The following is a 144,179-nucleotide window of genomic DNA, read 5'->3' as shown; positions in this document are numbered from 1 at the left end:
CTGTGGATAAAAAAGATCGCACATTACAATTAAATGTGAAATGTGAAAGTGCTTGGTAAGAGTGTTTAAAACTTAAGATCCCTACCCTATTTCTAAGTCTTTCTACAGTCTTGTGTCTGACTCTTGAAGGAGTGCTACTAATCTAGAGCAACAGCTAACAAGCAGCAAACACATGCCAGGTATAACCTCTGGCTGTGTGAGCTATACACAAATACTTGTTATGATTTGGGTTTCAAAATAAAATCAGACAAATTTCAGAAACAAGTTTATGGTCTAATATTGTAACACATCAACTATTGTCTGGGATCAACAAAGTTTTCAAGGCTCTCATTAGTCACAAAGAACATCCAGCCACACATTCTTCCGTGTGTGTGTGTGTGTGTGTGTGTGTGTGTGTGTGTGTGTGTGTGTGTGTGTGTGTGTGTGTGTGTTTGTGTGTGTGTCTGTGTGTGTGTTGTCTTTGTTTTCCAATAGGACTGGAAACTTAGGGGGCGGGAATGGAGTTGGAGTTGAGAGACAATTACCAAAAGAGAGTCGTTATCGTTATCTGCGCTTAAAAGGATATTTTGGTAGATCTCTTGTAGCAAACCAAGGCCATTATGTTGACAAGGCCTCTCAAACCTACAGTTATGTTTGTATGCTATCTCTACAGGTTTAAGGGTGATTTTGTCCGAGACAAACTACTAAACAATTTGTAGTGTTATAGGCAGTTTGAGCCCATAAGTTCCTGTTTAAAGACAGACCAGTGCATTCATGATAGAGTGGGGGAGAGCGGGAAGGTCCCAGAAAGAGTGGATTAAAAGTCTCAGATTAGATGGCATGTGGTGACCTGAGCAGTACAGAGAGCAGTCAGTCTGGTTTGTGTGGTGGGTGTGAGCAAGAGAGAGATTATCACCACCAGCAGAATGTGCATTAGAGATTGGTTCATGTCCCTTTTATATACACTGAGAGTGTGTTTGTGTGTAGTGTTGGGGGTGGATTGCTAATCCTAATCCACTCATCAATGTATGCTGAGGACTGACTAAGTGCATGTTTTGTGTTATCTCCATGCATCTGTATGTGTACAGTGTATGTAGGTCTATGAACACATGTCCAGCTGAACTAGAGAGTATTTAAATAGTTGCATGTGCACGTATGTGTGTTGGTATGCACATTTGCGTGTACTCGTGTGTGCTTGAGAGTGTAATCTGAGAGTGAATGGGGGGGGGGGGGTTAGGGCCATTAACCGATGCATTAGCGTTGACTGCAGACAGACTGAGGAAGCAGTGTGGAGAGTGGTGGTGGTGTGTGTGAGTGAGTGAGTGTGTGTGGTTTTTGCATGTGTGTGTTTGTGTGAGGGTGTGTGCTTGTGTCAAGGAAAGCCGATCGGTTGAGGATTTCAGGGGGAAAGGGACAATGGGGGTTAGGATTTAGCATCAAGGGTGAGGGGGATTGAGTGCATTAGTGAGTGTGTGTGTGTGCGTGTGTGTGTGTGTGTGTGTGTGTGTGTGGATGGGATTGAGGGGAGATGACCCATAAAAAGCAGACAGACACACCCTGAGCAATAGTCAGCTGTCCATTACCTTTATTTGTTTTAAAAGAATATACCCAACAATCACTTTGACACACATTGAACAGACCAGTGTTGAACATGCAATCTGCACATCAATTAAAAAGCAAAACCCTTCGACCCCAAAAGATAAGTGGATCATTTACAGCTACAGTTTGTAATGTCATCTAAGCTCTGATTTAAATATTGTGCTTTTGTTGCATGTCTGCAGTACCATTGTGTTGATGTGTGAAAACATTAACAATCTATAATGAACACCATACACACTTTATATTGATGATGCTGATCACCCTGATAAAGATCAAGAGTGTGATATTTATGACGACGATGAAGGTATGTAGGATGGTTAGGATGTTGATTTGATCTCTGTTGTTATTGATCATGCCTTAGTGTGTTCTTGATAACTCCTTTTGTTCCTGTCTTGTCTTCTTTGTTTTTTTATTATCGTTTTATCACATTGCACATGTTCTTTAAATTGTAACCAATCGCATATCCTTACGTGAGTATGTGCACTTCCTCGTCTTAAACAAATTAGGGTGTATAACATATCCTATTTCACCTAATTTCTTGAAAATTCTTACTGTAGATTCATAATTTTCAGATGAAGACTCAGTGTAGTCGAAACGCATAGACACATCCCTATACCACATCAGAGTACCTCAGAGCTTCAGTTTAGACTTCTTTTCCACACTTCAAACATTGTTTGTCATCAGGACAGTTAACATTGACTTTTTTTTATTAGCTTTTATTATTATTATTATTGTTATTAATTTCTTCATTAGTTTTTTTTCCAGTTACCTCTTTGACACAATACAAAAAGTAAGAGATTTTTTTTCATGAAAGCCTATCTAGCATCAAACATGAGTCTGTTTCAGTCCTTGAAGTGTTTAATAGATTATGGTGCGGTGAACAGCAGTTAAGCACATTTGTATGGTTTTATACAGTAGTTCATGTTGCTTTATAGGCTTTCCTTCGAGCACACTTTGGTTTTGTGATTTGAAAAGAAATCAGTCAGAGAGGGAAGGAAAAGAAGGTGGTCAGTGATTGAGAGAGGCAGAGATATTTAGAGACCAAGAGGCACTGACAGAGTGAAGTGAGAGCCCTCCATGTCTACTGTTTTCTATTATTCATGAGTTACAAGAAGCAGTGGAGGGGAAGGAGGAGAGGAGATTGCAGCTTTTCGTCAGCCCCTCAAGTGTGGCCGTCCATTGGACCATCTGTCTCCTCTGTTTCTACCTTCTATCTTCCAGTCTATTTTATTATCTCTCTTGGCTTTTCGCTGTCAGCATTTTGATCTGCCTTCTCTTACAGATTCAAAATAATATGTTTTTTTATAGCCTCCATAGCCCAAAAAATAGATGTCCTTGGTAGCCAGCAACACTGTTTTCAAGTATACCATCTGTAAACCTTTTGGTCAAAGATAAGTACATGCAGTTTTTCTGGCTCAGAATTTTATAATACAGCAGCAAATACTGTATAAGGGTCAAAAGAAGGGGCCCAATGCTAAGAACCTGAAGGCTTGTGCTGTTTTTGGACAGTCATGATAACTAGCACACAAGACAGCTAGCTATACAGTAGCATTTCCAAGACTATAGGGGCCAATATGATAAGTTTCATTTCTTCTGCTTTCCAAAAACAAAAAGCATTCAGCTGTTTAGCTAAATATATCTCAGAAGCATATATTTAGTGACATTTTAGACCTCATTTCTCAAGTTGACTTGAGACTGTCACTGTAAAAAAATGTTCAAAAGATCTTCTGTAGAAGTTTTCAGGATCTGCTTCAACTCAACTTTACAACTTTAACTTTATTCGTCTCCTGAGGGCAATTTGTTCTGCGGAAAGTAAGTACAAGGACAGCAGACAGTACGAGGACAGCAATCAAGACAGTAAAGAAGACAAAGGATAAAAGTACATAGCCAACATGGCAAAAATGCAAGAGGCATTGAATACAGTACTGTCCAAAGAACAACCAGCCAAGCTCATTGACTGAGGCCAGCAGCTTACATTAAAATAAAAGTAAATCCACTCAAAATTCAAGAAGAACACTGTTCCTCTGTTAAATGTACAATCAATGGAAGAATCAACAAAAGTTGATTTTTTTTTAACAGCTCACAGTTAGCTATTAATGTTGTTTGTCTCATAGGGAAAACTCAACCAGCCATCTTTTCACCATCTTTTTTTTTCCAAAGGTAGAGTAGCTGTATTTTGTGAAACCTTTGTGCCTGTACCTTTCTCATGTTTGTTTTTCTTTTGATACTTTAATTACAATTTTGTTTTAGCAAATTTATCAGAGTTATCAAAAAAATATTTATTTAGTAATTTAAGTTACCACAAATCTACGCCACTTATGTTATTTACAATGATCAGAAGTTGGTTTTGTACTTATCCAAACACAATAAAGGTCATAGGTGACATACTGTATATGCCAAATAATTTCTGCATGTCAACTGCACAACCTTCTTTTGTGCTCATGTTATTTTTGACCTTATTTGTGTTACGTCACTAATCATTTCATGTACATACATATCACATGAAAAAAAAACAAGAAAGACATCCAGCTGTCTAAAAATCTTCTACTTTATTCAGTCAGTTAAATGTTTGTGTAAAACATTCAATACAAAATGATGTTTAATTTATTGCTCATTGTCATCTTTACACTAAGACTTGATCAGATGCATAATATTTTTTTCCAAATCACTCTCACAAGTAATATGTCGCTAGATATTTAGACAAGGTTTGAAGCTGTCATTATAATAGTAATGGCATACATACATTCAAACATACACACGTTCAGATTATATAAAAACAAAACAAACAAGTGAGTAAAGTTGCTGAACAGAAAACCGACAAGGGACAGGCGGACTCAGGAATCCTCTCATGTACAGTTGGCCCTCACATACAGTAGGACCTCGTGAGACTACAGCGGACAGCATGCATACTTATTTTCATGAGTTTTGTAAGAGCTTAAAAAAAGTTGAAACCTTTGAATCATAAAATTGCATTGGAGGAAGAAAAAACTGGAAGCCTAATGCTAAAGAATCTATATACCTGAGACAAAAAAAAACAGTTCTTTGTACTATTGAAGCCATTTTAAATGTCCCCATACATGCATTTATGTTAAAAATTACAACACTGTATTTTTTTAAAACAAGCTTCTGCATCATTCAATCATGTCGATAGTACCTAAACTTTTAATTTAAAATAAAACATAATGTCAAAAATCAAGGACATTATGCCTCACGATGCTTCTCAATGAACCATGGGACATCTAAAGTGACTGTATTTGGAGTTGTCATCTTGCATATATGCTTGACATCCTAAGTTTATTGGCCACACAGCAAGTACAATTTTATAACTGCATTTTTGTTTTAATTAAATCTGAACTACGTCAGTGTGACTGGATGGTGTCTTTGCTCATCATACATACTTCACAAGGAATAACGAATGCAGCGCTAAGATGGGTGCAATCAGGTTTTTAAAAAAAACACCAATGTCTATAATTGAGTTTACAGAATTAGAATAATTAAACACTTACGGTTACACGTTAAGTTCAGAACTTAAATAATTCAAGCACTGATTAGTCGTCAGGGAAATGAGTCATTTTGAAAATATATATAATGAGACTCATTACAGTACTGAGATGATGTGAGGTTCCCCTGTCCCAAGTCATCTAGAGAATCCCACATCCTTGCCAGTCCCCCCTCATACACATTCCTACTAAGCTGTGTGTGTGTGTGTGTGTGTGTGTGTGTGTGTGCGTGCGTGTGTGTGCTCGGCCTCAGACCTGCCTGCGTGTGTGACACAGATACTTATGTGTGCATGTACGTGCTGTATATGCCTCATGATCTGCTTGGGAGATGTCCACATTGTCCACAATGTCCACATTTCTGCACTTAAATGAAAAATTGCACACAAAAACACACAGTTGCATGCATGCACACACAAACCAGTTCTGAGGTTAGCATAGTCATGCCATATATTTACATTCTCTGTTTAAGGAAACTGTGTACAAGGCAGTCGTAGATGATGATCTGGCAAGATGTAATCGATTTTTGGTCATTTTCTGTTTTTCCTTTTAAGGTGGGATATGAGAAAGAAGAATGCAGACATACTAAATAAAGCTAAGGTGAAAGTCATCAATAAATAAATAAATAAATAAACTTAAGTATTGTTCAATAAGTTAATAAGTTAAAGGGGTCTGTCTGTACATGTATGGAGAGCTGCGGTGGAGAGCAATAGTGTGCTTGTGTGGGTTGTTTGCATGTTGAGCGGATGGGTTTGTGGCTTTGTGTGTAGTCCTCAGGGGCTGTAGCTAAGGAGGAGAGGGAGCAGTATAGTCATCCCCCCTAGAGACGCATAGCTTCATTCTGCACTGACAACACACAAACAGAGCTGCTATGATACTTTGAGACCAAAAGACACTGAAGCAAAACAACACTGGTTGCGAGTCTCATATTCAAAATGTGATAATGCCACATGTGTGAAATGAAAACTATGTATAAAGAACGGTCAAAATGAGCAACGGGATTGCTGAGAACTAAAAAGTCTAATTTTGCTCTTGTAAAGAATTATTGTTTTTCCTTCTACATCATGCATGTACTTTCAGTCTCTATGCAAGCAGATATTTAACATGAACGTTAAAGTCAAGAACAGCTAAAAACACCTACGTCTTCCAATATTGTACAACACTCGGTTATACCAGCTAGTTACACTAGTGTCAACTTAGTTACACTCGAGATAACTCGCAAACCTATTTCTATTTAGCAAATCCTCTGCATTTGCCTTTTCATCTGAAGAAAACGTTGCTGTGTAACATAAGCATGACATCTTGAATAACTCTCTGCAGTAAGCTAACAACAAACGTTTTCAATATTCTTATTTGCATCATAACAGCCTGTTAAAATTTGCGATTGGATAATCCATACTATTACGATTTGCCTGTGGGATGTTTACTTCAGTTAAATTTCATACGTAAAAAAGGTGATATTATGAATGGGGCAGGGCCGTACACATATAGTTAGATTAAATTTAAAAGTGGAATTATGCATGTAGCTTTATAGAATTCCCTGCTGCAGCTCTACAGTGAGTCTGCTGCCTGGAAAAATGTGACTCTACAGTTCATGACAACTTTTAAGAGGGTGGGGAAAAACGTTTATGCTAACAGTGAAGAGGCGATATTGATAAAGAGAAAAGTAAGCTTGTGACTAGCAGCTGCATAAATAAGTAATCATATATCCATATAGAGAAAGGTAATAAGAGTATTGATCATCGTCATCACATATCATAGTCATGATGCATCACCGTGGCAGGTATACACTTGCAGTGAACGTGTGGCAGTCAGGGAAAATCCCAAAGTTTTGCATGAAATTGTGTGATGCGTGTTTCTTTGTCAGTGTGTGTTTCTTTGCCATTGTTGGGGTGTGTGTTCAGGAAGTTTTGGGTATTCATTTGTTGTACATTCAGTGTGAGAGGTTAGGATGCACGTTCTGGCCATGGGCCATCAGGGTGGGGTTCAGGGTCGATCTGTAGGCCTGGTTGTGTGTTGGTCATGGTGGTTGAAGATGAAGGGTCATGGCGGGGTCTGTTGTTTCTTCTAGAGAAGGATGCACTTTCCTTTCTCCACCCATGGGTTGTTCTTCATCAGCTCTGGGTTCAGGAAGGGATCCTCTGGGACACCATCTTCTATCCACTTTACCAAGCTTTGTGGAGAGACACAGAGGGACAGAGACATATTTCAAATTCCAGAGGAAGTGTATTGCCCACAATCCATCCTCTATCCAATTTCCATAAAAGGCAAGAAAGAGAATCTGAGCAACCATTAGCCATAAATCAAAAACAGACATTAACTCCAGCTACTGTAGCTCTGTTCTAATTATTGCTTCTTTCACATGGATGAAGGCATACAACTACATAAGCGGAAGTGCTGTTGTACTGAATAACAGCACTACAGCCCTGTGCCTATATGACTGAATTAAAGCAATGCAGTTATTCAGCGTAACTGTATTTTGTAAATTTTACTTTTGAGAGTGTAAATTTCAAATGAAACCACTTGACATTCAGTTTGTTTTCCTTGAAGTTTAACACTTTTTTTTTCAAGCTTCTTCTTTTTATTCAATATCTATTTTATTTTAATGAACGTTTTTAAACACAGACCCAAAATACTTTAACGCTCAAAGTGAAAAACATCATTAGTCAAAAGACCATCCTCTCAAACAGTGCTGATGAAGCCTCACATGAAGTGATTCTTCTAAGTTTCCCTGATTGACTCTTCATGGATGTCTGTTTCTCATGTTTTATCATTGAGGAAAGACTAAACTTACAGAATCAAAGGACTCCATACTGATTGTAAATGCTTTTTCTTTTCAGGTTATTGTTAATGGTGTATATTTGAATACATTGCTAAATACATGAGTTGCCAGATGCTGACTGAACAATTAATCATGATTTAAATTGTCCGCTGCTTTTTGTCACAATGGTGTTTGTGGGTCTTAAAAGATCACAAAGTATGCAGTTACACACAATCATATTCTGGTGTATACGTTATTGCACGCCGATGTACTGATGGTACAATCCTTCAAGCAGACGGCTCAGGTCCTGTTGCTCCCTTCCCACATGTCATTCCCCCCTCTCTATGTCCTCCATTTCTGACTCTATACTATTTGAGAGATAGGATTATCTCTGAAATAGGAATATCTCTCAAATAAAGGCACAAAAAACCCCAAAAATGAATCTTAAAAAAACTAAAAACCGTACACTTTAGAAATAATCTATTTTTCTTAAAGATAGTCAGTAGCTTTTTCCTCAAAATTTAAATATAGATTTATGCAAAAGTAATTTTAGGTGCAGACAAAGTGGCCAAAAAGAGAAAATATAATCATAGAGAGGTGAATAGACATAAAGAAATAATCGCTGTTCCAAAACAATGGTGAACCTTGGGTTGACTTTCACCAGGTTAGCCTGCTTTTTGTTGGACACACTTGTGCTAAAAACTGGTGTTTAGCTTGCGCTAGCTTGCTAAACTATTGTCTTTCCCATTACAACACATGTTCTCAGTTAGCTCGTCAGTGTAGACAAGCAGTAAACATACATTTGTAGATTATTTGTGAAAGTAAAAGAACCACAATTATGATACTTATTCAGTAAGCCCTTTAATGCTAATTTTTGTGTTGGTACCAATTAAATGAACTTAAACGTTGTCTACCTGTGAGTAATTGCATCCTCACAGGACCATCAGCTGCTTGTACTAGCTTGTGAAATGTACTTTTATTACACACTCTTTTATCAATAATATAAAATGTAAATTAAATCTACTGCGATCAAACAAGGGATCTAATTAATACAGTCATAAATGGACTTTAAAATGCACTGATGCACTGAAAAGCAATGAAATAGCAAATTGTTTAACTGTTTAAGAATATGGCAGCATTATTTTCAATGTTTCAAATGTATTAAAGCTATTTGATTTTTGTCCTCAAAGCAACTTTTCACAGTTTTTCAGGGGGGCTGAACTTGGATATTTTTAGAGCTATTGTGCACTAAATACTCACTCAGTCACTGTTTTGGAGGACTTTTCTCGTTTGAAAGCCAGTTGGTACTTGAGGCTCTCCACCTCCTTCTTCATCTGGGGCAAGTCCATCTCATCCATGACTGCAGCTTGATGTAGGGCTTTTCTTCCTGCACAAAGCAAGCGAGTCAGGGTTATTTTTGAACAGCACAGAATAGTGGGTAGCGGACTCGATATTGTACAACTGTGCCCTGCAGCAGCTTAGTGATTCAACCTACAGGAAGAGTGAAAAGAGGCTGTTAAATTCGCAGAGTACAAACGAGTGCTGCCAAAACTGGCAGACCCACTCAACACCTCAGGATAAATTCAGTTGTCTCCTTTTGTGTCATTGGGCTACATATTTGCACTTCTGCTTGTATGAATATACTCAGTTTAATTACTTTTGCAACCTTTCACCTCCTGTGGTTTGATCATTTAAAATCCAGACTCATGGCTGCAGGCTAGAATACAAATACCTGAGGGGAGGGAATGAGAGAAAATATTTTGTGTCTGAACCTCACAAGACAACGAGGACAGTATGTGCTTCTGTGGACAAACGGAAAGGCTGCAACGTGTGTATATCACATTTTGATCAGTAATGTTTCATGTAACAATAAGAGCTTTAGTTTAGAGTTTTGTGCCTCTAAATTGGCCCAGCCTTTGCAGGCAACATGTGAAGTAGACTCTTGTAAGTTTCATTTTGAACTGACATGAGTGTTTTTTGTCAGTTTCCGTCAAAGTCAGCATTACAACTAAGTAACCCAGTTCCTAACCCTGTGCTTGTCATGGACAGGTAGGTGATATCAGTCTTCTAATCTCACCAGCAAAAATTAAAGCATTTGTGCATTTTGCTGAAATATTAAAACAGCATTTATGTACAATAAAGAACCTCCAGTACACATAGTGGTCAACATGATTAGAATGCTGTACTTTTGTGCAATGAAGGATCAGGAAAATAACATTATTAAATATTTACAAAATAATTTTAACTCAGGATGATGCAGTCAAAAAAGTAAAAATTGGGAGTTGTCAACTATCTCGTTATCTTCCATCCCTTCTGCTGTATCCTTTTCTCTGTCTCTCTGGCTCCTTCCCTCTTACTCTCACTCCCCACCCACATAGGTTCACTATGCCCTCTCAACAATACACTTTCCCTTGTGTGTTTATATACTTCTGAGTGTGTATGTGTGCTTGTGTGAGTCATTGGAGGATTCGGGTGAGCAGAGTGCTTGTCTGGTCTGCACTTAGGATTGATCTCACCGAGGTGCTTCAAACAGAAACAATGGTATTTTTAAAGCACATTAACTAATATTGTACTTGATATTATGCAATTGTCCTTCGTGGCAGTTTAGTGAGTGTGGGAGCATTGTGAGACATGAAAAAAGCAGCACAGAACTCCTCACCTATTTCCTATCACGGTCTGTATTCTAATGATGCTCATAAAGTAGACGATAACATTACAACAGACAATTATTTCATTCTTAGTTAATGGGCTGATTTTTCACTTTAGTTTTTATCTGAAATCAATGTTTACAGAATGCAGTTGGGAAAATATACTTCTGCTTGTAAAAAATAATATAAATATGTAAAATATAAAAATTGTCCTTTGATGTAACATTAAAAAAATAACGTTTGTATCAGTATGCATTGCTTAAGTTACAAAAGAGGATTAATGCCACTCACATAAAAGCTTTAAAACCTCTAAAAAAATGCTAAAAGTTTCCCCAACACTATATAGATCTGATAAACCTTCTAAGTTTTTAAGTTTCTTCGTATTTTAGGATTAAAATTATAAGATCGCAAACGTTAAGGCAACCTTAAGACTTAACTACCTGTTATTTTCCTGCTTGTACCAAGGATTATAGCTCATCAATCCCATCTTGGATCAGATAAGAGCCACGGGTACATGTAAATGGCTGTCTGATTTCGACTAGATAACAGTGTTTTTATCTAAATGCTGTGATCCCAAAGTACAACAATTACTGCTTTTTAAAAGCAATTCAAGAGAAGCCAAAAGAAAGAAGTTGTTACAGTAGGCAGAATAAGCGAGACATAGAATGGCAGACTGTAAGACTGTGACATATTTTTAGTTGTGTTAGGGTTTGTACATAATGTGGGTTCCTTTGTAGGTTTAAAGAAAACACAAGTGTGTCTTACCAATATTAGACAGACAGAGAGAGGGAAAGTGATGACCAGATCAGGTCACAGCAGCATCCCCCTGAGACAACGGGGAGTCAGTGTTTCCTCTTTCTAAGGCTATCAGTCATCTCTTCCTCCCTGTTTTTCCTCCATCCACTTTGTCCTAATTCCATCTTTCTCTCTTTTAAGTAAGCCCTTTTCAGAGCCTTTATATCCTTTAAGTATCAAATTCTTTTCTTGCTTGTTTAAAATAAATGTTCCTTTACAAATCAATCTAGTTCTTCGTCCTTTTTAATCTTTCTATACCTCAGTCTATCTCACACTATATTTCTAAAGAAGTGTGGGGGTAAACCGACATTATGAAGTAAAAGGTACATCGTGTACAGCTACAAATCGATACGTAGCCTACACGTCAAAAAGGCTGCAAAAACAGTCTGAATCACTTATATTGATTTCATTTTAGATAACAGTAGCTTTTAGCTTCATTTATTTATTCCTATAAAGGGTTAAACCAAGTCTTACAACTATAATGTCAAAACTCATGATACTATTATCTTACATAGCCAGCTATGGTTTAGAAACTTTGCAAGCATTATAAATGAGAAACTTAAAGACTCTCCATTAAAAAAGTGTGTTTTTAAGCTACTTTTTAAGCTAGTATTAGCTGTTTCAGATACAGCTAAAGGGGGTGACTATAATAGCACAAGTTTAGTTAACAAATTCAATATAAAATGGTAAGTAACTTTAGCTTTAGCCTCTGTCGTGTTTTATGAATGATGATGTGATTAAGACCTATGTATAGGCACTTTTTATTATTTAACAAAAAACATTTTTAATGTCAAAATCAGTTTAAGACTGCACTTTTAACCAACTTCTGAAGGTAACATTGATCTGCATTTAAAGTAAAAAAAACTTGTCACAGTTTTTATTTCATTATAAATTTTCAGAGGATATTTTCATTTAAAATGACTGACTGATAACTGATAACTGAATCTGTTCTCTTAAACCAGTGATATCATGATGCCTGCAAAGTAGGCTAAACAGCAGTGTTAAAACCACTCATGAAGCTAACAGTCAGCTAAGCTAGGAATAGTGTTATTTTAGTTGACAAACTCTAAAAAAGGTTAAATATTATGTAACTGCTGTTTATAAGCCAAAGTCCATTTGCCTGAATTTAAAAACAAGTGCATATGTAAGACCTACGTATGTCATGAATCAGGCACCTACTGTATATGTTTCAAAAAATAAAATGCATTTTGAGAGTTGGCCTTTATCTGCCACTTCTCTGTATTTTGCATTGACAGCTAATGTGTGACGTCACTGCAATCTGGCGGGCTTCTGCTTCACTGACTTTTAGTCAATACTTCATTTACTGATCTTTCTGAGAAGTGAAGCATTTCCACAAATGATATTTATAGGATCTGTGCTTAACTTAACTGTGATAAAAATAGTAATCTATAAATATTAAGCGAAATCAAAATGAGGTTTTAAATAATGCCTCTCCTTTCACTCATCCATCCACCTGACTCTTTTCATTATTTTCTGCCCATTCTCTCTTATTTCTTTTCTCTCTCCATCATTTCCATTGTCGTGTCTCCCTCTCCTTCTCAAATTACTCTAGCTAGCATTTGCTTACTAGCCACCAATGTTTAAATGTTTGTTGTCTTCGGCAACTCAGACACCAGTTAATGAAATAAGTCGACTTTACGCCTTACTAAAAAAAAAGGGTGTTAACATTTTGTGAATAAAAACTTCCATGATGGAAAGCGATGTCCTGCTCTGTGATGTTTAAATCTAAACTATTACTTGCAGCAGGTTTCCGATCTGCGGCATTCTCACCTTCTTCATTTCATTACTGTCTAGCTGTTTTCCATCTGTCTCCTGCTGTCTTCCACAGATGCCTCTTCACTAAGTGCTCCCTTTCCCTTTTCACAAATTATGATTAGTAAATCAAAGAGTCCACAAGTAATAATCCTCCATCATTCTTTTTTGCCTGAGGATTTACTCATGACAAATTTAAGTTATGAAGTTACTGAAAAATCCCCAAAATAATTATGGACAGTGAAGTGCAGTAAAGCACCAACGTACACTAAGTTAATTTATTATGGCATCCTAATAATGCTTAAAAATCAATCTTGTGAACCTTTGCCATCAGGTGAAACTCCCAAATGGTAGCTAAATGTTCTTTATCTGTTGTACCAAATCATATTGCCCTTTACCATGTGTAAATGCTCTACATAAAATATGACTTAGAACAAAAAATGAGTAAACATACAGCCAGGCACAGTCCTATTGGATGTGATTTTGCTTTTGGTTCGTATTTATATGGCAACGATTTTGTCATGTATTGACGTGTAAGGTCACTGTAACAATATATTCTCAACATAGCACCAACTTCAAGGAAGTGTCAAGAGAATAAATGTGGATTAACGGTTGAAGCAGCACTGTGTGGGTTTGGCAATGATGGGTGTGGATGCAGTGGTTATTGCAGCACATTTGCGGTATTAAATCTAAACTGGGACACTTTGCCATGAAGGGATTGCTTTAAGATTATGCTCAGGTATCAGACGAAAGATGGAGAACAAGTTAATTACATTTGCTTTATTAAAAAGAGACTCTTTAAGATCTCCTAATCAAACCTTTTTCTCTATTTAAAGCCAATGTAGGCCACATTTAGCAGCTCCAGCATTTTGTCAAAGGTAATTATTGACCTACCAAGTCTTTGAAATTTATTGTGCTGTCATAGTAAGGCTTGGCATACAAAAGGCAGCAGTGTACTGTATTGTATTGTATGTGTGTTCTGATTTTCAAAGATATACTTTGGTGGGGACTGTGGGGGTTGTTTTAGGGGAGGGTATGTAGGTCGTTTGGTGATTTGGGTCAAAAGCATCCAGAGATTAACCTCTACCCCCTGTCTCCTCCACTGTCTTCCCATCCTTACACTGTTATGTATACGGTATGTGCTTGTGGAGCAGGTGGCAGTTTGAGGGGAGCTGCTACCAGTGGTTAATATGCTGAATGGCTCTGTCTGGCTTCTATAATGATGTTGATGAAAGCAGCTTGAAGGAGAAAACTGAAGGTGAAAGGGTGAAAAAAAAGACAATGTGACAAATAATTAGAGAAAGGAGGAAAAAGAGGCAGATGAAGGAAACACAGTGAGACTCTTCTTGCCTCTGTAGCTACTGCATTGTAAATAGAGACTAAAAATAGAAAGGAACAGGCAGAGCTGCTCTGACCAACTGAATGAGGAGGCTTAGACAGAAAGAAGAGGCTCCTTGCTATAATGTTAAGAAGATGATTCTTCTCAGGATAATAAATACCAGACGTTAACAGTCAATGTTTGAGCTTTTACAACAAGCTGATCTGTCCTGCACTTCAATGACCTCAGAAGGGACTGGGACCAGTACAGCTTATATCATACCAGCACAGCCCTGGCAACATGGGGAGATGTGCATTCGATCAGATTTCATCAATACACGCCTGAACTGGATTGGATGTTTTCCATGTATCAGGACACAAAAAGGTCAGATGTTGTATTTCTATGTCACAGTTCTCTTATTGTAAGGCTCCTAATCCGAGTTCTCTGATCAGGGTGTGTTCTCTTATATGTCTGTGCCAAGCATTAGGAACAGGAGTGCCACCTGAGAGGATAGCAAAGGTGGGTGTCTCATTAGAACAGAACCTCTGTATTTTAGCTGCAAAGTGTCAAACTGATTTCAAAGTGACACAAAACATTATTAACAGAACAACTAAAGGGCCCTCAAAAAAGCCACGCAAAATAACAAAAACACACCAAAAGACTTACTAAAGAAAAAGACAATAACTAAAAGGCCATACATATATGAACATTTAAAAAGTAAGACAACAACCATAATTGAATCATAACAGCAAGATCCAAAACTGACTTGCAGAGTAACACATAACATCACTCAAAAGGATTGCAGATGAAGCAGTGAGTTTCTGTTATGCACATCTTCCCCTGTCTTGATCTGCAAAAGGGTTTTGTAATACACATTGAATCTGACTGATTTCCACATTAGTTCCACATCAGAACACTAAAAGTTCTGTTTTTGGCATTAAGTAATTAAACTCATCCCTGCCCAGAGCCATCCTTGTGAAAAGAGTTAGAGAGGGGGAATGAGAGAAAGAAGGATTCAGATCGGGAGATGTAAGTTTTTATGAAATAGGAGACATAAAAGACTCTGTGTGTGTGTGTGTGTGTGTGTGTGTGTGTGTGTGTGTGTGTGTGTGTGTGTGTGGGAGGAATGGGTGATAGTGCAAAGTGTGAAATCCTCTCACTATTGTTGTTAAATACTATTTGAAATCCAAATAATTATTTTTGAGTTATATTTCGAAATCCATTCTTCAAACCAGTACAGTGAGATGCCCATCTAGAATATTTTGTGCATAATCAATTTTTGCTGCAGTAAGGCCTGTAATTAGGATATAACTGGAGAGTCCAAGGTGTTATCATAGCATGCACTTTAAGTATTCTGTATATCTTGACTAACATGAGCATCTCTTACCTCACTGATGCCGGTAGAGGCTGTTGCTCTTTCCAAGTCTGACCGGTGCAGTTAAACCAGAGCGGAGGACCAGGAGAAAGCCGGGCCGAATCAGAGATTGCGGTTTTTATTTCCCAGCAATTGGATGAATAAAAGGAAGCTTAATGTCCGTTGACTTTGTTTATGTCTGGGAGACGTGCGCACTCTCAGTATCAAGGATAAAATCCGCAGTATCTGGAGTAAAAACAGACGATGACGACCAGTCTGAGTCTGTAGGAGTCTCTTAGTAACCGTTAGACTGTTCGCTAGACCGATTCGTTATTGCTGAAGCTGCTCGAGAAACAGCGGTGATAGGCTGTAGGACGTAGACAAGTTAACGAGCTGGACCAGCGCGCACTCCGCTGTTCACTGGCCGCTCCTCTGTTGGGATCCTCCTATATGTGTGCGCGCGCTCTCATATGTTTGTGTGAGTCAGAGAAAATAGAGAGAGAGAGTTCCCCGAGGATGTTAGAGAGTTGCCCAAACGAGGGGAGGGAGGGATTAAGTGTGTGGGTGTGTGTCTGTGTTCGCAGAGCAAAGCAGGTAACCTAACGATAAAGGCAAAGAGGACTGCAAATTGAGTTCTCCATCACGCGCTTCATTATTTGCGCGTGTATGTTGACCCTTTAGTTGATCCTCTAGTGCCAGACTCTGGATTTCTGCCCTAATAAGGTTACTTAAAGCTCCATTGGCAAAGGCAGATGTAGGTTCTGACTAAGAAGGGTGAAACAGATTTGAAATGATTGAATGTCACAGATGGAAAATATCAAAGTGTCAATCAATCATTGGCCTATTTATATAGCGCCAACAATGAATAGAATAGAATAACTCTTTGATGTCCATCAGAGGTGCCTTAATTTGATTTAGGCTCTCCAGATACATTAAACATTATGAAAACATTCAGGCAGTCAAAACATGGTAAACAACAATATGTTAAAAACAGTTCATATCAGGGTTCAGATCTCATCATTCACGTTGTAAGATTAAGGATGTTTACTCTGGATAATTGCCTTTGATCAACAGACTGACAAACTGTGATTTAAAGTGCAAAAATATGCATAGAAAAATATGTTAATATTTTAAGTAATTATTTAGTGAGGGACACACAGTAAGAGACTATACTGTTGTGTCCATTTTAGTTTTATCTTTCTTTCTATCCAATTCCTTCGTCTCAACTGCTTTTAAGTTAAAAAAAAAGAAAAGAAAGAAAAGGAATCATTATTTTAGTTTATCAGTAGTGGGTTGATAGAATTTCATGTGATGTTTTACAGTCCCAATCTGCGTGATGAATAATTGTATTTTCCATCGAAATCTTAATGCAAACACATGATCAATTCATCAGTCTAGCAGCATACAGCATTCATTATCATGATTCATTATCATTTGTTCAGGGGTTCAGGTGTCCTATTGAGAGGGAAAATGCTCCATTTAACAACAGCTTGCGAGACACAATGGATGATTGATGTAGTTTATTGGATTTAACATATTAATAAAAAACTGTTGAAATTATAATTTGGCCATACATCAGAAAAGACTTGACAATAGCGTTTGCACGCTGAAAGAAGTTCAAATGAGGGTATAAACACATCATATTATAACAAATGAGTCAAGACAATGCTGAACAGATGCAAACGATAAATTGAACACTGACTTGAGCTGGAACAACAGTGGCATGAATGTTTATTTTTAGCTGGAAGTGACAGTCAATGTGGAATTCTCAAAAATGTTGTTGGTTTGAACTAAAGTAAATATGAGGAACCTAAAGTCGAAATAGAAGTTTTTTCCAACATGCAGTTTTTTTTTGTTTTTTTAATATATATAAAAATAAAAGAAAAGTGATAGCTGAAACGGATGAGTAAATAACAATAATAATAATAAGTTTTTTTTATTTGGACCTAATTGATTTTTTTGATGATGATTTTGATTCCCTCAAAAGCCACGCCCCTCACTTAAGCTCTGTTTCCACCTAGCGGCTCAGTTTGGTTCGTCTTGGTATCATGTGTTTCCATAGACTAAATCCGGGAAAGATTCCCAAATTACCGACCTGGACCGTCCTACTTTTTGGGAACCTTCTGTTGGGGTGCCAAGAATATTGATCCGACCCTAAGAGGTGGAGCTAAATACTGCAGTCCATTGATTGGTAGAAAGAATCATCACGTCTTTGTGACAGCGGCACACACAACCCCGCCGTATTAAAATACACAGTCGATTGTTTTTGTCATCTGTAGTTCTCCTCGCAGCACACAGCCTTCTCTGAAACAAAGCTTGATTGGAATTTCTGATATAGAGCCACGTCAATGGCAAAGCAGATGAATTGCTGGATGTCTTCCATCGTTGGTTTTGTTTGTGTCACTTTTTTCTCCTTTGTTGAATTTATGAGCGGGTTAGCTGTTAGCGATTAGCTGCTTTCATGTGTCGCTATTACGTAGCTGACGCGGCTACCGGGATCCGGCTTCCACACCGCCTATCCAATAGTGTGCGGTTGGCTGTAGAAACGCTAACAGGATCAGGCTTTACCGAAACAAACCAAACCAAACTGTACTGATCCATACCAGACCCATGTGTGAAAACAGGGATTGAAGCATTAGCCAATGGCACTTGCCCCATTGGTCCAGAAGCAAATTTCAGCTCATGCTTTGAGTGTGGGCTCATGCATGCATGGGATAGAGAGGCTTGATTGGTTTATAAAATGTGATCGAGTGCCGACATTGGTCGAAGTTTTTACGTGTGTTTACAACTGCTACAGATAACAAATTTGTTTCTTTTTCAGATCACATGAATTATTTATTACTGTCAGGACTTAAAAGACCATTTCAACCAAAATCTTAAGATATCTGGAGAAAATTACCTAACATTTTTTACACAGACTTTCATTTCAGAATCAATCTCTCTTCTTTATGATTTTGCAATGCATCTTGAACCACCTTACGTTGTCTTTTGACCCCCACTTTGATAACCACTGGTCTAGAGTCCTTATTGGCTGCCTGGCAAAAAAAGTAATACATTTTAATTAATAAGATGAGATGTTAAGGTTGTGGCAGCCTGTCTAGCTCTCTCTGCTCATAATTCTGGTTACCTCCAGTTGTCTGTGTACCGGAAGTAAGTGTGTGTTCAGGCTTGTCAGAGTTAGTTTTCTGCACTCTAAGAAGTTGTGGCTGAAACTTAAGGTCTGCTGTCCGTAGGAGTTTACTTTCTTTTGTTCATGAGCTGCCCTGACTCCTTGATCTTCACAACTTCATTGACTCTGTATTTTACAGACGCTGTTCGCATTCATACAAGTAATAATAAAGATTATTAAAAGAAACTGATCTTGATCAGCTCATGAGTTCACATGTCCAATGATTCAGAGCTTCAATTGAATTCAAGGATGTGGGTTCAAACCACTTGTCAATGTGTGAAAGCCATCGATGATATCAGTTTTGTAGAAACAACTAAATACCAAATTAAACCATCATCAACAGTTCGAAACACAGTATTTTTGACCAGCTCTCACAATTTATTGTTTATATTTCCTGCCCTGCAAGAGCCTTGTTACCTGTTAATTCAAGTTGAGGGAACTACATTTAGTATGCGTTCTCCAAACATAGGACAGAGAGATGAAATGATGCATTTAGATTGCAAGATAGACATTCAATCAATAGAAAATGGCAATTATATAATCTTCTCTCACCCTAAGATATATTAAGCTTTGCAGGCAGAGCTATGTCTGAACCGGGATTCTGGTGAGAATCAATTAGTGCTTTTTACCTATCAGGGTCATGGTACTCCGCTCTCTAAAGTCCTTGTGGGAAAAAAAAAAATCAATTTCCATTCAGCAGCAGATAATTTCCTGTCCATGCTGTCGATGGGATTTTAAAGCTGCAGTTCACACTGGAAGCAGAGGAGGTCAACCCTATACCCAGAAGGTGTGAATTGGCAGAGAATTGGGCTGCTTAAGAAAAAGCTGTGAAGCCTTTCCACCTTTACACTTCGTATTGATTCTCTAGAGCTAAAAGCAGAAGGGCAGCTGGTGAAGAACTTGTACTTCATTAATGCTGTGGCAGCAGAATAGAAGAAATAGAAAGATAGAGTTGGTAACCCTGAGAGTATTTACATAGTGCTTAAAAACGGATACATTTCAGTTAAATACTGTTCCCCCTTAGCAACAGCAGTAACTTTAATGCAAAATTGATTTTAAAAACAAAAATCTTCTCATGATTAGTTGTTTATTTTCCAGGTCTAAAATCCTGCATCAACAACTAATATTGGCCATCTTTATTATACTGTGTTACAGGGTATCTTTGTACGGAATTCCTCACTTCTCTCACAACAATGCAGCAGCCATTATGTCCTGCTTCAAAGTTTCAATTCTGGTCCAGAATATATTTGTTTTGACCAGAGAAGGTCACCACTCCACACAGTGGTTTTGGATGCCCTTTGGTTTGAAAACATCAGACCAACAGGTCTTGCACGAATTGAAGTGGAACTACATAACCTTAACAGCCACCACATTTCTCTGATTAGCTAAGGTAAAACTCGGATACATATTGGAGATGCTTTTGAAAAATACAGAGAGGTTAGAGAGCAACAAGGTTATAAGACAGATGCAGGGCTAGTTAATTACTGAACTTTCCGTGTCATGAGTGCACATAGAGGAAGGTGCGGGGGGTGACGGCAGAACCAATTTCAAATGCTAGGTGTCAGTGTTGTATATTGCTCCCAAGGGGCAACCTTCAGAGTTGAAAAATAAAGTCAATGCAGATGTTCAAAATATTGCAGCTTGAGGCTGGCTCCAAGAGCCTTGAGAGTGACATACACACCCCATTTAAAAATGCCAGTTATACCAGCAGAAATTTAGATTTTATCAACAACACTATAGTCATCCAGGCTGTTCATAGACTTCAGCTCAGCATTCACCTTTATGCTCTTATCTTAATACTTTTGTAGATCTGTACTTTTGTTTGCTATTTATGATACATCTTTATACTATTGCAGTTGGTTCTGCAAATAAAGATTTTTTTAATTTATTTTTTCTATATGTCTAGTATGTCTGGAAAGATTGACAATAACAATGACTTTGACTTAGTCATAAAACTGACCTGATTGACAGACGGTCACAATGTAACAGTTTGTCAAGAGGCTTAAAACCTGCTCAGCTCCAGCTCTTAGTTTGTCGTCAGGTTAAGTTTACTAAAGATTGTGGCTGAGACAGGATTTCTAGCAAGGCGGCTGCTGCCAATTAGCTTCCAGAGCTCCCTGCAGTAACAGATTGATTCTTCACAACTAAACCAAGTCTAACAGAAAGTATATAGCCAACAAGTTTTATTGTTGGTGCGATTTGATGTTGACGATAGATCTTTTCTTTGATGGAAAAGATTTAGACATGCTGTGAAAACCACTGTGAAAGCAATGGGAATATTATAAATATCCATAATGGCTGAGTTCCATTGAAGGTGGTCTGTGTAACAATCAAACCACATAGCACTGTCCATTTTCACAGAGTGGGTTCGTGAAACGCTTACTTACTTAGGCTTTTGACCAGATGATTCTAATCAGGGAATCTCCACGCTATCACCGGCTCCCATTAAGCTGGTGTCATTTACGGTGTGACACATTTGATGACTGGTTGCATCCCTTAAAGAGGGTCTGGATTAGATAGGATTTCCCCTCTTTGTATAATGCTGCTGTCAGATTGCATACTATGTACTCCTATGTCAGTGTGCAGGGTTTTTGTTTTTGGATTAGATGGACATTCAGCATATTAAATTATACTCCATTAGATTGTTTGGCTATAACCCACACAAACTTCCCTGTAAGTTGATGTGATGACGCCAGTGGGTCTCCAATGCAATGTTTTCCATGTCCACACAGATAATAGCATTAAAGAAAACTTCCTTTTTTGAAAAACCTCTGTGCAAGACTTAGAACCCAAAGCAAATGGATGGTATCTCCACTGGAATCATCTCCCTAGCCAGAGTCTAGAAGGCAGACACAATATACACTTTTACTTTCCTTTTTGATAAATCTTTGGACTGGCACAGGTGTAGACCAGCATGACTGTTTACTTAGTAAATACTTTCGACTGTTCTTTAAAGTTCATCTTAACATTTCGGCTGATGAATTAACTGAGAGGAGTTACAGCACTGTCACGTCTCTGTCCACCAGCAGCAGTTTAGCTGAAATAAAACAGGTAGGCTCATAACAAGCTCAATCTTTTCTATGTTGTTTTTGTAAGCTATGTTAAAAGTGCACTACTGTATGGAGTTATGGTAGAGAAATGTGAAAGTTGAAAGCCTAACAGATTCTGTGGTATATGTTCATAACTCTATACACAAACTGTCCTCAGAGGAAAATGTGGTCCGTGTAACACTGTTTAAAGATAAAATGCTACGTGCGAAGTTATGGTGGTGAGCCTGCAACAGTGCAACTGTAACTTCTCTGGTTTCAGCTCGAAACAGTGTTCCAGGGACCAATTTTCTCCTTTGAATAAAGTTTGAGTATGAACTGTAGATCTGAAAATAAAGCATAGAGTTCTTTCACTTCTCCACCTTTTAATTTGCGCTCCCAAATCTAGGTGGTGCTCCCTTTAGCCAAGGTTGCCGTTGAAGGTTGGTTTCATCGTTTGTGCTAAGGTAATTGCTAAAAAACAGTGTTGTTGGTTAGATTGGACTTTAAAATAAGAAATGGGAAAATTATTATCATGTCAAATTTGTCTAATTACTGAAATACTAAAGAAATGACTTAGGTGAAATGCTTCTAAATCAATACATCACCTTTCAACTTCTAACAGTAAAATAAACATTCTTTAAAGGGATACTTCACCCATTTACATGAAGCTTTGTATCATTAGAAACATGGTAGTAGTATTTTTCTCGTCTCAGGGCAAAATGAGGGTTGGATTCATGACCATTCAACACTACTACCATGTTTCTAATGATACACAGCTTCATGAAAATGGGTGAAGTATCCCTTTAAGCATAACTTTACTTCTCACCAATGTTATGGGATGAACCAACTGCTAATATTTAAACGTGAAGAATAAACACGCTTGTGAGCAGAAAAAAAGTCGCATATTCAAAATGGAGAATACTCACACGCAAATGGAGTAGCTGTGGTGATGTGGGTACCAGCAGCACTTAGAGACAGGATCTTGCTCAGCACTAATCATTAATTCATGACGCATGTCTCCAATGGAATCTCGGATCCGAAAACTGATCCTTACATTATAGAGAAATATGAGGAACTCAATGAGAATATGATACATAGACAGCCAGAGTAGATGGATACAATGTGATATAAAGGGGAAAAAAATATGGCTCATATGGATGCAAAGAGAGTGGATTTTGTGAGTGTTTCTTGTTCTGTTTCCAAAAACCTCCTCTCCTCCACATCATGTCCCTTAAAGGAAATATTCCATCCCAGTGTTAAGCCTCTCTCATCTTTACTCTCTGCACTCAAAGTATGCACTTCCCTGAACTCAGCCCATACGTGGCATCCTTTAAAACAGTTTTATTCCCCAAATTTCAAGAAAAAAATCTGTATTGATGAGCAAAGCTGAGCTGAGCTGTGATATTAATATTTCCCCTCTTCAAGTGAACCATCGATGAACTTTAATAATACATAGAATAACCATCTGTTACAAGGTTTATGCTATGAAAATAGACATGAAAATACATTCAATCCAACTCTCTCCCCCATCCCATCCTCTCTTCCTCCGGCTGCTTCCATCTTCATGCTCCTGTAATCCTCCTGAACCCAGCCCTCCCTCCTCCCTTCTCTATTGTGTGCCTGGTTGGTCTCTGTAATCCAGAGTGTCTCTTTTTGGTCGTACAGCATGTGGCTCAGCTGCACTTTGGCCCCTAATGGACCCAGTCAATGTGGAGAGCTATCACCGCATTGTCTCCATCAAGGTCAAGTGTGTGCACATGAGCCCAAGTGTGTTTAAGTCTGCAACGTCTTGGATGGTGTGTGTTTTTGTTTGCTTCTGAGCTCACTGCTGGAGTCATATTTCTGGATCTGCATCATCAAAGATTGGTGCACTTTAGACTGTGTTGACCTGGTGCCTTGTTCTCCATTTCAAAGGGAAGAAAGCCAGGCACAATAATTCTACAGCCATGCTGACAGATCTGTGAGACTGTACAGCACCAACAGTGGGGCTCTGAGATTATGGGTGGGTTCGCTATCTGTTGAAATTATTATAACAAACACATAACAGCTAAAACAAATGGGAATGAGAGTAGTTTCTTCCGCTTTTGATTGTAAACTAATTAAAGAGACAACATTTAAATTATGCTGTGACAATGGCACTAGTTTGAAAATATAGTAGTGGAGAGGTGTTTATTTTAACTTTGTGCTCCAAGTTGCAACAAATGTCACCTTTCCACCAGCACTCCAGAAGTACATAACTTCATGTGGGTCAAGCAGCATTTAACACACAAAGAGCCCGGGGCAGAGAAGGGCATCTTGACTTGTTATTCAATAAGCTCTTGGGAGTCCAGGAGGCGGTAGGCTCTAGCTCTCATTGTCCATGGTCCTTCTTACTTGACTTGACCGGAGTGAGTCCAAAGTAAGTAAGGAAACGGGAAACAAATATACTGAAAGTTAAAGGTTTTATTTATAATCCTTTTTTTCTTTCAAATTAACATCCACATAAAAATTATTTGAAAAAATAACACCTACAATTAATAATTAGGCCTGCTGGAGCTGTACCCAGCTAAACTACATGTATTCTCAGCGTTTTAAACCAAAGACAGTGGTTAGTTGTTCAATTAAATGCAGCTGACGAGGAGACAAGCAAGGGACATCTTTTTACAGAATCGCATCTGAGAGAGCAAACCCACAGAGGAGGTGATTGTAGACTAATGCTATTAGACTCTCCGCTTTCTCTGGTGTGGGTACAAAAAAACCCCAGACTTCTCCAAATCTGGCCATAAAACAAAATATTCCTGCCCCAGAACACTGACTGAAAGTGCAAGCTGTGATCCTGATATAGCTAAAGTTAATAAGGCAAATGTTAGCTGGAGCCCTCACCTTTGTTTTGATGATGATGAATTCGAATAATCATTTGTGCATTGTATTTTTTTATTTATTATTGTCTTATTGCCTGTTTCTGTCCTGGGTTTTAATGGTTAAATTGCTCAGTCATGGAGGGTGATGGTCAAGTACCGTAGTTAGTTCGCACACCCCATGTACACAGGCTTTAGTCCGCAAAGTGGGTGACCTGGGTTTGAATATGACCTGTGGCTCCTTTACTCCGTGTCACTTTTAATTTGCTCTTGCCCTATAGTTTTCCAACTCTCTCCACTGTCCTGTCTCTTAATTAATGGCACGAAAAAGCCCCAAAATAAATCTTAAACAAAAAATGCAAACTCATCCCTCAAATGAAGCTCGAACAGAAGTTTTGTTAGAAGAATATTTTCTGCATGCTAGTTTATTTTTTGTTTCAGTAATTTGTCGCATGCACTCCTCTGTGCATGCTCACTAATTTCCTGTATTCTTTGCAAGCTGTTCACTTTGTGAGCCTAACATATTGCTACTTTACTTTTTAGATATGGCTTTCTCTTACACCAGTTCATTTTAACCATTGTTGCAAATCTCCCTCTACCTTCCCAGCACCACCAAGCCTTCAAAGTTTCATCACCTTCTTCCTCCCATCAGCCTCAGATCACAGCATCAGCCACCATCCGGTCAACCCCAGTCTTTGCAGTTTGGTCAGCCTTGTTATCCCTTCAGTCTCAAACGACCTCTTCTGTTTAGACAAGCTCATTCTTCAGTTAGATCAGCGTTTTTCAGTCCATCAGTCTAAGAAGCCACCATCAGCCATCTTCCAATCTTCCCCAGTCTTTACAGGTTAACCAGCTCATGAATCCCATCAGCCCATGAGACAACATCATCCACTAAAGCGTCTACCACCAGTGTCTGGACTCCATGGGGGATAGATCTTGCTGCAGCTAACGACAGACTTTTTCAATCCCCATATCTCCCTGTAAATTCAATCGCCAAAGTTTTTTTTTGGTTTTTTTTTAGATTTATTTTTGGCGTTTTTATGCCTTTATTATAGAGGGAGGAAAGTGGATAGAGTCGGAAAGGGGGAGAGACATGTGGGAATTGGGCCACAGGCCGGACGCGAACCCGGGCCGCCCGCGCGCGAGGACTGAGCCTCAATACGTGGGATCGCGCGCACTGCCGCTGCGCCACCGGCGACCCATTAAATAAAGTTTTATCTTTGATTTATTTACCTGTATTTCCTGATTAAAATACATTTGAAAGTATGCATCATTTCCCACAACTACGCATGAAGAGGGATAATGATTATTTTATACTCTGCTGTTACATTCCCTGGAGGGATAACTTGTTTATGTGTGTTGTTAGCAATACACAGCATGCCATCAGCTGTTTCCTGTTGCCATAAGACACGTTTACTAAGACTCATAACATTTCATTGTCACATCCGGACCCTGTTTCATGTGTTAGAGTGAAGCAGACAGATCCCTGTGCAGTGTCAGCTGTTACAGTCATGCTTAGCTGCGCAGAAGGAGGCAAGTCTTTGTGAATAAAGACTGAATTGATGTGACACAATGAAATGTTTTGTAACTGCAAATTCAGAGAGACTGGCAAAGATTGCTTTTATACAGTACACACTGTCAGCTGTTTTAGGCATCTTATCGGCATGAAAGGAGAGACGAACGTTTGAAATAAAAACTCAATCACGCTCTGTGGAGAGGCTACTTTACTGTCAGTACCATTATCAAAAGCCAATGTGGTCCCATCCACAACATCTGCTGCAGAGAAAAAGAGTGGGCTGTGTATGGTGGTCTGTTTATGAGTGATTGCTGGGGGGGCTGGAGAGGGGAGTGATGTCCCATACAAAGAAGATGTGAGTACTAATGGCCTAGGCTTCCTGTAATGGAAAGTTGAGCGCTATGTGTGTGTGTGTGTGTGTGTGTGTGTGTGTGTGTGTAGGTGTGTGTGTGTGTGTTTGTGTGAGCAGGGTGGGGGACGAAGAAACATTGAAGGGGGTCGCGTCACACATACGGTACATTTCAAATGTGGGATTAAGCCCAAACAGGAACAGGTACTGCTGTCCGTTCACAAATTAACCCTTCTTATGTTTTATAGGAGAAGTATCCTCTTTTTCTTTAAGTAAAAGCTGTTTTGGCAGCAACTTGTTCCAGAAGTATTTATGGACCTTATATAAATAGGAATATAGAAAACTTTATGTGCTCAACAAATAAGTTTCTGACTTTGTTCCACAACTCCTTTAGTTGCCATGAAGAACAGGAAAACAGCTCTGAATAACCAGCGTCACACATTGAAAGGGTGCATGTCTGACCGTATGTTGAGGACCAAACACTATTTAGCCACACTGCAGACACTCACCTGATAGAAACAGATACTTGATTTATCCTTGAGGAGAAAATTCAAAAATGTTACTGTTACTGTTACTGAAACATGCTACACACACACTGGCTGAAAAATACCAGTGTGCATTAACAGAGTGATGTCAGATTGAATGGCTGCACATAAACGAGCTCCAGACCAGCTGGGGTTTGGTACCTTGCTCAAGGAAACCAGAACAGTGACCCTTTCATTCTATGTCTTGTATGTCTTTGTTCTGTTCTGTAAAACACTTTTTTTTTAGTTGATAGACAACAGACAGTCAGGTTTGAATGATTTTTTACAGACAAAAACAATAAGATAAAATGTAAAGACAGGTTCTTTTGGTAGCATTCAAGAATTCCTCTTGAAGAAACGTGAAGGGCAGGCAGACTAAAAGGTGGTCCCAAGATCAGGCAGGGCTAATGGGACAACAAAAATGAATGGATTATAATTAGATAGGACGTCTGTGGTCATTTAAGGTGTTTCAGCCAGGTGTGAACACACACACACACACACACACACACACACACACACACACACACACACACACACACACACACACACACACACACAAACACAGAACAAAGAGTCAATGCCAGACACTTGAGTGAAAACACATTTGCTCTTTGAAATGCAGGTGCAGATGTATTTTTCACTTCTCTGGTGTGTTGGACAGTCGGCCACAGTCAGTAGCACAAAACATATACATATATTACATATTCAATCTCTTTTTATGTGATTTGTGGTTTGTGTAACGTGATAACAATTGCTGGTAGCAGTTTTAAGTTTTTCACGATTTCACTGTTCCTAAAACTATGTCATGTATGTCAAAAATACCAATATAAAAAACATAACAAATACATAAACACAACATACAGAACATCTTACACATCTTGTGAAAGCAAATGTTATATTCAAAACTACATAAACTTATCTAAAATCCATGCTTTTACAGTAATCAAAACTTTACAGACAAACACATAAATACCTACTGCACATTGAATCTTTGAATAAAACATGACATATGCTTAAGTTAAAAAAACATTATTGTATGTTTTTAGCATTCTCATTTAAAGCATACTGTAAATATAAACACTAATGCAATGAAGGAACAAAATCTCTGTATTCCCAATAATGAACTGAGGATGACATATATATGTGTTCTCCTGCTCCTTTATCATTGTCTCTTTCTCCTCTTCCTCCTTCTACATCTCCTCTGCTTCTCCCTCTTTCTCATCTTCCTTATACTTCATTGCCCCATTCTCATCCTGCTACTTCTCTGCTTCCTCCACTTCCTCTTCATCTCTTCCTCATATAACTCTTTTAGTCTTCCCCAAAAATGTAAACAGCTGTCACTCAATTTTTCAAAAGTCAAAAGAGTGAAATAGTTTTGTTACCAAAATAATGCACACTATGTGCTTATGTCTTAGAGTGTCAAATAAACAATGTTAAGATAAATTCAAAATACTGCAATCAAAAGTGCAATCATGTATGTTTTGGTCTTCTTCAAATTGACTCCTGTGTTTAAGCTCATTGTGTGATCTGATTGGCCACGTGTCTCTGCATGTGCATTCTGAGCAGTCCATCGCTAAATGAGTGTGGCGCTTCAGTGGCAGTGTTTTGCAGTGTACATACACACAGGCTTTCCATTAATGTAGAGCAATGTCTTTGTTGTTTTGTAAAACAATGTGTGTAGGGTAACATATGAGGCTGAGTATGTGTGTAATTGTGCAATTATGGTCTGACACTGTGTGTGTGTGTGTGTGTGTGTGTGTGTGTGTGTGTGTGTGTGTGTGTGTGTGTGTGTGTGTGTGTGTGTGTGTGTGTGTGTGTGTGTGAATATTCCTGCACACGAACAAAACTGCATTGAAAATGTCTCTTATTCATAGCTGCATTCATCCCTGCTCATTCTATTTACAGCCTCCTCCCTCTCATGTGGGCATCTTTCACATGCACCTACTGTTTCCAGACAGCATGGCTGCACACATCAGCCCCTTGTGTGGTACTTCTTCATTATCTTTCTTCCCTCCATAGCATCTCACAAAACTGATGTCAGAATGTTCAGTGGTTGTTTTTTGGTTGTTGATCCCGAGGCATGTTTTTACATTACAGACATGCACTGTTTTTTAGGGCCACTGCCATGATACTTAAAGGGATACTTCACTCATTTTCATGAAGCTTTGTATCATTAGAAACATGGTAGCAGTGTTGAATGGTCATGAATCCAGCCCTCATTTTGCCCCGAGACGAGAAAAATGTGTTTTTCTTTGCTTGAAAGTTTTCTTCATGTGATGCAAAAAGCATCATATTGCATCACATGAAGAAAACTTCCAGGCAAAGAAAAATACATTTTTGTCGTCTCGGGGCAAAATGAGGGCTGGATTCATGACCATTCATGTAAATGGGTGAAGTATCCCTTTAATGGACAAATGTAAGTGTAAAAAGACAAAGAAATAATACACAAAGTGATCTACCAGTGATGAACTTTCATTTTGTGTCAAATCTCCTGCCCCCTGTGGTCAAAAAAAGGAACACATGTAAAGACTGTATCTTTACTGTTTGTTATTTAATGAAAGGTGTTTAACCTTTAAAATAATTTCTTTTCAAATGCAGGTGTTTGTATGTGTGGCTATGTAGTATTTCTTACCCTTATATTAAGACTGTGCAACTTTGTTAAATAAAAATACTATTTATATATGGACACAGCTAAAAGATGTTCTTGTCCAATACTCGGCCTACATTTAGATAAACAGTGTCCTCTTCTGGTGAAAATAGGGTAGCATTAAATTAGTGTACTCAACAAAATTAAAGAACTTGTTGTGTAGAAAAACTGCTCTAAACCATTATATAAAATGATTTCAGATTATCTTTGTGTGAATGTATTTGACAGCTTGTCATTGTTTATTTTGATAGTTAATTATGGAGAAGTTCATTAACATATATCCTTAAGGGCTTACAAACTCAACTCAAAAATTGCTAAAAAAAATATTATTGTTAATATTATGTTTGGTACATAGATGATGATAGATAGATACTTTATTGATCCCAAGACATAGATCAAACATAACTGGATTAAATGTTTTAGTTACACTTCACTACTGTATAAATTCCAGAAAAGCACTACATGATGTTTTTATCGTTAACCTTTACCAAATATTCAGACATTGTCTGACTTATGGTGAAGGAGAAACCAACGTTTTCTAAAGTATGAATATATGAACAGCATATGAACAGCACAGCGTCTACTGTGGACTTATTCAGGTTCCTGGGATCCACAATCTCATGGGACCTGAAGTGGACCTCCCACATAGACACAATCAGAAAGAAGGCACAGCAGAGGATGGACTTCCTACATCAGCTGAGGAAGTTCAACAAGCCCCAGGAGCTGCTGATCATGTTTTACACCTCCATCATTCAGTCTGTTCTGTGCACCTTTATCACTGTCTGATTTGGATCTGCAACCAAACTCGCTTGACACAGAGCGCAACAGACAATCAGGAGTGTAGAAAAAATAATTGGTGTCGACCTTCCCCCATCCAGGACTTATATCGGTCCATGATCAGGAAACGGGCAGGTAGCATCACTGCAGACCCCTCACACCCTGGACTCAAACTTTTCAAGCTCCTTCCCTCTGGGAGGCATTACATTACATTACATTACATCACTAAACGCCAAAACAACTTGCAAGAAAAGTTTCTTACTCCAGGCTGTCACTCTTCCATCCATCCATTTTCTGCCGCTTATCCGGGGCCGGGTCGCGGGGGCAGCAGTCTAAGCAGAGACGCCCAGACTTTCCTTGCCCCAGACTCTTCCTTCTTCCGGTGGGACCCCGAGGCATTCCCAAGCAAGCCGAGAGCCATAGTCTCTCCAGCGTGTCCTGGGTCGACCCCAAGGCCTCCTACCGGATGGACATCCCCGGAACACCTCCCTAGGGAGGCGTCCAGGGGGCATCCGGACCAGATGCCCGAGCCACCTCAGCTGACTCAGGGAGGAGTCAGGGAGGAGCTCTACTCCGAGCTCCTCCCTGGTGACCGAGCTCCTCACCCTATCTCTAAGGCTGCGCCCAGCCACCCTACGGAGGATGCCCATTTCAGCCACTTGTATCTGGGATCTTGTTCTTTCGGTCATGACCCAAAGCTCATGACCATAGGTGAGGGTAGGAACGACCGGTAAATCGAGAGTTTCGCCTTTCGGCTTAGCTCCTTCTTCACCACGATGGACCGATATAGCGACCGCATCACTGTGGACTCCGCACCGATCCATCTGTCGATCTCACGCTCCATCTTCCCCCCACTCGTGAACAAGACCCCAAGATATTTGAACTCCTCCACCTGGGGGAAAGACTCTCCACCGACCCGGAGAGGGCAAGCCACCTTTTTCCTGTCGAGAACCAAGGCCTCAGATTTAGTGGTGCTGATCCTCATCCAAGCCACCTCACACTCGGTAGCGAACCGCCCCAGTGCCTGCTGAAGGTCCGGGTTCAATGGAGCCAACAAGATCACATCATCCGCAAAAAGCAGAGATGAGATCCTGTGGTCCCCGAACTGGACCCCCTCCGGCCCCTGGCTGCACCGAGAAATTCTGTCCATAAAAGTAATGAACAGAACCAGTAACAAAGGGCAGCCCTGCTGGAGGAGTGCCGGCTGTCACTCTGATGAATGCTAAACAGTCAAAGAGTGTCAGACCTGTCGTTGTAAAATAACTCTGGAACACCACTGTGAATGTACATAATTTATTTCATTTAAATGATCACACGCACACTCTATTTTGTAAATACTGTAAAGATTCTGCATGTTTACTTCATCATCCGTATGCACCACTCACCACTGCACTGTTATCTTATTAGTCTTGTACATATTAGTCTTTAATTACTTGTTTATATTTGTAGCTAAATTCTTTTTATATCACATTTACATTGTACAGAGAGAGCACAGTCTACCAAAGTTACATTTCTTGTGTTAAACATTCCTGGTCAAAAAAGCTGATTCTGATATTCCATCCAATCTAGCTCGAACAGTCATGAATTAAATTTCTGCCAACTCACCTCAGAAAATTCCCAATACGGGTGATAAATCAGAGCCAATAACAAAATGACTTCATTTGCTAAGTGTATGAAGTGCATTAATGAGACGGAACACAAAACAAATAAACTAAGACCTTTGCAAGAAGTACAGATAGAAAACTGCCCACAAAACAAAAAGTGTAGCCGACTGATTGATTGATTACCTACTAACTGTCAAAGCTCAAACTGTATTTGTATGAGAAACAAAATGAGTAAGTTGAACAAATAGAGGTTTTTCTTTCTTTTTTTTTATCAGACCATTAAAGTTCTTTCACTCAAAGTAAAATCTCAAACATACCAATAGACAACCATTTGCCAGTAGTCTATCTGTATGGAGACATAATTACTCTCTGAAAAACAAAAATCAACTGTCATATAAAAGGAGATTTACCATCACTTTCAAGGAGATATAACCTTTAGTATTTATTCCAGAAAGCATCATTCATGGAGGAACTGAATTAACTGAACTGAAAGGAACAGAATTATCAAAGTTTTACTTTGGACAGCAACCAATACTAAATTTAGCCTACAGACACATCAACATACAGACATACAGGGAACTCAAACTAGCATCTTGACTGAAGAAGGCAATGTCCATGTGAACTATCAATTAATAACTAAATTCAAATATATCTTTCATATATAATATGTAATTCAGCATGATGATCATGTGTATATTATTGTTGTGAAAATGCAGTTTGTTTAGTGCAAATATATATATATATATATATATATATATATATATATATATATATATATATATATATATAAACAGATATTGCCTACTTTATGCACCATATTGTTATTTTTCTATTTATACTGTAACCGTTATTACCAGTCAGGTCATCGCAGTATAAATATAAGAATGGATTTACAGTTCTTTTATTTTCTGGTATTGTTATGATATATTCAATGCATGCACTTGGCCACCATAAATTGTACATAATAACTTCATAGGCCCACCTCAGTGTTTCACATGTTTTGTTAATGTTGCTGGAAAATCTGTGTCAAAGTCTATGGTCTCAACATCACACCACCGTGCACGTGCGTTCACCGTAAAACGTGATGGCAGTTGTCGCATAATGGCTCGGTCTCTCAAAGAACCAATACGGCATGTTTCAAGGAGGGAAATAGGATGTAATTGAGGGCAAAGCTTTTTGCAGTTGGCTTGAGGAATTTACTGACAGCACTGAGTCCAATGGCAGTTCAGCGAAGTGGATTGTTGGAAGCGTAGTGCGCCGGCGGAGGTCAGCGTACTAGCGCGACTGCTCTTTATACTACATATCCCAGAATACATTGCGGCGTTTGAGAAATGTGTGTTTGAAGCAAAGACAGGAGGGGAGAGACGAAGATTTAGGAATTCGACTGCAGACTTGAAGCTACGCTGTGAGGGTTAGAATAATGGTAAGAGCACAACCAAGACCACGCTTTTGTTGAAATAGTTGCTACAATAACGTGGGTTTTACGTCGGTCGTTGACGTAGTTTGTCAAAGACAGCTTATAGCAGTGATTGCTAATAGGAAGTGTAACATTAGCTAACTTAAGCTAGCAAACTTAGCTAGCTAATTTTTGCAATTTTAACAGACCATAACAAGGCGACAGCTGCTGAGCAATGGCACCACGGACTGTCGTTTATAGCAGCCAACATACATAAAACTGTCACTTCGACATATACGGTTTTTACAAATGTAGCTAGCTAGCAGTCAGTATTCAACTTTAGTCAGTGGCGTGTGTGCGCGCGCTCGTTTATGTGTCTGTGTGTGTCTGTCTGTGCGCGTGTGTGTGTGTTCCGCCCCCTTCTCTTTACGGGAATCTCCTGGTTTGTAAAACAAAAACTGACGCTGGATGTAGAGGATTAGGGGTCCTGGGCTGTTTCTGGTACCATGTGAGCTGACAGTCTGCATACCTTTCTGTTCACATCACTTTCTAATTGTTCGCTTCAGTGGTTTTTGGCTGTCACTTGTCTTTCCCTTTGTCTGTGAGTTGCTCCCTCGCTCAGTGCTTGGCAGCCTGTTTTCTAAGGGGTTTGCTGTTTTTTTTTATTTCTATGCAGTTATACGTTATTTAGTTGTTATAAACTCATTGGGTCAATGCCTTCTGCCAGCTTGTGTTTCTTCCCTGCTGTCTCAGCAGTGTGTGCTAACTTTTATATTAGTAAGAAAGCACACGCCCATTAGTGTGTCTCTTCATTGACTCTCATCACAACAAAGCTATTACATGCATCTTTCCCCCTTATACTAAGGAACATACCCAGTTTATAACCTGTGACTTACTGACTGATTGAACTTTGTACTTCTTGTTTTGATTCAGCTCTGACTGAGCCACTCTTTGGTAATCTTGTGGGTTTTTTGTCCGTAAAAAACAAAACAAAAATTGACATCTTTTTACTTTAAGAACCCAAAAGAAGAATCGCAATTTTTAAATATGTTATGTCTGAGGCTCTAAAGAAGGTCAAACATGTATTTAAAAACATAAATCACTCCTCAGATGCATGTTTTTTCACTTTACTGCCTTTAAGCTGTTTAGTACTGAACCCTTGTCGCCAAATGTGGATGTGCCTCCTCTCACAAATGATTCAAAAGTCATCATTATCCTGATTTTATTTGGAAAGCTTCAGAAACAATCTTGATGTGATGCACAGCTGTAAGAAAATGATTATCCATCTGTACGAACATTTGGAAAAAAAAGTGAAGCAGTGCTGTGATAAAGTGAAGCCAGGTTGTACAGGACACCTCTTCCATATTTATTTTCACTGATTCACCTGATATCAAGCATGAAAGATGAATCCACATCATAATAAACATCTGCATCAGCAGTGTTATTTGTACGTGTGTCTCTAGTGAACCATAAAGAATCAATGAGTGTCTTTAAATATACAAAGATGTAATTGAACTTGAATCTTAGACCAACGTTCGTATAATGTTGTCTTAGTGCAGTCTTTCCTTCATATCAGACCCAGGTGAACTGGAGGAGAGTGGATTGCCGGGAAGCTCTCTGATGAACTGTTGGATGTAGACCTGCTAAAATAAAATAAAATAACGTCAAAGAACTGCTGAACAGAGCAATCATATGGTTTACAACTATTTTCCTATTATATGTATTTACTAGTAAACATTAATGTTTCTATTTAGTTTTTTTTTTTTTAGGGAAACCAATGAGGTTTACAACTGTCACTTGTTATCATACTTAAAAAATGTTTCACAACTTTTGTTGCCTCACTTAATTTCTCCTCACCTCTCTGTGATCCTCCATGTCCTCTTTTTCTGTTTCCAGGCTTAGAAATCCGGCTGGCTGGTAGCGATTATCCTGCATTTTTGTGTTCTTTTGGTTACAAGCAGTGTTAAGAAAAATCCCTACTGACAAAATCCAACCAAAAAAATAAACAGCCACAACAACAGCTATCCCCAGCTGCCCCACCACTCCTCACCCGACTCCAGCTGGGTAAGACACCAGTGTGACGTGGACCATGTACTAATTTTGTGTGACATATTGTTATTACTCCTTTTGTTGGGAAAAAAAATCCTCCTTATCTTTTATATCATGCAGAGCAGGATGGAGGCCTCATTTGGCCCTACCTTCTCAGCCGTGGCTGCTGGAACTAAAGGTGATGCACAGTTATACCCTCTCTCTCTCTCTCTCTTTTTTTTTTTTTTTCCCTGATTCTTTATTTTATCTAAATGTGACAATATGAAAAGACATACTACATAAACAAAACCGAAGTGACATCAAGACTTCATATGTTATGGGTATGTCAACCATCGCACTTCAAAAATATTAACAAAACTATATAAACAACAATTAAACAAACAAAACAAAAACCCTGCCACCGATAGTTCAGCTCTGGATTTCACTACTGGGAGTGATAACATAACATTGAATTCAAGTAGGTAGGACGCAAGGAAGTAAGACTTCATGTGAGATAAGCAGTGAAATTAGATTTATTATTCAAAATACACTATCAATTCAAACATTCTCTCTTTCTTTGCTCATAGTTAATGAATTTGTCTTCTTCTTCTTTCAGCTGAAGGATCCAGTAACTACAAGCAGCATAGAAGAACTCCTTCCTCCTCCAGCACTCTAACCTACTCTCCCCGGGATGATGATGATGGAATGGTACTGTCTTAAATCCATTCAAAACACCCGTTTTTTTGTCTAAAGTGTTTGAAAAGGTCAGCCTAATCTTTCCACTGTTTCTTCCCATCAGCCTCCTATTGGTACTCCTCGGAGGTCAGATTCAGCAATCTCAGTCAGATCACTCCATTCTGAGTCCAACATGTCTTTGCGCTCTACTTTCTCTCTGCATGAAGAGGAGGAGGACACAGTAAGATACAGATACCTAATATGTCATTGTGATGCATAAAAAGGTCAGTTTTTTTGGAAAAAAGAGAAACCACAGCACAAAGTGGAAAACTAACAAAGAAGTGTGTGTTTCTGTGCAGGAGCCCCAGGTGTTTGCTGAGCAGCCGTCGGTTAAACTCTGCTGCCAGTTGTGCTGTAACGTCTTCAAGGACCCAGTCATCACCACATGTGGGGTGAGTTTCCTTTCTTCCATCTGTCCATCCGTCTCACTCCCTTTGCATGTCCTCGGATTGTCTTATCTCTTCAATTAAAATCCATCTACCTTTTCTGTAAAAATACTTCCCAGTTAGTTTATTAAGAGCTCCATCCTTTTGTTTGAAAAGTCTTGATGCACACCAAGCAAAACCACCTCTGCTGAAAAACCAAAACGAAGAAGAAAACAACTTTCCAAACACATCATATGAAATGTTTGTAGGCACAGCAGGACTTTCAGGATGTTGGTTTTCCCTTTTCGCTCAGTGAAAAACCAAAAGCACACAAGCAAATGTGCAGAGGATGTGCGTAGGCCGGTTCAGGTCAAGATCGTGTTTATTAGCCCCAGGAGAGGGCAATTTACTACAGACGAAGTCGGCAGTAAAAAGAGCATAATCCAGCCAGCATACATCATAATAAGGACACTAAGAAATCAAAAGTCCATACTTGTTCTTTAACAGTTGTGTTTCTCCAAGCACAATGGCATTAAATACAAATATTTTGGGGTTAGTTGATAGATTAAAAAAAAGTTACATTCCATACACTGTTGTTTCTGCTTACATCTCTGAAATGTATCTCATACAGGCTGAAACTGGACGTTCATTTGTTTTCTGGATTTTGAAAAGTTTACATGCCAACAAAAATTCTTTTTTTTTTTAAGTTAGCATAAGATTTTCAATACATTAGCTGGTTCAAGTTCCAGTACAGGCCAAATTATAGAAGTTGGTTTTGTAGCTTGGAGAGGCGCCAGGTTACTTTCTAAGTACTGCCGAGATGCCCTTGAGCGAGAGTAAACCCAGAGTTAGCCCTCTGGGTTTGATAAAGTTTGTAAAATGAAAAGTAAATAAAGGCCAAACTCTAACTGTGTCTTTCTGGTCTGTGAATATTAGCTAAGCAGAATCTGCATGAAATGACTATACAAAATGGAAACAAACTCTCTGTGCGCTGTAGTTCAACAATTACTTTTTTCTTCTTTACTTTCAGGTTTGTCAAGGAATGATCTGTTAAAATGTATGAAAACAATAAAAATAATTTTGGATTCTTTTTCTTCCTCCCTCAGCACACCTTCTGCAGACGATGTGCCTTGACTTCAGGTGAGACTTTAAGTGTGGTGAGGGTTAGGGTTAGGGTTGTAAAACATCCACATCATGATGGAAGTTCTCAAACAGGTGGTGAAAATATCATGAATATCGTCTGTTTTCTTTCAGTAATGCTGCAGCTGTAGGATATTCCCTGAATGATATTCTTATGATCGCGTCTTTTCTCCCTCACAGACAAGTGCCCCGTGGATGCGGCTAAGCTAACAGTTGTGGTGAACAACATCGCCGTTGCAGAGCAGATCGGAGAGCTGTTCATTCACTGTAAATATGGCTGCAGGGCCACAGCTAGCAGCACAAACGGAGCAGCATCCTCCACCTCCACAGTGGCCGGTAAACCCGGAGCATACGAGGTGGACCCCCTCGGCTGCCCGTTCACCATCAAACTGTCCATACGCGTGTAAGGGCCACAGAGTCGTTGAAAAGGCTGATTTAGCTCCACTGCCATGCTGCCTTTTGTGTTGTATCTCATACTCTGAAGCAGCAACTTGTGGCAAGGCTTGACCTGCCCTTTTCCCTCGTCTTTCTATTTCTTGCAGAGAACATGAGGCCAGCTGTGACTACAGGCCGGTCCGCTGCCCCAACAACCCCTCCTGCCCTCCGCTGCTCACCATGAACCTTGAGGCTCACCTTAAAGAATGTGAACACATCAAATGTCCACACTCAAAATACGGGTGAATAAAAAGAAACGCATATCAGCAATTAATCCAGTTCACCTTCTCTAATTGCTCTAACGACATATCGGACAAAAAGGAGAGATAATTGCTTATCCTGCTCATTAGCAATCCTTTTGTTTGAGCATGTATTGTTCTGTCTATATAATCGCTTTAAATCAGTCACTGGTATATTCATAAAATCACATTTGTCTGCCTTTTACCAATCTGCCTCTGTTCCCTCCCACCTCACCAACAGTTGCACATTCATCGGTAACCAGGACACATATGAAACACACCTTGAGGTGTGTAAGTTTGAGGGTCTTAAGGAATTTCTGCAGCAGACTGATGACAGGTAAGCATCACAGATCCTCATTGATTACCCAAGTACTCAGATATCTAAATTCATGTTTGATTGATTGACCTGTTCACCAGCTCTTCAGCATACAGCACAATTGAAGGACAAGCCATACTTTTCAAATAATTAGTTTGTCACTGTCTCATTGTAGTCTGTATGTGACCTCTGAACTTTGACCCTGCTTAGGTTCCATGAGATGCAGCTGACTCTGGCCCAGAAGGATCAGGACATTGCTTTTCTGCGCTCTATGTTGGGCAAACTTTCAGAGAAGTTAGATCAGCTTGAGAAGAACCTGGAGCTGAAATTTGGTGAGAAACAGCGGATAAAAGAAGTCTCTTGGCTAAATTAAAACACTCTGGTTTAAAGTCAACAAGAACCTCAAACGGATCAAGTTTCATATGTGGATCCTGCGATTCTCATGATGCAATTAGATGCAAATGTATTGTCATTTATGATAGGCAAAGCTTTGGATCTTACGTCAACACTACAAGACATACCACTAAATTCATTTTAATGAATAGTCTACTATAGTTTTAATCAGATTGCAGCTCACTGCTGCACTGTACCACAACTGACTGCTGGAGCTCAATGCAGCTTTAAAAACTTGAGTTTTTCAGAGATGCCGTCATTTCTCAAACTTTGTGTCCCCGTAGAACTACGGACTATTTCAACTTTAGATTTTCTTTTCTCCACCTTAGCGTGTACTGAAAACAAGCTCCAAACATTTCATGATCCTTAATGATTATACGTTGTGAGCATAGTGGCCTTACTTGTTTTGTTCCTCGTTTTCTCAAAGTCACTGTACCTCTGTGTGTGTTTTAAGATGTGTTGGATGAGAATCAGAGCAAACTGAGCGAGGACCTGATGGAATTTCGTCGGGATGCCTCCATGCTCAATGTAAGTGTGTTTGATCCTGAATAGAAGCCATTAATAAAACAACAACAAAAATACTTAAATGCAACTTTTATTTGATGGATAGAAGTAGAAATACAACCCTCTAATCACTTGTCTATGTCCATGCAGGATGAGCTTTCCCACATCAATGCCAGGCTTAACATGGGAATCCTGGGCTGTAAGTCGCTGTCTTTCCATCCTTTATTCAAAATTGTCTTTTTCTATTTTAATTGTCCCTCCCCTTAGGGAAGAGATATATTTGAACAATGTCTGAGGTTTGCTGCAATATTGTTAGTTGTCAAGGGTTTCTCATTTTAGTTTTTCAGATTTTAAAAGCTTCACTTTCAATTAAAATCATTTTCATTCTTACCCTGTCTCTTTGTGACTTTGTACAGCTTATGACCCCCAGCAGATCTTCAAATGCAAGGGGACATTTGTTGGCCACCAGGGTCCCGTTTGGTGTCTGTGTGTCTACTCCACTGGAGATCTGCTTTTTTCTGGATCCTCAGATAAGACTATTAAGGTAATGACCTGTAACCGTCACTGATGTTTCTGTCTCAGTTGACTCCTGGAGTTCAACTTCTCCAGAGCACCACCAACCCTTTTTTAGTCTTGTTTCTCTGACGCAGGGCGATTTCTGACATAACGCACACATTCTTCCTCGGATGTTTTAATAATTTAACCCAAAACATTTATAATCTTGTATCGTAGATTCAATGTAAAGCTTATACAATCATCCAAAGTATTAGAAAATACATTAAAAGGACAAAAAAGTAATGAACGATACACAAATATAAATGTAGCTTTTTAAAGACTGAGATATTTAGTTTTGCCTTTAAGAGGTTTGTCAGTGTGTCTCTTCTCACCCTCTCCAGGTCTGGGACACATGCACCACATACAAATGTCAGAAAACCCTTGAAGGTCATGATGGCATCGTTCTGGCTCTCTGTATCCAGGGGTAAGAAAATATACACGTGCATATAAACAACACATGCAAACACACTTTGATCATTAGGTAAATGTCACATGTTGATGACAGTCCTCATCTCCAGTGGTATTTTGTTTTTTGTCCCTACAGAAATAGGCTCTACAGCGGCTCTGCAGACTGCACCATTATTGTAAGTACACCTTACTCCATCCTTCCTCTTGTTACGGCCAACATGCAGAACCTAAGAATGGTCTATTTAAATAACAATGTGTGTTTCTGCTGTGACTTTTGCGTAGGTGTGGGACATACAGACCCTGCAGAAAGTCAATACCATCCGTGCCCATGACAACCCCGTATGCACGCTGGTCTCCTCTCACAACATGTTGTTCAGCGGCTCCCTCAAGGCCATTAAGGTACAGTTATGAACAGTAAATATTCCCTTAGTGTGTTTGTGTGCAGTATAAAAGTGTTTTATTTTTAGTTGTCCTTAGTTCATCTTCACTGCCTCTGTAGTAGAAGTGAGATTTCAGTGGAATTAAAAATTTCCCAGAAATCTCCTTAAAGAGCATATTGCAGGTTAAAGACACCAGTGATCTAGTCATAGGAGAATGACTTAAAAATACTATTTATAAAGACATTCGTAAATTAATAAAGCACAGGGTCTCTTGGAGACATTTCAGTAAGTTTTTTCTCTTTACTTCACATTCAACTGTGACGTAGCATGGGGGAGTCTCGCTGAATCCCCATCTGTTTAACGTTGAAAAGCATGGATCCAAAAGTCACTCCCATCAATACAGAGGAACAAAATCTGTATTCCTACACATATGATGGTCCAAGGCAGTGGTTTAGGCAGAAATGGGAAAACACGGGGTGCAAAAGAAAATACAGGGGGTGCAAATTTTTTTCAGTGTCACTCACGGCAGCGCGGCACGGCGGAGCGGAGGTTATGTGCTCCCTAACACACTGGTTTTGAAGAAAACTGAATAAGTCTCTAAATGGTGCATTCTGTTCAATAAGATGCATTGTTACACATTTTAGTTTTCCCAAGCTTCATAATGTTGATTTACTGTACAGCCCCTGCCCTGACACACCCCTTCATCATTTGACTGCAACTCACTTGGTTCATGTTGTCTAATCCCTTTGTTGGCCCCCTACTTCTATCTGCACTTTCTTTAAAAAACCAACAACAAACAAATAAATTCATAATATTACTTATTAATATTATGTGTCATCCAGTAATAATAGATCCCTAGACCTTGATAAGTCAATCATCTGTCAGCATATTCGAATGTGGCGCTGACCCGAAAAGGTGGAGCTAAACCCTGCAGTCCGTTGATTGGTTGAAAGAGTCGTCCCTTCCTGTGTTACGTCGGTAAACAAAACTCCGCCGTGTTTAAACCATTGACTGTAATACACAGCTGATTGTTTATGTCTGTATTTCTCCTCGCCGCACACAGCCTTCTCTGAAACAAAGCTTCATTGAGTTCTTGTAATAAACAGTCACATGCCAATGACAAAGTGGATGAACTGCTGGATGTCTTCCAGTGTTGGTTTTGTTTATGTAGCGTTTTTCTCCTTTGTTGAATTCATTAGTTAGCTGTTAGCGGTTAGCTACTATCATATGACGCTATTTACATAGCGGCTATCGTCATCCGGCTGACACGCCGTCTACCAAATAGGGCACGGGTGGCTGTAGAAACGTAAACGGGATTGGGTTTAAGCTTTTCAGTACCGGTATTTGGCAAACATATTCTTTGCCAGAATTAGAATGTAGCCTAATCAGATATTTAGCGCACCCGTGTAGTAAGCACGTCTATTAAATGTAGATATTTGCACGGCCTAGGTCAAGCCGTGCAATAATTTCAAGGCCGTGTTTTTTTTAAATAGGCCGTGCAAAAAGCGGTTTCGCGGCAGGCTACCTAAATCTATGGTCCACGGGCTTATTATTATGAGCCTGCTAGATGTGATGGAGAGCAGGAAGAGGGCGGGATTAAGAGAAACAACGGCCACAGGAGAGAAATCAAGTTGGGGTGTGAGGAGAACAGAGCAGGCGTCCTGGTGAGTGATGGGTGCTCGTCTTACATAAGCTCATGCTGTGTTCACACATCAGCTTTTGTTAAGTGTGTAATCATAGACAATAACTTAACAAACAAGTAGTGGTAGGCTAAGTGTAAGTGCCGATCATTAACTATTAAATGTATAGGATTGCCTTGAAAACGGCAAATCTGTACAATACGTTTCATGCCGCAGCGCTGTGCGTGAGAGAGACAGACATAGAGCCCGATCATACAGCTGCAAACAGGAAACAAACGGAGAAAGACAGAGTGGACGCAGGGGGAGTACTTAAAAGCTTAATAAAAATACTAAAATTGTTCTTTGGTAAAAGTAGGTTCAAAGTGTAACTAAAAGGTGGGTAAAACAGGAGAGTTTAAGTCCAGTGAACACTTTCACTTTGATTGTCCACGGCCACTCACCCTTCCTCACGCGCTGCCGGATGTCACAGCAAACACAAGAAAGATGCGCCAACCACACTGTTACTGCTGTTCCCAAAGCAATACTTACAACGCTGGCAGAGCTGCTCACTGTTGTAACAGTCTTTCCCCAGCTGTGGCCGGGTCTTTAGCTCTGTCCTCGTGCTGGTGTTGACTCTGGCTCTGTCTCTGGCACTGTGTTGTCCAATCATCGCACTGTAGCTGCGTCCCGTCTGTCTTTCTCTGTCCATTTCCTGCCGTCTCCCGTTGTGTGCTCAGTTCCCCTGTGTTGGCCTTTAACCCTGTCGCCAGCCGCCGATTGGCCCAGGGGTCTCTGTCCTTTGCCTCTCATTGGCCGAATGAATGTCAATCCAACTCTACACAGGTGTGATTAAATGGGTAATCCGTCTCTCAAGGCAGAGGTAAAATCCCATATAATAAAAACAGAATGTTAATAAAAACACAACAATATGATAAAATTAACTATTAAAACATGCTTCAACGCAATGTTGAAAAAAAGAGCGTTCCAAACAGCTACACTTAAAAGGGCCACTTTTGGCTTTTTGTGTTGAAGAGCACATCAACTTAAGAATTGACTTCTTCTGAAGCCATTAACAGACAATTTTAAGTCTTAATTTACAAACACATTTAACTGTCCTGCTATATGCTCTTTAAGAATACAGCTAAAGATGCGTCTCAGTGAGATGCAGACAGTTAAGTAAGAAGCACCGTCTGTAACCCTTTTTTTTGTTACCATGGTTACAAGCGAGATAGCGAGAAAAAGGAAAGGTTTGTTTGTTGGGCGCTGTGTGCATGAGTGTGATGTCAATCCTCTCATAAAGGGACTTTCCTTTCTTACTCAGCTCCACTCGGCCTCCTCCACCTCCTCCCTGTTTCAGCTCAGTGACATCATGCAGTACAGTGCTCCCTCGCTCCAGATCTGTTTAATACCCAGTGTTAGTCTGTGGCGGTTAGCTGAGTAGCTATTGGGCCTTTTTTAAAGTCATAAAAAACGACTTCTCTTTCAAAGTGTTGCTGTATAAACCCTTTCTTTTCTCTGTGCCTGTGTGTAGGTGTGGGACATAGTGGGTACAGAGCTGAAGCTGAAGAAGGAGCTGACCGGTCTGAATCATTGGGTTAGAGCACTTGTGGCCTCCCAGAACCACCTGTACAGCGGCTCTTATCAGACCATCAAGGTAGGTGAAGGGCTGGAAAGAAGATACACACACTGTACGTCCCACTGTCCAATCAAAGAATCCTAAATAGGATTTCATGCTGAAGTAGTTTTTTTTTTTTTCTACCTTTGACATCCCATAGCCAGGAGGAAGAGGGTGCTCTGTCTACTTCTGTGTGAAATCAAACTTTAATATATTAGTTAAAATCTGAAGCATTGCATTTGCCACTGGCATCACATTTAACCTCGGAGGTGTTGAACTCAGGTTGGAAGTTTGACAAGTGAAGCACGATTAACTGGAGGGTAGTTTTATGTGTGATTGATTTCTTCTTCCTTGATTCCTAAAGCCTACTGTATAAATAGAGTTTGAACACCTATTTACTGGTAATCTTTCTTGATAAGCATGCACTACATTGGAAAGCCCTTCATGTGTTGCATCATTTTAAATAGACACATGAAAAACTAGATTTTTTTTAACTTTCAAATGAATCAACAACAACAATCTGAGCTTTAGTTCAAGTGCAGAACCCCAGCTGTGTGTGTGTGTGTGTGTTTCTGTATAGTGTGCAGTGAAAGCTGTTGGGATATATTATGTTCAGTAATTGGAATCTTGCCTCTCTATGAAAAAGGACTTTGTGTCTCTGTCTGACTGCCATCTTTATTCCCTGCCCTACAATACGAGTTCTCTCCGTCTGTGTGTTTTTGTGTGTGTGTGTGTGTGTGTGTGTGTCTGTGTGCATGCTTGCATCGGTCACTAATGAATACCTCAGGGAGCATGTGGAGAGAAAACGGAGGGCAGGAATGACAGCGACTGATTTTGGGAATGAGGGCTGTGTGTAGAAGGCTGAAGAAGGAGAAAGAAATGCAAAGAAGGATATGTAGGGCGGGTTTTTTATGGTGCTTAGAAGCAGAGCAGTTAGTCTCTCGCCAACACATCGCATGAAGTCGTTTAGAAAATGTTTTGCTGCGAAAATTGCTGTCACAAATGATGCCAATATTCATTGAAAAGCATCCCTTTGAAGATTTTGGCAGTACATACTGCATGTTTAACACAGACAAAACTGCAACTTCATTAAAGGTGTATTCACACCTTTGGTTCGCTTGAAACGAACTAAAACCCTGGCGTGGACCTTTTGAGTAAGTGTGAATACAAACCATCGAACTCAGGTGCGCAGCAAACAGCCGGACCGAGACCCAGCCGAGGAGGTGGTCTCGGTTCGCTTCCAAACAAACCCTGGTACGGTTTGTTTGTGGTGTGAAAGCAACCAGACCTCAGTCCGACCCAGCTCTAAAAATCGTACAGCTTTTTGGACATAACAGGCTCCCGTAGCCTCGCGCATTAAGGGAAATAATTGTTTGGTTAGCAGCACAGTGTTGTTTGTTTCTGTTGCCTACTTCTTCCATATAAGAAGCAGAGGTAATCTTCGGTCTAACTTTCAGACACATTCGCTGGTGTTTCATCGCTCTGTTCTTTTATTATCCAATACTTTTAAATCACACAGACTATGAACAGAACAGCAGCTGCAGCAACTTCTTGTTATTTTCCCCCGCGGCAGTCTGATCCTCCTCCTTTCCCCTGCACCACATGCTTCATTGATAACCTCGGCCATTTTCATCACAACACCGATTGCCCACACATAGATCTACATTTTTTACACCTTTAAATATTTTCATACCTGTACGAAACGGATGTAATTGCTGCTAAAATGTTTACGGATTTACTCCGCCCCAAACCTTTTTGTCCAATGACTGAATTAAGCTTTGCACAAATGTGGTTTTGTTTATAAATTCTGGACCTCTTGCAAAAAGTGCAATGTGAAAAAAACCTGCGCCAAACCAAAAAAGAAACGTAAAAGTATTTTGGTCCGAACCAAAGAGAGTGTGGTGTGAATACCCCCTAAACAAAAGACTAATGTTTTTTTTGTTGTTTTTTTTTTATCAATTTGCATCAAAAACGAGTGTGTAAATTGTGATTGTCAGTGAATGTTCTGCATTTAGTTAAAATTATTTAGCCTGCCAATGATTCTCTTTTGTTATTAAATCCTTCATTGAACGGTCTCATCAGACACAAAAGGAGAAGACAGAGACCCTGTGACGAAGCTCTGCTAAGATGTTACATTTTCATGTTTTTGTAATGAACTCTGATCTAAATATACCTGCAACACCCTTTCACTGATGCTCAGTTCCAACGATGACAGTAACCTCTTCATCACTTTCTGCCTGTCAGATTTGGGACATCCGTTCTCTGGAGTGTGTTCACGTCCTGCAGACCAGTGGAGGGAGTGTGTACTCCATCGCTGTCACCAACCATCACATTGTCTGTGGCACCTATGAAAACCTCATCCATGTAAGAAAGCTTCAAGTGAACACAAAAGACATCTTTCCTTCCCTGCCTTACTTTGACTTTAATTTCCACCACGTAGTTGTGTTAATGATCATTGTACTGAAGGTATCTGTTCTTTGCAGGTGTGGGACATTGAGTCTAAAGAGCAGGTGCGGACGCTGACGGGCCACGTGGGAACAGTTTATGCTCTTGCTGTCATCTCCACCCCTGACCAGACCAAAGTGTTCAGCGCCTCCTACGACCGCTCACTTAGGGTGAGGATGGGTCCTTTTTGTGTGTCAGTCAGTCCTTAACTCCTTTTCCACCATGGGTGCACACAAAGTGTTAACAAGGTAGACACAAACAATGGTCTAAATAACATGAAAACGCAGATGGATGCTAATGCTTATGGGCAGGAAGGACTTATTTTAGTATGAGTGTGATTGGCTTAACTACCTTTTTAAAAGGTCACATATTACCGTAAATTCCAGACTCTATGCCGCTACTTTTTTCTCACGTTTTGAACACTGAGGCTTTTACGATGATTCGGCTAATTTATGGATTTTTGGGCTTCTGTCGCAAAAACATTTGACCTCGTCACATCGAATCTTAATATCGGTCATTTTGCGCTTCATGCACGCACCCTCATCATGGAAAACACACAGAGAAATGCATATGATGCAGCTTTCAAGTTAAAGGCGATCGACCTGGCTGTCAAAGAAGCTAATAGAGCTGCTGCACGTAGGAACAACGAAAAAGAGACTGAGAAAGTGTAATGAAACAGGGCAGGGCTGACATAGAGGATCTTATAGGCATGATCAAATACAGGATCAGAGTGCATTTTTAGCAAAAAAAACACCTTCATAGACATGTTTTGGGGAGCTCTGACAATAATTGAAACTTTTTGAAAAGGAGGAAAATACGTGGGCTTGAACATTTTTAGTAAAGGGCAAGTTAAGTTAGGAAGCTCACCCTCACATGATACGAGTGTAGTTTTGGAAAAAGTATGTTTCTTGGGGAAATTTGCCAGTGTATGAAAATATGAACCCCATGTTTTCCTTTTAAGGTATGGAGCATGGACAACATGATCTGCACTCAGACCCTGCTGCGACACCAGGGCAGTGTCACAGCTCTGGCTGTTTCCAGAGGACGTCTCTTCTCTGGAGCTGTCGACAGCACCGTTAAGGTATCACACATCATCTCTGCATCAGCCTCGACATAAATCTATAATTAAAGGGATTCTTCATCCATTAAGCTTTGTATCATTAGAAACCTGGTAGTGTTTTTGAATGGTCATGTTTACCTAAGAGGGGAAAGCTCTGTTTTTCTTTTCTGAAAAAGGAGTCTCCGATGACGCATCAACCATAATTCTGCGTCATCGGAAGCTGCTTTGGTTAGCAAGGGTTGACACTACATGACTAGTTCCTCATGTTGTCGACCTCCGTGCAGTGCTGTGCATTCTGGGACTTGTTGTCTTTCATCCGCATGAGCCAAAATGACACTTTCTACCTTTTCTCGGTTAAGAAGGCTCCAACTTCAAAATAATATTTCAAATTTCCACTACATATAAGACCCAATGTCAATACAGATTCATGTTTCAACAGGTGAAGTATCCCTTTAATTCATACCACACTCTTTTCAAGTGAGAGAGTAATATTGAAATGACATTTTAGGAAGACCAGCATAAAAGCACTTTGAAAAAGTCAATTTGTTTTTATATCTATTCTGATTAAATCCTATGACATTTCCTCTTTTTAGCAGTGTTTCACATTCACAGCATGACTGCTGGATAGGTAACTTATTTTTCATCTACTGTTAGATCCTCTAAATCTTCGTTCTTTTTTCCCCTCAGGTATGGACATGCTAAACGAACAGTATTCTCCGCAGGAGTCTGCTTAACTTCCCATCTATTTTTGTGTCAGAGGGACTCTATGAATGGTAACAATTAACAGTCTCAGACCAGTGATAATTCTCTGCTCACCATTTGAACCCTTTCACTGTCTGCATTGCTTTTACATTTCATACAAACACTCCCAACACCTGGATCCCGATAGTCCAGATTACCGTTCTTAGTGCCCTGTTCACCAGTGCATTATGCAGCAAAGTAAGACGAGCTGCCTTATAGCTGCACCACTCCACCAAACCAAGAGGAACTGGATGCTGCACTCCGTTATCAGAGCAGGAAGCAAAACGTTTTGGCCAGTCTTTTCTGCTTTCTGCTAACACACCATTCATAATCAGTACTGACAATGCCTGCTGCAAACTATTGAAATAAGTCTAGAGGCTGGTTTCACAAACATGATGTGACATGTACCCCACCTCACAAATCCATATTTATATGCACTCCAGACAAAGACCAAACAGAAGAAATTCAGATTGGGACAAAGTTACTTTATCCAGTTTTATGTGCTTGAAGACTTTATTGATTTCAGCTCTTCACATTCTTTTTAATGTTTCCATTTGTTGACCAATGTTAAAACATCAGCTTCTCTGGAGCTGCTGAGCCTTTTGGTCTTTTGCCATAACGCGTGGCTGACGTCTCTCAGGCTTCGTCAATTAATATTTACATGCAGAAAAGGAGCCACAGGTCGGAATCAAACCCAGGCCACACACTTAGAGGAAAACGGCCTCCGTACGTGGAGCTCACACACCAACCACTAGGTCACCAGCGCTCCAGTGTTAGTCGTTTCTAACTTCATGTATAAAGCTCTCGGTTGGTTGGTCGTGAACAGCAGTTGCTTCCTTGGTTTGCAACAAAAGAAAAAAACGTATCTTCCTCACATGAGAAGGGGAGCACAAACATCAATAAGTAAGTAGGGATATTACCATATAATGCCCTTTACTTAAGACAAGCTAGTGTTTTATTACTTTACATAACTGAGCTGAGTAGCATTGGAGCGTTCCATCTGCTCTGGAAGAAAAGTGAACACATCATCAGCATAGGCGGGCAGAGATATAAAAACACATTTCCCCCTCTTGTCAGTGGTCTCAGTTATGTGTTGTGAAACCAGCCTTTTGTATAAACACCTTTCATTAAGAGTTGAACTTAAAGAGAATGACATTTCTATAGATCTACAGAGTTTAAAATAGTGCCATGATAGAGCTGTATTCAGAGCCACCCAACGGTTGTACAGTTGTGTAAAGAAACAAATAGTGCCGAGTCTGGACCTGTGCCCAAGACGATGACTCACCCTGGCCAACATGACAGGAGGGACAGAGAGACGAGAGGACCATCTGTGTGCATGAATGCGTGTGTGTGTGTTTCAATGAGTGCCATATGTGTGTGTTTGAAAGCAAGGACAAAGTGTTGTGATGTGTCTTTTTGTCCACTCCCCTCTCTGATATGTAACCTCAGCTTGTTAGACTGAACATAACCACAGATTAACTGATTGTTGTTTCATGACTGTAACATGCTGTGGACTCACAGTGAAGGTGAGCAGGTGATTGTGTGTAATAAACCTTTAAACTTCACAGACGCATATGCAGAGAAAGTGCCACTGAGTCCTGCTTTCCTAAATTAATGTTTCAGGACCCATATTGGGTTTAGAAAATGCAAAACAACTCAATTTACCTGGAAGGGTATTTTACGTTCATCAGAACATGCTAATCCATCTAAATGTACAAGCATGGGCTAAATCTAGTTTTTAAAGAAGTATTTGCCTTCATCTCAATGCATATATGACCTATACTTACAGTAGGCTTTGTGATGAAGTTGTTTGGGAAGAGAAGCAGTGTCTTCACTGGTCACAGTTCAGTGATGTCTTGTATACTTGTAATCATGTAAGCCTGAGTTGATCATTGATCAATAAAACCATTGTACACTTTGGAAATGTTGATGTGTTTTATTCAAATTCAACAAAATGGTGTTGCGATCATTACTGATGCTAACAGGTTCCTTACATTTAGCATGAATGTTAAAGGACTCTTTTTCACTGTTTCAAACAATCCCCTTTGGTCTAAATGAAACATCTGTGTATATATATAACATGAATCAGGCACCAGAGGAGGTTTGTGATCCTGTAGAAACCAGCTCTCTCTGAACACTCCGTTTTTGTGTGTGTCTCTTTAAATGCAATGAGCCCCCTGGGTTTTCCCAGTATACATCACTCCTCTGTAGTGAAAATGAAAATGGCAGACCTTTGCAAAAGTTTTGCTCTAGGCTGGAGGTGGAGTCCATTGGTGGAGAAATCAGGGGAGGCAAGTTTTTTTGGTTTTTTTTTTATGACAACAATCCAACTTGTGATGTCACAGGTTGAGGAAATTTGAAACGCAGCCATTTTCTCTGTGTTGTGAGATTTTTGCAGACCATAAACAAAGGACGAGGTGGATTTCTTTCAATTTTTGTGGGTCAATTGACATTAAGGTTACCCAAATATACGCTCGAATTCGAAAACCCTGTCAAAGTGGATTTTCACAATATGTCCCCTTTAAGTAGACTAAAAAACTAATGACAGAAACTTGCCTTTAAAAAAGGAAGCCGTTGACTAGAAACAATGATTGTCCCCTGATTTAAATTTTCATAAAGACCAAGCATTTTTCTCTCAACATTAAGCCTAGGGTGACTGTATCTCTTAACATCCTTAAAAAGTACACAAAGCAGAATAACTTTATAAAGATCTGCTGAGCTTGCTTTGTTGTTTTTAGTGTTATGTGCAAAAAAAGTTGGGACTAACTGATCTCATAGTTTATTTGGCCATGTAGAGGTATACAGACGTTGGCATCATGTGGAAACTTGACTATAGTGCATAGGCCATTAATGCAGTCTCCAATTACATCAATGTTACTTGAGGAATCATGAACCCAGATGTCACAAAGTTTGTTTTTCTTTTTTCTGTATTTTAAAAAATTTGCTAGTCAGGAATTACAAAATGACAACGCTTTTGTGTAAGTGGGGTAAATACTAAGTGATGAAGGTCTTCCTATGAAATGCATTACTGTATGTCGTGCTGTATTGCAGACCTATGCCATGCCCTGGAGGAGAACATTATCAATACAAGTTCACATCACCACACTCAAAGAAGCTGAAGACGATACAGTTTGTATAGAACATTTATTTATTCAGAGCAGATCGCCATAAGATGCAGTCACTGCAAGCACACCAATGTCCAGTCACTACAACACACGCTCACTCACACACACACTCTCACACAGGTTTCATACTGTTGATAGCAGAGCAACAAATAACACGCTACCTCTCTCAAGCATTCACATACAGTCACTGCAGAGCGGAGGAGACACCAGTTTGGTATCTGTCAGATAAGCACAGGCGGAAAAATCAAATAAAAACAGCTTGGCTTTTTCTTTTGTTGAGAAACAAAAAGAACAGTACTTTGCTCCACATTTTTTGACCATCTCTGCTTTTTACCCCCACCATCTGTGGTTGTTCACCCTGGTAGCTAGACCCCATCCCAACACGCCAAAAACACACTTTAGAGTGATGGCTTCAACATGATTGATGACCAAAAAGAGACCAAAGAAGAGAGACCAGGCAAGAAAGCATTGCTGGATAAGGTCATTTTATAAAGGAAAGAAATGCATGTCTATAAGATGTAGCTGTGCTGGAGGACATTCAGGTATGTCTGTATTAAAGGATCTAATGAGATCTATGACGATATCTTTACAGTTAGGGTAAATCTGTCATGGAAATCACTTGACCATGCATTCATGCTGGATTACACACAAGAATGCGCAAGTCTACATATCAGGTTGGGAAACTGGAGACATGTGCTGGCTTTTCACCACTTGAACTCTGACCTCAAAGATTAGCTTGGGCTTCAAATATACATTTACAACCCTTGTTATTAAGTGTTTCTTGCAGCATATTTTACTTCCTCCACAATGACATTTTTAAAAATCAACATCCTGACTTTCTTGTAGTATGTAATATGAAAATACTGATACCACTCTGATGTAAGAGTGCTACTTAAAAGAGGCTGATAGCGGATGATAGCAAAGCTAAGCTAAGTCTAAGGAAGATAAACAGCTAACTTGGCTTTTAACAGATGTAAAAACGCAATATGTGTTTAGAATCTAGTAATTGTACAAAATAACGATGTAAAACATTGTCTTTGAATTTGCTGGCTTGCTTTTTCCAATTTCAACTTTGCTGTGTAAAGCTTTTTGGTTTCTGGTATTAGCTTCAATACAAAATTTGCAGAAAAGAAATTCACCTAACTTTGACAAAGTGTTCATCTTCTGAGTTAGCTTGAACATTTCCCACTTATTTCCAGGCTATGCCAAGCTAATCAAAGAAAACCAATTGCTAGAGGTAGCTTCATTTCAACTCTACCAACATTATTATATGGTAACAATCCTCTCATCAAACTCTGCGAAAAAGCAAATGGATTTTCGAAATTTTTTTATGGTTTATCTTCCCTAAATAGACACAATTCCAATGAACGTGGCATGTCAGTTCCTGGGGAAAAAAAGAAGAAGAAAAATAGCAAAATGTGACTGAGTAACTGAGGTTTTCTTGTGGTACAGTTGAAATCTAAATATTTTTGCATCAAGTGTTGGGGGGGGGGGGGGGGGGGGGGGGGGGGGGGGGGCATACTTGTTTTAACGATTACATATCCATTAAGTAAAACAGAACAAGAGAGAGATCCCCATTTTTTTTTTACATACCCATCTACTGTATTGTAATCTGACCAAAACCACAAAGCAAGGCACATGTTTGAAAGAAAAACAAAACAGAGCATTGCATTTAAAATAATACAAAAAAAGATAAAACAGAACAACAAAGAATCACTTTTATTATACACATTGCCACACCTGAACACATATACATGAAGAAAAAAAAAACACATTAAAAAAACAAACGCTTCCTGCAAATATCCCAACATGGTATCCTACAATCACTCATCAGCGTGGACCACTGGAGCATGGAGAAGCAGATTTATTCAACACTCAGATTAGATCTGTTTACTTTGAAAAATAGTCTTCAGGAGGACACACACATCATAAATACACTTCTTTTTTTTGCAAATATCCATATATATAAACTCTATGTGATCATAATTCCAATACCAGAACTATTCTCTGACCTCTTGTTCATTTATGTAAGTAGACTGGCTGCTTAAGGTTTTTTTTTTTAAAGTTTCTGAATGGATCGAGGAGAAAATGAAATATGTAGAATATATCGCACCTCGCTGTCGGTTCTGGTTGATTAGAGGAACTTTAACAAACCATCCAGTTTTACATATCTCTTCTACCGAGCACATATTCCTTATGTCCTAAGAAAAAACGTTCTTGGCAACACACTGTGCAGTTGCCATGGCAATGCCAGTGAAGGTGATGATGTAGATTGTCATGGCAACAAGGGGTGGGTGTTATGGAGTGTGGGACTAGCGATGGAAAGAAGACAGTTGTCCACTGAGGTGTCAGAAGTGGGGTTTTTTTTTAGTGCTATTATAGTTTAATAATAATGTCATTATTTTCTTCACATAACCTGGCAAAATAAATAAAGGAATTCCAGACATGAACTTACATAAGAAATGGATTTGAAAGGAAAAACTTCTTCTTAAAAGAAGGAATGCACTAATATTTGGGCAGATACCAACCTCTTTACCAAGCTGAGAGTTTAACTCTGGAAATCACAAATGACCTCTCATATTTATCATTCGATTTCTTCCACGAAGTGAAGGCTCATATGGTCCAAAATATGTGAAGTGAGAAATATCTTAAAGCTTGGGTATGCAACTTATAGGGACCAGCAACACTTGTTTTGGAGAGTTTACAGCTGAAAAATATTAACGCCACATCCCCAAACACATGACCACACACTTCCTCGCTTGTGGTGCAGGAATAATCCAGATGAGAGCTAGTTATGGCTTGTGGAAGACGTTGGTTCTGCTTAAGAGTGTCAGGCAGTGAGCAGAAAGGTTGGCAGGCAGTTACGCAGAGAGGCTTTGAAAACAAATTGCCTGCCCTAGCTTTTAGCTTGTAATGAGATTTTAATGAACACATTTTTTTTTAAGGTGAATTAAGTTAATTTTTAAATATTTGAGCAAAGTATTTTACTATACATAATATTATTTAAATATACATTTTGAATTTAATCAGATTATTTTAATCTTAAATCATGTCGAGGGGGATTCTTAGATTTTAAACAACAGATTTTTATCCTTAACTGAGGTACAGATTTCCATGATTTAAAAAAATGACTTAACTGAATACAATCTGAATACCAAATTTCTCCAGTGTGCTTTGGAAACTTGTGAACCAAGCTATTGTTTATCCCAGATGATGAATAATACCTTTCCCTCTGCCTTGCATTGCTGAAAACTGACACTTCATGTAACGGCCTCCTGATATAGTTCTTTAAAACTTTCCAAAAAAACAACACTGAACACCTGCTTTCAGACAACCTACTGTAGCCTTCCTTCACTTTTCTCCCTCATTCTTCCTCTCCCGTTGAACTTATACTGTGCAGGCTGCCATGTGCAAGGTGGCTCCATGGGTCATTGTGCTTCTTCTTTGTGATCATCTGTTTGTGTTATATGCAGCAGAGTGAATGGAAGCAGCCCGAGCAGGAAACCAAAAATAATCCTAAAATTCCAATAATCCACAAGCTTTGTCCCTGTCTCTCTCTCTCTCTCTTTCTCTCTCCCTCGCACACACACAGACACACAAACTCAGGAGTTAAATAGTCTTGTTTTGGTCACAGATAAAAATCTTTCCACCTATTCATTTACATCATCACAACACCAGAGGTCACCATTCCACACAGAACCAAGACATCAAACCAAAGAGCTAGAGATTCATATTTATCGGTATATTATATAGAACTGTGCTAATGCAGGACTTTTTCAGTAGATATAAACTCTCCATGCTTAGAATGTACACATACCATACTATGATTCATTACACAGTTGGTTTTTCAATCAGTATTAGTTAAGATTAATTGTTTGTCACAATAGCTTCAAGAGTGTATGTGGCGTTCTAAAAAGACCCACATTTTGATTTGCAGTCTCTTTCGTTTAGTTGCTTTTCTTCATCGCTCCGTCTTGTGGTTATTTTTTTAAAATTCTCTCTTCACATCAGTCATTTTGGTCCTGTTCTCCCTCTCTCTATTAGTGTCTCTCTCTTTGTCTTGTCTTCATTCTTGCACTCTTTCTGTCACAAGTCAGTCCAGGCCTGTGGCGGCCATGCCATCATCATTTTTATAATCAGCGGCAATAGACGAGAGCAAGACAAGGTTTTAAAAGCAGCAACAGATGAAAACCAGGAGGACAAGTGCAACAGAGAGAGAGGAATGAAGAGATGAGAGATAGAGAGAGAGAGAGGCGTGTTGCCCTCTTGTGCCATCTGAGTCACTCCTAAAGCAGTGTTGCCATGGAGACAGGCTGACTGGTTCCTATGGTTACTCCAACATGGCGTCCAGCTGGTCAGCCAGGTCATCGAACATGCTGCCAATGTCGTCAAGGATGCTAACTGTGGTTTTCTGCTCAGCCACAGAGCTATGTACACAGACACAAACACATACAAGATCACAACATTACTAACTGAAGGGTGGAAAAGTAGATAAACAGTCTGAACGTTTTGTGAAGACATTGTTTGTATTGCGTCATGTGAGCTAATAGTGCTGTATTATTCTAACATTACGCCCTCAGAACAAAAGCCTTCTCGTGGTACCTACAGTCTCTTCATGTACTGTGGGAGGTAGCACCTTCAGGTATCAGGCCCCTCTCCTTTGGAATCATCTACCAGTCAGTTCACAGCAGGCGCACACACTCTTTACTTTTAAGAAAAGACTTCAATAAATGGTGGACTTGAGCTTTTATGGCACTTTTCTGGTCCTCCGACAACATTTTTACACCGCATGTCACACCTACCCATTCACACACTGATGGCAGAGGTTGCTATAAAGTGCCCAGCAGAAGTAACTAATACTACACATGCATACGCCAAAGACGAATTCAAGGTTAAGTGTCTTAAATCCCCAGCTCTTCAGCTCAGGATTGAACCCACTTATTTTCATTTGAGGGACGACAGACTCTTCTGACTGAGCTTCTTCTTCTTCTAACTTCCTTTTAGATATATTCTTATAGTTAGAGCTGGCGCAGGTATGGATCAGCTCCTAGTTATGCTGCTTAGGCTTAGGCTACTGGGTGAACTGGCCCCTTGGGCTCTCTGTGCACCCCCATCACATTACTGCATTTTGCTATCTGTAAATCTTAGTAACTAAACACATACTTTCCTGTGAGCTCCTGAGCTCTCATATCTTGTAGGTTCTTCAGGATTGTGCTGTGCATGGACCCCCCCCCCCCCCCCCCAATTTGTCCCCCCATTATGCTTCATCCTGCATATTGTCCCATCTCCCTTTTGGCATTGTTACTGTGTGCAGATTAGTCTGCTAAAGTTAGCATTACACAGTTAGTAAATGTAGAGTTAATGTGTTTGACTTTCTCAGTATATATTAAACAGACTGTTCAGGCAACACATAAACAAATCTTGAAATAGTTAATTGATCAGTTAACCAGCATGAAGCCTTGGTGTATGTTTGAGCATGTGTGTTGAACTGGAGGGAGTATTCAAGACTTGTGTGTGTGTGTTACTTACTCCTCTTGATGCAGTATCTTATCCTCTACGGCTTGCAGAGCTGCAGCCAGCGACGCACTCGTCTCCTCCAGTTTCTGATGCACCAACGAACCCACACCGAAGTCTGGTGTTAAAGGCGCCGGCACAGTGACCCCACCACCCGTCATCCCGCTGTCCACCGACACACCCCCAATGGAGGAGCGGGGAGGCTTGACAGGGGGCGGGGTCGGGCTGGGAGTGGCAGGAGTCTGGGGCGTCTGTGGTGTCGTTGGGGTCTGCGGGGTGTGGGGACTCTGGGAAGACGGGCTCAGCGGTTTTGCATTAGGCAGACTTGGGATGTTGGAAGGTGGAAAACAGGGGGGTGAGCTGATCTGTCTGGCCACTATAGAGTGCTTGATAGGGGCTGTGGCAGGCGCCGGGGTTGGCGAAGGGGGGCTGGTCATGGAGTGTATTAGCTTGGCCGGTTTGGGTGCCATCGGTGGAGGCGTGGGTTTGGGTGAGACAGGTGGAGGAATCTTCTTTCCTTCCACTGCAGAAAGAAGAGAAAAAAAAAGATAAATTGCCCAGTTAAAAGCAGGCTTCAAACTTTCCTTTTAATCATGCTCATGTTGGCTTCAACTACCAAGAGACTTGATACAACAAGCTCCTGTCAACACCTCTCTTCTTATCTGTAAGGATTCTTGATTCATTCATGTATGTTACTAATACTATAGCAACCCCGAAAGTGTATGTTCCAGGAAATCTTTATTTCAGATCGCCTGCTTGACTCCCACTGCTTTGATCATTATAATTAGTCAGACCTTGATTATCACTATTCTAGTTGTTAGTGCTAATAGCAGTCGTTTTTGTCCTATTATTGAGTTCTAACACAAGTCCAAATTACCTTGTTGTTGTTGTGAGTACATCTATGTCTGCTTGTCGGTCTATTTGTCTCTCTCTATTACTCCCTTTAACCTAAACGCAGCTTACTTTCTATAACTGACAGGATTTTCACTTCTCAGTTGTTGTTCCTTTAATTTAGTACAGTCATATATAAAAGGCATTTATTTGACTAAGACATGTCATATATGTCCCCTATCCTAACCCCTACCTTACACAATGACAGTCAATCATATAAGTCATTACCTGGGCTTCCAGGTGTCCCAGGGCCAGGCAGGGGAACCCTCTTGTTGGACACAGGCTGTGGGGGGGTCTGCGGGCCTCCCTGTCTCTTTATTTGTGCCATGACAGGCTTTGGAGACACTGGAGGCTTTGGTTTTCTCACCGGGGCGGCTTCATTGCTGACAGGAGCTCCTTGATCTGTACTGTTCCTGCGAGGAGCAGCAGTCACTTGTGGTTGAGGTTGCGGTTGATGTTGGGGTTGAGGTTGAGGTTGAGGTTGAGGCTGAGGCTGAGGCTGAGGCTGAGGCTGAGGCTGAGGCTGCGGCTGCTCTGTCACTCCAGCGTCAGACACTGGCCGGCGTTTCACTGTGCCTGTGCCATTCTGGTAAGACACTGGCTGCGTCGTGTTGGGCTGCCCAGTCCCCACAGTCTCTCCGTTAGCTGCAGACATGTCAGCAAAGCCTTCAGGTTCCTTGTCTCGGCTCTTGGGCCGTCGCTTCACGGTGGAAGACTCCTGGAGAGTGAAGTCGGACCCATTGGGGTGGGGTGTGGAGCTTCGAGGTCGTCTCTTTAAGGTAGTCGTGGGTTCAACCCTGGAGACATCTTCCTGCGGGTATCCTCCATCTCCTTGGGGACCCTCGTCGTCACCCTGCAGACAAACACAAAATACACACTAACGGAAAATTCATACATTCATGACCAGAGGTAATTTTTGCACAAACATTCAAACAACAAATATAGATGAATAAGACATATAAAGCTTAGAGAATATAAAGCTTGACTATGGATTTGTAATACATAAAAGCACCATTGATTTTAGCACATAACATTACATAGATACAGTAGATACAGTAGATAGACAGATAGACAGATAGATAGATAGATACAGTAGATAGACAGATAGACAGATAGATAGATAGATAGATAGATAGATAGATAGATAGATAGATAGATAGATAGATAGATAGATAGATAGATAGATAGATAGATAGATAGATAGATAGATAGATAGATAGATAGATAGATAGATAGATAGACAGACAGACAGACAGACAGACAGACAGACAGACAGACAGACAGATAGATATATAGATAGATAGACGAACAAACATTTATATAGATAGCTACCTGTCCTTCTCCTTCTCCTCGACCCTGGCGGCGGATGGTCAAGCTTCCCTCATCTGCAAACGGAAGGTTCTCCGATGAACTGCCGCTGCCACCCGAGCTTGGATGGGGGGAGGACGGGGGGTTAGGTGAAGAGGAATTGACCAGGACAGGGGAGGGTTCAGGCTGGACTGTGGGTGAAGGTAAAGCAGTAGGAGTCGGCTGGTCACGCCTGGCAGCTGCCACAAGCTCACTCACAGGACCACTAATAGTCCGTCGTCTGTTCACCACTTCACCGTCTAGTCCTATGGCATCACGTGTTTTCCCCACCTGGTAAAACACAACCATACCATTGGTCGATCATACTTGAGCTTGTTGTATAATTTAATTTATAGGGAAGCATGTATTTTAATTATAAAAAACATGTATTGCAAGTATATAATGACTAATATTTTACATTACCTGTAGGAAATTTTTCTGCAATGCCATGCCTTTAGCTCCACCCCCTATAGATGACATCTCCAACATGGCAGCGATGCTCCTCACACTCCCCACACTGCTGGTCTCTACAATCCCAGTCTCCACAGACACCCCCAGATCGCTGGCCCTCCGTTGTTGGTTGTAAGGCACGTCCAGCATCCCTCCCGTGGTGGTGATGGCGTTCTGTTGTGCGTTGTCCTCCGTCAGGTTTGAGTTCGAGCCTGAAATGGCGGAGCTAGAACGTTTGGGCGGAGGTGGAGGCGGACCTTTTTTCTTCTGCCGCAGAGCGGTGTGGTTGCGGCTGACTGTTTTTTCCTGGTTGCGAACCGAGTGGCTGCGGCTAACACGATGGGTCACCGTTGCATATTTGACCCCTCCCCCTCTGAAGACCGCAGAGGCCTGCCCTCCTCCAACTTCCACCCCTGCTTCTCCACCTACGCCTGCTCTCTCATCACACTCCCCATCTGAGACGGCATACCTGGTGAGGCTGTGGGTTTGTTTCTTCTGGAGCGCTGAAGGCTCTGCTTCTTCTCCCTCAGCCAGCTCAGCCTCTGGGGGGAGGCAGAGGAGTGGGACCTGGGGTTGTTGATTATCCCCCACCTCCATGACCTGTGTCTGTGGGTGGTGCTGAGGAGGTGTCTGTTGCTGCAGCTGGACTTGAGGCTGCTGTGGCTGCTGGGGTTGAGGCTGTGGACATGGAGCTCCGCGTTGAGTTGGAGACTGAGGGGGTTGTGAGCGTGGAGACTGAGGTCTCTCACCCTGGCTGTACTGGGTGGACGGTCTGTGTTTGGCCTGCGGGGAAGCTGTGCTCTGGACAGAGGAGCTGGAGGAGGAAGAGGAGGTTCTTGTCTTGGTAGGAGTGTGAGGTGGCGTGTATGGAGGTGCAGGCTGGGAATGGGAGTGGGAGTGACGGTGTTTGCCCTGTGAGGACATACTGCCTCTGTGAGAGGAGGTGCTGCTTTGGCTGCTCTGCTGCCTCATAGTCCGGGCCTCCTTCTTAGGTGGCCCAGCACTTCCTCCTCCTCCTCCTGTCATCACCTCATCTTGGTCTTTGCTCAGAGTGCGACTTCGTTGAGCTTTGCAGACTTCTTGTCCCGGCTGGGTCAAAGCAGTCTGTAGCTCTTTGCTTAACTCGCTGTCCTGGAAGGTTCCCATCTTTGGAGACATGAGCTCTGGAAAAAAAAAAAGGAAATTAATATGAAAGGAAGTCCTCAGTGTTGAAGAGTAACTCTTTGATGGAACTTTGTTTCAATGGAAGTCCACATTACATAAACATGTACAGAAACAGATATTTTAAGTCAAATGTTGTCAAATTTAAAATTTGAATCAGATTGATCAGTTAGCTTACCGTCTGGGGGCGGACCATCCAATGACATGACTTCCTTCTGCTGTGTGATTGGTGGAGGTTTCTTTTTAAGGGAGGCCCGCCCATCAGAATTGCGTTGCATTTCAGCCAGTCGTTTCACAGCTAGCATTAGCTTCTTCTGGTGGCCTAGAACAATAAAAGATGGGAGTTAAAGTTTTTTTCTGCATCTATTAGCTATTTTGGATTTTGTTTTATAAATATTATTCCACCACATTTCTTAACAACTTTTATTCTTAACATTATCATTCTCAGTGATAGATGGTCTCTAAACAAGCTAATACCCGTAAACTCCAGAGTGCAAGGATCAGAAAAAATCAAAAATACTATTGATAACGACAATAAGTTACAATTTATTGGAAATCATAAGAATGCAGTGAAAAAGAAATATTGAGCGTTATACTTGTCAGCACATATAAATCCTTTTCCACATATGACATAGTCTAAGCCTCATCTAAACAGTAGATCAATAAGCTTGTGAAGTTATGTCATTATTTACTCGCGATGCTGAATGATCTTTATTCAACACTGACATAAAAGACTTGTCCTTTCATGGGGATAATGTACATAACTATCAAATCATCATCAATGTAAAACACGTTAATCTAAGCAAAGCATATCAGTGGGTCTTACCGAGTTTAGTAATGCCTATTTCCTGCAGGTCCTCCCAGGTGATGTCGGTGATGAATTCGATATTTTCGTAGCCATTCTGCACTAATACCTGATGGTACTGGTTTAGACCAATAGCAGATAGCCACTCTCCAAGATTAGCCTATAGAAACACCACAAACATGACTACTGACCGGGCGAGCTGATACTGACGACTTGACGATAAAAACAGGCTTAGCATCTAAACAAGATATAAAGGTATAGCTGTCTGCTGGTATTATCGTGCCAATATTGGCCTATCTTACATTTATCGCATGCATGTAGTCTCATATGTGCTGCTTACTGAAGCAATTGTTGACAAAAGCAGGCCTTATAGACATACCAGTTAAAAAACAACAGGCTACCCAGATAAGGTCTATTTACATTCAGCTCAATAATCGTTATACTACATACATTTTCCATATTGTTAATCTTCACATTTACTCTTTAAAGGGGATGTGTGTATCAGTCTAAAAAAATCCAGTACTTATGGAGAAAGTCTAGACTATAGTGTTGATGTGTTTTACTCACAGGTTTGTGCTCAGGAAGCCACTCATTGACACTTAGCTTGTTAATCTCTGATGTCATCTTCTTTCTGTGACCTGGTTTAGTGATTCCTATAGCTGTCAGATCCTACACACACAAACACACACACACACACACACACACACACAGAAGTTAGGTTTTTTCCTTACAATAACATATATTGAAAGCTTCTCCAAGCTTCTTAAGACTCCAGAGGCCAATCTCACTCTCCCCTTCACACACAAGCATGGACACACAACAACGTACTCACACAGACACACAAACTTAAAAACACACACAGAGAGAAAAACTTGCAACACAAGTGACAGCGTGACATCTGATGGAAGCTTCTGCCAGTCGAGAAGAATTGAGCAGGAATGAAAATGTTCTCAAATGATCTGAAAAAGCACTGAAGGCAAAACCAAATGTATGCAGTAAATAAAAAGCACAAACAAGAATCAGCTTTGTTTTCTATATTTAAAATAAAATCTCTAAACAAGCTCAGTAAAAAAAAAAGTGTTAAATACATTACAGTGCCCTTATTTATTTGTTAGTGTTATCAGTGTCTTTGTGTCCTTCAGTCATTGTGTAAACTCTTTGGTTTCACTGTTTTTCTATTTATTTACAGTGCCAGTTATTTGGACAAAAACACATACATACAAAGTGGACAACACTCATTTCACTGACACACAAACACGCACGCGCGCACACACACACGTACGCACGCACATACAAATATACAAGAGAAGAGGTCAGGATTTTATTTGACTTCTCTAATAACAAAGCTCTTTAAAGCAAGCTCACCAGCTCAGTTCTGACCCTGTCAGCATGCACAGCACTGGAGAATATATATAGAGTATATATTAATATACATATATACTGCATACATATATTTGTGCTTTATACAAATAATTCATATGTGCTGTAAATTATTTGTATTCAGGTGAACATGTAAGTCTGTGTAGTTTTTTTAGAACAGGCAGCAGCCGCAGTGTTGAAGGAGACATGAGAGTTGTTCATTCTGTATTAATCTTTAAGTAACTTTTCCTTTTTGGGGTCCATTTGTGCCATTGAGCTATAGAAAGTTAAGTTTAATAATTTGATTAATTCATCTTAATTTAAATTTTGAAGCAGTTCATTGCATTGCATGGCTAAATTTAAATAGAGATACTTTATTAGCTTGAATTATCTGAACACTATGTTTACCATTATGCAAGTTTGATTTTGTTAGAACCGGGTCAGCTTAAAGTTTTCATGTATCGGATTAATTAGTTATATTTTGGCCCCCAGGAAGCAGGAAGATGTAACTTAAGCCATTAAACAAAGAATCTTCACTTCCCAAATATAGTTAAGGACAAAATGTTACCAAACATGGGCCTATTTATTTACATTACTCGCATACAAAAAGAAACATTAGCTGACAAAAGTCCCGCTGATAAAGTAACATTTGTTGGCTTTTCAAGATCCCTTTATGGATATGAAAAACTAATCCCACGGATAACAAGATTGAAGTTTCTGTAATAATAATAATAATTTGCTTGGAAGACTTCATACACTCACATTGTTCTTTTTACATGGCTTTATAGTGTAGAGTTGTCATGACAGTGATTTGCACGTGGGATATGCAGGCAGGCAAAGCAAAACTTCAAAGACAAGTGGATTCATAGAAATCTTTGTGGTACTCAGTGGGTTCAGTGTTATGAAGGATGTTTTCCATAATATGGGTACATTTGATTTTATAAGTTGGTTTTAAAACTGAAATATATGCTTTGTTTCATTAAATTGTAAAAACATGCAGTATTCATTTCAAGGTCTACTTCATTCATATATTGAACTACATATTGTTGGCAGGAAAATTATGTCATGTTAATTGTTATGCACTGTTTCAAAACCAGTTAAATATCTTAACTGGATTGGAAGGTGTAAGGTTCAACCAGGCAAGGATGAGAAAGAAGGAAGAAAAGAAAGAGCTGTGCAAAGTCTATTGGTTTTATGTGCTCATTTGATAATTATTGGAGGTCATTTTATACATGCATCTTGCAATCATGAGCTTGAAAACAAAACAACTTTGTGCAGACTTGTTTCCATTGTGGTCCTTGGAGATGTCTGCGACCTCTCTGGGGTTCAAGGGGAGCTGGGTAGTGGGTTTCAGTAGCCTTACCTCTGGGGTCATTCGGCTAATGGTGGGCAAGTCATACCCAGCGCCCAGGAAGTTTGGTGCGTAGACCTGCAGCTGAAAGTCGCTCAGCCATTGGACAACGGCCTCTGAGCTCTACGGGAGAAAAAACAGGGGGCATGCTGTCACTGGCTTAATGTCTACTTCTTTAACAGCCACCTTTTCTCAGCAGGGCCAAGCAGGGTCAAAAGGGAGGAACATTGAAGCTGTTAGATAAGATAAGATATGTTCAAGATATGTTTTGTCTAAATATCTAATTTATTTTTAAGAAGACAGAGAGCTAAACACTTAAAAATGAATCTAGCAATTCAGCTGGCGTCTAATTAAGTAAATGAATGTTGTCCAGGGTTACCCTGGTTGGCTCTGAATGGAAAACCAGGCTATAGTTAGGAAGGAGAAAGGCCCTGTGTAAAGTACGATATCTCAACAGATGCTGTTTAGAACTATCAGGCCTTAACATTTGACACTTTACAGCTTACAGCTCAGTGCGACTGATGTTTTTCTTTTGCATGAGAGAAGGAGATATTTACTAATTCTTTACTACTGTGGAAACAACCTTTAACAATATAATGTAGTACACTTCCCAACTATGTTAACTCTTTCCAAAATAATACTATGGAGGGAACGACAAAATGTGGTTATTTAAAAAGAGTGTTTTAACTTCCCGTTTAGACAGCGATGTAGTTTCATTTTGTTTTGAGTGATGTACTCTCTCGCCAATCAGTGTCTGGGAAAGTTGTATATCTTAGCCAATCAGAAATAAGTATGTGGGGAGAGGAGGTTGCACAGGTCGGGGAGACTATTCCGCTGCACTCTTAAAGACAAACACCACTGTGCGGTTCGCGAGTTAAACTGTATAAATCCCAATTCTTGCCCGTTGTTAGCTGGGAGTAAACATTATTTAGAAATTACAACATGTGTGTAACAGTGAACGACTCGTTTATTTTCTGTCAGTGGAAAGTGAAAGGATAGCATGCTGTCTGCATTTGTTGTTTTCATTCGCTCTGAACACGTGCACGTTTGGTTTTAAACTCGCACGGTGTTTGTCTGCTGTGACCGACGGATATGCTGTTGTTTCACCGAGGACGACAGAAGACCGGGGACGTTGCTGGTGTGCGTGTGTTAGGAAACTGTTCCTACTGCCAGTGTGGATATATCCTGTGAGCCGGAGCTGCGTTTCTTCACAGACCTGCTGCTGTGTCATCTACCTGCTCCTGGATTGATTGAACTACATAAACCATGGTCCAGTGAGTAACTGAAGACTTTCATACTGTAAGATGAGCGTGTTAAAAGATGTAAGGATATCCATTCTTCAAATGGGCCCCAACCTTTAAAAATCCAAGCACTTAGGTACTAATAAGAACTGTAAAATGGTTTTAAAAAATGGTTAAACAAAAGGTAATTTCTTTAAATTTACTAATAATTTGTCTTGATCTCTTGAGAGGTCAGCTCTCTGTGATACAAGGTGTTAACTCATATGTTCACATGCACAAATTGGGACCAATCAAGCTGTAAATCTGTGATGTCACCACCACGTCAATTGACAGACAGACTTTTGTAGGGTTCTAATGATGAATATCTGCTTCTTAAACTTTGATATGATTCTGTGACTCAAAAAATAATCAGTAACAGTAAAAAGATCCCCAAGACATGTATGTGAAGTTTCTGGCTAAAAATCCACCCAGATCCTGTATTTTATCATGCCTATAATAAGCCCTCTATTATGCAAATATGCTGTGTTCGACACCCCTACTACTGTTACTGCCCTTTGTGATGTCATGAAGGGAACATTTCCAAAGGACCTGTTTGAACAACTTTTCTTGTTAGCCTAACGTTGGTTATCCAATGAGCCAGCAGTAAGAGAGACATAATTATGACGCCATGAGAGTTGTCATTTTTTCACATAGCAAATTTACACCCCATATTCACTGTCTTTTTCTGCTCTGATGTATTGCTCTCTAGCAGTTCCTGAGGAAGTGTGTAGCTGCTGAATGCTCCACAGTGTTCACTTACTTAATATTCTCAAGAGACATGAAAAGAGAAAAAAAGAATCAGCTAGACCTGTTTGATTAACAATGATAGCTATGAACAATGAATGGTTAGAAAATGTTGGTGAAAGATTACCAATCATAAGCATTCACATGGAGATCAGCAAGTGTGTGGGTCAGACGATTGGTAATGTAGCTTTGGGTCAATCATATTCCTACATGGCAATGGAGTGAAACACTGAAGGTAGTGTTGTTTTTAGAGCTCTTTGTTCTGTCAACAGCTGGTTCTCCACACTGATTAGGCAAAAGTGATGCTATGCAAGCAGCGAGAGTGCAGCAAAACACTTCACTTCAGGGACAGAGATAAAAAGAAGAAGAGCTAAACAGACTTTAAAGCTGTGCAGTGCTCAGGAGTCTCTGTAGATTCATTACTACAAGCAACAGTGTCATTTGAAACAACTGATCATATCTGTCTCGTGTCACGTAGCCTTTTAAATGTTTTAACAATTTTGTCGCAACTACCGTGTTGGTAGTTGTTGTGTTAAAAGTAACTTTCCGCTTACAAACCATTTGACTTAAGCTAGATGTTTACATGTTTCTCTCTTTACTACATTAACATGTTTCTTTACTTTAAGATTCTGTATTTAAGAAATGGATGTAGTGACCTTGGCAGTTGCCTGTCCATTAGTTTTATTGACAACTGTTTTGCAGTCTCCAGGTCAAGATTTTGGTTCCTGTAAGCCAGAAGTCCAATTAGATGGACGCCCTTTTTTAGTAGACTTGAACAGACTTGGACTTTTTAATACAACAAGAGGATTTGTAATTTTTTGTTATAAGTTTTAGTGAAACAAAAAAGTAATTGTTAAACCTGAATTTGTTCTTGAGTAGTTTAGAAAAAGCTTGTACTAGACAACTTGTAACCGGCTGTCTTTCAAAAACAAGTAATGTAATGATCATAGATTTCCAACCTGCTAAAAAGAGTTGATGCTCGGTGGAACGTAGGATTGAGAGCAACAGGAAAGAATAACTGTTGAACCACTGCACGACTTCTTCTCCCACTCTGTCTGTCCCTATTGTTTATCTCCCTTCTGACAGTGGGTGGATCCCAAGTCCCTTATTTGCAGTCTCTTCGGTCCTCGGCCGAACCGGAAGTAGTTCCTAAAGCCGCCATGTTGACGATCGTCCCAAAGCTCTTATAGCGAACGGAGGAGAGAGAGTTTTTTTAATCAGGTAAAGAGACTAAACACTAACTGTGTGTATTTGATTAGAAATAATACAGTGCGTGTTTGTGTGGACATAAACAGCTGTTCGGCTGTTTGACAGCTGAACGTGATCAGCTGATGGAGGAGACAACTCGGAGGACACTCGGTGCAAATAAGGGACTTGGGATCAAGCCAGTGTCTTCTTCATCTTACTCCACAACCCTCTTCTTCCTGGGCACCCTGACCCACAAGGCTAATTTTTTCCCTCCCGTCTCTCATCCTCTTAAATACATACTTAAATATCAGACCGATGGGTGCTAAGGAATCAGGACTGTGGCTAACAGATGGCTGTGAGAAGATGACTTACATGACAGCATAATCATGTACACACACACACACACGCACACACACACACACACACACACACACACACACACACACAGAGACTGTGGGCAAGCAAGGCAATTAAAACTACCTGGTTATAAATATGCTTATTGGTTTGCTGAGCTTTTAATGATTATACAATAATGTGAATCTCAGAGTGGGCACAATAACAAACAAACACACACACACAATTATAAATACACACAAACTACAGTAAATAAAAGCTTACTGTACATGATGTAAGCTCAGATTTCACAGTTCCTGTGCAGAACTAGTCCACCCACAACAGACACACTGCTGGGCATCTGCTTACACACACACACACACACACACACACACACACACACACACACACACACACACACACACACACACACACACACACACGCACACACACACGCACACACACGCACTGATATCTAGAGTTATCATAGCCTAAGGCACACCTACCAACCATTATTAAAGAGACATTTTTTCTCTGCAAAAGAAGAAATACTGCAATGGAAGAATAGAAGCTGCAACTAAAAGGAGTGAGCAAGGATGAATGGCAGGAAGCAGATAAACAAGAAAAGGACAGGACTCCCTCTTTCATTTGCACTCTCTGTCCCAAACACACACACACACACACTCGTCCTAAATATCAGCCACATTTTCATATAGGATCAAGCAGCAGATCTTCCATTCACACACTCACCGTGTCATGGCTGCATCCGAACACTCGCAGAACAGACGAGGCGAGTTGGGAGAGAAACCGCTGGGACATCTTGTTGTGAGTGTGTGTATATATAAGTGCACAGTGTGTCTGTTTGTTTGTGTGTGTGTAGAAAAGTGAGAGGATTGTGGTTGAGGTGACTGAGATGCTACATTGTTATCATGCTGCAGTAAGATGTTGATAGTGATGACTGTCTGTATGTGACTCCTGAGTGTTTGTATGAAAGAGGGAGAGAGGACTGAATTTGTTGGAATTTGGGACTGTCCTACCTTCCCCTCGCCTGGCACCTCCCCCTTCCGGCTTGCCGTGGCGTCATAAGGCGGCGCCTCGTGAAGAGGACAGCCCGATTGGCTGGACGTCCGAGAGGAGCTGGCAGAGCCTGCTGGGAGGAATTCTATTGGATAGTTTCAAAATGTCGCCTTATTATTTTACATTTTGCATCAATCAACATATGGGTTTTCATGTCAGAGTCGGCTCCCTCCACCAATGAATTTCAGATAGCTTCTTCGCTTTAACATTTAACCAATGACATTCTTGCTTTCCAAGACATAAAAAACCTTCACCAATCACAGCCTTCTACACTTCCTCCTACATCCCCTGCCTTGGCCATCTGTCTGCTAAACAAGCCAAGATTTGTGTTTGTGTGTACAAGAAGTGTGTGTGAGAAGTCATATACATGACATTTTCAAAAGACCAGTGGATTATGACTTATTTTTTATAACACCACTCATTTTATCCCATGTTTAATCTTTCATATCTTTATTTTCTTATGGGTTTTATTAAATGTATGTGTGGTTTCTTTGAATTAAAAACCATTTTAAGCTGAAACACAATATCTGGATTGAATGAGGATTCAATCCTCATTATGTCTCCGTTATGTCCCTGTTCATACCTGCAGGCTGGTCCACAGATTTGGACTGCTCCATCAGATGCTCCTTGGCTTTTGCAGACTGAGATAAGACTGTGGCTAGTAGCTGCAAACACATACAAGAACAGCAAAAAACACAGATGCATTCAAATAAACAGGCATGAAGCAAAAGTCTTGTGTGTGTGTGCGCGTGTGCGTGTGTGTGTGTAACTGCACAGGCTGTCTGTTTTTGTGTGTGTGTGTGTGAGTGTGTGTGTGTGTTGAAAAGTGAGAGGATTGTGGTTGAGGTGGCTGAGATGCTATATTCTCATCATGCTGCAGTACAGAACAGAAGGACCTCCGCCTCGAGCTCAGAGCAGGAATGGACACTGATGAACTGGACAGCAATGTGGACGACTGGGAGGAGGGGACCATTAAGTTTTTTGTCAACAAAGAAATCATTCCTCTTGGCGATCTGTATCTGTTAGGAACCTTTTTTTTTTTTTTTTTTTTTTTTTTTTTTTAAACCTTTCGTGGGCATTAAAATAAGTTGTAGGTGCAACATCTATTTTAAAGTTGGAACAAACTGGAAGGGATTCCAAACTGGCTGGATTAGCAAACATGCTTTGGGGTTTGTTTCTTTAAGGCGTGTATAATGTTAAGATTTGTATCAAACCTGCTACAATAACATGTCGAATGGGAAGCCACTTATTGTTTTGCAAGTCAGCACAAATTGTAGTTGAGTGTATATTGGTGCACTTGTGTTGACCAGTTGCTTTTCAAGAGAGAAATTACACTGATTGATTTGGGGTTTTTTAACGGTAGGTAACAAAAATTCTGAATGCATGCCTTTTCAGATAGGGTACATCATTGGTAAATTAAACAAAGTGTGATGTATTTAAAGTGTTGCAACCTAATCCTTGGTGCTGATGCTTCTGGAGTGATTGCTGAAATAAAAATCAAATTACTGCTGATGAAAATTGGATGGCACTAGACACAGAAGCCAGATGGTACCAGTCAGTCTCTTTTCAAATTGGGTTTGAGATTGCTGTGTGCGTTTTGCAGGGGAATTTAAAACATTTCTCACTTGGACATATATTTGGCTCTTTGAGCATATTTGAACACAATTCATTGTTGGCTAAAATCAGCAAACTGTTTTGTCATTATTGTAAACTATTATGTTCATTTGAGTGTGTTTGTATTGTTTATGTTGTACCTTAACCCCCTCAGCCTGTGCATGGAGGATGTGTGTGGCGCTGCCGGCACTTTGACCACTGCCGGATGACCTCAGACTGGTGACACTGCCAGAGCTACCAACACTGCTGCGATCTCCACCTGTAACACAAACACACACAAACACACACACACACACACACACACACACACACACACACACACACACACATTTGCATACAAACATACACACAAAAACATACATATCCATACACACATGCATGCAACCGTACAAACAATATGAATAGATTTTTTGCATACAAATGCACACATGCAACAACCAGATGGATGCATACATTCACACACAGACACGCACACAAACACACACACACACACACACACACACACACACACACACACACACACACACACACACACACAGGCACACATTGAGTGGTTTAGCTGATTTTCAAAGCAGTGTGGTAACAGGTGTGACTCTCCACTGAAATGCACTGGGCAGCATGTGGTTGATTTGATGGTAAGAACATACAGACAGAAAGATTGATGGGACGATTGAGTGACAAAGACGGGTGGAGGAAACGAGACAAACTTTTTACTTTTACACACAAACTCTCACACACCAATTCTCTCCCCCTCTTCCTCTCTCTCCTAACTGTTCTTTGACGTCTCATCCAAAACATCTCCATACATCCAGTTAGAAAGACACAGATTGTTGACCAATGCAGATGGCTGCAGTCCTACACAGAAGGCCACTGAGCTCAACTAAGCTATACATGGAGGGATAAGCAGGACATGGGGGACTGTCAGGAGCAGGTCAAAGAGCATCTGAGAGCTTTCAAACCACTTTATTTTATAGGTCAAAGAAACTGATTCATTCTATAGTGACATTGCTGGCTGTGCCAGGCTGAAAAGCCTTTTTTTCCCGAAAGTGTCAGATACTATTTGACCCCTGGTCAGACTTTATGATAGTCGGGGACTGAGGGCTCAGCGCAGCGCGGCTTAGTTACCTGCCACGGGCTTGCGCAGTACCCAGATCTCTTCGTTGGAGCCTCCATGGGGCCCGCTGGATGGGGAGGGAGAGCTGTGAGGACTTGCCTCTGAGCCGCGACAACCTTTAACACAGAACACCACTGTTAGCCGCTAACCGACCCTAAACTTTCCTTGGAAGCTTTCTCTATCTCCTTTATATCATAAGCTATGATTTTGATTTTTTTTTAAAGAAAAAATATAAGCCTTAGTTCTACAATTGTTATTTTCATTTGAAGCTGTAATGATCTAAATCTGAAAATGATTTATATTTTAATAAACTGTGCGGTGGCTAAGCAAGTAAAAAATTTTTAAAAGGCCACATTTTCACTGATTGGTGTGAAAATTGCTGACGGTTAAAGATAAAATGGCTGAATTGCTAATTAACAAATAGGTGCCTTTTCATAATTTGGCTAGGCTACTTGGTACAACATTTGCATTTATTTTGTTTTTCTCCCCGAAGTGGAGCATTATATTTTCTTTTAAGATAAATACAAGTCACGTTCACTTCAAGTCACGCTGAGAAACGACAACAAAACAAAAGCTGCCATATTCTCAATTTTTTTTAGATTTTTACTAGTTAATTGCTAACTTTCTGCTAAAACAATTAGCTGTTTGATGCTAGGTAAAATTCAAAGCTGTGAAATCAGTACAGTCGACTCCATTTCTACTTGAAATATTATTTGAACAACCGCCGTAAAAAATAGGCATGTTGGTTCACAGGGTGAAGTGGGGTTAAGAAATTACAAACTAGAAAAAGACTACAACTACGTATGGGCCAGAAGGGGAGCACAGTCATTAGGTAAACGCAGATAAGGGAGCCTTTTTATAAACTGATAAGATTGAACTCACTTACACACCACACTTTCATTCTCACACACATGCACACACACAGACACATACACAGAAAAAATACAGCATATATAGATATAGATATATGAAAACATTTATATACCCGTTGTACATAAATAAATCCATAACATAAATATCCGTGTGTATACACATATATGCCATAATGTACATACACATACATATATAATGCATCCTTATGTGTGTGATTATATATGTAAGTCTCATCAGAATGGGGCTGCTGTAGTGCATTTGGAGAGAGTCATAAACCTTTATAACCCTCTAGCTAAGGGTTTATGAAAGGTTCACGTATATGTGTAAACCAAAGTTTCTCCAGTGAAACACACACATTAAACATTTCAATTGCTTTCATGTAATACCGCAGCTCCTTCTTGTGGCCATTTTGTATCCCTCCAAGTGATATCAAACAGGACTGATCAGCCCAGCAAACTTCTTTTCTAATTTGCACGTTTTTCAACTTGAAAAAATGTGCGGTTGTCAAACAGTATGATTAATGCTAATGCTTAAAATTTTATTTAGTTAACAGCTAAATTACACACGTATTCTTGTTATTGTGTACACAATGGCTAGTTTTGGACTGAGTTTAGTATTTTATCTCCTGGAGGAAAAAATGGTGGCCAATGAAGGTGCCCATTCAAAGTTGTACAGTCTACAGTGAATAACTTACCTTAAAATCATCAAGGATGACAAACACTTTGATATGTACTGAGGTCCCTTAGATAGTTACATTGAATTTTACAGATTGTTAATCTTTTTATGTAATATTTTAGTGTTAACTTTGAATACCTTGTGTTCAAGACTTCATTGTGGCTTTACAACAGCTACTACTAACAATACATTAGCATTGTTCCAGATACAAGTACTTTTTTTTTTTTTTACCGAGTTAGAAAATGTAAGCTATAAGAAAAGTCTAACATGTCCAACTAATGTAGCTGTCAAAGCAACATCTCCTATCTTTCCAAATGTTGTCTGTACACACTATAATTCTTCTTTATTTTTACTTCCATAGCACACATTCAATCAAGCATACATTAGGGTAATTGGTACAAAGTGAGTAAAGGTGGTGTTAAAATGATTAGGCATGACAGTAACACAGGCGACATGGATAGAACAGAAAATAAGCATGTTCACAGTGTGGTCGGGAGAAAGTGCTGTAAAGTAGGATGGATTTGTGTTCATAAAACTATTTGGATTGTCTTGGTGGTTGGGACAAAGGTGAGAAACAGGGGAAGAGAAAAGAAAACAACTTAAGGAAGGAGAAAAACAAAAGAGGCAAATAATAAAAACAAGGGACCAAAAAGCACGAACCAACTCAGGTCAGCAGAGTGTTACGCTTTTCTTGTTTCACAAACAAGAATCACATACTGATTCTTTCTTACTTGCAAAAAGATTTTTTAATGAAATAGGCAGTATTGTAACTACGATAAAAATAATTGACTAATACAACAAAAATACCTTTTTAAGGTGTTAATATTCTGCAACACTTAAATGGCCAACGCAGTAACAAGATTTAAAAGTGAGGCATTACTCTGGCAAAGGAGCAATGTAGCTAAATGTTGAATGTTTTACTGTTAGCATCAGTTTTCAGTATCACCAGTGTGGCACAGAGAGCGACTCAGAGAGCCACCATAAGCTATAGCTTATGTTACTGTAGCAAGTGTGGCCATTTTAGCGAGGAGAAATTACTCTGGTTAGCATTGTAGCTGGATGTTGAACAAAACACTTGATGGGTGTACTGTATTTTTGTAAAATTACTACTGCATTCAACATTTAACACTGTCTGTTTTAGCATTATTGCTCTCCATATGTTAGAATTTTATTCTTGTAATGTTTTCTCACAAAATTCCGACTATTCTAATGGTATCTAATTTCTTGTAATATTACTATACTTTACTCGAGAAATCGTTTTTTTCCCTTCCCTAAAAACACCTTCAAATTAAAGCCTATTTAAACATTTAAGGATATTTTTTTTATGTTGTTGTAAATTGCAGGTTATATAAGTATTGATCCTTTCTTCTTTAATCCAATGTTGAAGAAGCTGCTATTTCTTATCAAAAAATAAAGCGCTGTACATTCATGAACTTCAGTCTAAAAGCTGATTCTGATTTATAGTAATGGAGTTTACAACAGCAAAAAAGGAAAATAAAAGTTACAGAGTATGAGCAACACAATTACATAAAAAATTACATAAATAATGATCCATAATAGAAAACTTCAAAGCATGCCTTCTTCAGACACCTTTTCACCACCAATTAAATTTGTTCATGACCAATCAAAAATAGAGCTCAATGGCAGACAAGATCAGAATCAACAGAGGAAGGCATCCCTTGAGGCTTTAATAATAATAATAATAATAATAATAATAATAATGAAAAGGGGGTGTGTACCTGGGCCAGTGGGTGTGTCTCCCAGTGGGCTTGTCACGGGCGACTTGTTATAGCCAAAGGAAGTGAAAAGTGGAAGCAGTGGCTGATGGGAATGTGGTGGAGGAGGAGGCGGTGGAGGCAGGATATGGATCTGATGGAACGTGGTGTCGTTGCCGTTGACTACCGCGTTGGCAGGGGCAACCGTCGCCGGAGGAACCAGCGGTATCTTTTGAAACTGTTGAGTGCAAATGACTGTGCTGGCCAAACCTGGATAACACCCACCGTGACGACACACACACACAACCAGCCAACAGTGAACCATTGCCACGTAACAAACAAACAACAAAACAGAGAATTACATGTAAGAAAAAGGAGGAAAAAAAAGGAAATTAAAAACAACGGCTGAAGTTACAAAATTAAACAGAAGAACATAAGATGGTGAAGTACACAGCTGATGTCAAAGGATGAGGACAGAGAGAGGACAAACAAATGTGGACAATGTTGCTTTGAGATGCAGTGAAGAGGTTAAAAGAGGTGTAATTAGTAGTGGGAGTAGAAGTGGTGCAAGGAGGCTTCAGCAGGAATTTCACGATTATCCGCTTACAGAGCTGTCTACCCACTCTCCTGTAGAGTTAAGTGCACGCGTGTTGCCATGTCATGGATGCCGAAGTTTCAATGTATAGCCAGCTCTGCATTGTTCTTGAAATCTTTCTGTTTTCTATCCTCTTTCAATCTTTCAAAAGCATCCCCAATATTTATCCTTCTGTTATCACGTTGCCGCTCGTGGAGCTTATTAGAAAATGTTGTGGCTTTCTAGGACGGGTAGAATCAGTCATGTCTGAACCATTTCACTTGTCCGCTTCCATCGCTTCCACACCTGTTGCTTTGCCGTGATAAGTGGATTCATATTTGGCATATGTGCCTAAATTCTCTGGTCAAAACAGAAACGAAAAAGAACAATTACGGCCCAGAATTGAAACTTAGGAGGGGGACAGACTGTTAGAAGCACTTCAGTATAGCTTGTTTAATTAAAAGGGACATTTAGCTTTTTGAACACATATCTCGTTAACCTGAGTGTCTATCGACCCGTTTTTGGTCTGCATAAGGTTTACCACACAGAGAAAATTGCTAGTGACATCACAAGTTGGATTCTGCTAAGAAAATCCCCTCCCCTCTCCTGGTATTGCCACCCATCGACTCCACCTCCAGCTTAGAGCAAAACTTTTGTGCAGGTTTGCCATTTTTATTCTCGCTACAGAGGAGTGATGTCTACTGGGAAAACGCAGGGGAGCTCATTGCATTTAAAGAGACACACATACACCAAAACAGAGCGTTCTGAGAGAGCTGGTTTTTACAGGGTCACAAACCTCCTCTGGTGCCTGATTCATGTTATATTTGGACCAGGGGGACCAATATGTTAGACTACAGGGGGACTGTTTGAAAAAGAGATATGTCCTCTTTAATGTCTAAAGATATAGTAAGTTTATTTTATGATTTAATTCCTTCCGTGTTACTTTGGTCATACAACAATATTTATGGATTTAAAATCTAAATTACTACTCATCAGATAGATGCTTAAAAAAGGATTTTGAGTGTAGCCCTTCACAAATAGAAATCTGTGCACCAAGCAAACAAGCTGGCAAGCCATTGTGATAAAAGCTTTTACATCAATCTTTTTGAATTTACATTTCAATCAATGATTTTTGTTTATATAGCTCCAAATAAACACAAAAGGTATTCTTAACCACTTTAATTATAAAGTAGGTCAAGACAAAACTCTTTATATCTACTTGCAGTATTTTGTCATTTATTTGGATCATCCAGTTTCATTTTTCTGTTCATGCTTTGGTTTTGCTTTGGAATAATGTCACATACAGAAACACATTTTCCAAGAAAACACTCACATCATAGTAAGCATTTATTAGATGCATGTTTCTGATAATGTCCTTATATCTAAGCATTGTGCACGCTGCTGTTGCTTCTGTCTAAATTTAATTTAACAGATCGGCGGAAATTATTTGTTATTCTTTCTCTTTCTCTTTTCCCACAATTTATCGGTTGAAATTAATCTGCTGAAGAATCCTCATTTGTTTAAAGAAAAAAAAAAAAGAATATATGAGAGTAGAGTTGTTGTACACGTACAAGACAGGGACTGGTGAAGAGATGAGACAATGAATGATTAAAAATGCATGAAAACAGTTGAGTAAGTGAACCCTCTTGCTGAAACAGCTGTTGTTGCCCCAAGTGTGTGCGGCAATGATTAGTCGGTATGTGCTGTGCAAGCTGAATAGGGGATTTCAAGCTGTTTTCTACTGTTTCCAGCTGTTCTGTACTACTATGTATGTGATTAACTTCATAAAGCTAACTCTGGCTCAAGTGGTTGAATAACAACCACAGCAGCATTTACTCTGGCTTGGAGCAGGTTGCATAGTGGTGTGTGACCTACGCAAGGATAGAAGTCATCAAAGAAGAGAGGAAGATGAGAATAGATCATCTAAAAGACAGAGATGAGTGAGTTGTTTTTGATCAGACATTTTGCAAAGAGAAAGTTATACAGACTGGGACAACTAGACCTTATACGACATGAGACTTACATAGATGGAGAAACAGAGCTAAAGACAGACGCCAATATACAGCGAAAAACAGACTGAGCCTCTTTGTGCATGACACTTTGGGATGATGGGATTGATGTGAATGTGCTCTGTAGACCTCACCAGAGAGGTAAAAAGCTCATTAAGGTGACATTAAATGAAGAAAGGAGTTTTAAAGATTATTAGGGAGTGAAATAAACAGGCTAGCATTTAAAAACATACAGAAGAGACAAAAAAAAAATCCTTTTCTCTCGATTAGCAAACAACCTGTTGGAAATGTTAATGAGAGAGCAATGTAAGGAAGATCCGTCCATCCTCAGTCTACTGCTCATCCTGTTAAGTTCCTGGAGCCAAGCCAAGCTGTGCTAGCTGTTTGGTGTAGTTGTATATCTCTTTGCTGCTTTTAAGATCACAGGATGTTGTGGATAGTTTCTTATTAATCCATCATCTGTATGAAAGAAGTGGAGATATCATCTAGAGCTGACAAGTGAGGCCAATGCTGAGGTGATGTATTCTTTCCAGTGGCCCACACTGGATGATCGATGTATACATATAGATTGTCGGCAACATGCACTCACGCCTGCTAAATAAAATGTTAACATTGCATCTCTGTTAGCTTTGACCATTTAGCCACCATTCGCAGTCCTTATGCTAAGATAATCATATTTTAACTGAATGGTTTTATATTAACCGTAAAACATGATAGCTTTAGATGTTTCATTTATTTCCACACAAAAAAGCAGTCATTTAGTAGTTACTGCTACGTGTTAGCAATAAGCAGACCATCAGCTAGGGGCAAGAGTAGTTATACTGTATGTACCTCAATTGTTCACAAACATTAGATTACACCATCAGTAACACAGTAGTGAACGCTTGGTCTGTGTCACCACTGTGCTCCTGTCCAACCACTGACATTCTCTGAAAAGATTTTGTATTCTGTCCTGTAATCATTCAAAAAGTTAAAAAATTCAAAAGTCAAGTTTAGTTCCCACAATCAGGGCTTTATGAGAGCTTCTCTTTTCTTCTTCATCTTGTTCTTCCTTGTTTTCATTCTTTCTTCATGTTCTTCTGCTGTTTTTATCACCATGTTTAATGTATCTCCATGACACTTTTGGGGCCCTCTTGTGGAAATCATTTCAGTGCAAACATCAACACACTCACATGCACGCATATTTTAAAGTGCCCACACACCTGTGCGTTTGCTGATGACTTCCACCATGGTAGAAGGGAAGTAGCCCACTCGGTCATTTCCTGTTCGGTTGTCATGGATACAACCTTTCCAGCGTCCATCGGGGTGCTGCTCCAAAACCTGTACAGTAAGTTAGTTTACAGTCATGTTGTTTAATTACACTCACAATTATTGGGTCATTTCATACCGCTAACTACTTTAACTTTTTAATAATATTATATTTACAGACATATTTATCCTTTCATTCTTAATAGAAGCTTAGGCACTGCTTTCTTTTCTTTTAATTACGATAAGTTCCCAAAGGCTGTATAAAAGGTCATTAATATTCATAGCTTGTTGGCCTACTGCAGTGTAACAAGAGAATACATGTTTTTATTGAACAAATTCACTGTAAATGAGGGAGGTTTAAACTGCACTAATGAGGTTTTAAGAACAAATTATAAACAACAATTAACATTCAAACAAAGACCAATTCCATATTTAAATATTTGGCATTTTGTACAACAGTTAGACCATTTAGACCCTGAAACTATTGAAAAAATACCTAAACAAAACAAATGAACATTTAGATCACTAAATACAAGAAATGGTTTAACATTAATCACATGAGTGTCAATAAAAATTTACTTAATGTCAGCATTTGTGTCTGCTTTAGTCTCCGTGTGTGTGCGTATGTTACCGTAATGACGTCTCCTGCTTTGATGTTCAGGCTGGTCAGGTCGTAGTTGTTGCAGTAATCCTTCAAAGCTCGAACCTGGAGAGCAGCTGATGCATCTACAATCAGAAAAGACAATAGATTCAAACATTGTGTATTCTTTAAAATAAGCATACATATATTTTTTGGTCAGTATCATCAGCGAATAATGAGTTTAGATTGTGGAGGATGCTACGTTATGTGGCTCTTTATCATACATTGTAACCTCTTTATTTTAACTTTCCCATTCAAACAATGTTTACACATTCTGTGGTTAGACAGCAGCCATTATAGGAGCAGTTTGATAATTTGATGCGGTTCATTGATGATTGATATGAACAAACACGATAACTTAGTATTATTGTTAGTTTTATTTTTACTCCAGACTAAATCCAAACAGGCCCATGCAGACTCAAACACACAGTGGTAGCATAGAACGGAATTAATTGGATTTTTCAAAATGAGTTGAGCTAACTCTCTCTGTGACTCTTTTCCTGCATCTATTTCTGTCCACCGTCTTGTTTTTCAAAGATAAACTGGCCTCTACTCTTTTCCCACTCAGAAGCTTCTCTTTTGTCTTAACTTATCTATCTTACTTCTCTCTCCGTCCCTTCATCCATTAATCACTATCACCTATCATCCATCATAAATCCTACCCCTAAGCAGCTGTTTGATCTCTCTGCTGGCTTGTGTTGCAGTGAACTGGTAGACGATGTCCAGCGCCGTCTGGCTGTAGGTGTTTCTTACTGCAGCATTGATACCACTCTGGAAAGAAGAAAGAAGATAGTGTTGGTATTTGTTTTTGTTTTTTTTACAGACATAAAATGAGAGATCAAAATGTAGAAAAAACAAAAACAACAAAAAAGAAATCATGCAGGCTAGGGATGGCAATCTTTGGGCGTATCACGATTTGATTAGATTTCCATACTTGTGTTCAGGATTCGATTCAGAAAGGATTTTCTATTCAAAACGATTTTGGATTTCATTGATCCATAGTTTCAAAGTCTATTTATGAATAATTCTATATTTCAGGATCTACTCCAGTCATCTGTGAGACTAGCTGAACTTCTTGCTGCTCCATTTGGCATTCTGCTGAGTTAAAGAGCAGGAAGCGGGTGACTAGTCCAACAACAACAAAAATGTAAATAAAAAATTCAAATTGATTAAAAAATATTTTTTTGGGAAATGATGAATTGATTTTAAATCTTAGAAAATGAGAATTTTGAATTTCTTCCCACCTCTACAGCAGTCTTTCTGTTATGTATTGTTTTTGTCAAACTAAATAAATTGTTTTATTTGAATTAAAACTAAAACCATAGCCAGTATCTACTGTAATGTGTTTTCCCCATATGATTATATATAGAACACTTTAAACCTTTCACAGCCGGGGAACAATTGAAACAAAAAGAAATATCCTCACTAGCTCCTCATATGATCAGCCCTCTTATTTTCAGAAACTCTGTGGCATTTAAAGTGACAAATCAATCATTTGCTAAACCTTTTTCTTGCCATTTCTCATAACTGTGTCTCAACATCATCTCATGTCCAAGAAGAGATTATTTACGAACAGGCAATAAGCCTCAGACTCCCAAAGCATTTAATTATGCATTTCTTCCCAAAGATCTCATAGTCATAAAAAACAAACATGGTATACATTTTTTAATATACACATATATTTTTCAGTATAGTCTCAATATGTTTATTTCACTGACATTTACAAAGCAGTTGGACAGTTTTCTTGCAGTTTTCTGGCTTTTCCATTCAAGTTTAAACAAATGGATGGAAAAAGTTACATTAGCAGTACAATAAACTAATTCAATATTCTTCCAATAGATACACTAAGCCTCTTTTTGTTTTTAAATTATTATGAACCTCATTGTTTGAGAACACATTGACAAACTTATTCAGCCTTACTAAAAACAACATCCATCAAAACGTCAATGTAGTGAAGGAAAAAGTACAATATATTCCTCTGAAGTGTTGCCAGGTTGCATGAGAGACGTTTTAAATTAGAAATAAATGGTGCTGAATTACATTAATGCTTTCAAGAGCAGTACAACTCAAAGGGATTTGGAACTGAGTTTTTACACAGTCTGTAGAAATCCAAGTAAGGTTGTAATGTTTCTTTAAATGAATCTGAGCCCAGGAGTCAATGCAACAAGGCTGTCAGTTAAGTTCCACTTACTTCCAGCAGGAGTCTCACTGCCTCGGTCTTTCCACACAGGGCTGCTTCATGCAGGGCAGTACCTGCTTTGGTCTGTCTGTTGATGTCGATGCCCGCCTGGATCAACAGTCTGACAGCAGGGGACACAGGAAAGAGGAAGTGAGTAAGGGAAGGAAGTCGAAGCAAAGAAAGAGATGAGGGAGAAAGGACAGAGAGATATTTAGAGGGAAAATAGAGTGAGGAATAGCAAAGAAGAGAAAAGAGAAGTGAGGAGTTGAGGCAACTGTAAAAAACAATCATAATTGTCAACAAAGCAACAACATTGTCAACAAAACAACAACAACCAACACAGGAAACATGTCAGCCTCTCAACAATTTCTTACTTCCCGCTCTGCACTCTCTTTAACTTTAATCATCAGTTCCTTCCATATAACCATAATCCTTCATTTATATAAACAAACCTCAATCATTTCATCAAACAGCTGGTCCTTGGGGTTTTAAGCATGTCATTCAGGCTGGTATATAAGTACATGTACCGATGGGGAGATTGAGAATTACCAAAAAACAAGAATATAGTATGTACAGTAGGATTGTCTCAAAATATGTTATCTTTTCTGCAAACTAAGGCCTCTTCGGCAAACACCATCTTTGTCCCAAAGAGACCCATTTTTAACCTCCAAATAAGAACACTGACATTACAAGCACATGTGAAAATCACATTTGCACTGACCTACAGAAAGCATTATTTCTTCTAATATCCGTTAGGAACTGATATTATTCTGAAAACAAAACTTTATTCTGATTATTGTCAACTGCACCCACCAGTGGATACCTGCATGATGCAGACACAGTGAGAGTAACAAAATTGATTAAAAGTAACTCAAGAGAGACTGAGGGACAGCTAACTGCCTAAATTAAGATGTTGCCCAGGCTAACAATAAAATGCTAAACATGAGCATGTGCGCATTATCATTTTGTGCATGCTGACATGCTGCCATGAACGTTAGAACCAGAATACATCCAGCTTGCTGAACTGGTTGGTGGATTGATTTACTCTGACATTGACACACATATGCTGCCTTCCAGTTGAACTGGGAAGTGGAAAATTCTCAGTTCCCAGTCGCAAGTGTCAACTGGGAACGCCCCCTGAAGTCGCATTTACTAGTCGGAAAGTCGTAGAAAATTTAGTTGCCTGAGTTAGAATCCAACATGGCGGCGACATGCACAAACCAATGTTCATTAAAGCTGTAACTATAGTGTTTATTGGCAGCGTGCTCCTCCTCCTTGCCTGGTACTAGCTAACAACACAAAGGTACTCCTTGTTGCTTTTCTGACTTGCAACTAGAACACGCTCAACTCGGGTGTGACATCATTCCCAGCTCCGAGTTCCCAGTTCTGAGGTAAATGGAACAGAGCAATAGAGTAACTTTACAAGACAGGAAATAAGAATAAATAATGTAGTTTATCTGGAAAACACACATTTAACATCTTGCAACTTCGAGTCAGGGTCTGTCTGTGTGTTCATGTAAGTGCTGGCCTTGCCTTTCAGAGTCACTTCATGAAAGGCACGCTCGGCTGATCCAACTATGACAGGCTTTATTCTCCCTCTGTTTCCTGCATTCTTTTATAAACATCCCTCCATCTCTCTATCATGACTTCTCCATCCCTCTCTCCATCTCTCTCTTATGATCCATTGGTTGCAGCCGTCTCCCATCTTTCATCAATTCTCCGCAGCATCGTTTTAAGTCAGTGTCTGCCAGCAAAGCAAACTCCAGCAAATACACACACACATGCCATGAGTAACTTAAAAATGGGTGGAAAAAATGAAAGGAACATGAGTGGAGTTTGTTGTGTGTTTATTTGCCCTGGCACACTCTCCTGCTCCATCCAGAAGCTTTGTGCTAAATAATGACATCACCTTGGCAACAAAATTCACTTTGGCATGATGCTCTTTTGCAACAAGATAAACAAAAATTAGGCACACTTCCCAGTCAAGAGAAGATTATAATGAGTTGACATTGTGTGGACAAGGTGCCAAATCTGCAGTTTCCAGTTTATAAAACAATTAATGCTCATCTGACTGATGCATCATAATACACGTGCTATATTATTCCTTGAGGCACTTGGATCACGCTGTTCCTGTTATGTTATATAAGTGTTATCTCAGCGAGCTCAGGTGGACTCTTTAAAGCCAGCGATTCATTAGAAGCGGTTTGTTTTAGTTTTATTTGTGGATGGTTGTGTGTGTGTGTGTGTGTGTGTGTGTGTGTGTGTGTGTGTGTGTGTGTGTGTGTGTGTGTGTGTGTGTGTGTGTGTGTGTGTGTGTGTGTGTGTGTGTGTGTGTGTGTGTGTGTGTGTGTGTGTGTGTGTGTGTGTGTGTGTGTGTGTGTGTGTGTGTGTGTGTGTGTGTGTGTGTGTGTGTGTGTGTGTGTGTGTGTGTGTGTGTGTGTGTGTGTGTGTGTGTGTGTGTGTGTGTGTACCTGATGATGTCTATGTGTCCATTCTTGGCAGCCAGGTGCAGTGGAGATGTCCCATTGGGGTCATGGGTGTCTCCTTTTTTGGGCTCCAGTAAAGCAGCACACATGTTACTGGAAAGCAACAACTGGACCACCTACACACAAACACAAACACACACAGAACATGACAAATACATTTGACCCTTTAATGTAGATTGTCCTTTCATTCTTATATATTTTTTATTTTGGCACAAATAAAACTGCTTCTTACCCCAACTCTGCCGAACTCACAGGCCAGGTCCAGAGGTGTTTTCCCTGCGTTGTCTACAATACAAGGATTGGACTGGTGCTGCAGCAGCATCTCCGACTGATAAAGAAAGAGAAAATACAAACCAATCACGTGAATGGAAATGTATATCAAATAAATGTCACCCTTATTTACACATGTCACATTCTAAAAAGGTCAAAAAGATCAGCATACCCTACAGGCTAACACAGGGGTTCCCAAACTTTTCAGTCTGCGACCCCAGTATAACGGTGCCAGAGACTAGGGACCCCCATAGTCCCTTAAAACATTTGACATTGCACACAGCCACGCACACTATTAGGCCTCTCCAAACACTTAGGCCTTAGAACACTGCACAAAAGCACAAACACCATCCTGTTTTTGTGTATTGTGTATGTGCAAATGAATGGGTGAGATATACAATTTTAAACCATTTTCCATTTTTAAATCTTGCGACCCCCCTAACAGTGTCTCGTGTCCACCCAGGAGGCCCTGACCCGCACTTTGGGAAACACTGTGCTGACACATAATGACATACAACAATTAACAATTACTCCTATAAATATGTCCCCAATTAACTAATTTACCAACAGACCTCTATTACGGGCATTATCAAACCTAGAGAAGAGGAAGAAACTGATTTATAACACAGTTACATTTTGCTTAATTAAACTTACTGGAAGTACACTGGTAAACAATGTAAGAACATATATTTTTTCGTATGTCCTCTCTTTTGATCATCCGCTATGTGATAACGTGTCATCTGAAGGTTGTTTCACGAATGAACTCACTCTTTTCTTTTGTTGTTGATGTAAACATTTTAATTAAATTAAAATTTAAACTCGTTTGCTATTTTATTCATATTTTTGTCAAAATGTCAATAAACTGTGATACATAATTATGTAAATTGTACATAAGCACGAAAAGCTACAGAGACACAGATGTTACAGGAAACCACCAAAATGCTTGTTCAGAAAATATGTCACGCTCTGTTAAAAATCAAAAGCACTTCAGATGTCCTCAAGAAGAAGGGCTGATGCACATACTAGAAAGCAGCACATTCATATGTCACATTTGTTACAATACAAATAAGTCTTATTAAATATCTAGCGTTGTCTGTGTTTAATGAATACAAATTACATAATGGAAATGACAGCGAGGGATGTAGCAAGCTGCTTTCTCAGAGAGGCTGTTTTATCTTTAGAAAAAGAAGGAAAAAAAGAAAGAAGAAGCTGAGATGTGCTGTTTTTTAGATGAGCAAAAGGGAATAAATCCCAATTGGTCGAGCCTGTGCTGTAACCAAAGAACATCTTTGTGACAAGGAGTGTAAGAAAAAAAGCTTGGTAACAGTGGTAAAAGACTTAGAAGGATAAATTCCCTGAATCAAAGGGATTATTTCAATGAGTTTTCAGTTTTCTAATATACCTTAAAATGGAACAAATTACAAGACATGCCAAATTAAATTCTTTTTTTTCTGAGATTAATACATGGTCTGGCTGTCCTTTTCTTTGTAGCAAATGTCTCTCACATCTCTTCTGTGCCTTATTGGATGTTATAACATTAGATTTCTCAAACTACAGTCTGCTCAGTTTCTGTAATTTTAATTTGTTTGCCCTCCCTCACTGTGCAGAGCCCTGGTTTGTTGCCCTGTGTAAATCATGTGTGTTTAATCAAATAGAAGCAGAAGTCCCTCGGCCAGTGAATGCTGAGTGTTGCTTTTCTGTAAAGTATTTAAGCTGCTTGAGTGAGCATACTATATATCATTGATGTAGCATTGGCAAGCCTTCAATGCAACTGTGCTGATTCTCCCTGATTGTGTTTTATTTGCAAGCCTTAAAGATTATTGATAGTTCATAAGAATGAATGTGTTCTGTAAAACTACTGACAGTTTTTAAGAAGGTTCTGACTATCACCAAAGTTTACCTAAGATTGTATTTTAGGTAAGTAGAAAATTGTAAAACACTAAAGAGTAGTGTTGTAGTACTTGAAATTGGTCTTCTTCCCACGACGGGTCTCAAGACCAGTTTCTAAAAGTCTCGGTCTCTTCTCAGAATCCAAATTTTTAGGCATTCTGGACATCTCTCGAATTCTCTTTACCATCCAGAGTGACTGCTGTGTGCGTGCTGTGTGCACATGGTCCTGCAGTCTAATGCTTTTAGATGGCCATTTTTTATGAGAATAAGAAGAACATGTGCACGCCTCCGAATGTACATGGCATTCATCAATTTAGGTAAACGGGTGCGAACAATGCTGCGGTTCAAACCTGGTAAAGAAATAGCATTTTTTTTGTTCATTTTGGTGACTCCTGTAGACAAAAGCAATTCCTCATATCTCTTTTCTGATTGGCCTGTTCTAGCTTTTTCTGACCAAAAGAAAATCACCTTTCTGTCATTTAACAATCACTCTGTAATTCTATCTAGGCATTGGTTGTGCTGTTTTTTTATACATTAAGAAAAAAAAGTCCTTTAAACTCCACTCTGAGCTCCTTCTTTTGAAAGAATCGCTTGTTTCTTCACTCACCACGTCGTAGTGGCCGTGCTGCGCTGCCAGGTGGAGAGGAATCTGTCCTTCATCTGACTGGCCGTTGACAGATGAACCAGATTTCAGCAACATCTTCATAGGTTCCGCCTTGCCCTGCCAGGCAGCGTAGTGCAGCGGCCGCATACCTGCACAGTAAGACACACAAGCTATCACTCAATGAGATGTATGACGGAAATGCAGTATGTCCTGTATGTTCAAAGTTCGCTATTTGCTCTGCATTGATTGGACATGAATTGCGTGTGCATTTCCCCTCACCTTTCTGGTCTCTGATGTCCACAGCAGCCTGTGACTCCAGCAGCAGAGTGATGAGCTCCAGGTTCCCATTGAGTGACGCATGATGCAGAGGAGAAAACCTAAAATGCAAAAAATGAACAAATGTAAAGATCACTTATGAGAAGTATATTCAAAGTCATTCTGTCAACAATCATTTAATTTTTGTCCGACTAACAAACTACTAAAGGTTTGATCTTAAAGGTTTGACGCTCACTTTCCATATCTCACCTACACATAGAAACACATACACAATACAATCACATACACAATACAAACACATGTACACACGGGTCAGTCGTAATGGCAAAGCTTCGCATGACAAATAGATTTAATAGCAGAGGATTAGAAGCAAATATCTCAGATAGGATGGTAGGAGATGAAAAAAACGTACACAAGGGAAAAGGTATTATGCAATGCAAAGTATACAGTGTGTGTATGTGATACCAGAGGGTGTCTGCAGAGCACAAGGCATTAATATGCCAGCCTTGATGGTTAAGCATGAGTGAGGGTAAAGTGGGTGGAAGCATCACATAACCTGAGGATGACAACAGCCGAGACAAACACAAAAAAAAACAAAAAAACCCTCTGTGTCTCTGAGACTGTCATGTCACTCCTTCATCCTTTCTCTTGAGATTTAAGGTCAATGGCCACGCGCCGTTACAGAAAGCTTTATGAGGGATTTCTGCCTTTAAATGACCACCCGTTAAACTAAGGTGAATATAGTGCGAGAACCCGAGCCGTCACTAGTGTTTGCTCTTGTGTAATGTTTTTCGCAGGAGGTCATTGAAGAGATAAAACATGACAGAGACGCCGTATGTGGCCGAGTGGTTAGACTGTGCTGAGGCTTTGGTCCTCAGAGCGGGCCATCTGGGTTTCTTTATTTCTGACTATATATACTGTCCTGTCTCACTAATAATTGCATAAATACTCCACAAATAAATCGTTACACAGAAAAGAGATAAAACATGATGCTTGTGCTTCCATAGAGTAGATTAGAACAGTGACACCTTCTCGTATACACTAATTCATATTGCTGCTGTCCTCACCCTGATACATTTATACTGCATGTTCAAACTCTACGTGAACTTTAAATTGACCTTGAACTGTTGAAACAAAAGTAGATGAATATAGGCCTCATGGCCGTCGGTGAAAATAGGTCACTGAATCAGCTGTGCAGTGTCACGTCTGAACACCAGCAAGCTCCTTTGCAACGCAAACGTTTTGGTATGATGCACTGATTCTGCTGTATGATCAGGCATGCAGACCCAAACACATAGTTACACAAAGTTATAGTTTCTACACCAGCATAGCATCCTCTCAGTTTCGTGTATCGTGCGAACGTTACATGCTTTATAAAGACGATGCAAAAAACAGGGCGAGAGGAGCGTTGGGAATTTGTCCTCATTTTTAAATATGACTCACCTTTCAGCCACAACTATACAAGGTGACTGTGTAAGGATTGTTATACCTTTGCACAGTACCATAGCCTGTTCTCCAGCTCCCAGCTACAAAAGAGACATTGCTGACAGAGTGCTTTATTTCTGCTCATTTAGACAGGAGCACAGAACCATCACTTAATGTCTGAACTGACATTCAGTCATTCATCTCAGTGAAACTTGTTTTTAGAATCCTTTTTCTGCCTCAGCTTTTGGTTGATGAGAAATATATTACATTAAAAGACATAAACATATAATCTCTATCTATGTCATGGACCATGGTGTATTTCCATCGTATATTGTACCTGTCAGTGGATTCCATTTGAGTTCTTTCTGACTGTAAGGATTAGTACCAACAGAACTATCCTCCATTTTTTTTTTATCACAAAATTAAAAACAACTTGTAAAATTGAGGCTCATTAGGCTCAACCACAGGGTGTAAGGTAAAGCTTGAGTATTGTTCCCTAATCATTACAAGTATAATACTTTTAATACTAATTATTGGATACCACAACATCAAAAGGGAACTTCAAACCAAGAGGTGATTATAGGCCACAAACCTAAACTTAACCCTAACCCTAAGGCTAAAGAGACATACCCACCTATCACCCTGCTTTCGTACCCGCAGCCAGCTGTGTCATGATCATAGTTGTTCATATGAACGATGCATGTTACGAGAGGGAACTACGCCTAAAAGGGAACCCCAGAGAGCTCAGGCCGTATGCATGGCATGTAAACTACAGACAAGGAATTCCTATTATGTTCATTCTGAGATCACAGAAGAAAAAGCAACAGCAGTGCCAATGTATGTGGAGTGTAAGGTGCACCGAACACAACGTGTTCATCTCCCTGTGTCCATTTATTCAGCAGGTGTCCACATCAGTTTCTTACCTGTTGCAAGCATTTTTTGACAGAAATGTTTGTCACTGAGCAGTGGCAGTGAGAAACTGTCTGCCACCACTGTTGTCCCTGCTGCTGTGTTGACCCTGTCACATCTCCTCTGCATGGCTTTAATGTACAAGGATGTACAGCACAGCCATCATGAACGCGGGGAGGCATGGTTACAAGCATGCATATCTCAGACCTAACCCTACACATCATTACAACTCTGCTGGTTTCTGCATCTACAGCATGCCGCGCCGACTTTTCTCTTAAGGTGCAATGATGCTGTAAGACATTAGAATCACAGGACTTGACAGTGGCACGTTGAACACTCTTATCACAACAAACAGACAGAGGAGTGTTCTCACAGTGTGTGTTTCGTAACCCACTTCTGCGTTTCAGCAATCTTTTTCCCCTTACGTTCCCTCTAGGGTTAAACAGGGATATGGTTACACAAAGCTGCACCAGGTTTAGCATTTCTGTGTGTGAGAGTGTGTGTTTGTGTGTGTGTGTGTGTGTGTGTGTGCAGCCCTGCAGAGTGTGGCAGGGGGATGCATGTATGGCTGAGGGGGAGGGGAAGGGAAGCCCTCAATCTTGCCAAGTAGTAAAAGCTACCATACAATATTTATGCCTCCTTCTCCTCTTCCCTTCTCTTCTCTTGCTTCTTTTCTTCCTCTATTCTTCCTTCAGATTTTCTCTCTTACACACTTCACCTCTCTCTTCAGCCTTTGACAATTTAACTTCTCCCCTCTGTGGCTCCATCATCTTACTACTGCTGTTTTTTTTTCTCTCAAGTCGTCTCTTTCCTCTTGATGCCTCCAACTCTCTCTCTCCTCTCTCTTCCCGTTTATTAGTCAGTCAGTCACTCTTCATCAACCCGTGAAAGTATTCCTCTCACTCCACGAAAAGAGGTGTGTTAGTCCAAGATGCCCTTTTTCAGGGCAGATGTTTATGAAGATCATTCCAAAGTCTGATGTAATTCTTTACTAACTCATTTCCACTTCCTGATTATGTATAGATAGAATCTGAAGGTAATGACACAATCTGGGTTGTTAGAAGGGTTTTTATCAGCAGTCAATCAATCAATCAATCAATCTTTATTTATATAGCGTCAATTCACAACAGGCGTTATCTCAAGACACTTTACAAAAAGCAGGTAAAGGACCTTACTTATGGCTATATTACAAGAGCCCAGCTTAATCCGTCATAGCATATTCTCTTTGGTCACCAGCTCCCGCGTCCTCCAAATGGACAATTTCTATGTCAATATGATTTTTCTTTTTTCAGATTCAGATTACATAATTTACATAAGCAAAACTACATTTCTGTTGGGCAGTGGGCCCATCAGAGAATAAACCTTTATAGAGGCAAATAAGGTGGTGAACAAACACATCTGGAATGACCTACACAAACACAACAATGGACATCATGTTCCTCACACCTTCACACAGTCAGAGTATTATTAGCTGCTAGCATTTTAGCTGGCTTCATTTGTCTATATACAGGAAAAATTAAAAGAGGCACAACACACAGGACGTAATTCAATCCCAGGATGTATTGGTAATCTAAAACGATTCAGCTTAATGCAGATGTCTTCATTCACGTGGAGCTAATAATACCCTCTTAGATGTTGCTTCTCATAGTCAATACATTTTTCGCATCTTATGTTGCTAGTCAGAGTATGAACAATGGCAACTTAAAGAAGAAGTGGCTTGTTTTTCATTACATTAGCACGATTAACGAGGGCTGAGAAATTTATCGCAACTGACATTCAGAATCTCTTACCAATGTAATCCAATCCAATGTAGCCCAGGTCGGTTGTTTTGATTATTTTCAGGGCATAGTCACGTGACGACTCGTCCGATCCACAACATTGAAGAAATGTCAGTCCATTGGACACATTTTGTCTTTAGAAAAGGCGACTGAAGAACTGTTTGCGAGGAATGCTGGTTATTTATTTTCTATTTTAAAACTAAAATGTGTCATTTTTATTTCAAGTGACACTTCGATTTCTGTTCGAAACACTCAATAAATAACCAGAAAATAGTCATCAGATGTGAACTCTTTCATTAGAAAAAGCTTTAACAATGGAGCGCATTTACAGTTATGTTAGTGAACTGTGCCCCCCTCCCCTCCCCCCCAACAAAAAAAATCATAGTAATGAGAAAACATCAACAAGATGGTTAGCATTTGGTCATTTTAAAGCAGATAAGCACCAATCCCTGGATTTCTTTGGAGAAAGTTTTGACGTTTTAGAAATCTGTAATCGTAACAATCATAATTGTATTATGATTATTATTATAGAGTGTGCTTAAAATACAAAGCTACAATTGGAAGCTAGATTAGCTTCGGTTAGTATAGGAAATTATTATTATTAAGTTATTATAATAGGTAAATTTGTTTATGATTTGTAGTTATACATTGAAGTTTTGAGTAATTATACATCATTGCTTCAAACTAGCGCTGTGTATACAAACCAAAAAAACATCAACCACAAGACTTTTTGAGATTTACACCAATGAAGGTGAAGGGTGCTTTGAGGTCCCGTGAGAGCATGAGTTCATGAAATAACCTCCACTTACAAAAACATCTTTCATCACACTGCTTCGATCTAATGCATCTTCATTTCAGAATCCAAACTCTGTTTCATATCCTGCTTTTTCAATCCCTCTGACCAGCTGCTTCTGTTTACATAGCTGTGCTGCTCATCTCGGCCTCCTCTTGTGATGCTTTTAAATTCAGCACGACTTTCTCCTACGCTCCTCTCACTCGGGTTTATATACCTTATATGTGTTATATTTGTCTATACCTGACTAGCTTGATCACCCCTGCCGCTTTTTTCATCTTAAAAATGTGTCTCCTCAGCTATGTATCGAATTGTTTTTTTACCCATTTTCAAAAATGAGAAATGTTGATGCCTCCCATGGCCTTCCCAAATCATACTGCTCCAACAATCACACAACGGACAGGGATGAAAAGAAGACAAAATCATTCGCTCTCATCCTCCCATCTGCTGGTGTGTGCGTCGAGTACAGGTTCTTGTTCTCCTGGCTCATGTATCATGTTGTTCTGTCTCTGTTCTTTAGAGTCTGTCACTCTGCTTCGGAGTGTGTGTCCCATGGTGTTAACTGTCCATAAAACACAGACTCCATAACATCTGACTGGGAGTTATGTGTTTGATGTCTTTCTGACAGGATGTGATGTCTCTGTTGCTCCTTTCCAAACATGGAATCAGTGTTAAAATGCCCTGGAGAAGTGCTAATGGAAACAAGAACTCATTTAACAACTGCTGAACAACCTATTTCAGGACAACGATCTTTCACGTTCTAGGAGCTCAAGGCCAAATTGTCAGAAAACCGAGGTATGTGTTAAGATGACTCAAATGTTAAAAGGCATCTCATAAATACATTTACCCTCTAGGGTTAAAAGGAAAGGTTATTTTGATAGTCTCATTATTTCCTCTTCAGCTTCTTAAGGCACACTGAGAACAGAAACCAGCAAACCGACAACATAAATTATCCTTTTGCCCACAGACTATTGCTAAATTGTTATAATGCTTTGCTATACATTTGTAGTTCATGCTGTTTTGGGCTGCAACTTTGTGCTAAAATGAATGACATATGCCAAGTTGCTAGTAGAGGGTTAAACAGCCAATATTCAAAAGTTGTAAATGATGTTAGCAGTCCAACTCAACACTGTATTTATCAATCAATAAATGAATCAATTTGTGTTCACACAGCGCATTATGACAGCAAAAGTTAGACAATCTTAACAGCTTTACAAATGTATGTGTCTCAGTTGTTTATGTCAATAACCATTTTAACGATGTTCCATTGTTTGTTAAATCATTTGGACCAGACAGTAACTTTATGAAATGAAAGCTTGCTGACCTGTACCACCCGTACACAATATTACACCATATGTGTGGTGTAAGTGTTTCCTCACTTTAAGAGGCACACCCAAGTTGCAAATGGTCCACATACGAAGTAACAATATAAACAAGGAGAAGAAGAAGGGAAAACACTTACTCAAAATAAAACTTGTGTAAACGAGGGCCAGCCTCCAGCAAATCAGACGAGTTTCACAATGTGACAACAGCATCGCATGTATGCCTTTACAAGCAGGTGTACCTTTTTTGACTGTATATAAAAAAGGATATCTCCATCTCTTTCTGTTGTATGCAAATCAAATCGCAAAGCCAAAATATCCCCTCTTCATAACAGGTATATAAAGTGTGCTGGTGATATTATTTGCTGCAAGAATTGAGTTGTAGTCTCTGCTTGGGATTGCTTTCCAATCCCATTTCACTAAACATAATACATAACTAACAGTTAGAATGGCAGAAGGGGGGGCTCTACTATTTATTCATAATTAGGGACGTAATTGATCAAACTACAAACAACAGCGTCATGGTTTGTCAGTAAGTTTTAAGGCTCGCCTCAGCACCAGTTCTTCGAAAGTTGTGAGGTTAATCAAAAGTTTGTCAGTCGTTTACACGATGGATGGGCATCCGAAACAGCCCTTCAAAAAAAAACAATGGGTGACATCACTGAGACTTTGTCTACGTTTACACACAGTCCATGGCAAACACAGCAAACAGAATCCATATTGTTTAAGGTATTTCCAAACATCACTTGGAAAGAACTCAACATGACCGAAGCTGTTTTAAATGCTCCTCGTGTCCCGAACATTTTTGTTCATTTGACACTCTCTGTACAGTCCTCACAGTACATGACAATCTGCAGTGTAAAAACATAGTGTAGAAATGCAAATTCTTACAACCATGAGTCATGCCAGCTGCAGTCCCTGGAAGAACCAGTTAATTGAGCTAAAAGACTGCAAACTGAGCTGAATAAAGATAAAGATCAAAAGTAATCCTCACAGCACTGCTTTGCCACTCTAAGTGAAACTGAACAGTGTAATCTAATTAGTGTGTTTACTGTTACTGCCTCTTTGCCCCTTAATTCCTCCCACAGTATTAAGTGCCCGATGCTAATGTGTATGTGTGCGCTCATCTGTTGCACGGATAAGTTATAAATAAAGTTTATGATGGAAACGCATGGATCGAGGGGCATTTTACTTTCTAATGAGCACACAGTACTAATGAGTCTGCACACGCACATTCATTTTAGATTCTTTGAGTTATTTTGGCAATCCCTTTGAAGACTCTTAATGAACTAGCTGGGTAAATAAGCTGCTGATTGGCATGTTTCACGAGAGATTTTGCACATCTTCAACGTGTGAGTGTGTGTGCTCATGTGTTAGTTAGCATGTCTTAAGTGCTGTCAATCAGCTGATGTTTTAAAAGCCTACATCAGTATTTAGATGATGAGAAGATAATTAAAAAACGTCCTCTATCGGTCCAATTATTTTGTTGCATGTACACTGCCTAAGCTAATATAAGAGGTGAGGATGGTATGTGTACTGTAATAATGTAATAATGTAGCAGAAAAAAAGAACATAATGGGAGCTATATTACATGTGACTTCAAGTATCTTACATGAGACTGGATATATGACAACGAAAAAAAACCTTTGAGTGTATTGTTTCAAGGTGATTCCCCATTGAGGCTTGTTAGTGCATTACAGAAGAGTTTCACAGTATATGTGTGTTTGGGCATGAAGAAAGATTTGACGATAGATAAAAAACATTTTTATAAGAAGCAGCCTCATATGTTTACCAGCGCCACATTTCTCACATCGAGACAAACAGCATGGTGCCAAACAGAGGAAGCAGTTCATGTGCTTATTTGTGGAAGCACATAGAATCAACCCAAAACATTAAGATAATCTTGACATATACGACATTTTACTTCACTCTTCTGTCCTTATCTTTGATATAATAGATTTGTTTGTTACAGATTTAGTTTAAACCAGCTCTTTTACAAAGTGTCCTCAGATAACCTCTGTATGGAAGCCCCAGAAGGACATTTTCTAACTCAGTTATCCTCAACAAGTACATTCTGGTTGTTGTCTCTCGATCTTGAATTATCCTGTGATCCTGGGCTAACATCGCCGCTTTCCCACGATAGTGAGTTGATTTGAATCCTTTCCTCAAGCTCCCGACAACGACAACTTGTAATCATGGCGAAAACCAGTGTTAAATGGAGACAAAGAAAATAAATAAGTCCAGATCACACAAAAAAACACAACCACAAATTACACGTTGATGCAGACATGCAGCGTAACATAAAATGGGTGGATGCATGTCCTTTTCGGTCTTCTCTGACTGGAATCAAAATAGATTGTAAAGCCATGAAGTATCTATTACAGCGTTAAAGATTAGTGCTGAATTATACTTGTAAATGCCTGTAACAATGAAGGCAACACATCATCAAGCTTAGAGTGGACACTGGAACAGCAGGAACTCTCCAAGGGAAGGGAGATTAGGAAACTTTTGATTAACTCATAAATATGTAAACTTCTCCGACTACTTTTCTTCACCAGGAGGAAGCAGGGACTCTTTTGATGCAGGCTGATATGAATCCCTTAATACTTGTTTCAAAACAAACGAAAGGCTGAACATTCGAGAGAAGGTCAGGCAGTTTATACCAGTAATGTCTCAAAGCTCTCCTCTTGATCTGTGCATATCTCTGCACCACTCATTTATTAAATATGACTTAACCATCTGACTCAGGAACCAAAGAATGGAGTCCTACTGTACGTAGAAGCATCTCTATCAGCCCTCAAAATGTTTGACATAGCAGAGAACACTTTGTCTGTGTCTCTAAATGCTTTCTGTCAGACTGTAGACCGCAGATCTCCATCGGATGTTAAGTTTATTAATGTTTCACTTGTTTGAAGCATTAACTCACAAACATGTAATTTCACAGGCGTGTATGACTGTGCACAAGCTAGGCTTTTAATGACGTTAATACTCTCTTTAGCACACACGTAAACACGCCATTCCAGTCTGAACTTGAGCTGAGCGCTATTAGGGTTAATCCTTCATCTTTTAATACTATAGAGAAATGAGTAAAACTACCAGTTTTTTACATGAATGGGACCAGAGGAGGAACAGGAGGGGACTGTGGGAGAGGATGGATGATCAAAAGGGAAGAGGAGGAGGACGAGGTAGGGAAGTGAGAGATAATGTGGGAGGGAATTAAGAGAGCAAGGGTTAACAAAGGATTAAGGAAAAGGTAACTCACCCATCTGTATCCTGGAAGTTGACATTCACTTTTTTTGCAGAACCAAGGAGCTCTGAAACAAGACCAAAAAAAAGGAATTTTAACCTGTGGATGCATTTGGAGTTCATCATCGTTCATTCAAAATGTTCAATTCCAACAGAATGACAGAGTTGGAAAATGTAACTGAAATGTGAAGCTGTCACTTATTATGAGTCACAGTGTCGTCACATTTCCTGGCCTGTGGTTTACAGTTATTATCTCGAGTTCAGGCCCCTGTGGGGATAATATCCGCCTGTCATTCAGACTATTTACCTCATTCAGAGGCATGTTACTGTGAGTGCTTTGTGCATGGAGTGATGTAATAGGAACCCGAAAGTTCTATTTGAATGTTTTCATTAAGACCTGATGAGTCTATCGTCGTCTTTCCAGCATCTTTGCTAAGTTAAGCTCACTTTTGTAATCTTCATTCACTGACATGCTAGAATGAATATTCTATTTCATTTATATATTTTTAATTCATGTTCTTTAGTCACTTTCAGATGAGAGAATGAAGTGTTTGTGTTTCAAGAGTTGCAATGTTGTGGAGAACCCTCCAGAGTCGAGTGTGAGTGTGTGAGGATGGATCAGGTTTCTTCGGCTCTCCTGTTATCCAAAGTCACAGGTGAGGAAACAACCAATGACGATGCAGAACTGTGCACAGCCAACAGGAATCTGTACTCTCTCTTGCTAATTTTCTACTTTCTCTTTTTGACTCTCCCCTCATGCATGCTCAGTGTGCATTGCACACACAGAAAGACACACACACACACACACACACACACACACACACACACACACACACATACACAGACACACACACACACACACATTCCCTCTAGGGTGCAGGAAACAGGACAGTCCCTCTTTTGTGTAGGAGACAGCTCCCAGCGCCACTGAGAGAGGAACATTGATTTCCTAATAAGCTATTTCTGGATGTTAAATGCCGGGATTCACTCGCTCTCTTCCCTCCCTCTCTTTCCCTCTCTGTCTCACACACGCACACAAACACACACATATACATCAACATACATCGGGAGATTTACATTATCGATTGTGTGAGGCAAAATAGAACCTGCATCAATAATAATGCATCGATATAAAGTTGTGGTCACTTAGGAGTAGGGATGGCATTTTTTGGGTGTCTCAAAGTTCAATCTCATTTTGATTCTCGAGGTTTACGATTCGATTCAAAACGATCCATGGATTCAAAATGTATTTATCAGTTATTCAGGATCTACTCCATTCATCTTTGAGACTGGCTGAATTTGGCATTCTCCTGAGTTGAAGAGCTAGCTTTAGCACTTACCAGGGAGTGAATGATTAGTTGGAAAGAAAAAAAAAGAAGAAGTTGTGAATGGATTTGAAATCTTAGAAGAGAAGAATCTCAATTTTTACATACATTTCCCATTTCCCACCTCTACTTGGGAATGCGCAATAATATCAGTAAATGTGAGTTGTTGTTTTTTTAAGTAAGAAGGAGGAATTAAGACAGAATAAATAAAAATCTAAAACTGCCAACTGCCAATCTAAAATCACTTATGAGCTTCATACAATGACTGGAACAAACCCACTCACACACACCCACACAGACTTTATCCACAGTCTTCCGCATCTGTTAAACAGACGTCCAGGTTGACCTTTAACTCCAGGATGTCATGTCAACTGACCAGCACCGATCCCTGGTTTTATGCAAAGAAATTTAATGTGTGAGGAATATAAACAGCTGGGTGGCCTTGCTTAGAAGTAATTTGGTTAAACCCAAAGAATGATCTTTTACTTAAATTAACCAATATAAATAAGTAATGATAATTTGATAAATAATATGAAAGTGCAACAGTTGCCAAACTTAGCTGTGTTTGGCTACTGTTACATGTCCAAAAATGTCATTTTGAAAAACAAACAATGATATCAATCATTGCATTTTAAGGAAGGTCTATCCAGATGTTGCAAATCAGTTTTGGGATTTATTTCAAAGTTGTACCCTCATGCTCATGTTTGGATGCTTTTGGAAACACTGACCATGCTGCTGCTGTTTGAAACAAATGGATTGAGAGTGTGTTGTCCTGACAGACCTTTGAAACTTTCCATCCACAGCATCTGCTTTGCATTAGATAAACCAACCTTGAATTGCACTTTGTCCTAACTTCATCCCTGATGAGTTGTCTGTAAATGTTGCTAATACTTTTTTTAGCTGTAGCTAGGAACTAATAAAGCTAACATTAGCTCTATGAGGCTCATTGTAAACCCTGTTTCCCACAGATTTGATATCTTTCTTGTTGGCTTGTATATAAATGCTTATCCACTGGAAATGGTATTCACCTTGAAGGCATTGATGGTGTCTGTTGACACAAATTGAGAAACCCCAACCTGTTTATGTACAAATACTCACAAGCACAAAAACCCTATAAAACACTGAAACACACACGCACAAACAGTGCTGTACACCTATTAAGAAAAGTGAGTGATAAATACTTCTGATCAAAGTTTTTGCTTTTGCACCAGTGTTTTCATGCCTTTGTTTGAGACTGTTGCTCAGGATGCTGGAATGCAACATTAGTACACAGTTGTAACTAAATGTGAAACCATGGAAACCAGGCAGCTTAAAAAGCCCACATTCCTATAAAAACACTTGACACCCACCTATCTGCAGTCCCACTGGGCTAACTAACACACAGCTACTGTGGCCACTGATAGATACATGTCCAAACAAAATATGACATACACAATTCAATGCACATATTTAAAGAACAGACATTTAAATTACACATGAAACATCTGCTTGTGTAGCCTCATACATAGCTTTTATATTGTGATCACTGGGCTGGCTGTTGGCCTGTTGGAGTCACTGCCAGAGCATCTGACAGAGCCAAGAGGTATTTTCTTGTGTTCTCCCAGTATAGAACTGCCATCAATAGAAACAGTTGTAATCCTGGAAAAAACTGACATTGCAATTTCCTCAATATCGTTTTTTCTGCAATACAGAACAGGCGACTGTATAGAAGGTCTGCACAAAGGTTTCCTTTGGTATTAAACAGTATATCAATAGAAACACGTTTGTGTTTCAACTGGCATCACATCGCAATGGTTAAACAATATATTGCTTAGGCCCAAAAAAAAATGTAGGCTACTACAGTATTATCATTTCCAGTATACAGTCATTCAACTTATTGGTGTTTTTAGAAAGTTTTATAGCAGTCTAAAAATAAACCTTACTGCAGAAATTCTTAAATTAAATGCTGGAGGCGAGTTAACTTGCACAGAAATGTGCTTTTCCAAATGTTTCTCCCTTTGGGTGTTTAGGAGGTTGTTCCCTGCATAAAGCTTCATTAGATTACAAACTAAACAAACTATGAAAAGCATTCAATACATTTGTATTAACAAAATTCTGTAAACGCTCGCTGTTGGGTTGAGTAAAGTACACACAATAATAAATTAATATGACAGTGTTCATAATATGACAGTACGACAGAGTCTCATCAGCTAATGACGCAAATGTGGGTATTAGACATGTTTTAGAAGCAGTTCAACCACCCAATGCAGGGTAAGAGTTTTTTTACAGAGGGTGCTATGGTAAACCTGATTTTTTTGTCTTGTACAGTATCACCAATAAATATCACTCCGTCACCAAAAAAGAAGCAGAAAAAACAGCTTGTAAACATGGAACTGCTAGGAGGTGCAAGCCAGGGTGCAAATGTGAGACTAACGTTCGATCTCTTTTCTCTGCTCGGACGCAGTTTTAGTTAAAGTAATCTTCAATGATGTATAAGTAATAGGGATGTTGGGAATGTTCTTTCAAGCGGCTCACTTGCTTGTAATGCCTAACCCTTCTAACATTATAGTCTTAATCACTGCAGTACAAATGACAAACATAGAGGCATATCAGGCTACATGTGCTTTTTAATTCTGAAAAGAGCATGATAGGAAAACATAGAGCTAGTTAAAGTCTAGTAAACACTGATTTGCAAAAAAAAAAAAGTCTTGTAAAGGAATAGTCTGTGAATGCAAAGCCTTTGGAGGTTGTAATTTTTGGTAAATATATTTTTTAAGGAATGTCTGAAGCTAAAGCGAATGTCATAAGAAAGTAAGGTATTTGTCATTGTCCCAAAGTGTATAACCAATTGAAATTTAACCTAAACACTACAAATATCAGTGGATAGCGAAAGATACTGGAACTCAGGGTAGTCTTTCCTCTGTGTTCATATAGCAGGACAGCAGGAGTGGCATGAAAAAATAAAAAAAATGCTGCTAGCACGGCCAAATACATCACCGATGTCCAGAAACACTAAAATCATCTGTTGAGAGAAGTGATGTTTCTAGGTGGAGTTTTTATAAGTTTTCATTTAAAAATGACTTGCAACTTTTATGAATGAGGTTTTTATGCCATCATTGGTAACAGTTCCTCTTCTGATTTAAAAAAAAAATAATAATAATCTGACATTTTAGAGTGTGTTTCTCTGTGTGAGTGTGCAGGTCTTAGGTAAACTGATCTCCCATCCCAAAGCTGCGTTAACGCCACAGTCCACTTTGGACTGCCTTTGATGTCCGTCCTGATGTGCTATTGATTGCTTACTCTTAACACGCCCTAGTAAAGGTCAGATCAGGAGAGCTAAAAGGCACGGTGAGTTATAAATTGTGCATGAGCAAGTGTGCTTGTAAGAAAAGGTAAATACCAAATGTAGTGACTAAATGTTTGGGGGGTTTTCCAGGTTATTTGCAGTCCAATGCTTTTTTGTTTTCTTACCTGTGACAAAAAATGGCATAATTGTATTCTCATGGGAAAGGAAAAGGAATCAGTGTCCCTTCTTTTTTTTTTTAAATGCTCTGCCGTTATATAATATCTTTCCCTGGGAAGACTGAGCCTGTTCAACTTTCATAAATGAGGAAGCCCTCTTTTAGAAAGAAATAGAAAGAAAGGGAAGTAAAAAGCAACTAAGATTCGTAGCCCCCTTAGCTTCTATCCTTAGCTCTTGGCCTTTCTTTTTTTCTCCAAATATCTTTTCCCTCCCTCCCTCTCCTTACTCTCTGCCTGGCAGCGGAGATGGAAAACACTGCGCTGGACTCTGGAGAGCTCTCTGAAAGTAGACCTGTTGTCTTGGCCCCGATCGATCTGTCCCCATTTCCCCTCCAGTGTCTATTTGCTTCAAATCTCCATCTCTGTCTATCCATTTTCTTTTTCTTTTTTTTTTATCTCGTGCCATTCTTCCCTTGAGGTCCTTTAAAGAGAAAGGTCATCATCACATTTCTTTCTGCTCTCATGCAATCATTCTCTTCTCTACACCTGTATAGCAGTATTAAAATGATGGTGGGGTGAAAGCAGGGTTCCTCAACGCACACTCTATTCTTGAAATGAAAAACATGTCACACTCTTAATATTTCAACTTTTTAAAACTGTGATTATGATGAAAGAACAATCACTACGCCTAACCTAACTTCAAGCATTTCTTGAGATTGTTTCGTCTTATATAATACTTTCCAGTTTGGGTTCAGTCTCATCTGTTGTCTTTTCTGCAGCAGATTTCAGCAAAGCAGCTTAAAAACCGTACTTCATGATATCTGTCAGCAATGAATACTGTCGCTGGCTTATAACATAATAAAGCATCAAAAGATTCCTGTATAACTCCTGAGCACTGGTGGAGACCAAACATTGAGCCGAAAGTAGAATTGAAAGTATACTGTACAACCAGCCTGAAGGCGAAATACAGTTTTGCTTTAGCCAGACCAAAGAACATTTCCAGCTGATCTTTCATTAACAAATACGCATCTACCAACAAAATTCCATCCTTCATCTTAAATAACTTTCATCCTTTTAGAAGATATTAGCAACATCAATCTGATGCAACAGGACCATTTGTAGCACAGATCTCTAGCAGCACAAGTGTCTTTAACCTATACCTTAATCTTATGTCCTGAATGCTTTTACTGTGCATGTTCAGCCTGCCTGTTTCTTCTTGAGTGATGCAAACATATGCACACAAACAGCTTATTTGCATGCATGTGACATGCAGAAAGCTTTCTACTCCACTCAGTGTGCTCATGTTTGTGTGGGATGATCACTTAAGCACTCTGTGACCTCCCTCTTTATTTTCTGACATCATCAAAGGGCAGGGCCAACCCCCGTGTCATCAAGTAAGGACAGAATCTTCGTATGAGCCATCATAAAAGGACAGAGTGGGTAAGAGTGGGAGCTCTGCCAACGTCAGCCTCTGCCTGCCAGATGTACACATACAATAAATCAGCAGCTACACACGCACACACACATGCGCACAAAGTGCTGCATCAGAAATGTATACACAGAGTGACAGGCTACTTGACTTCCAGGTGACACACACACGCCTGTGTGTTAGTAGGGTAACTGCAGGAGCTCTTTGATCCTCATTGACCCACTCTGCTTCATCCTACCTTAGCCACACTTCCCAGTCAGAGCTCCCTGAGCAGGAAGAACACATGTGCCATCTGTTCACAGCTTACTTTCATCAAAAATCACACACACGCACACACATGCTTTAACACTGATACACCTTTTTAAATAAAATCCTTGAAAAAGAGTCCTCTATGAATCATTTAGATAAAGCAATAAATTAGGCCAAACAGTGACTAAACGTCCTGGTTTACCACCAGTTTAACCCAGATAACGCTGTCAAATTCTCCACTGTATATTTCCAGGAACAAAATGAAGCCAACTATCATAAAATATGCAGAGCTACTCCAAAAGTGGGCCGGTAGATCAAACATGCAACGCCGCTGGATCTCGCTCAGTCCACAGCTAGGAATGGTGTAGCAGCGGGAATTGGAGGTAATTTTGGTGCAAGTTTCACATCTGTTGATGTTTCTGTCGTCCAAGCAACCAACTCTCTGACAAATACAAACAGGTCATCACTGAGGCACATACACAACACTACTACAACTGAGATTTAGTAGAACTATTATCCACTTTTAATGACAATGAAAGGTGATATAGAGCATTAGATTAAATAGTTTATTTATGCTGGACTGCTTTTTTTATATTTTTGTCCTGTGTTGCATGACTGAATTATCAAGCAGTAGCAAAAAAAAAGTACTTTTGTAATTAAGTTGATAAAGAAACTGCATAGGTCTTCCATCACCTTTATTCCTTTAACTGGTCATCATTAAATCACAAATCATTATTTTTTTGAAGACATTATGGCTGCAAATGCTTTCATGATTATTGCTATGCAAATAACATCTGAGATTTTTTTTAAATCACATTAATCACATGGACTATTGAAAGTCAGCTAACAATTGAAATCTTATATAATACAATCCTTTGACAGCCCTACTTGAAATGTTTGTGAACACTGTTTTTCTCAGTTTTCTCTCTTTATGCCTTTACAAACTTTTCAAGGTTTTGTCATGAAGAGAGCAGCAACTCCTCATTGTCACTTACAGTGTTTTCAGTCATTTGTACAGCCAACCAAGCCCTGCTATAGTAGCATTGTAGCCAATTTCCTTTTTGTCCATTGGCCCGTAAAAACCCCAGTGTGGGTGGGGTGGGAGATGGGAAGGAGTGTGTGGAGGTTTTATACCAATACCAGACCCAATATTAAAGACAATTCACCATCAACTTTAATGGCCTTGTATTGTACAGCATATGTTAAAAGCTGCTTATCTAATTGTTCCCTGTTGCAAACATCATGCAGATGAACATGTCACACACAAGATCACTACAACTGTGTAAATTCACTTTTTAGCCTGCCGCAGCAGAACTCTGGAAAAATACAGATTTCATGATGCTGCTGCAACCCATCAGCCTGCAGCCTGACTCTGCTCTCTGCTTCCCTCCCTACACACACACACACACACACACACACAGAAAACTGCATAGGGGTGGTTGCTAGGCAACACGCATCCCCTAGCTCTCCCTATATAAGGACAAGTGCTCAGCACACACAGCCAAAACACAGGGATTCAGGAAGGCTTGTACAAACCTACACAGAAGAACATTCATATTACCGTAATGACAGTAGTGACAGCGCCAGTGTGACATCATTTCTACATGAACCGTGAAAAACAGATTGTGCTTCCTCTACAGACACCCAGAGTGAAAAAAATACTGCTAAAAGAAGATTCTTCCACTGATTAAACTGCAGCCTGAATTCAGATCAGCAGGGCTTAATGCAGTGAAATAGCATCATCTTATTACAGCATTTTACTCATTTATTACTTTAAGTATAGAAAATCTCTCCTTGTTTTCGACCCCTGTTGGCTGCTAGTAATCACTGTTGGATTTCAGTGTATTTTGAAGAGCCTAATGATGATTTCCATAAAGGTCTGTGTACATCCAAGGGAGCACTAAGTCATTAAAACAGAAGGCAGAGCCATTACAATCATAAACAGGAAATCAAAACACATTACTAAAATACACAGAGACGCCTTTTTGTATTTGGTGTAAAACTTAAAAAAGCCCCCCCCTCATTCTGTGTATATCAATTAGAATATAATAATGGAGTGCTGTGTTGCAAACCTCTGAGCCTCGTTAATCACACTCAGCAGTGATGAATTGTTTTTGGTTATATTTCAAGCATAAGTAATCAACATCATAAATTCAAGATACATGGGTATCTGGGTAACACAAACCTAGCAGGAATATAACGTGTCTTTATGTCATGTTTTATGATGTGTCTTTCTGCTTGCTTTCTATAATAAGCAATGTTTCGATTATTAAATTATGGCGGATTATCAGTCAGCATATTGTTCGACAAACATTTTCAGTCAGCAATTACAATCTGACCACCTTTTTTTTTTATGATTGCGAATGTGAACTTGGTCATACAACAAAAAAGGATGAATTAAATTAATATCCAGAGAGTACTTTTAGCCTGCGCAGAGAAATAAAGGCAACGGAAGAAAATGAAACCGTCATTTAAGATCTTTTTGTTTGGACTTGTGAAGAATTTATGATTTCTTGTTCAGTTTATTCAACTGAATATCTTTATTTCCTGCATGAAGGGGAAATAAGCGTTTGAATAAATAATCTGATATAAATACAATTAGTGTTCAGAAATGATGATAAAACTAGTTTATAACTCAGTTAAAACAAAACAATAAATGTATATATGATTAAAAACAGATTATTTCCATACCTTTTGAATCGTGTCTGGGGGAACTTTTCATTTTTATTTTACTCTGAAATGTTTCTTTTAGAAACAAACTCATCTGACTTTATGTCTCCTCCCATTCAGGTCAAATGAGCTGTGTGAATGAACACCATAAATAGACCTTTTATATTAATATTAGATCAATTACGATAACCATGATGTCAATATGCTCTCTGCCACTATACAAGGTCTGCCATGGGACGACTTCATTCCTTGACAGCTGCATTATGGGAAAGCAGCTGTTACGAGGTTGATGCTCGCAACACATAAACTAAACGATGGAACCACTGACAATGCAATAGTTCTGTAAACACATGCGGCCAGTACACACACATACACACACACACACACACACACACACACATACAACAGACGAGTATTGTTCAAAGAGCTGAATTCATTTACTATAAATACACGTGTCATATCCTTGCTAACTCTATACACACACACACACACACACACACACACACACACACACAATTATGAAAGCAAAAACTCCCTGAGAAGCCCTTCTGTGCTCCCTCACACAGATGTGATCCTGACACATCTGTTTCCGAGGCCTCCAAACACAGTAGGCAGTATGAGAGGAGCATAGAAAAAAACACGAGATGGAGAGAGAGAGAGAGAGAGAGAGATATTGCATGTGAGTATTTGTGATAAACTGACTCCATCATCAAGTCAAGTGACCAACCCATCCTTCTAAATCCATTACCTGATCAATTTCTCTGGTTTCCTTTCTTCCTCTCCTCCATGTCTGACTTCTCGTCTCTCTGACTCACCTCTTTTTCCGCACGTCTCCTCTTATATATTCTTTCCTTCATCTACTTACTTCTTCATCTCAACCCCCTTCATTAAATTATATTTTTTCTTTCTTTCTTTCTTTCTTTCTTTCTTTCTTTCTTTCTTTCTTTCTTTCTTTCTTTCTTTCTTTCTTTCTTTCTTTCTTTCTTTCTTTCTTTCTTTCTTTCTTTCTTTCTTTCTTTCTTTAGCCTAAATAATGATAATTATGTTTATTCTTAGTCACATAGGGGCTGCTATATCTTGTTTGGGGGATTTTGTATACAGGGGGGGGACAGCGGGTGTGTATTGTAACTAATGTCTTGTGTCCTGCCTGTCTGTATAATGCTACTGGATGCCTTGAATTTCCCTCGGGATCAATAAAGTATCTATCTATCTATCTATCTATCTATCTATCTATCTATGATCCTCACAGTTCAACAGTCAAATGCATTAGTTACATTTGTTCTGATTTTCTTCTCATTTTTTCTTTTTTAATAATTTTCCAAAATAAATTCCTCATCTTTTAATCTTAAAAAAAAAAGAGTGTTTAAGAGATGTATGACATAGATAACTTTCTCGTAATTTTGCTGAACTTGAAATACTGCAGAAAAAAACCCCCTCCTCCAAAGCAGATCGACAAATATGTCGGTGATTAGCGCTATCACTCTTTCAAATTTATTTCTCAGAAATAAAAATTATACAAAGAGGCTCTAGGCGGGGCAATAAACTGACATGACCATTTATTACAGATAAACACGTGTCCTTAATGATAAAACAACCTGAATTTGACCTTCTGAGTGTTTCTTTAAAGAAAATAAACACTGAAGGAATTCTGCTTCCTCTTGGTTTCAAGTGTTTATTTGCAAATAACAGCACATGTTGAATATTATACCTTCGAATGATGACTGTTCATAGCATTAGATAAGGATGACTGTGTAGCAACAAAATAATAGAAAAACAATTGTCTTGTCTTGAAGTTTCCTATCAACGGTCTGTTTTTGTGCATGTTGCACACATGCACATCTGCTTTGTGTTTGTGTTCACAACAGTTGGGTAAATGCACAGGACAGGATGACAAGAGGTTGATTAGTTCAAAGCTACCGATTCATATTTGCTCTGCTGCACACACACAAACACACACATGCTGCTAGGTAAACAGGAAGCAAGGTGATTGAATTACAGAGCAGTGCATTTCTAAATGGATGCGGGACCATCACACGAGGCGAGAGGATCAAGATGGAATGGGAGGGAAAGGAAAGTCAAAAGGTCGGATAAGAAGCACGATACAGGAAGTGATTATGAAACAAACCGATCAATGAAAGAAACATTTTTAAATGGAATTGTTGCTTTATTGTTTAACAATATTATGAATGTACACCTACATGCCACTTATTGCTGTTAGCTTGATTTATGGTTGTTTTCAGCTATAAGTGCATTTTACCATTTATCAGTGTACATTTACCTTGAAGTTCAGGGATCTTATTTCTGCTTGTTGAAAAATATGGAATAGAAGAAAAATAAATAAATAATGTAAGTAAGGGGAAAGGTTAATCTTTGCAGAATTCACAGTCCCTTGGAACAAAAGTTTACTTTGACTATTGCTTATTTTTCTTTTTATAATGACCCATTTCCTTCTTTGGTTTTCACACTCTATGTTAAAAGTTGGAGGAGTGAGACAGAAAGCATCGTGGTGATGGTAGTAGTGCAGAAGCTTGTACTGGGATGGTGGGTTGTTTCCACTATAACTTGCTATTTATACACACAGTGAAATATAACCTTTGCTGCGTTTGACCACACACTGACTCACACGCACACACACACAACACACACACACACACACACACACACACACACACACTCAACTTACCACAGGAGGCAGTCTCCATGGATACAAGAGTGCTCCTCCATTGAACTCGTGCAGTATTATCTAACCAACATTGTTTCAGAGTTGCCGGCCCCATTGAAACCAATCAGAAAGGGGAAGGCCTTGGCTCTCTATCTCTGAGACACAGAATGATGCAGTGCTGGAGATAAGCAAAGGGAGTTCAAAGGTTAAACATGTGAGGAATAACCTACATATGAGCCTCAATGTGGGTTTAGGGTTCTCACTATGCCTCAGATTTCCTTAGGATTGATCAAAACAATAATAAAGTGTCATCACTTACAGAGAATATTAGCTTCCGTTTCTCCTTTATATCTGTAAAACGTGTAACATTCTGCATATGCAGGCATCCACAAATATATTCATATTCTAAGTCTGGTTAATAATGACTAATTATGTGAACAGAATAATTGTTTTCTTAAAAAAAATTGCCTCCTGAACAGGATCACAACAAATCCCTCAGTGACGTCCTCTAAACAACTGTGCTGCCGTCACTGTTACAGAAATAACTTCTATTAGTGGAACTGAGCATCAAGCACATCTAAAGTGCTTAAAACTCCATCTGGTTATGAGTGGCTTTCTACTCCTCACTCATTTCCCCTCAAACACTTACTCCAGCGAAATCAAATGCCAGAAAAGAACAAGTGTAGTTTTGTCAACAGCAGACAATAGAAGGCCTTGCAGTCTCTTCAAACAGGACCGTGCTGCTGCCCAGACAAAATTAAAAAAGGATGAAGTATGTTTTATGCATAGATGATCAGTACTCATGAGACTTTCAACTGAAAGCTTTACAACTGCCACAGTCAGAGGTACACTGGCACTCCATAGTTACTTAGCAACAGCTTTCTCACCCACTATCAAGGTTATCTCCCGGTTGGCTAACACGTTTCGTATTGCCATACACGCATGCACACACACCCACGATGTGCGTTGAAAGTAATGCACATTCCTGCAAACAAGTCAGCATCTGTTCTGCTCTGCTTCTTGTAAGTGTATGCAAGTTAAAGTGGAAAGATAGAGACAGTAATGTATGTTGCATGTGTTGCTTTCACCATTATCTGATGGTTGAGGGCGTATTCACACCAGGTAAGTCCTTTCATTCGCTTTCTTTGGTCCGGACCGAATGCTTTTTCTTTTACTTTTTTTGGTTTGGTGCGGTTTGTTTTCACATTGCACTTTTCGCAAGAGGTCCAGACTTCGTAAACAAAACCACATATGTGCAAAGATTGTTTAATCATTGGACAAAAAGGTCTGGGGCGGGGTAAAGCCGTAATCGCAAAATGAAAGATCTTGCGTGCTGCACTCGCTGTCCTGATATTGAACATATTAAGCAACAATTACATCCGTTTAGTTGAAATAATATAAAATATTCCATTGTGTAAAAAAATTTAGATATGTGTGGGCAATCGGTGTTGTGATGAATATGGTCGAGGTTATCAATGAAGCATGTGGTGCAGGGGAAAGGAGGAGGATCAGACTGCCCAGGGGGAAAATAACAAGAAGTTGCTGCAGCTGCTGTTCTGTTCATAGTCTGTGTGATTTAAAAGTATTGGATAATAAAAGAACAGAGCGATGAAACACCAGTGAAAGTGTCTGAAAGTTAGACCGAAGATTACCTCTGCTTCTTATATGGAAGAAGTAGGCAACAGAAACAAACAACAACACTGCGCTGCTAACCAAACAGTTATTTCTCTTAATGTGAGCCTGTTGTGTCCGGTCAATTTCCCACCTCAAACAAACCTTACCAGGGTTCATTTGGAAGCAAACCGAGACCAGCTCTTGGGTTGAGTCTTGGGCCGGCTGTTTGGTGAGCACCCGAGGGTTTGTATTCACACCTACCAAAAATGGATAATGACTATCAACATGTCAATCTACAAAATCTAGAAAAAATGCACACAACCTGAACAACAACAACAACAATTCTACTATTTCAGCAACTAAAGGATTCACATGCTGGTATACATATTTTTTTAAATATACTGTACAAAATTACATTTATGTTTTGTAATACTATCTTAACTATTGGTATGAAATATTAAAAGTTGGTTTCTCTTGTTGTGATGATAAAGTCATTCAATAAAAAGATTGTTTAATTTCAAACCATCTATGTTGGTGTGAGGAGCCAAGCTCATGCTAAAGTTTTATCCTCCACCACAGTACAGAAAGTTTTTTTTTTTACTCAAGCAGAACCATTACAAGAGTTATTAATAATTAAAGCGTGTGAATGCAGCCCAAACATTGGCTGCGTTTGAACTGAAATGAGACGCATGCATTTCGGTCTGATTGTCATTTTACATCTGAGCTTGCTTGCCAGTAGAAATGCAACACACAATGAAGTCCAAGTGCAGACACATACGCCACTTCCAATCGTTGTTCTCCTAACAAGCTGAGACATGCAGACGGCGTGAGGACACCCACACAGACAGACGAGTACGCTGGCGGGCAAAGAGAGACTTACAGGGGACCATAACACACCCCGGGGACAGTCACATGGCTCAGTGATCAATAGAGACCATGTGTCTGCTGCATAATGATCTCTCTCTCTCTCTCTCTTTCTTTCTCTCTCTCGCTCCCTGTCTTTATCTCTTACTTTGTCACACTCTGCTTGCTCTTTTCTTTTGCTCTTTTGCAGATCATCAGCATTTTCTGCATCATTCTTTTCCTTCTTGTTTATTATTTCACAATACAACTTATATATACTTTTTTTTTTTTAAGTGGTCTGCCTTTCTCTCACTTCCAACCTGTTCTTCTCTGATCTTCAATTAGGAGATCGTAATCATCATGTTTTGGCACGCTTCCTCATGTGACCTTGCACCAATCCCCATCATCTGATAAAATGACACAGCCCATTTAACAATCCAGTATGTAACCTATCATTACAGTTCCCCAGACTTGATTTAATCCAGAGAACAGGACGGAAAACATTAAAGTCTATTGCATGATACTTAAATCAGAGCAAAATGATCCAAGCTTTGATGATTTTAACAAGCAATTTTGGTATAGCAGATTAGTTGCAGTGATGAAGCATCGTTTTGCTAACCTAAGAATCCTAACTTTGCGCAAGACAGTCGAATAGATGACAGTAAATCTGAGCTAAACCATCCAGAATAGGATTGCTGATCCTGCATTGCTCCATGATTCATTCATAAGGACGAGAAAGGAAGATTTTCTGCAAAGACAGCACTTCTCCTCTCAGGATTGGGATTTATTGTGGACACTGGTGTATATCTTATCGTTTGAGTTCTCCTCTTGGTCCTGTGCCAAAATCAAGTTCAGATCAGTTCCTTACTCTCTATTTAACACAGAAATGGATTCTACAGCCTTACTAGCGGCTCTGTGAAGACAGCAATGCTATGAGCTACATACTGACAACAACAACAACAACTCGCCTTCCTTACACCTTGAAGGGTAAACGTCTAACGGACCAAAAATCAATGAAATCAAAAAAATAATAATTCACCTGATGTTGTATTTGACTGTAAAGTGGGACATGGCTCGAGGAAGAAACATGACATCAAAATAGGTGTATATTACCACAGACATGATCGTAACAGATGAACCCGAGGTCAACTGCTGCTTCTAGGTTCTCCCTGCAGCAGGGGGACCTGAATGCATAACATTTGCTGGACAAAACACACACACACACACACACACACAGTCTAGCATCATTATCCCAGGTAGTGAGTCTATATTGCTTGATGCTAAACGTTCAAGCTTGATTTCATTAAAAAAAATAAACATACTTCAGTTTGATGAATATTGTTTTGTTCCTTTTACTTTAAAAGTTTTCTGAAATTAAAAGTTAAAAGATTCAAAAGAGCCTCACTCAGTCTCACAGTTTATCACAATAATTTGTACCTTTACTCTTTATGGTGATGCCTATCCAACACCATATTCATTCCAGTACAAAGTCCCATCAACTGACTTTTTTTAATGCCATACCTCCGTTGAAATGAACCAGTATGCATGATCTTTCTTAGCGTCTTTGAAGAATGTAATGGATGGATGTCCTGATGAATAGAGAGCTGGACTGAAATGTATTTTAGTCAAAATGTGAAAATGACCCAAATCTGAGGACAATACTCACTGTAGCCATTCTCACCTTCATCATTTAGTTCTTGTTAACTCCAAGATGGCAGCTCCTGATTGGTTAACTGTTAATCCAGACTATTTTTCCACATGTTGGAAAAACCTTATTATAGGTTGCTCCAGCCCTCAGCAGTGTCTGTTTTCATTGTTTTGTTACGGGCAAAGATCTTGCACTGAATCTGACAGACGGAGCGTAATGTTGTAAAAAGATTCATTCAGTTTAATAGTGTTTTCTGGATCACACTGGTGAAAGAGAGTATAATGCAGGCTTTACTATTTGTGTGATGGAATAGCCTACCTATACGCACATTAAATACGGCCACACAGAATTACACAAATCCAGACACACACAGTACAAACTTGTGGTGTAGATAATGCAGTAAAGCCTCTGTCTATCGACTTGAGAAGATCTCATTATTGTCAGATTAAGCAGCTCTGGCGCAGTGTAGATTGCGCCACACAGCAAAGCCCTAAAGTCCCATAAAGAACAAGAAAGGAAGTGAGAGGGGAGGGACCGACAGATGAGGTCATGTCTTCAATGTTCGGCGTCAAAACACAACAAAAAACTTAGTAAAAAGATTCATGCTGGTTGTCTCCATGCTGTTAAACGAGGCTCAATTCACTCATTAGCTTGTAAACTACAATGTGTGTCACAGGGTGTGTGTCTCCATAAGTCCTTGTTTATTTGGTTGGACTTGTGATTTGTACTGCTAAGTAACGTTTGTGTATTTTGTTGAGTGTGATAATTGACTGTGTGGCCTGTTAAAGTACAAACCTCAAGCCATCATTGTGCCCTCAACAGACCTGAACTTACACACACACACACACACACACACACACACACACACACACACACACACACACACAGAATGGAAAAACGTCCCAGTCAACACCTAGAGGACATTTAAGTCACAGGGTATCATTATGTCTCCTTCTTCTTCATCAAAGAAGTCACATAAAAAAATGTTTGTTTGTCACATCATTAAGCAGAAGCAGAGGGAGAAAAGGTAAAGGAGGAAGCAGAAGGGATCAACAGACTGTGGGGCAAAAGACAACATACATATAAACCGAGGAGCTGCAGGAAAACGCAACCAAAAGCAACAAACAATGCCTTCATAATCTACAATGACATACAGAATCCCTTTTTTTGCTGCACTTGTGTACATATTTAAGGACTATTGGTTTGTCCTTTTGGCTGCACAAACAGCTGTAGTCGCTTTTCATATCCTTTTCTGTCATGTGACAACAACTTTCAAAATGTAGGGAACTTTTCAAAATGAACTGAAGTGTTATGTTTTTTCTTTTTGCCATGACGGTTTCTAATTCTTCTAATTCAATAAGATGGATTTGATTGAAAATGCATCACCACACAAAGCTGAAAACAGATTTTTTTTTTCTGTGCTCAAAAAGTGGATTTTTAATAGTTACATGTTTTCAATACAACAGTAACACTACAAACACACCATAAGCTTATAAAGTATGAAGCATGCTACAACAATATGAAACGATTTTTTAAAAAGTACATCTGAACCTTTAGCAGTAAAGTTTACCGAGATGGATGTTAAGCTTTTGATGACGCTGAAAACCCACCTCAAACATTTTCTCCTGACTGTGATTGTTTGCACCGCCACAATAGGTCATCACCTACAATGCCTTTAGAATATTTAGGTAAACAATCAACGCTGTTGTTATTTCAGAGAGCACAGTTTGACAAGAGAGCACAGTGACAATCAACACAGAAAAAAAGTGGGAAAGACGTGGAGACACAAAAAATACTAGTATATATTTTCTTTAAATCTCAGCAATACAGAGGGGTAATTGGTGAAATAAGGAAATACCAAAGGAGAGGAGGAGTAGGACAAATGATGCCTAAGGCTGTGTTGGGTGGAGTGAAAATGAGAATGAGGGGAAGGAAAGATAGAGATGACAAATTCATCACAAGCCTGGCAGTAATGGTGGCCAGCAGTAAGCCAGAGCTGGATTAGAAAAGAGTCTGAGCTGCAGGCTTTCATCAAACAATGACAACAACACGCACAAGCACCTCACCACCACCCTGCTGGTTTTCACTCCCCCACCTTAACCCCTTTCCTTTTTCACCATCTCCATTTCTCTCCTCTTTGTTTTTCATCACCCATATCCATATCTCCCCTCTCTCTCTTTCTCTGTTGCTCTCTCCGTCCCTCTATTATAACCCAACAGCGTGGGCTCACACTATTGTGGAATATTCTGATTGCTCGCTACATTTAGACTGTGAGAGGAGGAGAGGGGGAGGTGAAATGGAGAGACACGGTGAGATGGAAAGACAAAGATAGGGATGGAGTGAGATTAGAAGAAAGAACGTGGTCGACATTTTTACGTAAAGCTCGTTAGCCTTGGGGTGTTAATGAAGCGGAAAAAAAGGTGTGTGTGTGTGTGGGTGTGGGTGTGGGTGTGCAGCGATCTGTTTGCAAGCTGGAAACCAGTACCTATGAAGGAGAAGAGGAGAGGGAGTAGAAGAGATCTTAATTGTCCCACTTTCACTCTGACCTCTATTCTTCAGTCTGTCCCTCTCCTCCCTGATGACACTGCACAGATTATGAGAAGCTCCGAAGGGGCCCCTCGATGCCTGGGACAGTCATTGTGCTGTTTCCCCAGCGGCACGTAGCCTCCCTGGGCATGACTCATAATGAACATCACCACCACCACTCCTTCTCCTTCTACTCCTCCCCCCTTCTTCTACCGAGGATGCTCCGATCGCCCCTCATTCACCACTCGAGCTCTCTCTCCTCCTCCTCCTCCCATCTCTCATTGTACCCCTCTTATTCTATTTCTCATCCTCAGTTATTTCTCCAGTTCAGCCTTGTTATAGCTCTCCTCCTCCTGCACCTCAGCTGCTTTTCTTCTCCTTCTTTTTCTCTCTCTTATTTTACATCATCCTCTTCAACTATCCCGGATGGCCTGTAAACTCCTATTCCCCTTTTTCTCTCGGAGTTGCTTTTTCGGCTCCCCCCTCTATGTCATCCCCTTTCTCTCTGTTATCTCCTGCTTTCAGGCTGAAACTGACTCTGGAAAACAGCCAGGAGTGGGTTAAGCCGCTCACACAAAAACACACACACACGAATGCTAAATTACACATGCACACACCGTATCAAACACAATAAAACCAATGGGGAAAAAAAGCATAAGTTATGACACTGCTGCATGTCCAGAAAAATGCAACATGTTCTCACACTGACCCGTCTGCACGGTCTGTGGTCTAAAACGTTCAAATGTAGCGCTAAGCCACAACTTTGACAACATTTTATTTCCATGCAAGGCGTCTCGATAAGTTTGATTATGTTCAGACACGGCATCTATTTGCTGTCATGTAAAGGAAGAGATGAGGATTTCACTTTATTTGAAGCTGCAGCATAAGTCTTGTCAGAAGGGCTATTTTCTGCATCCTGGTGTAATTGTTCAGTCTTATACTATGTTGCATTTTATTTCCATGCATGCTCACTCATTCTCTTGTATCCATCTGCTGTTCTTATCACAGGTTCAGGTGTGGTTTAGTTGGTAGTGTCGTCTCCTAACTGGTAAGTAGCTATGTGTGTGTCCTTTAGCAATACACAGCGATGGCAGAGGCTGCTAAAGTGTCCATCTAACTAACTAAACCACTGAGCTACAGCTACCATATGAACACAAGTTCACATTCATTTTTTTTTTTAACTCACAGACATTCATGATTTAGTTCAGAAATACACGTTTGGATGAGTGATAAACTTCATTACTTCTTGGCTTTCTCTTCCCCAGTCTTCCCATGCTGCATGGTGACATGACACCACTCTTGTTGGCGGAAATTCAGTGCCAGAAATATATTCAATAATATATGCAATGACAGTAAGAAAGGGGATATAAATGTTGGTACACTTCCATCATTTTTACCTATAGGGCCCTGACAGCCTCCAGAATCGCCACAGCATACATGAAATTAATTAAAACTGTTCAGAATTCCACAGCCGACTGAACGTTTTTTTCACAAGCTTCTTTCCATGCTGCTGATCTCTGATATTAGAGAACCATGGACACTGTTTGAGCTTGGTGATAACGCTTGACAAGCCTGCTAATTTTTAAGCAATGATTGGGCCATCGCTGTTGATGAGACGGGGTTACCCAACAATTAATCAGATAAAATGTAATCACTATGACACACACCAAAGATTTACATATGCAAATGTTAATGGGAAAGGAATTTGAGCTTGTATAGCACTTTTCTAATCTTCTGACTACTCAAAGCAGTTTTAATAACCACGGTCACACCTAACCATTCACGCCACACTTACACACTGAAGGCAGAGGCTACTATGTCAGTATTAAGCACATTCATAAACATTCACATGCAGCAGTGAGAGCAATAAGTGTCTTGCCCAAGAACACATCAACATTTGACTGCAATAGCTGGGGATCGAACCCTTAACTTGCCAGTTGAGAGACGACCAACTCTTCCGCTGATTCAAAGCCCCCACATTAAACACTGACACTCCCTGGACTCGGGTGGTTTTTAATTTTCCATCTCTGACGACCACAGAAAAAAAAGAAAATCAGAGATAAATTGCTAGTTTTGGGCATCATGGAGAACACGGGACACTGTTTCAACTGCTTAAAATAACAGTGCAAGTATTAGCCAGAACAAACAGCTTCATGTATTTTTGATGTGGCTGCTGTTCACGTACGAAGGACAAATGCAGAGTTTTTATAAACTAAGATTAGCTAGTGAACGTTGCCTCTAAGTATCTCTCAGCTGTCATTGTCAGTCAGTAAAATGTTTAAGCTGATTCAAACATGTAGGTGGCCACTGAGAACTTTTCCATAGTGTGTAGCGGTGTGACGCCTTTCTCGGCCATCAGGTGGGCGGTTCCATAAGCGTGTGATGTCAGATGAAAGCTATAAATTCAACAGCGAGGGATTTTTAAGTCGGGCTCCTAATACTTACTCATAAACAAGGCTGACTACACTGATTCAACACCGCATCACTGGGTCTGTGTGAGTGTGTGTGTGTGTGTGTGTGAGACTGTGTGTGTGTATTTGTAATTATAGAGCAGATCAATTACCAGCAGTAAATTACCTTATACCCCTACTTGCGTAATTATCAGAGGAACAAATCACAGCTGAGCGTATATGTGTGTGTGTGTGTGTGTGCGCACAGGAGCAATGTGTACACATCTTGGTTCCTTAAGCATCATATTAATCAAATGTTCAATCATTACAACAGCACATTTGAGCATTTATTTCAACATTAATAAAATAAAGAGTTTGTGAGTGGAACATGTGATGGCTTTAAAAGTGAGCTTCTAAGTTTCTACTAAGGTTCATAAGTCATTAACTGAACATTATCTTACGTGCCTTACTTTTTACATAAATATTAAGAAAAACAAATCTTTTGTAGCTGACTTTAAACAGGCTGAGATAGAACAAAGGGACATATACATGCACAGCTAATGATGCATCTTCTACATTGTGCAAACCTTTAAAAACAGGAAATAGAGATATAAAGTCAGCATTATTTGGTGGCACTCACAGAAATGGAATCATGGTGGTTAAAGCTAAGTCACCTTTAGTCTACTAGGATCTCCCCTCGGCTACCCAGATATCCAGTTAAAAGCTATTACATTACATTACATATTACAATCACCCATTCACACCACATTCTCACATCGTAACATGTAAGAGGCTGCTACGCACATCCGCTCACCCGTAAAGCGGCGGAGCAATTTCAGGGTTCAGTGTCTTTCACTGTGAAATGTGACTTCAGGAGCTGGACATCAAACCTTCCAGTGGAGAGATGATCGACTCTTTCACAATCCAAGTGCTTATTGATGTGAAGCAGTCTTGCTGGATGGAGCATTACCTTTGGTAGTGTGAAAAGCAGAAAAGTAAAGCTGAGCCTCCTTAACCTTTGTGACCTTTGGGGAACTGACGCCAGTTTGCCGAGTTAGCAATCCCATCTTGGAATGTTGGATAAGAAATAAAATTAAATGATACAAAAACATAACACAAAGTACCAATGCTATACAGCCCAAACTATAGATATTATTCTTTCCTTAAAAGCTACATTAAAGATGATAGAGCTCAATTATAAATCAGCAAATATAAGTATCAAGGCACAAAAAAACAGACGTCGACCTGAATATTTGAATATAAAAATAACCCTTATTGCTGAAGGGAAAAAAAAGCATCTAAAATAGCAAATGTCTGGTGTTGAAATTGGCAGTAAAAGTGGTTGAAAGAGTGAGTGAGGAGCAAAAGAAAGGCAAAGTTCAAGAAGGCTTTGATGTGCAAGATGGTGCATCCTTCTCAGAGGGTAAATGTCAGGTTTCTTACAGAGAACACCCAGGGAGAGAGTCTAACCCTGTCTGTGTCACAGACACACACACACACACACACACACACACACACACACACACACAGTGAGGTCCTGGTAGGGATCTATTCCAGTTCACTACTGGTACACACAGGCCTATTTCTGTCTGACTGCTGGGAAACAAGGGCACAGATGGATGGATGAAGATTTATGGAGGCAAAGTAAGAAAGATGACACTGATGAATAAATGGAGGCAGGATTGAAAGCTGGAAGCACATGAGAAGAGAAGAGGAGATTTAAGTTTAAATACATACAGTATATACATACTGAGTACTCCTTATTGTCACCACTGCACGTTGCATTTCAGTGACACAAACCGGTCATCACAGTTGTTTGACACTTTACCTCTGGAGCAGTAATTTAACTTTATTATCCAAACCAGTCCTCATTCAACTGGCTTTTTCTTAAGGCTTTACATAATGGAACAACATTGGAAAGACGCCTGTCAGCTTTGAGATCCCCTGATTTGACACTTTGTACTAAAAATATCACGAGCAGACCTAAAAAGTCCAAATTAGAAGAGCCCAGAGTTAAAATGAGGTTACGACAGAGGGAGACATTTAAGGAAGGCTATGGAGAGAGAGGCAAGTGAGAAAGGAAAAAAAGTGGGTGAACGTTATAGGGACGCACGAGGAGGAAAGAGGATTAAGGGGATCTTTTTCAGGAGTAATGAACAGGGAGGAGTGGTGGAATCTAGGAAAGCTATAGTGTAGTAGCACTTAAGGATTGTACTATAACAAATGGTGTTGTGAGCTAGCTGCTAACCTCAACATGGCAACTTACTCCCAGTGCCAAAGTGAATATCAGGAGAACACATGGGAAGTGTTGACTTTGGGTTGACAACAAACAGCATCAGCAGCACACTGAAATCAAAGCGCTTGAGTAAACATTGGTCCTGCAGAATCCTTTGAATATGTATTTATAAATCAGGACCTGGTTCTAATATAAGACAAGAGATAAGAGACAGGTCAAGAGTTTGATCCCTGCTCTCTGAAATGTTGTCGACACGCCCTGATGTCTGGATCTCTCTCCTACACACACACACACACACACACACACACACACACACACACGCGCGCGCACACACACACACACACACACACACACACACACACACACACACACACTCTCTTGCACATCCATTACAGAGCAAGGGGATAGATTTACAATCACAGGAAGCCAATCCCACAGACACAGAACCACCAACCCTCCCTGGTCTGAACCTGATCCAACACACAAAGGTCCACGCCAACATAATACTGCTGCCCATCTCTTTTCTATATTACCTTTCTCATTTGGTCATTTGGTATTTATTGCGAAATCTGTTTCTACATATCAGTAAAACAATACTGTCATGCACTCAGATAATGAGTTTAGCCGTTCATAAACAATACATCGTAGTTGAACCAATTGTAGAACTTCACACATCTCTCAAGCTTCCATTTCCAGGGTTTGAACCTAAGTTTAAAGAATTAAAAATACAGATGTAAAAAAAATATATACGTGTGCAGTTGTTGTGTCCTCCTTCTGAGCTGTGATATGAATAGCAAAATATGTAGACAGCATTTACAGCTCCACCAAATGGATGCTGTCGAAGGACTTCAAAGGAATGTCCCCACCTGAAAATGTTCTCATCTTGCTTTGGTTGTTGTATTCAGAGGCCCTTTGTGTTGTTCTTAATCAGGCAAATGAACAATGTTATTGCTCGGTAAAGAATGGCAACACTGAATTCAGTATAAGTATGAATTCTAAAATATGTGTCGTAATGAGTGGAGAGGAGTGAAAGAGAGAGTAAAGGATGGTGTGACTGACTGTGAGCAAACTGTATGCAGAGTCCGCTGGGGCGTGTAATGAACCGATATCGTGCAGTGTCAGCAGCAGGCCCCTAATTCACGGCTATAGATTAAACCTCTGAGAGAGTTACATGTCGAGGGTAGTTTAAGTGGGTATAAAAGTGGAACAGGCAGTTGTGATGTTTGTAAGGACAAAAAGTAGTCCAGGTACGTTACACCCAGTTCTATCTCACCTTCAATGAGTACACACTTTGAGCCTACAATGCTAGCCGGTTTGCTGATTTTAAAGTAGCAGCAATTTTTGAAAACAGCGCTTTTCAGTTTGATGTAAAAAATACTTATGGAAACACACTTGGACAAAGAATACATGACAAAGAGGGAGTATTGTGCAACAGCTAACTTCTGCATGCTAACATGTTTGTGAGACGCAAAAAGCATCATATTGCATCACATGAAGAAAACTTCCAAGCAAAGAAAAACATCTTTTTCTCGTCTCAGGGCAAAATGAGGGTTGGATTCATGACCATTCAACACTACTACCATGTTTCTAATGATACACAGCTTCATGCAAATGGGTGAAGTATCCCTTTAAACAAGGACGGTAAAAAAGAAAGGTGAGGCGACCGCTAGAACCAGAGTAGTGTGTGTGTGTGTGTGTGTGTGTGTGTGTGTGTGTGGTAGAGTTACACAGAGAACAAGAGCGTTATTGTACCTGAGTCTGCAGCTACTGTGTGCGTCCTGTGCCGATAGCTCAGCTCTGCACCGAGCACCATGCTTTGTAGATCACGATACTTGAACATGAACATTGGGACGAGCTGTTTTCTTAAACAAATTTAGAACTTCTGTCAAATGTATTCGATGTAGAGTCTAGTTTTCTGCATTAAATGACATGACATGATAATGACATCCCTTCCTTCAGTCATGAAGAAAAATATATACATCAACACTTCCCAAAAAGTGCTTCAAATGTTCTGACTAAATGGCCAACACAAGTAGACATTTTACAATGATTTCCTAAAAAGTGATTATCATGTTGATGGATTGCTAAATCTGTTGAGGAGTGCTCCGTACCATGTCCAGTTCCAACTCAACAATTCTCAAGCAACGCTCAAATTCGAATTCCTCTCCTGGCGTTACAATAATCAGTAGACCTGGTATGATGAATGTGTGCCTAAGTGACCAAAGAAAGAACAAGTGAATGGATTATAGAAGAACTAAGACTGCATTGAACTCAACTAAAACAAGTTTCCCTACTTCTACCCAACCAGCACCATCCCCCCTTAAGTTGGCACTCGGCCCTGCAACCATTGCTGAGCGCACAGGGGGCCCAGGGTTCCCCTACCCGGAGAGCGTGTATGGGTGTGCAGAGAGAGTGAAAGAAAAAAGAAATGGAAACGAGATGCAGTGAAAGATAAAAGACCTGAGATCAAAAGTGAATTGGGGGGGAAGAGTGTGTGAAAAGGAATGCCTTCCCAACAATCCCACGAGGGCGAGTGAAGAGAATTGGATGAATGAGAGATGAGAAGGGGTAAGTTAGGTAAGGAGGGAAGAAAGGGGAAGAAGACAGGAACAAAAGCAGGAGAGAGAGAAGGGGATAGAAAGGATGGGTGATGGGCACAGGGGTAAGATTCACAGGAGGGTGTATTAGAGGAGGCACCAATGAGCGATAGGCATGAGGAGAGGGAAGAGGAGGGATACAAAATTGATTTTTAAAAAGGATTAAGATTTGAAAAGGAGGGAACGGATGGAGTGAAAGACAGTATTTTTTTATGTTGATAAAGTTCAAGAGAGAAAGCACTTAAAAAGAGAGACACACGAGAAAACATATTGAATATGTAATAGCCAACGGGCCGGTCTGTCTGCAGTGCTAATCTGTATTGTCAGATTAAAGTGTAATCCCATACTACAACACAAACACATGCACACACAAACCCTCACATGCACCAAAACACATACAGAACAGTGTACAACTGGACCCTGTGGTGCTGAGTAGGAAAGATCCAGAAATTTCCTGGCTCAGCACTGCTTGCTTGTTGCCATGACGATAGCTCCAGAAATGCAGGGGGGGAGAGAGAGAGAGAGAGAGAGAGAGAGAGAGATGGATAAGAGAGAGAAATAGATTTAAAAAAAAGATAGGAATGGAGGAGATGGGGAACCAGTGAGTTTGGCACCAGGGATAGGCCTACTCTCTGACACACACACACACACACACACACACACACACACACACACACACACACACACGTGTCTTTTTATGGTAAGTCACACACAGTTGCGACAAACACACAAGCACTGTGTGGACCAAACCATCAAGTTCTGCATGTGTTGAACAGCTGTATACAACCAGGGCATTAACACACAAACAACAGTGCTCATTGGCTCAGTGACTATACTACTTCACCACCATTGGCTATCAGGCTACAATAACAAACTTCTGATTGGCCCTGAAAAACTCACACCCCCTGTAAGAAAGAGACCAAAGATGCTGAGTTAACTGAACACATCACATGAAATAAACACACACATGCTGCACAGAGAATCTGGGGTCTGTGACACTTGAGATTTTTCACTTATAATCAGTGTCAGCTTTAAGATGAAATGTTCCTAAAGCAAATACAAAATCCTTAACTATTGGTTAGAACAAAGTTTCATTTCCATTAATTAACCCCTCTTTCATTTGACGATGATAGAATCAATTCATCTTAATGAACAGACATCTGAATAATCAACTTTCAACTCCAGTTTTCTTTTTCTATTTTAACTATGGAAACATTCCCGTGTTGTCTATGTCTGGGTCAGGGGGTTCAAACAACAACCTAATAATTTTGCTGGTTTGCAATTCCGTCAGACTAATTTTATTTCTGCGCCTTGCAGACAGTGTTGTCGCTCTGCTGTGCATTGTCCTCTTGAATCACTCTGATGCCGCATGGCTTTGATGATGCTGGTCAGCTGAGAGTCTAAAAGCTCTCGGTCAACTCTCCTCGCTCTCTCCTCAGCTGACAGGAGAAACAAAGTATCGATAATTAGCATTTAAAAAGCGGGGTTGGGGGTTGATGTGCAAGTAAAAAAAATGGTGTACAAAATAGAACTGGAAGCTAGCTTGAAATAAGTATTCTGTATTTATTATAAATGCAAAAATGCTGATTATTATCTCCTGTTTTTTCAGTCTGTTTAAAAACATTCCCATTGTTATGCTCTATACATATTTTACTCTTGTTTTGCACTTAGGCCCATAGCCTTATTTCGTTAGAATCAAATAGTCTCTATAATCTGGAGGCTCGATATGAAAGCAGAATATTGCTGATGTTCAGTGTCTAAAGTGCTCTTGTCGTTGTTTGTAGTAAGATAAGTTTTGACCAATCACATTGTAGCGGGCTTGCAATAAATGTAGGTAAACAGTTTGTGTGTGAGGCAAAGGTGGCTGAATGCACAAGCCCATTTAGAGTTCCTCAGCTAACACATCTTTTCTTGGCTAATCTGTATATCCTCTCCCTACACTGGAGGTCTGAAGCGACTCTGACCTTCCCTGTCGGGTTCCAAAGATGAAAGTAAATGATAACATTAGCATTCTAACATTATTTTATGTCCATCATTATGAATACTAACCATGTTTCCTGTCTTGGTTTAGCATGCTGGCATTTGTGAAAATGATGTCATTTCAATGTTATTCAAAATGCATTTTAATTCCTAAATCTAAATGTTACTATCACAGTGGGGCCAGATGAAAGTCAGAATATTATCAAAATGATAAGAAATCCTTTTAGAGTTTATCTCAGTGAACTGTGAACATGAGATGGTAATGTTGCTACTATCTTTTCCCGAAAACAATCTTGATATTTCAATCTGAACTGCAAACATGAATGTCATGATTTTTTGCAGAAATATTCAAGATCACCAAACAAATTCTTTCAGAGCTGGGCACACATCCATTAATCCATTTATACTTTAGTGTAAATTTTCAACATTGACGTTAGTTTGAAAAATGATGATGATTATCTATTTGCTAATTCTGTTTCAATTTCAGTCGTGTTTTGCTGTGTGGTGCTGGTGCCACTGAATTCATTGGGAGCTGAAGCAACAGTTTACACATATTTACCTGACAAAGAAGGAGGATCAAAGCTCTGCTCTTAGATAGATGGATGGATCTTGGAAAAGCAACGAAAAAGCCTCCAGCACTGTAGTGAGCTTATGCCTGTCTCTGCGTCTCTGTCTTCCTTTTTTATTTTGAAATGCTGTTTGACCTTCATGAAGGCACTTACAAAACACCACGAGAGCGAGGAAAGTAAAAAAGTTTCTGTTTGACAAAGTTTCAACATTAACTTAAGTTTTTAGCAAAACTAAACTACAGAGGATCAGACACATTTATTAGATTTGTAAAGGAAAAATCCTTGTTACCACTGTTAACAGACCTATTTGTAGTCTTTGAAGCATCCATAAGATGCACCCACAAACACATGTTCTTTTTTGTGAAAGAAACAAGGGACAGATGTTAAACATTGCTGTAGCTCATCTGGATAACATTCCTGATGAAAAAATGTAGTCTGGGACATGTGCCTCATGTCCTCTTTCATCCTATCCTGTCTCGCCTCTAAAACGCTGAAAAAAAAAGAAGCAAAATTAGAAAAAAATAAATAAAGGGGAAAGCTGTTGCCTATGTGGAATCTTCCAGAATACTTCCTTCTTTCCAGTCGTCAGCTCGGGACATCCAGATACTGGCCCAGTTCGACATGACTAATCACCCTCCCCGGCTCCTTGACAGCAACAAAGTGCCAGCCAGACTGATTCATTGGGCAGAAAGAGAGAGAGAGAGAGAGTAACGGTAACGGGGTGGGGGCGAGTAAAGGAAACAGAGATGCAAAGAGATGGAGGGAAAAAAAGATGGAGGTGGTAAGTGCGAACGACAGACCCTCAAGGAATTTATGATCCATGCAACCACACTGACAAATACAGATGTAGCTCGTCTCTATATGTATGACATAGATAGATAGATAGATAGATAGATAGATAGATAGATAGATAGATAGATAGATAGATAGATAGATAGATAGATAGATAGATAGATAGATAGATGTGTGTTTGTGTTCGTCACATGTCTTAGCGTGAGGTTTGAATACACTTAGCAGACAAACAAAGATGTTTTAGTTTAAATCAAGGGAACTGTGACAGAAAAACACCAAGGGCAAGATTCCGAGTGAGCACGTCTTTCCATTTTCTCCACATCACTTTATCCCTTCTGCTTGATTTGTTCCTTTCTCCGTTCCCATTCTTTTGACGAGTGAGGATGTAGGCTTCACACTTAACATGCTCAAGTTTCCCAGCTGCTCTGAGGATTGGGCTCAGATGGTCCTGAATGTCCTCAAGTCACAAGTTCAGTGATCATCTCTCTCCCCATCAGGCTCCACGCATATTTTAGAGGAGTTCCTGGAAAATAAATCTGACCCAGACATCCCCACACATGAGAGGCTTCTTCACAAGGCAGAGAGATGACACAGACTGTGAGGTGGAAATATTTCAGTCAGGTGAAGTAGAGGCCTTCTTTGAACCACAGGTACTGTATATGCTACCGACATGTGCGGCTCTACATTCTGCAAGCACAAAGCAGTTCAGAAATGTTATATAAAGTTATCAAAGTTAATATATGTAAGAAAAGGTAGAAAAGGGGGGAAAGTAGGCTGTCATGTCTAACTCTTCTGATTTACAGAAATATTGGATCATATTTCACCAAAGAAAACTTGAGGATTGCATTTGGAACAAAACCAAGTTATTTCAGAAAAAAATGGTTCAAATAAGATTATCTCAAGATATTCAGGTTCTAATAAACCCAATTCAATTTGATGAACATTTGGATTTAAAACGGATACTGAATGTTTGAAAATGACAGAATGAAATCCAGCAAAGTTTCCAGTGACCTCTTCATCCCTTTCTCTCCGAAAAGCCACCAAAGAGAAGATGTACAGTTAATTGATGGAAAAAATAAAAATAAAATAATCACTGAAGTCAAACATTTGGATAATTATGATTATTCTGTCTGCCTGATAAGAAGACTGATATATAACATTTACGATTAATAAATAATCAGTCTTCTGCTTTACAAACGGAATCCCCAGCCTTTCAGTAACATCACAGGTTCACAGCGCTTTAAACTCAGGCTGAAATAAATGCTGAATTTTCACATTCACATTAGCTGTGGTACACACATGCATGCACACACACACACACACACACACACGCACACGCACACGCACACGCACACACACTCACACAAACCAGCAACCTGTAAGTGCATGTCTTCAAAGGTCAGATACTTTACAGGACCTATTGCAAATCTGCATCTGTGTGGGCAGCAATCCAACACCAAACATCTGTTCAACCACTGGCTCACACATGTGCAATCTATATATGCACACACACACACACACATACACACACACACATACACACGCGCGCCAACACATTTAGTCCAGACTCAACATCTGCCCTGTCTCTGGTCGCTGGCTCCTTTGTAAGGATGCACAACAGTTTAATGGTTAGAGCGACACGGCCGTGCAGATATTTTGTCACTCCACATGTTGATGTTACAGAAGCATTCATGGACAGCTATCTCTTAAGACTGATGAGTCTGTCTCCAGGGAAAGCATTTCACAAAAACGTCATGAAAACATCTACAGTTTTTCTCAGTCAAAATCAAAAACAAAAGATCAAGGACGGAGGGAACAGATTGGAAACTGTGTTAACCCCTCTTATGTGAGATGACATTTTTTTTAAAGTATAATCACAAATCTACTTAACAGTAACCGAGCTTAACATCCAAGGCTGACGACACATTATCTACGACTTTATTTTGTTTGGTAAATATGAATGATTTTTGAGTACATGCTGACATTTCTCTATCAGCTCTGTCACACTATTTACTGGACTTATAATAACATCAGACATATTTAAATTGCATTGCCTAATCCTGAACATTGAAGTTCCCCCCGGGCATGGTTAGAGGTTGTTGTTTTTTAAAATCACTGCAACGAATGCTTATTTATGTCGAACATATTTTCAGTTGAAGTTTATCTTTAAAATTCAACAATTCCTAAAAAAATAAAATAAATCAGCATATTGTCCCTGAAGGACATGTATAATGTGCATTTCTGCAAATTGTTAAATAATTTCACGACACTGAGCTATATATTAATGTTTAAGGGATTCTGAGCATTAGAAGTACAGGCGTGAGAGAGCCTGTGTGGAGCATTAGAAGTACAGGAATGAGAGAGCCTGTGTGGAGCGGCAGTAAATGAAAACAGACGCTTTTCTTTTTTCTTTTTTCGAACGTTAGTTATTATCAACGTACTTTCATAGACACAAAAATTTGACATTAACCTCATCAGAAAACTAGTTACATCCGATTTCACACATCAAAAACAAAAGACTATAATTAACCTTACGTTCACTTCTTTCTTAAACAAGAAACCGTCACAAAAATTACCAGACATTTTAATGGTAAATCTGTCACCATTTTCACTGCAACCTCCAAAGAGACCTGCTGAAGGGAAGCTTGAAACTCACAGCAGTTGTGACTCAGGGGAAAGAGGTTAAGCACACAGGCAATAACTTATCTAGAAGTGTTAGGTTAATGTTCAGGGTCAGTTGGAAAGAAATGAAACTCTAAAAGTATTCATATTGGACCTAAGGGTGTGTCAGTGTTTCACACATTTTCCCAAGCCTTGAATCCTCACCCAAACTGTGTCACAGCCCTTTTTTAGCGGCCACTCACATAACAAGAGTCCCAGCATTCATTCAGAAAGTCCCAAGGCGATGCTAAATGTATTCACTGTGGGAGCAGGGCGGAACATTTCTAAGAGCTTCTCATGTAGAGTACAGTAAAGACCTTGTCTGGACCATGTTAGTGTAAGTATAGGAGTGCAGTCAGATCAGTCCATAATTTCCTGCCTTTATTAGTCAAACATGTATTTGAAGCAGTAAGAATATTGTGTTGCAAAATCAGGCTGCAAGAGGAAAAGTCCTGCAATGCAACCTAAAAGCACAGCCACGCTCTGCAGCAGCTCAGTTAGACACACACACACACACACACACACACACACACACACACACACACACACACACACACACACACACACACACACACACACACACATGCATACACACATCTATTAGTTACATACAATTTAGAGAGGCTCCAACACTGGGCTGCCTGATGTTTCTTCTTTCTGTACTTATTTGTCTTCTTCATATCTTTGATATTTAAAGGTCCCATATTATGCCCTTTTTTGTGTCTACTAAAGTACATTCACCATTGCTAATGTAGGAAAAAAGTGTCTGTTTTCATCTGCTGCCGCTCCATGCACATTACATGTGGCTATTGTCACTGCTAACAGGAGGACGTAGGAGAAGCTGCGTTTTGCCGGACTTTGAATTTTTGCCAAAAGATGTGCCTAAACAAACATGAACAAGACGCCTGGAAAACACACTCAAGAGCATATACAACCAGAAAAAGCACAACATGGGATCTTTAAACCTCGTCTACGAGAGACTGTCCTTACATTTAAGCTGTAGTGTGTGTGTGTGTGTGTGTGTGTGTGTGTGTGTCTGTGTGTGTGTGATTGTGAGAGGGCCTTATGATTTTTGTTCATGTCTGTAATGACCGCCTTAAACTTCAATAATTATTAAACTAACTGATAATGGAAATTCCTACAGTCTGTACCTCTCTGTGCCAGTCCTCTGATTGTTGGGACGTGTGTGTGTGTGTGTGTGTGTGTGTGTGTGTGTGTGTGTGTGTGTTAAGCCAGTACAGCAGGTGCTTAACGCCACCTCTTTAATAGGGACTGTTTGAGCTAAGGAGGTCCCACTCTGCAGCCCTTCTCATTTTGTGGGTGGTCTTTCCAGACCAATTACTCCCTTCCCTTGTCATTTGTTAATCTGCACTGCAGCTACAACAGAACAGAACAGAATCTAATAGAATAGAAACAAGTGGCTGAGCTGTCAAATGTTGGTTGAGGTTTTTATTGGTATGTGCTCTTCAGGGTTTTTTTTTCGTTTTATTTAAGTGGATTGTTTTGTTTGTTCTTGTTGCTGAATGTGTTCAATACTTGAGTCCCAGACCGATTTTCCCAACTACGTGAGTTCTGTGTTACATTTTGGTGTAGTTGGCTCTAAACTCATTGTTGGCTGGATGTAAGTTTCATCTGAACGAGTAGAGCAAAATGTTTTTAAATGTTTGATGACATGGTGAGTTTATTTTATGACTTCATTCTGTAGTTATCTTACATATTGCTAATCTATCTATCTATCTATCTATCTATCTATCTATCTATCTATCTATCTATCTATCTATCTATCTATCTATCTATCTATCTATCTATCTATCTATCTATCTATCTATCTATCTATCTATCTATCTATCTATCTATCTATCTATCTATCTATCTATCTATCTATCTATCTATCTATCTATCTATCTATCTATCTATCTATCTACATTGAAAATGTTTTTGATACAAGCATTTTGATAATTGGTTAATAACAACAGCCAACACCTTGAATCTACAGTGACATCACTGTGTTACTGTGTTATTGGGCAGCAGAAATGATCTCTGCTCATAGAAAACCAAAGCAGGAGCACAAAACAAAATGACAATATTAACCTCCCCCATCCTCAAGTTATCTCACCTTTCAAAGTGTAACTTAACTCTGCATTATTTCTCTGCTGGTGCTACATCTTAAATGTTAGTAGTAGACTGTTTGTCACACATTATTCTTCTTTTGACAGACGGCATGTTTTTTATTTTATTTGTGCCAGCTTTTTCGGCTCCTTCTTAATAATCACCTCCACCTCCTTCTCACCGTTTCCATTCCCTCTCCTTACAATTGCTGTTCTTTAACTCCCTTTCCTTTGCTCTCCTCATCTTCACCTTTTCCTCAGTGTTTTCCCTGCCGTTTTTCTTTTCTCAAATTTTTTGTCCAGTTCTTTGTTTTTTTCTTCTCCATATTCCTTCAGTTTTTTCCTTTTTTCACCTGTCCATTTTTTTCCTTTTCTTACTTGCCTCCATCCTCGAGCTTTGCCCCTCCTCCCATTCCATCACCTTTTCCGCTTTCTGAACTTTCCACTGACCCATTAAACTATGTGGATGTTATTTTTGGTGCAGTGTATCGTGCAGATGAGTAAGCCTGTGTGTGTGTGTGTGTGTGTGTGTGTGTGTGTGTAAGAGATGGAGAACGAGAAACATAATGTTTGCATAGCAGTCTGCAATAAAAATGAAGTGGACATATTGCTGTTCAGCTCTTTTTCATCACCTTGTTCCCTTGTTCGCTCTTTCATCATATTCAGCCTGTAATCTCCCCTCCCCCATCCATCCCACCTGCTCATCAGACAAAAATGATCCCCTCCTCTTTCATACGACTCTTCTCTGTTTCTTTTCTGATGTCTATTTTCTTGAGCGCCATTCCCGTTTCAAAAAAAGAAAAACCTATCCCTCCAGCTCTCCTTCCCTGCCCCATATGTTCTGTAATTCAATCACCGAGGCAGTCAGCAGAGAGCTGAGTGATGATGTTTTGGATGAAGTGCAGGGAACTCAGCCCAAAAAGACTCCACTCTCTCAAAAGTATTGTTTCTAATTCCATTTTCGGCATACACCTTAAAATCCACTAAAAAAAGGTTGCATTTTTTTGGTAAGTCTTATTAAACAAAAACAGCTTGAGGTGCAGTTGACTGCTCCCTTTGACTTTTTATTATTGGAGCTTTTCATCAGTTTTTTTCCATTGCTAGATAGATAGATTTACTTCATTGATTCCAAATGGGAAATTGTGGCTTCACAACAGCAGGTTATCAAACATACAATATTAGCAAATAAAGCAATACAATATTAAATACAAAGTAAATAAACAAAAAATATAAAAAAATAAGGATACAAATAAATATATATTGTACATCTAAGATTTAACTGAACATTAGTTTTAGTCTTCGAGTTTCTCTGCTTAACAGAGAAATCCTGCTTGAATTTAAAACCTTTATTTTAACTCCAAGATCACAGCTTGAAAGTGGGGACACAATTAAATGTGAGTAGAAAATTAAAAAAAAACATGAAAAAAGAGAGAACTAACATATCCAGAAAACAGCCAGTTACACAGCTAAACACAAACAGATACAAATAGACGCACAGTTGTCTGTCACTATGGCCTTAGATAAACCCCCATACTCTACCCCTGACACACAGCCATCACTAAAATAATTGTCATACATGTGTGTATTTGTATGGAATGCATATGTAGGCTACATGTGTATATTGTCTTCCTTTTTTATTGGCTCTGTTTATTGCACTGCCTGTAAAGCACTTTGGTCAGCTGAAGCTGTTTTTAAATGTGCTAAGCAAATAAAACTTGACTTGATTCATAGCAAATCACAGCAAGCTCATAGAAAATCCACGTTGGTTTATTTTGGATTATTAACTTGTTTGTGTTTATACGTAATATCGGCATTTTTCTGATTCCTTACAGCTCTGCAAAGCTTTTTAGAATCGTTTAGCTTGTCAGGAATTTCTGCTTTACTAGAAGTTTGAATCTGAACTGAATTGTTTTCAAAAATCGAACCCTAACCCTGCAGCACCAAAGACACTAGGGTTGGGAATGTTTGAGTGTCTCACTATTCAAGTATATTCACTTTCAGTTCTCGGCGTTAAAGGGGACATATTATCCCCCTTTTTGACTTTTTCAAACATCTGTGCTCTGCTTTGGTCCAAATATGACATGAATAAAGCACCAGAGGAGGTTTGTGACCCTGTAGAAACCAGCTCTCTCTTTAAGATTCAATCGGGAGTCTACTGTCAATTCAAAACGATTCTGGATTCTTGATTCAAAGTCTATTTTTGAATCAATACTTCAGGATCTACTCCAGTCATCTGAGAGTGGGCCTGACTTAATTTGTTGCTGCTCCATTTGGCATTCTACTGAGTTAAAGAGCTAGCCTTGTCAGCCTGAGCACTTAGCAGGGAGTGGCTGATTAGCCCCAGAAATTGATGTTTGTAAGTTATAAATTTTAAAATCTCAGAAGATAAGAATCTGAATTTGTAAATAAATAAATTTATATACATAAGTAAGTTTCCCTTATCTCTAAGAGAGATGACTAAAGTTAGAAATATGCTGTAAACAGCACCTGATAAGGGGTGGTGTGGACCAACAGAACTAGAGAGAATGGATCTTGGACTTTTCATCAAGATGAAATATATCAGTACATGATACAGAAATAAAAAAAAGGTATATCAGAGGAAGTTTTTTTTAATATAATAAATAATTTATTAATATCAAGGTGTGCAGTATTATTCACAACTTGTGGAGTGTCACATGTTAGCGCTCCCTTCCTTACCACAATCATATCCAAGATCCCTTCCAGCTGTCTTAAAATAATAAAAAAAAGGACAAAGAAACCCTACTTTGTAGACACTATCTCTTAAAGTCATGAGGCCAGCTCATTAAGGTTGCGAGGAAATATGAGCTTACGCAATTTGGAGCCCTTATGAATGTGACCTGATGCACAATAAAAGAACAATGAGCCTATTCACCAACATTGTCAAATTGTTATGAAGAAGAAAATTCTTAGGTAGAATTAAGAAGCTGTTCTTAAACTGATTTGTCCATACCTATGTATTTAAAAGGATATTTTTCCTAGTCAGTGGAATCTGGTCATTTGTTTCTCATTTGTATAGAAAAACAGCACTACAATGTCCATATACATTATAAGATGGGCACACACACACGTCACACAGAATTGAAAAGAAAAGTAAAAAGATGTCATTCATGCCCAAGTTAAAATGTGAACATGACTGATAGCACTCTGAGTTCTGAATATAAGAAAAACTTGAGCAGTTATAAAATGGAGGTAGAGGTGCTGGAAGTGAAACACAAACATGCTGATTAATTCAATTAAATTTAGTTGCATCAGTAGTGAATATAAAAAATAAACTACACATACACTGGATATCAGTCATTCAAAGAACATCAGAAGAAGAGGTGATAAATGAAAAGAACATAACAGATTTGTCATCAAAATACTGTGTGTTAAGTTCGGTTATATTGTATAACAAGGAAGTATGCCGGGCACACAGGCATAAACAGGATCCTTTAGACATGCACTCAAGGAGAGATGTCAAATTGAGGCTGCACATGATAGAGTGCCCAAACTGTTTAATGCCTTGCTTATAGGCACCTCGGCAGTGATCAGGAAGTGACCTGGCATCTCCCCAGCTACCAGATCAATTCCAGACTTGGTCTGCACCATGACTTGGACTGGTGACCCTCCAGTTCCTAACCCAAGTCCCTACAGTCTGAGCCACTGCCCTCCCTGTTGCAGTTTAGACTTAACGTTGCACAATTAGGGAAACCACAAAAACACAAGAATCTTTGCTGCCAGGTGTTTGTAGATTGTTCTTGTCAGCTAAGAAGACATCACATGTACGATAACTTTAATGAATTATAGCATGCTCTGTGAAGCTGCGTAAGTGATTTTTAAAAGCAAATTTCTTTCTTCACATTTTTTTTATAACAGGTTTAAAATCTTTGTGAATCATTGAATCCTTTAATTAAAACTAAAGAATGAAGAACGGTTTTAATAAAAACAATTATCTATAAACTATTAGCACTATTTTCACTACAGCACATATTACACACTCATGTGCTCATTGTTTTATGGCTATACCTGCAAACCTGAAGCTCCGTCACTGCCTTTCTCACGTTGAAGCTTACAGTGTCAGACAGCACAGTTCACCAACATGAAGACTGTAGCTGACAAGTATGTGAAGCTTCCTCTATGCGTGCCTGCCTCCTCCTTTGTGTATGTGCACTGGTGTGGATGCAATCATCTGCTCTACTCCTCTGCCAGCCTTGCACATCAACACAGAGAGATGGGGGAGAGGGAGACGGGGGGGGGGGGGGGGGTTCTAGAATGGTCCTCGAGCGCTAGCATCTCTCCTGGCTTTAGAGAAAGAAAGAGGAAGGAGGCAGATAGTGTCGTTTCACGCTGTAAGCATATGTCAGTCTCAGAGAGATGGGAGAGTGTGCCAGAGGTTGAATTCCGCAGATGAGACACACACGCAGACAAATGGTTCTCTCCAGCACAAACACACACACACACACACACACACACACACACACACACACACACACACACACATAGCCTTTAATGACACACAATAAACAACCACCAATACAAATAACACTGCCCCCATTGACACACAACGGCCCATTAACAAACACAGACCTCAGGCCAACCTCAAGGTCTGCTCCATGTACACAAACACACCTGACCTCGTCGACGGCCGTGTGCAGAAGGAGACTTGACAGCAAACTGATGATGACTCTCCAGCTGGCAACAGATGTGTCTGCGTGTGTGTGTGTGTGTGTGTGTCTGTCTGTCTGTCTGTCTGTCTGTCTGTCTGTCTGTCTGTCTGTCTGTCTGTCTCTGTCTCTGTCTCTGTCTCTGTCTCGGTGTCTGTGTCTTTAATGCAGGTGAATATGTGCAGAATGTATATCTGGCCTGGGTTGGAGTAAATGAATTGCAGCAGTGCAGGGTGTTTGTCAGACCCCATCAAGCTCACACACACACTCATACACACACACACACACACACACACACACACACACTTACCGAACTGAATCCTACATGCTCCTTCAGATCCATATAGACATTTGTGCACAGACTATTCATCCGATCCTTTACCACCACAAATCACACACACACACACACACACACACACACACACACACACACACACACACACACACACACACACACTCAGCTGCCCTGTCCTGCAAGCTTTATGTTAAATGCCAGATGACAAACAGGGGTGTGTTAACATCAGCCTAGTGTTACACTCCCCTGCTGTTTGTTGGGGACACTCAGCTCCACTCGGTCATTACATCCTGTCTGCTTCTATCCGGCCTGTTTGTTTTCTTTGTTGTTTTTTCGCTGAGAGAATGGACCATGTTCAGCCAGGAGTAATATCAGTGTCCCGCACACACAATGCAGCACTCTGCTTCTTCAAAAACTCAGACGAACCTGGTTTCAGGCACACAAGAAGTTTTCACAGAGCAGGTCTTAAAACACAAAGCAGATTTAGTGGAGCATTCAAAGTCAGTTACTCAAATGATAGAAGGCAGTGCGATGCTGGGAAAGGCTTTGCCCTTTAGAGAGAAGGAGCTAAAGCACAGTTGAGGAAGGCGTGTCCTTGATGCTGTGATTAAACCTTCCATGAGGGCTTGACGGCACTTTTGAAAACACCCAGAAGTGTGAGTTATAGAAGTGATTACCCCAAGATGTGACTATCAAATAATGTAGTCAGCTTGTAATGTGACGATGATGACAAGTGACCGAGTGTTTATTGAGGAGTGATGGCAGCTTGTGTCATTGGATGACAGATGAATGATTGGTTGTGGCATGTACGCTGCTCCATTAAAGATGATGATAATAAGAAACATGATTAGAAACACAAGTCAGGGACAGGTATTCTGGTGGATCAGTTCACTCTCTCTTTCATAAATTTCTCTTTTGAGATTTATTTTGATCATTTGTTTTTTATTTTGTTAGCTGTTTTAATATTCTGTTTAAAGCATGCCTTTTCCCAACAACTGGTTACATGCTCACTACATTCAAGTTCAGAATTTGTTCTCCCTTTCCTTCGAACGACATTGCATTTATCTAAAAACAAATTAACACATCATTATTTGTTTCCTGTCAGTATTTTATTTCTCAACACAAATTCTGAAGGTGCATCTTTAAAAAAACAAACTTGAAACTGTAACGCACAGTATGTAAAATTCGCCACCATGGGGCGCTCTCGATCAAAACAATAAAAAAAAAAAAAGATGATGTCGAGGCTCGCGGGGAATCAAGGGAGTGATTATCACCGCCCCTCCAGGGAAAAATAACTTGAATATGTTTACCCACGAGACGATGTATCCAAGTATAATTTACATGGTGTTTTTATCACATCAGCACATACAGGTAGAGTACGGCAGCTTTTGCAGCAGTCTTTGACGTAAAATCCAGTGTTTCCTTGACAACAATCAACATTTTGTGTCTGTCATGGCGGCTCATCATGGCAGCCGCCAGAAGACACGGACTGTTAACTTACAATTATAAAATGATGGCTTTCTCTGGCTGTGGTAACTGTTGGAAATATCTGACATAATGCAAGTACTCAACAATAAAATACATATAACATAGGTTTAGTCCATTTTTAATCCATCTACATATTTTAACATAAACATTAGCAACCAAATTTGACAAATTTTACCTTTAAATCATACTTGATATTATATGGACTAAATGTGTGTTTATTCACCTGTATTATAAGTGTTGAGCACTCAAATAATAATAATGATATTTCACCAACATTTGAGTATTGAAAATTAAAGATAATAACTATGTTATATATATATATATATATATATTTTTTTTTTATATATATTTTTTTTTTTTAATTAGCCTACTTTTATATTCAAGTATACAGGATAAGGACATTTTAATATTCAAGTAAAGTAAAATAACACCACATTAATAGAGTACTCTGCACTTGTACAAACTCACTATAAATCCCTGGAGTTGTGTTATGAGACACTTTGTAAAAAACGCTCATAAAATCTATTAACTGGTCATCAGGAAGAATCCATGCGTCCTCACACAGCTGACTGTGCTGCATGGTATGTACATTTCTGAATCAAAGAGCACACTTCTCTGTTATTTTGTCCCAGACTTTTCTATAAAGCACAAAAACATGATAGTGACTCGACTGTATTAAATTAGACACATGAATGTTTCCTTCAGGGAGAAAAGCTTATTCAAGCAGCAAAGGACAGGCTGTACGTTACAATGACAAGATTTTTAATTTAACTGATAAGCCGCACATGTTTTCAAGCATTTTCCATTTTCACATGCAGAATTTCATGCTTTAAATTTCATTGCCTGCACTGTGTTTTAAGCTCTTACCTGTCTTCTGTATATGATGCTCTAAACAGCAGTTTAAAAGCCACCGGAATCTGAAGTGCACTTCTCTGTAGCCTAAAGGTCATTTTGTGACAGGCTTTAGTACATAATGTATTCCACTGAGTACCCCAGACACTATTATGGGCTGTACCTGAATTACCCAGACCCTACCAACTCTCTTTTTACAGCAAGGGATGTCTGCATTTGGCTCCAGACCAGTCTGCTGACTATCTTAAATCCCCTGAGTTTCCTGTATTAGCTCTGCTTTACTGTAGCCTTGCAGACTTTATCTCGGCCCCTGCCAGCATGCAGTGCGCCCCACTGATTCCTACAAACTGTTTTGAGGCCATGTGCTGTACTCCATTGAGTCTTGCAGAGTGAGCTTTGCCATCTGCAATGAAGCAGCGTTCAAGTCAGCTCAGCAATACACATGCTCCAAACAGTTATGTATTCTATGTTTTTTAATTTCATGCCAGATACAAGCAAGACATTCCTGAGACATTCTCAGACATTATTCTGAAAGGATGGATGTGGTGTTTCTTTTTAATCATGACACCAGTATTGAACCTACATAACATTCTTTAAGGGATGGGTAAAAGGTGTCTTTTAATTCAAAATGAAATGATTAAGTCTCAGTCATTTTAACTTTACTTACTATTTCTGAACAGAAATTTCAAATGTAATCAGAAAATTATTCCAAGAAACAATATTTAATCCCCCCTTCTACTAGCCACCTGCTGCATGGAAGGCACTAGTCAGATGCTGCAAACCTAAACCTCCCTCACTGGAACCATTTTAGCATTTTGATATTATTTAGAGCCAATCACACGATTGGTGAGCTGGAGCTAATATGGCTGTTAAAATTGATATCTGAATGCATTTCAAAACCCAATTACTCACAGTGACTAGGCATTTCTATTTTATTAATATCTTAAATCACATCTGCAGGAATTGCAATTCCTGCAGCTGTGTCCCTGCAGCATCTGTCCCCGTCTACTGATAACTGTATTAGCTGGTTATTTATCAGCAGAAGTATCAGTGTGGCAGCTTACAGCCTCTACAGAATGATATATCTGCAGCCCTCACTGGCTTCACTCTGTATTGCCCACACATTAGAGTGGGCTGTGGAAGCAAAACATTGTTGGATGCTGTGGTGCTATATTGCCTGCAGAAATTAAACAAGAAGAGAAGCACGAGTCACTCACTTTACACAATCTTTAACCCACCCGTTTATTTTAATGACTAAATAACATGTGATGTGTTTTGTCATTGGAGGTGATGCTGGACCTTTGCTACCACAAGGCCACTGGAATCATCTCTCACTTGTGAAACAGGGTCACACAGATCCCTTGTCAAAAAACACAACTACCTCTCTCCCTTCCTCCCACTCTCTCTTTCTCTGCTGCAGTGCACTCAGACAAGGGGTCTCAAGCTGTCAGTCTCCAATCACACCACTAATCTTCCCTGATACATCCAGATGCATGAAACCCCTCCTCTCTCTCCATCCCGCCCTCTAAATAACACACATACATCCCTGCACACACATTTACATCACCATCAGTTAGGCCTGGTAGCCTGTAACGGTATACGAGAAATAGCCTCACACATTCAAACATTGTAGATTTCATTGGCCCATTGTATTATTGTGTTGTTTGCACCTTTGCAACAGAAAAGGGGGAAAAAATGTCTTACTTGCTTTCCCTGGCCGAGGCCTTTGCAGCAGCTTCTGCACGGTGAGCAGGTCCTCGGTCTTCACCGCCTGCAGCAGTTCCTGGTCCTTCCCCATCTTCCACTCAAAGCTGCTCTATTCCCGCAGCATCCTCCGACACAGCGGCGCTTCAGCCCAGCCTCACCGCGGAGGGTGCGTCCACCGCGGCCAAGAACAGCCTCCCTCCTTCCCCCCTGGTCCCTAACTAGATGAGAGCCCCCTACAGCTCTGGCATGTGATGGGGTGACGAAGGTAGAGAAAGAGATGGTGAGAGGGAGGGATTGACGGAAAGGGATGGAGGGGTATTCTCGGGTTCCCCTCAACTATGTGCAGCGCTCCTAGACGTGCACTAAAACGGGTTTTTATTACGTCGTTCTAGAAACCAGTAAAAGCGCACTGGCGTCGCGTGCGTGATATTTTCACGGTGGAGATGAAAGGGTCTCGTTGTCAAGATTGCTCGGCAATGCTCGCGCTCCTCATCTGGAGGCTGGTCGCTGTCCCTTGCAGCTGCGCTTCACGAAAACGCAACGGAACACAGCGCTGGATCTCGCGGAGGGACGGAGACGTCAAAACGAACTGTCGTAACGAGAAGCCTCGCGGACTCAGACGGCGAATGATCATGCGTTTAGGTTTAAAAATCGGGAGCGCGCGGTGTCTGTATCGCCCGAGGTTGTGCCGCTCTCGTGCTCTGCGTCGTAAACACAATCCAGTGGTGCTGCTGCTGCTGCAGCCATAGCTCCGCGTGCGCTCGGGCTCTGTATTTGGTAATGATTTTCTCCGCGTGGGGGCAGGGGTAGTGAGGGGGGCACGTACACGCGCCCGCGCGCTCTACAGCTGGTCCAGTTCGTACTGCTAAATGGCTCGTGCTGCAACTTGGGGGCGGACCAGGAGCACGGTGCGCTCCCGCCTCCTTTTTCATCTCAAACTCTGTTTCTATTATCTTCTGTCTCTGCTTTCATAGCTGCAGAGACTATTCAGCTGCAAAGGATGGATACTGTACCTCGTGCATGGATTATAGTTGTAGGGGTTTCGTGTTGTTGATTCGTTTTTATGTAAAGCACCATGTGCAACATTATCACTGTATGAAAATGGCTATACAAATGATGAGTTCACTTTACTTTTATTCCATAATGATGATTCACGTTATGTCAGGGTGATCTCTTGCAGCCTACTTAGCACGTTTTCTTGGAGAGTGATTTCTGGTCCTCTATTTCATAATGACACAAATGTCTTCATCGATTAATCCTCAATCGTTTCCTATACTCTAAAGGCCACACTTACTACAAACCATTTGAGATGAAATGCGATTAAATAAATTGTTCACTAAAATGAATTTGTACCAATGTTTTACGCATTTTCATGGATTCATTCATCTTGATCATTTTGTGAATTGTGTCAACCATCTAAGACTTCTTTTAGGGTTTGTGGAGCCAATGCATATGTGCAGGAGATCTCATAGCAGCAGGGTTATATTTGGATTGGAGCCAAGTGTCTGTTGTGAGCTGAAAAGGAAATGTGACTCTGAAGAAATATATATGTCTGACATTACAGGTCAAGTTGATGCCTTCCATCAAGCTTGTTAGAGATGTACCCAAATAGTAAAGAATTTGTGTGCTGTACTTTCTAACAGAATATAAGCAACACTGTTTAGATTGCTAGGGATAGCCTCAAGTTCCTCCACGACTTTATAAATGATACACTATGAATCCATTAGCTGAAGATACACTACAAAAACAGCTGATATCTCCAAAGCATCACATCAACAATAACATCATACCAAAACTTTACAGAATTAATAAACGGAGTCCATGGAATTGACAAGGTAATTAACTGAAAAGATTTGTACAGTATTACAAAATCTGCTCTGTTGGACGTCCTAGTTGTTCTTTCTCTATCCATAGTGATATGAACTCTTTTAGTGGGGGAAGAGCCACACTGTTGATCACTTTGTACACTACAGGCATCAGCAAGAACCACAATTGTTCAAAGGTGAGGAGGTTATACCTACAGTATGCATGATGTTTCAGTAGTGCTAACTTGTTGCTATTTTTTTTAGTGCCTTAAGTATTTGCTTGTACATATGGACATATCCTGTCAGGTGTAGAGAGTGAAGCCATGGATTCCAGCAGAAAAGAGTAAACTAGGTCTGCGAATAGCACTCAGTGGGTCCTTGTGTCAGTTTATGGTGCATGTCGGGATGTGTCTTTATCAGACACCCAACAGTCAAAAAGAATAATGATTCGTTTTAGGTTTTAAATAGTGTCAATGCATTAATTTCAATTGCTAAAACAAAGGCGAGAAAATGAGACGAGTCACTCAACTTTGGCTTCAGCTGTAGTGAAGAGAGCCATACTCCTTTTTTGGAAATAACTTTTGATCAGCAGACAGACAGACAGACAGACAGATATAGAAACAATGATGACAGTTGTAAGTGAGCAGTATTGTTAAAAATCTGTGATACATTTAATACAGTGCAATAGTGAGACTAGACAAGTTAGCAACTATTGACTATAATGATGAGTAAACAAAAATAAGCAAATAAAGTGAACGCAAACAAATGAAGTGGACTTCATGGGCAACGAAAGCTGCTGCAACAGAAAGCCACCTTGGACAGCGCCGGAAGCAGATTGAACATGTTCTTGTCCATGGTGTGAGCATGAGGGAGGCCAGACAAAGGGTACAACCAAACACCAGTAGATTCACTGTGTTCACCATAATCCCAAGATTTAGAAAAGAGAACAGCTAATTACCTTTTTTGACATTATAGTATGTAAATGTTGACAGTAATTACTCTATGATTATACTATACTGCACACAGTATATACTATATATATATATATATATATATATATATATATATATATATATATATATAAATCTAGAATAGAATTTGAAATTATTCTTCTCATTTACAAAATTCTTAATGTTTATGAATCATTACGCTCCCAGAACGCAGGCTTCAGACACTTCAGACACTTCAGGTGGAGGTAACTCTTTCAGTTATCAAGTCCTACTCATTTGGAATTTTCTAGAGAGGGTAAGGGAGGCAGCAAGAGAAACATAATTTGGTCTCTTTGTGAACTTGTATTTGGTTGAAATGACAATAAAGAAAACTTTATATTTACAATGTTTATTTTACATGTTTATTTACGGTATATAAACATGGAAAATATACATGGGATTGCTATATGCATTACCTAAAAAGTTTAATTTGATTTTTTTTTCTATCAGCCTCTTAACAAATCAGAGTACACAAAGTGTGTTTTCTTATTGCATCCTAGATAGAATAGAGTGAGATTGATAGCAGTGAATTTAACCTTGATTCTACCAGCAACATCCACATTTTTCTTCTTACTCGTTCTTACTGTGTATGTGTGTGTGTGTGTGTGTGTGTGTGTGAGAGAGAAACAGAGAGAGAGTGAGAGTGTGTGTGTGTGTGTGTGTGTGTGTGTGTGTGTGTGTGTGTGTGTGTGTGTGTGAGAGAGTGAGAGAGAGAGAGAGTGAGTGTGTGTGTGTGTGTGCATGCGTGAGTGAGTGAGTGAGTGAGTGAGTGAGTGAGTGAGTGAGTGAGTGAGTGAGTGTGTGTGTGTGTGTGTGTGTGTGTGTGTGTGTGTGTGTGTGTGCGTGCATGTACTGTATGTGTGGGCAGTGTGCGGTGCTTGGAGGGTGCTCTCTGCCTCCTCCACATATCCAGTTAGTTATGTAATAACACTGAAGAGTAGCCCATATTGTGCAAGCTTATTTATAAAGTTGTCTGTTAATCCAACTGCTCTCTACCTTGCAGGTGTGTTAACTTGAATATTGGATGTTTACATTCATATTTATTTTAAAAGAGTTTGCCTGCAAACAAAAAGTTGCCTGTTTCCATGTGAGATCTTACAGTACTATTGAACTGTCTGGTTTGAGACCGGATTTAATAAACCTCCAAGTGATCAAACTGTTGATTTATGAGCACCTCAGCTCTATTAATCACAACCAGGAAAATGTATTCCTTTTCTATCTCTATCTCGATCTCTGTATGTATGTATGTATGTATGTATGTATGTATGTATGTATGTATGTATGTATGTATGTATGTATGTATGTATGTATGTATGTATGTATGTATGTATGTATGTATGTATGTATGTATGTATGTATGTATGTATGTATGTATGTATGTATGTATGTATGTATGTATGTATGTATGTATGTATGTATGTGTGTGACAGAGAGGAACAGCTTAGTTACATATTTAATGGATTGGAGTAACACTGGAGAAACTTTCTGATGAGTTTTACATCAGGTACACTTTGTAGTCTAACCTTGTCACAAAATATCAATGTTCTTTAATATTTGTTTACAACCCCCTTCCATTATAAGCTTTAAGTAACCCTTTCTATATTGACATTGAGGTTATTTCATTCAACACACAACAAAAAATCCAAACTAACACTGAAGATAGAAATGTGGATGTAGCTATCAGAAAAACACTGCCCTCAAGTGGCCTGTCACAAAGCATACAAATGACAGAGTCCCGATAGTGTTTAGTCCATCCATCCGTTTCCATCCATCCATTAACTATTCTAACAATACAAATGACTGAAACAAGAATCAATGGATTAT

The 144,179-nt window shown here is 39.6% G+C and overlaps 3 protein-coding genes across 9 annotated transcripts; 1 reads left to right on the top strand and 2 right to left on the bottom strand.

Moving 5' to 3' along the window:
• Positions 1 to 4,107: 4,107 nt before the first annotated feature.
• gng13b (guanine nucleotide binding protein (G protein), gamma 13b) lies at positions 4,108 to 16,253 on the bottom strand. Its single transcript, XM_079366715.1, has 3 exons — positions 15,758 to 16,253; positions 9,097 to 9,223; positions 4,108 to 7,248 (listed from the first exon to the last, which is right to left on the bottom strand). The coding sequence occupies exons 2-3, from the start codon at positions 9,192 to 9,194 to the stop codon at positions 7,143 to 7,145; spliced, it is 204 nt and encodes a 67-aa protein (XP_079222841.1). The 5' UTR covers positions 9,195 to 9,223; positions 15,758 to 16,253; the 3' UTR covers positions 4,108 to 7,142.
• A 17,107-nt stretch (positions 16,254 to 33,360) lies between these two features.
• Positions 33,361 to 50,468, top strand: traf7 (TNF receptor-associated factor 7). The gene is made up of 22 exons (XM_079366489.1): positions 33,361 to 33,599; positions 35,469 to 35,636; positions 35,742 to 35,799; positions 36,217 to 36,308; positions 36,400 to 36,516; positions 36,635 to 36,727; positions 37,807 to 37,840; positions 38,021 to 38,243; positions 38,383 to 38,517; positions 38,756 to 38,851; positions 39,041 to 39,162; positions 39,678 to 39,751; positions 39,878 to 39,926; positions 40,144 to 40,271; positions 40,624 to 40,706; positions 40,827 to 40,866; positions 40,973 to 41,089; positions 44,221 to 44,343; positions 46,549 to 46,668; positions 46,788 to 46,919; positions 47,711 to 47,830; positions 48,497 to 50,468. The coding sequence occupies exons 3-22, from the start codon at positions 35,748 to 35,750 to the stop codon at positions 48,509 to 48,511; spliced, it is 1,965 nt and encodes a 654-aa protein (XP_079222615.1). The 5' UTR covers positions 33,361 to 33,599; positions 35,469 to 35,636; positions 35,742 to 35,747; the 3' UTR covers positions 48,512 to 50,468.
• A 1,210-nt stretch (positions 50,469 to 51,678) lies between these two features.
• caskin1 (CASK interacting protein 1) lies at positions 51,679 to 140,434 on the bottom strand. 7 transcript variants are annotated; one of them, XM_079365517.1, is made up of 24 exons: positions 139,559 to 140,434; positions 96,832 to 96,883; positions 87,346 to 87,443; positions 87,070 to 87,215; positions 84,535 to 84,630; positions 84,288 to 84,418; positions 81,829 to 81,937; positions 80,300 to 80,408; positions 79,629 to 79,723; positions 78,952 to 79,069; positions 75,191 to 75,436; positions 71,915 to 72,019; positions 70,930 to 71,048; positions 69,759 to 69,840; positions 69,136 to 69,260; positions 64,566 to 64,676; positions 62,411 to 62,512; positions 61,865 to 62,003; positions 61,217 to 61,360; positions 59,851 to 61,040; positions 59,413 to 59,718; positions 58,309 to 58,957; positions 57,205 to 57,712; positions 51,679 to 56,102 (listed from the first exon to the last, which is right to left on the bottom strand). In XM_079365517.1, the coding sequence occupies exons 1-24, from the start codon at positions 139,650 to 139,652 to the stop codon at positions 56,006 to 56,008; spliced, it is 4,971 nt and encodes a 1,656-aa protein (XP_079221643.1). In that variant the 5' UTR covers positions 139,653 to 140,434; the 3' UTR covers positions 51,679 to 56,005. The 7 variants fall into 7 exon arrangements, with proteins under 7 accessions (XP_079221643.1, XP_079221644.1, XP_079221645.1 ...); XM_079365518.1 differs by having other exon boundaries at positions 69,136 to 69,248; XM_079365519.1 differs by having other exon boundaries at positions 58,309 to 58,933; positions 139,559 to 140,433.
• Positions 140,435 to 144,179: the final 3,745 nt, after the last annotated feature.

The sequence above is a fragment of the Symphodus melops genome (genome assembly GCF_947650265.1).
Source record: "Symphodus melops genome assembly, chromosome: 17".
Classification (NCBI taxonomy): Eukaryota; Metazoa; Chordata; class Actinopteri; order Labriformes; family Labridae; genus Symphodus; species Symphodus melops.
The sequence above is the reverse complement of the archived record's forward strand: the minus strand, read 5'-3'. Positions and strand labels throughout refer to the sequence as shown.

Excerpts from the sequence above, each read along its gene's own strand:
- gng13b (XM_079366715.1), bottom strand. The coding sequence starts at position 9,194 with ATGGATGAGATGGACTTGCCCCAGATGAAGAAGGAGGTGGAGAGCCTC. Across the intron at positions 7,249-9,096 it reads TCCTCCAAAACAGTGACTGA|CTTGGTAAAGTGGATAGAAG; the intron begins GTGAGTATTTAG and ends CTCTCCACAAAG.
- traf7 (XM_079366489.1), top strand. The coding sequence starts at position 35,748 with ATGGAGGCCTCATTTGGCCCTACCTTCTCAGCCGTGGCTGCTGGAACT. Across the intron at positions 38,852-39,040 it reads CTGCAGCAGACTGATGACAG|GTTCCATGAGATGCAGCTGA; the intron begins GTAAGCATCACA and ends GACCCTGCTTAG. Across the intron at positions 44,344-46,548 it reads GCTCTTATCAGACCATCAAG|ATTTGGGACATCCGTTCTCT; the intron begins GTAGGTGAAGGG and ends TCTGCCTGTCAG.
- caskin1 (XM_079365517.1), bottom strand. The coding sequence starts at position 139,652 with ATGGGGAAGGACCAGGAACTGCTGCAGGCGGTGAAGACCGAGGACCTG. Across the intron at positions 57,713-58,308 it reads TGGGACACCTGGAAGCCCAG|TGGAAGGAAAGAAGATTCCT; the intron begins GTAATGACTTAT and ends TTCTTTCTGCAG. Across the intron at positions 56,103-57,204 it reads AAGATACTGCATCAAGAGGA|CTCTGTGGCTGAGCAGAAAA; the intron begins GTAAGTAACACA and ends CTGTGTACATAG.